The 144,179-nt window shown below is 37.4% G+C and overlaps 2 protein-coding genes across 4 annotated transcripts in view; both read right to left on the bottom strand.

Annotated features, from left to right (window-relative positions):
* B3GALT1 (beta-1,3-galactosyltransferase 1) overlaps positions 1-10,049 on the bottom strand; it is a 644,281-nt gene extending 634,232 nt beyond the window's left edge. The window contains exon 1 of the mRNA XM_056110364.1: positions 9,763-10,049. The gene's annotated coding sequence lies outside the window, so the exon portion shown is untranslated. The remainder of the gene's footprint in view (positions 1-9,762) is intronic.
* Positions 10,050-46,746: 36,697 nt separating this feature from the next.
* Positions 46,747-143,179, bottom strand: XIRP2 (xin actin binding repeat containing 2). Of its 3 annotated transcripts, none has more exons than XM_056110308.1 (9): positions 143,074-143,179; positions 121,266-121,426; positions 115,433-115,570; positions 89,822-89,929; positions 89,187-89,259; positions 87,183-87,316; positions 77,034-86,370; positions 73,565-73,698; positions 46,747-47,091 (listed from the first exon to the last, which is right to left on the bottom strand). In XM_056110308.1, the coding sequence occupies exons 2-8, from the start codon at positions 121,320-121,322 to the stop codon at positions 73,604-73,606; spliced, it is 9,942 nt and encodes a 3,313-aa protein (XP_055966283.1). In that variant the 5' UTR covers positions 121,323-121,426; positions 143,074-143,179; the 3' UTR covers positions 46,747-47,091; positions 73,565-73,603. The 3 variants fall into 3 exon arrangements, with proteins under 3 accessions (XP_055966283.1, XP_055966284.1, XP_055966281.1); XM_056110306.1 differs by lacking the exon at positions 46,747-47,091 and adding an exon at positions 69,021-69,147; XM_056110309.1 differs by lacking the exons at positions 46,747-47,091; positions 77,034-86,370; positions 143,074-143,179 and adding an exon at positions 67,265-69,147 and having other exon boundaries at positions 121,266-121,337.
* Between the last annotated feature and the right edge of the window lie 1,000 nt (positions 143,180-144,179).

The raw sequence follows: 144,179 nt of genomic DNA, 5'->3' as shown, positions 1-144,179 counted from the left end.
GAAGTCACACTTTAAGTTGTGCTCTCAGTTACAATCTGATTTTTGCGCTCATCAGGAGGCACTGTGGTGCTCACAAAGTGGCTCTTGGAGCTTACACTCCTGATCTTGGTGCTGACATATTTTCATAGTGGTGTTTGCAGGTAGGGCACTTGCCTTGCATTTGGCTGGCTAGGGATAACACCTACTATTACAATGCCTATCTATCTGGGCAGCTCTAAAAATCTTACTTGAGTCTCTAGCTTACAAGACAAGAGGACTTTGCCACTAAGCCCAGTCCTTTCCATTATTCTTTGGTTTCTTTAGGAGAATTGTTGTGAGAATATTAAATCAGTGCCTGTACTAACAAAAATATTATTACATATTTAAAAATACTCATAATCCCATTATCAGTCAAAACAAATTTTAATATTTTACATAAACCTCAATGTATATCACAATCTTCTAATTTAACAATATTTCTTTACTAACTCATAACTTACCTTTTGGAAAGCAATGTAACATAGAGACTGTATATTCCTCACAACTGTCATTTTCTGCTTACCAAAAATCAATTTTTGTGACCACGCCCCATAGTGATCAAAGGCAATTCCTGGCAGTGCACAAAAGACTATGCAGTGCCAGAGCTGGACCCAGGCCTCACACATACAAACACGCAAAGAATGTGCTCTGTCCATTGAGATATATCATTGCCCCCCCCAAAAAAAATGATTTTCAAATGCTTTGTTAGTGTCTGAAAATTTTTCATTTCTTCTGCATATCCATCTGCATGCTAATAAACTATGACCACTAGTCTATTTAATTATTGTCAGGCTGGAGCAATAGCACAGCAAGTAGGGCATTCACCTTGCATGCAGCCAATATGGCCGACCTGAGTTCGATTCCTCCGCCCCTCTCAGAGAGCTCGTCAAACTACCGAGAGTATCTCGCCCTCACAGCAAAGCCTTGCAAGCTATCCGTGATGTATTTGAATGCCAAACACAGTAACAAGTCTCTCACAAAGTTACTGGGCCCTCTGGAGCAAATCGATGAACAACGAGAGGCCATGCTCAAAAGGGCTTGGGGCTTACTGCTGGTCTGTGCTCTGTCCCTGCAGGATTTGGGGGGACCATATGTGATATCAGAGATTGAACCATGGTAAGCCATGTGCAAGGCAATTGCCCTACCCACTTATTCTAGCTCTCCAACTCATTATTGCCATTTTTATATCTCTAGTTAACAGTAAAATTTTCACTCAAAGTTTTTATTTGAAACATGTTATAATTTATTACACCACTATTCACAATAGCAAAAATCAGGAAACAACCCAAATACCCAACATCAGATGACGGGATAAAGAAACTATGTCATATAAACACAATAGAACACTATTCAGCCTTAAGAAAAGATAAAGTTATGTTATTTACTGCTACCTGAATAGATCTCCTGCCCCTGCACCTGGCTGTCCTAGCCGGGGCCCCTTGAAGGGGAGCAGGTTGAGTATTCCTCCCCACCCCAAGCAGAGCTCCGGCAGTCAAAGACCTCCAGAACCAGCCACAACCATGCTGAGATCACTGTCCACATGCATGAAAGTACTGGCAGAGGAACAAAGGCATGCGGGTCCCGGGGCTGAGATCTCCAAGCCTGCTTGGTTTGGGGCTGGGCATCCTCCACCCAGATCCTCCATCTTCCAGTAGGCGGGGGTCACACTCACCAACTGCCCCCCAGCGTTGTGGAATCCCATCAAGGGCCAAGACCCAGAGACTATAAAACCCAGCTCCTGGAAGCGCGCGGCCACACTTGCAGCTGCGCAAGATCTTATTATCTCATTCTTACTTTGGACAACCTGGCAGGCTACTGAATGTAACCTGCCCACACGGCAGAGTCTGGCAAACTCCCCGTGGCAAACCCAATATGCCAAATGCCAGTAACAATGATGGGTCTCATTCTCCTAACCCTGAAAGAGCCTTGAATGTGGCACTTTTTAAAAAATCTCAGGGCTAGAACGAAGGAGACATTACTGGTACCTGCTCGAGCCAATAGGCGAACAACAGGATGATCGTGATAGTGATCCTGATCGTGACCTGGATGGATCTAGAGAGTATCAAACTAAGTGAAGTTAGCAAGAAAGGAACATAGACTGAGCTCTCTCATAATAGGGATATGAAGAAACATAGTAGGGGAATAACAAAAGCCCAAATGCCATAGAAACGAAGAGAATGAGAACTGGTCTTCACAGGAAGCTTGGCACTGAAATGTGAGGAAGCAGAGATAGATAGAGAAGGGAACACTGTAAGAATGCTGGAAGGGGATAGTTGTCTACCCTAAAGGCAGGATGGAGGGCTGGAGGGAAACGAAGCATTCTTGGTAGGAAATGGACACTGGTGAAGGAATTGGTGTGGTTGGAACACTGTACACCTGAAACTGAAACTCAATCATAAATAACTCTGTAACTTTGTAATTCAGTGATTCGATTTAAAAATTTTTAATACTATTGCTATTTTTTATTACATATTAATTTTATGGGCTTGAGCGATAGCACAGCGCTACAGGGTGTTTGCCTTGCGCGCAGCCAGTCTGGCCGGGCTGGGTTTGATTCCTCCACCCTTCTCGGAGAGCCCGGCAAGCTGCCGAGAGTATCTCACCTGCACAGCAAATTCTGGCAAGCTACCTGTGACGAATTCAATATGCCAAACACAGTAACAGAAGTCCCACAATGGAGATGTTGCTGGGCCTGCTCGAGCAAATCGATGAACAATGGGAGGACGGTGCTACAGTGCTATTAATTTTATAATCTCTATTATTAAAATCAGTTTGGAATTTTACTTGCCTTATCTATAGTATGTGTATTTTAGAGGTATATGTATGTAAATATATATAAACATATGTACATATTTAATATTTCTCATGTGGCAATTTCCATACTTTTTTGTTGTTTACTGTGAATACATATTAATTGAGGCTTGAGGTTTGAGTTTTATTTACTATGATGAAATACCAGAAGAAAGTTACAGGTAGCACTGAAATTACTAACATTAGAAACTATTATTCCAATATATTTGCATACAACTTACATTTACATATACAAAAGGAGAGACAAAAAGAAAAAAATTGTCTTTAAAAATCTTCTGGATTGATTTATTTTTAATTTTAGTTAAAACATGTAAAAAGTAAAGAAACGCATTTCTCTGACTGAAGAGATTTAAAGCAGAAGAAAGGCCCCCGCACCTCCCCCCAAAAAAACTTCAGTGAAGTAATTCATTATTTATTGGTACTCCTTTATTCTAAAATATAGCTTCCTCTCTGTAACTATTTAATCCATCTAACTTCTCAAAGATAGTAATTCAGAAATAGTACAGTAGGAAGGCCCTTGTCTCATAAAAAAACGAACCTGGGTTTGGTCCCTGGCACCACTTATGACTCCCTCTGCCACTCCAGTAGTGATCCCTGAATGCAGGGCCAAGAGTAAGCCCTGCATGATGTGGCAAAAAAAACAAAACATAAATAACAATTTTTAATTGGAATTCAGTGATAACATTATTTTAAGGCAGAGATAATAAACTAGTAATGGGTAACTGTGGAAACTCACCAGCATTCCAACACCGACATAAACAGAATTAAGAAAAAACAAACCACTAATTTATATGCTCCATTGATGAATACATAGTATATTTATTTACATTTAGTGCCATTCTTGTCTGGAACCACTTAAATCTATAACAAAATACAAATAACTAAACACTACTTCTGGCAACTGTCTTTCACTATGTACTAGGATGCTGGGACAGTCACCCATCAGTTTTGTTTGGTGAAGAATCGCTTGATTTCATCTATCTATATCATTAAAACTTCTCATGTCAAAACACAAAGAAAATGCTAAGTGCATTGGCTTAGAACCCACTCCGGTATAACATATGTAAACCATATCCTGATAACAATTCTGGATTTTTATACAATGATGTTTATTTTCAAACTTCTGGGAAAGTTATTTTCTGATGAAAACCAGCAATAATTTGTTTTCCTCTTGTCTTTCCTGTAGTACCAATGAAGAAGTACTACTTTTTAAAAATCTATTTACTCTCCATGCAATCTTCCTCTCACGGTTCGGATTTTTAGGCTTGTCTCTGTTTTAACTTAGAAGTAATTTTCCTATTGTTTCCTTAAATAGTTTTTCCTCTCTAGTAAGAAGGAAAAATCATGGCCAGAGTGATAATACAATGGGTATGATAATTGCCTTACACATGGCCAACCCATCACTAGAATCCCTAAGCCCTACCTAGAGTGATCCTTTATAGTGCAGAACCAGGAGTAGACCCTGAGCAATGGTGGGTGTGTCCTACACTACCCCAAAAGAGAAGAGAAAAAGCTTGCAAACAATTTTCATATTTCCTTGAATTTCTGAAGCTCACTTATGTATCACTTTGAAGCCTGACAATGCCTAGAAATTAAAAAAAAACTGAAATTATAGTACACATTTAAAGAAATTAGATAAACATAAAATATTTATACATATAAATATTTTACACGTGAATTTAGCTACAACTTTTTAAATCTTCAATAGCATCTATAAACACACCCCAAGTCAACAATTTATTGATACCAACATAATGCAAGGCTAGCTTAATACTTAACATGTATACAAATTGGCAGATATAGTCATTTCTTCTCACACGATGCAGAGCTATTTAATGGGTAACAATCCTGAAGTAAATCTATATATATATAGTGACTAACAATTAATATTTTGGGATCTTAGCCTATGTCCAACTAACTTCAAGGAATAAAGCTCTTCCATATACATTGTAAAGGAGAGGCTAATCACTCAATTCTTATCTAATATTTTCATATTCAACCAGAGCTGACTATGTGTTAATTATAATATTTATTATTTAAAACTGTTGTGATTTTAGAACTGTTACTGATAGATTTGCATTAGGAGTAGAAAGAAAAAATAACCAAGTCATAAAATCCTAAGGCTGAATTGCATGGTCAATGCATTCTTAAACATATAGATAAATCAAATATTAGGATGGCATTATTAGAAAAGTTTTCCCATATGCCAAAACTGGTTTGCACTGCAACAGTTTGAAATATTTTTTCCTGAGCTATATAAATCACTCACAAATATCTGTTAGCAGTCTGTGCCTGCACTACTATCTTCCTATAATAGAGTCTGTTAATAGTTGGTAGTAATTTACTGTGTGGTGTGTTTCTTTAAACGGACAACTTCAATTTTATTCTCATATGCAAATACTGCTTGAAAATATAATTTTTAAAGTAAAGATAGGTTTCATTCTCCCTGTGTCTAAAAAATTCAAGCAAAAGAATAACACAATTTATTTGATCATAATTAAAGACCATGAAGAAAATAATGCAATGGAAAGCAAAGAATGAAACTGGACATTGTTTTTTGAATAAGAGAACAGACAACTATGGCATGATTTAATTTATAATTTGATTGGATAATAAACCGATTCTAAATTAAAGACAAACTCATATGGAAATGTTTGAATTTATGAGAAGAATCACAAGTTTTTCTAGACCCATATACATTACCAAAACTTTGACCTTAAACCCTAATGTTCTTGGCAAGCTTTCCCAAAGGTAAATGAATATGCCAGACTTTGTGGAAGATGTTTTTCATAGGTAGCTTTTGAATCCTTGCTTATATTCAATCACTTTCTTTAAATAAGGTTACACAGATTTAACCTTGGATAGTCAGAAGGACCTTTCAAAATGTTTTTAAGTTGAAACAAGGAATGTTAGGGGATGTTTCTCAATTTATTTCTCTAAAAATACATAATTTAAAGATTCTTTAAAGGATAGATATTCAACTATTTCAATTCTGAATCATCTTTAAACTGCCTTTTATATTTAACCTTCATCTATGGCAGTGTTATTGTCCTTCACATAGAACATCAGGAACAACATGCATTACAGTATCGTCATGGTTACTTACCAGTAAGTAAATTTAAGTAAATTTAAGGAATATGTAGGTAGTATAGTATTAACTGGACATAAAACAAAGCAGAAAGAGAGGAGTGGAACAGAGAATGGGGTTATAAAGAAAGTTTGGGCTAGATTGATAGTACAGTGGGTAAAGCACTTTTCTTGCACACAGCTGACTCAGATTTGATCTGAGACCCCATATGGTCCTCCAAGCTCTCCAGGAACGATACAGCTTAGGTCTTAGAACACAAATTGGCAGCAAAAAAATGTGACCAGGGGAAAAAACAGATTAAAAAGTTCAGGGTTTTCTAGATGTAGGGGCAACATGGGTAAAAACAGAATAGGAAACTCTCATACTATTACTCTGAACTTTAAGGATGCCTGTTGATTGGCTATGTCCAATGTCCCAGTCTCTGTTCTTAGTGTACTCATTGAATTTTGATATCCTTACTAACTGTTCTTAATATCTCTCGCAACTTAAAGAATAACTCATATGCTAAGAACGAGGGTGGGAGAGAAATATTATACTGAACAAACAGCCATCTTATGAGTTTATTTGGAGCTGCTCAGGTGAGAAAAAAGTTTGGAGACTCTGTGTATTTGCCTCCTTATGAGTTAGTCTCATTCTTTACTTGGTGCCAATCCAATTAGCATTGGACTTTAAATTCTACTCAAATGAACCAAAATCACAATTAATTAACTAAAGAGCTGAAAATGTTACCTAAATGACAGTCATCATTGTAGGGAGAATTGGTGGATTTATTTCAAATGAAAGGAGGATACATTCCACTTGAGAGCCTTTCTGGTGCACTATAGATGTACTCTTGCAAGTGTAAAAATGAAAAAGAGGGAAAGCAAGAAAAGGAGAGAATAAGAATACATTCCTTATTTACTGAACTGGTTAAGGTTTTTAATTACCCTAAAGTTCCATTTTAAAACAAAATTTAGTTCACCGTTAATCAAATAAAGGATACTATTGAATAAACCTCACTACTTTACCTAAATATGTAGAAACACTAACATGACTATTTAGCAAATGTGGTATATTTCATAATGTCATGATATCTACTGCACTGCTGCTATTCACAGCAAATGTGATCTTTCTAGAAAAAGTTATGCATTATTGAAATTAAAATCTGGTATAGGTCAAAAAGTGAATTTAGTGGCCTAGAGTCTTGACAAGCTGACATTTACTCGAGTTACTAAAACCCATCTAGAATAAGCAGTCTAGCTCTTGGACTGCGCTGCAGGGAAACAAGTTTAAATTGGAATGAATTTTCAGAACTGTTATATAGACTAAGTGTCTAGCACTGCCCATTACCTCCCCCAAGACCATGCCTCTACTCCCCTACCTATGACACACCCCACGTCATCTCTGCTTTCAAACTCACACAAGATGGCTTTATCCGAACATCTCTGTTGACATTAATGTCTGCACTTGATTAGGTTTTGTGCTGGTGGTTTTGAAACTTTAATTATCTGAAAAAAAACTTTACCAAATAAAAGCCCCACTCCCCCAATACAAGTTAAAAGAGTACAAAAGCTCTGTTTATACTTAAAGATGTGTGGTTTACCCCAATACAAATGTAATGGATTTACAATATGTATCTTGACAATAATACAAAAATTTACCTTTTTATCCAAGTAGAATTTCTCTTTAATTATTCTACATTTAGTACAAGATATTTTGGGTTACTTATTAATGATGCATAACACATTTCAATCCTATTTCCTCTTATAGTTGCTATATGGAAAACAGTTTTGCCAGCTCATAGTATTGTTTAAATAAAATGCAAAATAAAACTATTTAAATTCCTTCATAATCTATGTAAAGTTCTAAAATTACAACCAAATATTACAATATTAAAAATAATCATCTGGTGGCAGGTTGATCTTGTATCAAGAATAATAACCACAAGCTATGAATTCTATAATTGTAACAGAAAACTGGAATTTTAAATCAGATGTAATGACTCCTGGAGAGAAAATATGCACTACAAATTTTCTGCTAACAAAATACCAGGTACAAATATTTAATTAAAACACACTAAAAATTCCATTTATAATAGATGAACTAACAGAAAATATATAACTATCCTTAGACACAAAATTCACATCAGGGCTGTCTTACCAGTTCTCATCTGCTTCAGCACAATTTACATAACTAAAATGGGAAAAGGTGGAATTCCTTAAAATTTAAAAAAAAAAAAAAACTAGTGAAACTGCTGAAACTGCTGACATTTTGGACAGCTCCCGACTGATTTTTTTTTTCTTTTTCTTAAAAACAGTGATACTATTGTGTGTTACTTTCATTTTCTCGCCTTTGCCAGAAACCACAGTTTCTGTACTTTATTTCTGTTGTATTGTGTTTTGGGGTAAAAGACTACTCCAGCTGAAAAGATGACGGAACTACAAAGCAGGAAAGTGCTGGTCTCAGTTCAAGATCCCTCTCTGCGTCGAGCCAATTTTTATTTTACCAGACTGGAGCTGGCAAGCTGGGAGATGCCCTCTGCACTTCCATTCCCCGCAGCCACCGTATCGAACCATCAAAGCCTCTTTCCGCCTGCGCCAGGGTGGGGGCAGTTCGCTAGAGCCCAGGTAACTTTCCAAAACGGAGACTCCAACCAAGACAACGGACCACGCGTTTAAAAAAAAAAAAAAGGCCAAGAGTAACTTTGTGCGACCAGAGTAGGGGCCGAGGAACCACTGCCCTGAGCTGCGGAGACTCAGACTTTGGCCGGGCAGCACCACACATTGGCAGCAGCGCTGAAAATTCGCTTTCTGCGGAAAGCCTGGCGGCGTCGGTGGGACTCTCCCTTGGCTTTAACAGATAAAATAATTGAATGCAAAAATATCAAGGCGTTGGCACAAGAGCGGGCTTGGTCACACTTGCTTGCACTTGGCGATGATCTAGGTGGGTTGCCCAGGAGGAGCTGGAACTTTCTCGGAGGGCGGAGCCGCAGGGCAGAGGGTCGCTGTGCCCGCACGCCAGGCTGGGTCGCGGCCCGGAATTCCGAGGGTCCACCTGGACGCGCACCCCAGCTCCGCCCCGCTAGGATTGGGCTCTCGAGAAGCAGACCCCACCCCAGCCTTGCCCAGGAGCCGTCTCAGAGTGGGACATTCTCCATTCCCAATTCTGAGCTCCTGAAAAGTGCGGCGAGTTTCCTACAACAGGGCGTCGGACCTACAAAAGTCGCCACTCCCGCAAACGGGGTTTCACTCCCCCTCCGACTCTTTTCCTGCGCTTCTTTCTGCGCCCAGGGCCAACCCGGACTGTCCCCTCCCACGCCTCTCCCTCCCTCCGGCTCAAAGTGAGACTTTGGGGAGCTGCAGGGCAAGGCGACTGTCCCCTGACGCGCGAGATCCACAGCTCCCTCTTTTGATCTTTTCATCGGGGCACCAAAGTTCAATTTGTCCGGCTCCTGCTGAGCCACGGTGGACAGACCAGCGAGTCTAGGGAGCTAGCGCCCCCCGCCACTCCCCCGCCCCGCTGAGCTTGGAGCCCCCCATTCCCTCCACCCCGGCTCCAATTCCTAAAGGACGCTGGTTCACGCGACGGGGGACCCACGGCGCTCCTTGCAAAGTGACCCGAACCGCGGGCGCACACACACACGCACACTCACACACTGTCATCCCCGCGTTGTCAAAGTCGGCCGACGCGCAGCGGAGGACGCACGAGCAGGAGTGGCACGGCCACGGGCATCAGCGTCCCCGTGCGCGGTCCGGGTCCCAAACACCCTTGTGAGGGTGCCCCTGGCACAAAGAGCTTTGTAACCTCCCCTGAAGAGCACCCGAGTGGTCCCGGGGCCGCGTGCGCGCTGCCGGGCCGGACCTTACCGGCGGGGCGCGCGCTCTCCAGTCGCTCGGATTGCTCGCGGGCCACGGGGACGCCGCAACCAGGGTCCCGGAGATGCTGCTGCTGCTCCGCTACCGCTGCCCGGATCCCCGGCGCCAGCATCACTTCTCTGCCGCCGCCTCCTCCTCCACCTCCTCCTCTTCCTCCTTCTCCTCCTCCTCGTGCTCTGCTCTCTCGGCCGCCCCTCCCCGGCGGCCGCTTGCAGGACCGGCCGCGCTAGAGGCGCGGCGCAGAGGGGTGGGCAGCAGCGGAGGCGGCGGCGGCGGCGGCGGCGGCGGCAGCGGCGCCCGCGCGAGCTCGCCCGCCTGTACCCGCTCTCGCAGCCGCCGCGGCAGCCCGAGCACCCGAGCCCGGCTGCGCTTACCGGGAGACGGCTCCGGCCTCGGCGACTGACAACGGCCGGCAGCCAATCAGAGCCTCGCCCCGCGCGACGGGGGGAGACCAATCAGAGCGGAAGGCCCAAGGTTTTCCTCCGCCTTTGCTCAGCAGCCTTGTTTCCGGGAGAGGAGGCGAGGCTGCCGGGTTTGGGGATGGGGGGTGGCGCGTGAGGGGCGCGGGGTAGGCGGGGTGGGGGCGGGGGGAACTTTTGACCCGGGAACCGTAGGTGCCGGGAGCGACGTCCCTGCCGGGCCCTCCGAAGCTGGCCTGGGGAGGTTTCTGACCGCCCGGAGCATCCCGGGCTTGGCAGAAAAAAAGGTGTCCCGGGGTGTTGTGCGCCGGGAGCCCCAGGCTGGAGGTTCAGAGTCTCGGCATCCCGGTGCGAGCGATCGTGGGACCTGAGGACGCTCAGCGCGGCTGGAGGAATCCCAGGAGGAGGTCTCCGTCTGGAAGGAATCACGCGAACAGTCACCAGACAGCGCCCCCGTCCTCCTTCCTAGGGCACTTGGGAGGAGTGGTACTTGTGAGCCCGCCGACCGCTCCTCCGAGCCTCGGCCCGGAAGTGTGCCGAGCTCGCCAGGAGGCGCTGGGAGAAACATTCCCAAAGTTGGAGGGACAGAGGACGGTCCCTCCAGATATACCACTCCCCCGCCTTCTCTCTGTGGCGCGTGCACACACCCGCCGCAATACCCTGAGAAGCAACGAGCTCAGACAAGCAACAGAGCCGGTTTTTCTTTTTCTTACTTGAAGATGTAGAGAGGGGTGTGCATGTTCCACCAGAGAGGAGTGTGCGTGCCTGCGGTTGTAAGGGTCCCACCAGAGAGCTACGGTGATTTAGCAAGAAAAGGAGAAAAAAAAAAGGAAAAGTGACATACTCTTTTCCCACACCACTATCTCCTCCAAACTGTAATGATCTACCCTGGTAAAGCAATTTAAGTCTCTTCAGTGCAAAACATGTCTAAATGGTCCAACTCCTAAAAAAAGTTCCTGGAAAAAAGTAAACTAAGCTCAACATGAGGCTTTAATAGTAAGTGCCCTCTCTTGGGGAACGTTTATACCAATGTTACAAAGCTGTCAGGGTGAAAAATGGATGCATGTAAAGCAAATATCCAGTTGCCAGACTAGTAGTTGGGATTCAGTGTGCTGGACATGCTGCTACAATTGTTTCTAGTTAGGTGTTAAGTGATCCTTTTCTGTTTTGCAATAATCACCTATTTCTTCATTTACCTCTCTCTTAAGATAATTTCTTATATTCTGTGATACCCAAAATAAGTGCTGCCTAAATTTCATGAGTATTATATGGAATATTTGATCAGAGTCAAAGTTATGTAATTTCAGCTTTGCTACTAGAAAATGTCTGTGTATCTACATCGTTCTTTGTAATTTTCTTCTCCCTTTTCAGACTTAATCATTCTAGTTTGGGAGCAGGATCACCTCTCTGTCTCTCTCTCTGTTTCTCTGTTTCTCTGTCTCTCTCTCTCTCTCTCTCTCTCTCTCTCTCTCTCTCTCTCCCCCCCCTCCTTAAGAAACCAACAGTGCTAAAACATACATAGTGATGCAAAAGCTAAAAGCAGAGATGCACCCTATCACTTTAATTTTTCCTTCTTCCCTTCCCTGGTTTCCACTGCAGTGGGTAGTTCACACTTGAATCAAGTGCTCCAGTACTTATTCTGGAGCAGCTGAGCTCCTGATAGAAGAAACACTAGGATGGAGATGTTTATACTGAAGATCAAACTTGGTGCCAAGGTCTCAGTGATGGCGAAACAGGTGCTCTACTACTGAGCTATTTCCACATAACCCCTTTGAATTTTTAATCTAAATAATTTTTGTGTAGTTTTGTTTATCAATATTGTTTGCTTTTTTATTATTGTACTATATTAAATAACATCAATACCTAATTAGCTTTATGAGGTTATCAATAGAGAAGTGGAGTTTGGCTTTGACAGAGAAAGAAAAGAGTGTCTTATTCACATTTGATAGAGAAACAGGAGTTGATACTTGAAAATGTACAAATACTAAAACTTAAATCTTAAATTGGAAATGTCTAATTAAATAACAATCTAGATCTCTGAAAGGAGATAAATTTAGAATGTTTTTTGTCAAAATACTAATCTTGACTGAAGAGGGTATGTAAAATATGAATTTATCAAACTTCAGAATGTTGTAGGCTATTTAGGAAATTGGGCCGAAGCGATAGCACAGCAGGTAGGGTGTTTGCCTTGCACATGACTGACCCAGGTTCAATTCCTCCGCCCCTTTTGGAGAGCCCTGCAAGCTACTGAGAGTATCTTTGCCCGCTTGGCAAAGCCTGGAATGCTACCCGTGACGTATTCGATATGCCAAAAACAGTAACAAGTCTCACATTGGAGACATTGCTGGTGCCCGCTCAAGCAAATGAGAGGACAGTGCCACAGTGCAGTGCTACACATATACAGATATCTATATAATCATTCTAACTAAAACGATTTCCTGCCAACTTTATTCCAACATCTAGTACTTTTTCATGTTATCATTATTTTGCAACAAACAATTTTGAAAATATAATAGCCCTATGGACCATAATCTTTAACAATTAAAATAATTTAACGACAATATCATAAAAGCAGGGCTGGAGCAATAGCACAGTGGTAGGACATTTGCCTTGAGAGCAGCCAGCCTGGTGAGCCAGGTTCAATTCCTTTGTCCCTCTCAGAGAGCCCAGCAAGCTACCGAGATTATCTCACCTGCACGGCAAGCCTGGCAAGCTCCCCGTGATGTATTGGATATGCCAAATACAGTAACAACAAGTCTCAAAATGGATACGTTACTGGGTCCGCTCAAGCAAATTGATGAACAACAGGAAGACAGTGACAGTGATCATAAAAGCAATAAAGGTAAAGGTAAAGGCCCTCTCCCGTTGATCGTCGATTTGCTTGAGCGGGCCCAGTAACGTCCCCATTGGAGACTTTGTTGTTACTGTGTCTGGCATATCGAATACTCTCGGTAGCTTGCCGGGCTCTCCGAGAGGGTTGGAGGAATTGAACTCGGGTCGGCCATGTTGGCCGCTTGTAAGGCGAACGCCCTACCCGCTGTGCTATCGCTCCAGCCCTCATAAGATGGTGAACTATGCCTGGGCAGGGCGAATCCAGAGGAAACTCTGGTGGAGGTCCGTAGCCGTCCTGACGTGCAAATTGGTCGTCCGACCTGGGTATAGGGGCGAAAGACTAATCGAACCATGTAGTAGCTGGTTCCCTCCGAAGTTTTTCTCAGGATAGCTGGCGCTCTCGCACGACCACCCACGCATAAAAGCAATATGTTAAAGAAATTCAATAGTGTACATACAGATATAATAGTAACATCTCATACTATTAGTGTTAAGTATGTAAAGATCTGAGTATAAAATACCGTACAATTAATAAGTCACTAAGATTGAAAACCATGAAATAGTTCAAATCAATAATGATATAAGTCAATAAAAAATTAAATAGATTAAAATATTGCATGTTGATGTTAGGCGTTATGCATTGCTATAAATTTTGTGTGCTGTGTTTGACGGAAAGTCCAATATTAACTATGTGACTAATTATATTTAAATAGCTTTTCTGTTTCTTTTCTTTCACTTATTTATACCTTATCACATATAAGTATTCTGTATCATATGTAAGTAATTCTGTGTTCTCCCCATAGAATGAGAAAACTCACTCAATTTGTTAATGTAGAAAATTTTCTTTGGCATGACTTAATCAATAACTACTTGCACGGTCTTAACAATATTTAAAATAATTTTATAGTAAATGATGCAAAAATCCATATCAAGGATGGAAAATGAATATTTCATTAGTCAGTTCCAACAAAAGCTACAAATATCAGAGAAAAAACTGAATAGAAAAAGAAAGAAATCAGTCTAGTTTCAGCTCTACATGGTGAGTAATCTCAGGTCAGTCATTTGAAACTTTCCCAGCGTCCTTATCTGTAAAATAAGAATTTAAAACAAAATAAGTCTTTTTCAGATGTGAGGATTGATTTATAATTGGAAATTCAAACCATAACGGGCTTTCTTGCAGAAAAGTCTTTCCAAAATTTGGTAGAAATCTGGAATGTAATGATAATTTTGCCATTTTTGTAAGCTTGCTTTAATTCTCAAATGCCCCATCCATTAAGGATCCATAGTACCTATTTCTACAAATACACAATAAGTTCCAATGAATGTCATTGACCAATTTTACAATAAATCAACTATCAAGTGTACTTTTTTTGATGTTTAATGAGAATATGTTTTCCCACTGTTCTTTCCATCTGCCACTTCCAATTTGATATAAATGTTTAAGTTTAGAAAACTAACAGTTTAAATGAAGTACAACATATTAATTTTAATATTGGATGGAAAAAATGTGCCTATAATAAAGCTATTTCCCGTGTGGGATAGGAGTATACTGGGGTTGTTGGTGGTGGAGAATGGGCACTGGTGAAGGTATGGGTGATTCATTGTATGACTGAGACTTAGATACGAAAGCTTTGTAACTGCTCTCATGGTGATTCAATAAATAAAATTATAAAAAATGAAATAAAAAGTAAGGTGGAGTTCATGCACAATTCAATCAGCTAATCAGTGGCTGAATAAATAGCAGTACTCCTACATGAAAAAAAAAGGTATTTCCCAAAAAAGTTAAATTATTTATATAATTCCAAACACATAAAATCCCGTTTTTATATTTAGAACTCGAAGACATCTTTTGCTTTTTTCATTTCGGTTGTTTTGTTTTGGGGGGTTATTTTATTTTATTTTTGCTTTTGGCTTCTGGGCCACACCACCAGTGCTCAGATCTTTCTCTCGTTCTGTACTAAGAGATCATTCCTGGCAGACTCAGAGAATTGTATGTGGTGTCCAGGATCAAACCTAGGTTCACCAAATGCAAGGCAAATGCTCTACCCACTGTACTACTGCTCTGGCCCCTCTTACCCTATCTTTAACAATGTAATGTTAACCATAGTCAGATTGATGTTTGCTAAATAAATCCTTTTCTTGTTAAATGATTAGACAGAGTGTTGGAGCGATAGCACTGTGGGTAGGGGTTTGCCTTGCACGCGGCCAGCCCGGGGTTCGATTCTCAGCATCTCATATGGTTCCCCAAGCCAGGATTAATTCCTGAGTGCATGAGCCAGGAGTAACCCCTGTGTATTGCCAGGTATGACCCAAAGGCAAAAAAAAAAAGATTAGACAGAAAATATAATTTATACCAATCCCTATATTTTTTTCTCTCTACTTTCTCTCTCTAGCTCATACACGTGCATCAGTAAACAGAATAAAATTACTCATCAAAATACGATACAAAATTCCAAGCTGATGTTCAGATTCTATATTGTTCCCACCATGTCATATCCCTCCTCCCTCACCCCACCCCCATGATTTGGTAGTAACCAATGGAAAAGAATCACTGAAAGAGAATTTGAAGAACATCCAAGGACAATGTGTAGACAAAGCAAAAACCCTAGAAGACAAGGGAAAAAGTGAGGATGGTATTTTTTAGGAGGAGGAATAGCAATAAAATTCAATCAAAACTCTACAAAGAAATTACAAGAATTTTAGTATTGTGAAATACAAGGAAATATATGTGTCTATAGAACCCAAAGCTGAGCCCTAACAATTCTTGACTGTACAGCTAACTAAGAGACTTGATTAAGAAAAAATTCTGGTTTCATTTGTGTTCATATTGCTCCCAGCAGTATACATGGTTTTTCTCTCTCATTTTTTTAAAAATTGGCTTTGGTCCACACACAGCAGTCCTCAGGGGCTACTTTCAGCTCTGTATTCAGGAGTTGTTCCCAGTTGAGTTGAGTGGCCATGTGCCGGGTATTTAACTCTAATGTCCTGTATGCAAAGTATGTGTTCAGCCTGTTAAACTTTTCCACTGGCCTCTGGTTTCTTTTGAAGGATAGAGTATAGTGATCAGGATAAAATAATTTAAGATGCAGAATGGTGAAATGATAGTTCAAGTGGGTATATTTCTGTTAAACAGATTTCCCCTATTATCCTAGAGTATCCCGTGAAACTTGTATAAGACAACATGCAATAAAGAAGGGAAGCAATTAATCATTTGACCCAGCAATACCACTCCTGGGAATATATCCCAGAGAGGCAAAAATGTATAGTCGAAGTGACATCTGCACTTGTTTGTTCATTGCAGCACTCTTTACAATAGCCAGAAACTGGAAGAAACCTGAATGCCCAAGAACAGATGACTGGTTAAAGAAACTTTGGTACACCTACACAATGGAGTACTATGTAGCTCTTAGAAAAGATGAAGTCATGAAATTTACATACAAGTGGTACAATATGGAAAGTATCATGCTAAGCGAAATGAGTCAGAAAGAGAGGGATAGACATAGAAAGATTGCATTCATCTGGGGGATATAAAGTAACAAAGTATGAGATTAATACCCAAGAATAGCTGAGATCAGCACCAGGAGGATTACTCCATAACTTAGAGGCCAGCCGGGTATCCTAGAGGAAAGGGCTGTTCAGATAGAGAAGGGAGCACCAAATAAAGGATGTTTGGAGGATCCTCCCAGGAGGGGAGATGCATGTAGAAAGTAGACTATGGACTGAACATGTTTGCCACTCAATGCCTCTTTTGCAGACCACAACACCCAAAAGGAGAGAGAGAACACAGGGGATTGCCCTGCCACAGAGACAGGGGGGATGGGGGGATGGGGGTGGGAGGGATATTATCCATGGTGGTGGAAAATGGGCACTGGTGGAGGGATGGGTATCTGATCATTGTATAATTGAAACCAAAGCACAAAAAATTGTAAATCTACAACTTAAAAAAAAATAAAATAAAATAAAGGGAAAAAAAAAATCTAAAAAAAAAAATAAAAAAAAATAAAGAAGGGAAGCAATTAACATTGATTTATATGTAAAATATCTGCCTTTGGTGTAATGGCAAAAATGCTCTTTGCATTTCTTCAGTTTATAAAAAATAGTATAACCCAAACATTTAAAAACAATACCTGTATTAGAAAAGAGTTATGTTAAAGTTCAATACAGAGGTAGAATACTGTATAAACATCTTGAGTCAATATAAGCTTTCATAGAGCACTAAATTCTTAAGTATTGCCATTAAATAAAATGTATCTACAATGATAAGTGCTATATCATTGAATATATTTTATAGAAATAAAAATCAGACAAAATATTTTCTTAAATTTTTGGGTTACACCCAAATGTGACCCAAACTTCTGACTGTATTCAGAGATCACTCGGGACAGAGTAAGGGGGACCACATGCAGTACAAATAAGTGCTTCACTCACTGTATTTCTTCAGTCCAAAGCCAATATATGTATTTATCCTGTAGGAACCATCTTCAATTTATATTATTTACAATTGGGTTATATGCTTGAGTAAGAGAACCTAATCCCCTTTATGATTTTTCCTATTTTTCCCTTTAGTTTTATTCTCTAAAGAACAACTGCATATTACATTGGTCAAGCATGAAATAGAAAACTGGAAATAAAATGAGTGGTGTGTGTAGCTTGTATGTGTGCAAAAACAGGAATTGGGGAGACTGGGAAGGAGAAACAGTGGGTGCAGTTAGAAGGCAAGAAGGAGCATCTACCAATTCTTTGTACAATAATACTCTATGCTTTTATTAATCTTTCATAATGTATAAAAATTAAATTTATAAAACTAGTGACTTCTGTGTTGCTACAACAGAATATTAAGTACCTATTGCATTGTTCAGAGCACAGTAAATGTTTGATGAAGAAAATATTAGTGCACATATGTTTGAAAGAGTTCATTTGGTTATGGGAGTTGGTATGCTGCTAAAAGTTAAGAACTAACTCATACTGAACATGATTCTGGCAATTATGACTGAATCAAGTTTATCTAAATGAAAAATTTACATGTTGAATATTTTTAAGAGTTTATCAGGAGTGTTGGTTAAATCACACCTCAGGTGGGTACATTTTTTTCTTAAACTGAATCTTCATTTTCTTGTAGCATTGCAGCCCTTCAGCCATTCAAGAATATTTGTTTTGGATTTTGTTTGTTTGTTGAGGGAGGAGGAATCTGGGCACCCCCTGGAAGTGCTGAGAGGTCGGCACAGGTTCCGTTTTTAGGGATCATTTCTGGCAGTGCTATGGGACCACATTTGATGGAGGGGATCAAACTAGAGTTGGAATCGTGCAAGATGAGCACCTTCAACTAAATGCAGCCCAGAATTTTAACGAATTCACAGGTGTTTTAAGATGATTAGGATTCATGCCTAAAGAATGATCCTACAAGGTGCTAATCAAAGGTCAAAACTGAATTGTCAGTGGCTGGGTCTATTGCAGCTAATAAGATGAATCATCATTAGCTTTTACTGATACCAAGTCATGCAAGTCAGTGAAGTTCATACAGAAAGAGAAATTTGGATCAATAAGACTTTATGCTACCATGCAGCTTGATAATAACTTTCTGCAAATTAACTTTGTAAAGCTTTTTGCGTCCACAAAATATTTTCTCTTCTGAAAGCCTGCCTTAGTTTGTGTTCCTATTGTGGAAGACTAACCCACAGTGTTTTCTTTCAGTAATTGTTTTCTGGTTATCATATTCCTGTGAAGGTTGGTTGCATGAGCACTTTATATTCAGGAAACTCTGGTATCTAAGAGTGGACTAATATTTTAATGCAACTTTAATATCTTAAATATATGTCTCTAACTACAGTACTCAGTTACAAGCACAGTTTTGGACATTGTTTGTGTTCTGCTGATACACTCTGACTATTGACCTGATGATGCTAGGGGGAGACCTGCCATACTGTTCAGTTGGTAAGTGAAGCAAGCAAGCTATACTGCTCCTGTTTTATCACATGTTGACAACCCAGAGACCCAGTGAGTGCGCTGAGACACCTTTCCATTCACAGGGGGAAATATAAGAAGCTTATACATCTCAGCGTAGAAGACCTTAAAAATACCCAACGAAAGATTTCGTCCTATTATATAAAAATCAAGAATTTTCAGGCTTTAATGTAAACCAGGGAGTTAAGTGCATATGTTATGGGCATAATACCATAGAATGTAAGCTATTTTTTCATGTAGTCTCAGTTATTCCCATCTGTGTTTAGCTTCTATTCCTTTACAAATAATTTTCACTCCAAAATTTGTTAATTTGTACTGATCTCTGTGTCTCTGTGTCTGTCTCCAATTAAACTATTTCATTTTATCTAAAAAACATGGTAATAATTGTCTCTGGTTTGTACTGTCTCAACATTTTTATTGAGATTTTAAGGTGTATACACTTAATCACTTAATCACTTAACTTCCCATTAGTCATCGATTTGCTCGAGCGGGCGCCAGTAACATCTCCATTTGTCCCTGTCGTGTGCTAGTGTAGCCCAATGGCATCTGTTCGCTCTGGGATCATGAAGAGCCTCAAACCGATCGTTCATGATCTTCATGAAGAAGTCTGACCATCTTGTAGGTGGGCGGCCACGTGGTCTTTTGACATCCCTGGAATCCAGTCAGTAACAGCTCTAGTCCAGCAGTCGTCTTTAAATCTCATTACGTGACCGGCCCATCTGATTTTTGACACCTTGGCAAATGAGACAGCGTCCCTGATTCTTGATCGTCGACGGATGTTGGAACTCCGGATTTTTTCTCTCATTTGAGTGAAACGTGATATTCCAAGCATAGCTCTTTCTATTCTTCTTTGGGAGACCTGAATAGCGTTCTCATCCTGTTTGCGTAGGGCCCAGGTCTCTGAGGCATATGTTAATGCAGGAAGAACAGTGGAATCAAAGAGCTGTGCCTGGAGCCGGAGGTTCTTCGTCCTCTTAGCTATTTCTTCAACATTCTTGAAGGCATTCCAAGCCGCTCTCTTCCTCCTGCGCAGCTCGGGTGCCAGGTCATTCATCATGTTGACTTCTCGACCTAGGTATACATAGCTGTTGCATTCGGAGATGGTCATTCCGTTGAGAGCGAATGGGGTGTCAGGAACGAGACTGTTTCTCATAAACATTGTCTTCGTAAGATTCAGCTGTAGTCCTACCTTTCCACACTCACGGTCAAAGTCGGTCAGCATTTGTGCTGCTTGGCTGATGTTTGGTGTTATTAAAACAATGTCATCAGCAAAGCGGAGGTGGTGTAATGCCGACCATCTATCTTCACTCCCATTCCAGTCGTCGCATGATGTTCTCGAGGGTGCCACTGAAGAGTTTCGGTGAAATGGTATCACCCTGCCGAACCCCTCTCCTGACATCAACGATCACTTCTTTGTAGAATGGTGTATACAGTGTTTTGATTTCCTCTCTTAATTATACTCACCAGTTAGATCTATATAGTACTTGACTTGAGTACTTCAATCTTAGAAAAGTAATTCTGATTATTATCAAGTATGCATCAATTGAGACCTAAATTACAAATATTTGTAACAAGAAAATTTCCAAACATAAAAGAATAAAATAAACCAGTTTCACAAAATGGTACAGTTAAATATATTTATTCACAAATATTTCAGTATTCCTACTAAGTTCTATAGAAACATATTACCTACAATTAATGTTAGTAAATGCACTGGAACGATAGCACAGCAGTAGGGTGTTTGCCTCGCACACGGCCGACCCAGCCAACCCAGGTTTGATTCCTCCTTCTCTCTCAGAGAGCCTGGCAAGCTACCGAGAGTAACTTACCCGCATGGCAAAGCCTGGCAAGTACCCCATGATGTGTTCGATATGCCAAACATCGTAACAACAAGTCTGACAAGGGAGACATTACTGGGCCTGCTCGAGCAAATCAATGAACAATGGGAGGACAGTGCTGCAGTGCTACAGTGTATAGGAAACACTTTACCATCTATTCACACTGGTTGATTAGCTCTCATAAAGGCAATGGTCTCTGATTTTGAAGTCTCAGGTGCAAATATACTCTGAATAAACACAATGATAAGACATATGCCATATCCATCCCTATTAGAAGTGATTGATTAACCTAGGGTTAAATTCCATAATCATGTATACCAGAGATGTCATAACACAATAACCCATAGATGCTATAGACCCTGGAATATGAAAGCACCAGCTCAAATTTCAAGTGCAAGATAATTTCCAACAGCTGGTATTAGTGTTAGACCTTAAGTCCTCTTTGTTAGCTTTAGTGTATGAGGATAAGAATAACATGATTTTCTAGAAAGTAATAGTATAATCACATAAAGCACAATTTTACAGTAGTCAAAAGAAGACCATTTTATTTATGTGTGTGTGTGAGGTACCACTTTTTGTTTGACTTTTAATGAGCAATTAATGCAAATTAACCATTAATGTATTAGGTCCATATTCACCAATATGGAGAGACTAGTATACAGTGACATAACACAAGGGAGATCTATATTTTTTTAGATTTCTCTGGTTATTATAGAGTAACAGGGGCATGATGAGTGGTGGTTTGTTAAAAATAAAATGTAGCATTGTCCTCCCGCTGTTAATAGATTTGCTCGAGCAGGCACCAGTAATGTCTCCATTGTGACACTTGTTACTGTTTTTGGAATATTGAATACGTCATGGGGAGCTTGCCAGGCTCTGCTGTGCAGGCGGAATACTCTTGGTAGCTTGCCAGGCTCTCTGAGAGGGATGGAGGAATTAAACCCAGATTGGCCGCATGCAAGGTAAACACTCTACCGCTGTGCTATTGCTCCAGCCCAAATATTTAATGGAAGCATGGTTTGGAATACCTTGGAAAACTCAACCACAAAACATAGGTAGGTAATATCATGGAAGGTATCATGGTAATATCATGGAAGATGCTAGCATGCTAGTATTTTTCTTTCTAAGCAATAAAGTACTTAAGAACAGAAATTCTGGAAACAGATCAACCTGAGCTAAAAAATTTATGTCTACCTCTTAAGAGATGTGTGATCTAGCTCTGTTCTTAAACATTTATGCTTCAGTTTCCTCATTTGAGTAAAATCAAATAAGAACGGCAAGCTACCCGTGACGTATTTGATATGCCAAACACAGTAACAAGTCTCACAATGTTAGTGGGCCCACTCGAGCAAATCGATGAACAACAGGAGGACAGTGACAGGGAGAGTGACAGTTTTTAATATATTTAAATATAACCGCATATGGCTATATAGATAATGATCATTATTAATCAAGATACTTGAGACGATGACGCTAGGGAAACTGTACAGCCAAGGCAGTTGCCTTGTACATATTTTGTCCAGGTTTGATATGCAGGACCCCATGTAGTCACTTGAACCCCATCACAAGTGATCACAAGTGAGTGCAAATCCAGGAATAAGCCCTGAGCACTGCTGGCTGTGCCCCTAAAATAAACAAACAAAACAAAAACAAAATGATACTCAAGAGCAGGGGCTGGAGTGACAGCACAGTAGGTAGGGCGTTTGCCTTGCGGGCAGCCAACCCAGGTTCAATTCCCAGCATTTCGTATGGTCTCCTGAGCAATGCCAGCGGTAACCCCTGTGCCTCACTGGGTGTGACCCAAAAAAGCAAAAAAAAAAAAAAAGATATCCAAGTACTTGATTTATCTGAATTTTTTATATTGTTTCAAAACCCTGAGTTTCAAGCTTTTGTGTATACTTTCCTACCAAATAGACAGATTTCTTCACTGCAAGAGAATTTAGGGACCATTTAACTTCCTTTCATTTCTGGAAGTCTCATCTACAGTATTTTTTAAGAAAGTTTTCCCTCAACGGATAAACTCCAATATACTAATGGCTCAATGCAATGAAATTTTATTTTCACTTATTCTTGTTCTACTGATATAGTGAAGATTAAGAAGAAACAGAGGTTTGTTCTGCACAATAATTCCATTTCTTTGAATCTTCTAAATGTAGCTTTCAAAATGAATTGAGAATTAACATCTAAAGAAAGATAAATATGAAAGCATGACATGCATCATTTCCAAAGATACTTTGTTGGCATAAACTCAAAGATATGTCCGCCTTATCTGCAAAGGAGTCTGAGAACACATTCTAACTGTACTTAGAGAAAAGAGAACTCTTTTAATGCTTGTAAGTTTCTTTCATAGATTATCCTTTTTTGCTCACCATGTTCAGAAAGATAAATCAATTCCTACCATTGTTCATACAACTCAAAACCAAGATATTTTTGTACAACCATTATTTTTCATCAAAATATGATGTACTTCCTCATAAACTACAAAATGATAGACAACCAGATCACTAGGTCACCCAAGTTTCCAGGCCTCTGTTGTTTTGCAGAGAAGGAAACTTGCATGCAACTTCCTAAAACTGTGTGCTTTGAATAGACAGTGAATTCCTGTGGTTTTATCAGTGTAGTTTAGTGGGCTTAGTGCCCTTCATATCCCAAACTATTCATGGAAACCCAAAGAAGTCTGAGTAAGTTTTGCAGATGCAGGTAAATGAATTCGGTCTGAGAAGTACTCCCTCACCACATACTTTCTGATCAGATTGAAAATAGGATGATCATAGGAATGAAGGGGACTACGAGAGACTCTGTGCTCAGAGTAATCCTGACACTACAATTACTCTCTCCTCCCACTTGACATATCTCTCTGAACCCACTTGCCATATCACCCCATTTCTCTCTACATAGCCAGAGGACTGGAGTAGAGGGTGGGGATGGGGGGAAAGACTTTAAAACTTGAGCCACAGCATACTATAAAAACAAAACAAATGCCAAAAATGGTTAAATCCAGTAAAATAAAAAAAGATGAATTTTTGAAACAAGTGTTAATGATATAGAAATGAAGTCAAGTGTATTGAAATGCAAAATAGCTACTAAAATAAAAAGAAATTAGATACAAAATACACTAACACAAAAATACATATTAGCAAAATAAGAAAGGAGATGCAAAAGGAGAAAGGGTTTCAAGAGAGATTGAAGTTATATGTGTAGAAATAGATAGTGGATATTAAAAGTACACAATGAATTTTTTAAAACTTTCATGTAAAGCATAGCATATAGCTTCAATCTGGCAAAAGAAGCAACAGAATAATTCTAGTAATGTAGATAGAAGAGGAAAAAAAAGCAGATTTTGAAGAAATAAAAAAAAGAAACTGTATAATAAAGTTTAAACTTCCTTAGAATATAGAAAATAAGGCTAACGGGTATATAAGAAGGTCAAGAAACAAAGGGAGAAAAGTTCACATTTAAATGTACAATACTTGACATAACAACTAAGGAAAGTAGTAATCATAGAAATCCACCCTATGTGAATATAAAAAGATAAAAACAAGGGAATAGACAATGAATAAAGAAAATAAACACTTGTACTCTGTCAACAGAACTGATGTTGCTAAGGTGAGGTTGGGAGAATGAGTGGACAGAATTGGGTAAGGGAATAGGACCAGATGGGACCAATGGGCTGTGTAGAAAAATATTGGCATTTGGGTAGTTGTGTTGCAGTTGTATTGTATATTTCCAAAGTATAAATATTAATTATATCATAAGCCATTTACCTCATTTAAAAGATAAATAGATATGATAACATTAAAAATGAATTCTCCCACACACACTTCATTCTTTTTCTGAAAAGAGGAATGTGTTTATCATTGGTTAAGTTACAGGATGGTAACTGGATCCAGTCCCTAAAAGAAAATTAGAATATGATTAGGTCTCCACGGTAAGTACCACTAATTTAATTTCTACTGTTTATCTCGCATACAGATTTGCATGTTGAGAGTTCTTTTTGAGGGCCTGCAGGGAATCACACCTGGCAGTGCTCAGAGGCCACTTCTGGCAGTGTGCAGGGGCCATATGCAGAATGAGGGATCAACCCAGGGGAGGCTGTGTGCAACATAAGCACCTTACCCCTGTACTGTCTCTGCAGCCCATCTTAGAGTTCATAATGCATAGCTTTGTACTTATGAAGAACCCATTTTGAAATGTCAAATGACTTAACGTTTCTTATAAGCTCAATGTGATTTTGCTCCAGCGACTTCTCTGTATCTTATTCACCCCACTTTCCCCCATTTTCCACTCATCCTCAAACAGGGTGGTATCCCCTCATTCGCTCATGCAGGAGAGCCCCACTCTAGCCAGGGGGTTGGTAGCTTTGCTCCTTCTGCCTGATCAGCACTTCCCTAGATATCGGACAGGCACATTTAGATATCTGTGTGGATAAAGAAATTCCTCATTTCTTTCAGATCACTCCTTAAATACCACCTGCTGAGAGAGCTCTTTGCTAATCACACATCATCAAGGAAAAGGTCACATTCCTAGTCAAACTTTCTTCAAAACACTTAAGCATCTAACATATTATGTAATGTATAAAAATATTTTTTGTTTACTGATCTTTCTCTGGGCTGGAGCGATAGCACAGCGGGTAAAGGTGGTTGCCTTGCATGCAGCCAACATGGCTGACCCGAGTTTGATTCCTCCGCCCCTCTTGGGAGCCCGGCAAGCTACCGAGAGTATCTTCCCTGCAGGGCAAAGCCTGGCAAGCTACCCGTGATGTATCCAACATGCCAAACACAATAACAAGTCTTACAATGTTACTGGGCCCGCCTGAGCAAATCGATGAACAACGGGAGGGCAGTGACAGTGACAATGATCTTTCTCCTTCAGAATCTAATGTGTACAAGGTCCAAATATGTTATTGTACTGTTTAAATAGGGCTCACACATAGACCTTTCCACTGTCAAAGAAAGCTACAAAATCTGAACAAAGTAGCTTATTAAATACCCCCATTTTCACTGTGAGTGTGGAAGCCCAGAATTAGAGTGCACTGGTCTGATGCTATAAAGAATTTGGGTCCAAATTTGCTGATGCTCTAAAGGACAGCAAGTTCACAATGATCTGAGATATGATACTCATGAATCACTAAGACATATAGAGAAGTAACTAATATGACAATTTCCAGTCCTTCTTTCTGAAAGATTGGATTATTGGATTAAAGGGAAACCTTACAAAATAAATAAATAAATAAATAAATGACCCTGTTTATTTATCTCTGTGCATAGATAACATTGAATCAGGAGCCATACTATATAGCAGTCATTAGGTTATTTATTATCACCCTGAGATATTTATTTTCACCTCCCCTCAAACATGTACAATTTATAAAATCTCTACACTGGGATACAGATTTTGAAACAGTTCTCTCAGAGAAAATCTGAGGACTTGTTTCCAAGCTTGAGTCATCAGGGCTCAAGTTTTCAGTTTAATTCTCCGTTGAGGGTAGAATTCTATTTAAGTCTGTTTATGAAAGATTTATACTTAGGGGCTGGAGAGACCTCAAAGGACTGGAATACATGCACTGCATACAAAATCTTCATACCTGATCCTCAACACAGCATGATACCCTGAGCACTGCCAACTGTGGCCATGGACTGGGGTGACTTTGATGGGTCTCAGCATTATTGGATTGAGCATCAAACTGTCAGAAACATACTCAATATGAGTATCCCCAGGAGCAGCATCCAGGTCCCCAGCACTTCCTGGCTGAAGACTACATTGCTCAACCGAGGCAAAAACCTGTCAGAAATACATTGCTCAGCCAGGATCTCTGGGAGAGGTATCTACACTGCCCATGCCCCTCTCTACTTCAACACAGTCAAGGTGGCCCTGATTAAAACATATGTATCAAGATAATCACCTCACTCCCGTGAAAATGGCCTATATCAAAAAGACTGGAGACAATGTATATTGATGTGGGTATAACAAAAGAATTCTTTATAGTTTTATTGGAAATATACATTAGCTTCCATGAAAAAAAAAAAGAAGATTCCTTAAAATATATCAAAAGAAAAGTACCAGTTAACCCAGCAATATCTTTCCTACTCCTATGCTCTCTAGCACTAGCACTATCCTCCTGTTGTTCATCGATTTGATAGAGCGGGCCCAGTAGCGTCTCCATTGTGAGACTTGTTGTTGCTGTGTGTGGCATATCGAATATGTCAGTCACGGGTAGCTTGGGTAGCTTGCCAGGCTTTGCTGGGCGGGCTGGATACTCTCAGTAGCTTGCCAGGCTCTCTGAGGGGGTGGAGGAATCAAACTCGGGTTGGTCAGGTTGGCTACATGCAAGGCAAACAACCTATTGCTGTGCTATGGCTCCAGCCCCTATAGTCTCATAACTGCATTATTCACAAAAGTCAACACATAAGAACTATGAGTTCAAAATGTGGGCGCGTGATGTGTGCATTTGGCTGCTGAGAGAAGCGCCTCGCAGGCCTCCCCAGCAGAAACCTGGGACAGCAGACTGATGGTCAAAATGACCTGTTTAACGCAGAGCTGTTAGCATGTTAGAACATCTGAGGAGGTTTGAAGGATAGGATTCCATGAAGGTGTGATTGAACAGTGGTAAAGCATTTTGACAGAGGCAATTTTCTTGGGGGGATTAACTCAAGGAGACATTCTGTCTGCTAGAGACAGACAGAATCCCTGGAGAGATTCGCCCAGGGGCAACAAACATTAATATTCCATTTCTCTTTCCCCAGCTACTAGTAAATATTAAACAAGTTTACTTCTTATTAATACTTGCAGTTATTTGAATAAATACAGTAAGAGATATAGATTCCAAAATTTATGGTTTTTTTTCTTTTTGGATCCACCTTGCTATGCACAAGGGTTACTCCTGCCTCGGCACTCAGGAATTACTCCGGCGGTGCTCAGGGGGACCATATGGGATGCTGGGAATCGAACCCAGGTCAGCCGTGTGCAAGGCAAACACCCTACCCAGTGTGCTATTGCTCCAGCCCCCAAAATTTAGTTCTTTGGGCTCCAAGTGCAAGCCTTCCGAGCTTCTGTTGTAAATCCCAGACGGGGTCTTCAGATTGGTTTAAGTCTTCCTTCCCCCAGACCTGTCTTCTAAGTCATAATTGCTTGGATGAGAACTCTATTCGGATCTCCCAAAGAGGAATCAAAAGAGCTATGCTTGGAGTATCACACTTCATTCAAGTGAGAGAAAAGAATCTGGAGTTCTGACCTCCATCGATGATCAAGAATTAGGGATGCTGTCTCGTTTGCCAAAGTGTCGAAAATCAGATGGGCTGGACACATAATGAGATACGGATTCCACGGGACATCAAAAGATCGCATGGCCAACCGCCTATAAGATGGTCAGACTTCTTCATCAAGACCCTGAATGAACAGTTTGATGCTCTTTGTGTTCCTAGAACGAGCAGATGCCATTGGGCTACACTAGCACACAATGGGGATGAATGGAGACGTTACTGGAGCCCGCTTGAGCAAATCGATGAGTGACGGGATGTCAAGTGATCAAGATAATTGCTTGCATCAAGACCATGCTTTTATGCTTTCTACGTTGTCTCATTTCAATTCCAGGGTAGCTATGCTGCTTGCCCTGGGTCCACCCAGGTCCTGCAATGGGAACCCCCTTTTTGTGGTGTTAGGAACTATGACAGCTAATCATGACAGATGCCCAGTAGTAGGTATATTTCAGAGTCAATTCAAAGTCAATCAACTCCCAAATATTAGGAGCGCAGCATTAATGGTCTTTCTGTGTTTAAGCAAAGAGCATTACTCTATAGTAAAATATGAAAAGGGTATAGGGGAAATAGGAAATCAAATAATTCACTTCAAATACAAAGTCAAGAATTACCACAAAGTTTGACTTATATGTAACCAACTATGATGTGGGGAACTGTGATAATGAGAGTAAATCACAAAGGAAAGAGTAACATTAAACTCAGGAGATTAGGAATGCTCGTAAGAGCACTGTAAGCTTCTCTGGGAGGAGGAAAGTAGTCAATTGACTGATGAAGCCTAAAGCCCTTAGGGTTAATATCCAACAGGGAACAACCTAGATGCCTGTCACTGGATGAGCAGATAAAGAAAATGTGGCGCGTACAACAAATGGAATACTATTTAACTATTGCAAAGGATGAAATCTTGCCTTTGTGGCAATGTGGATGAAGCTTGAAATAATTATGCTGAGGTAAGTGGGGAAGGAAAAAGAAATAACCAGATGGTTTCTCTCAGATGCAAAATATAAATAAACAAAGTAAATTAAAAACTTCCATTGTAAATAAGCTTGTCTGAAAAATTTACTGTTTACAGAGGGGAAGGGGAGGAGATAAGAGGAATGAATAGCAATGAGTAGAGTGAATAAATCTGAAAAAGGAAATAGTACTAGAAAATTGATAATGGGGGAAGTGAGACTTACACTTTATAACAGTAGAAACATAAATTGCATTAGAACACAATTAAATTTTAGCTAAAGAGTTATTTTTCAAGGAGAAAAAAACTGGGGGAATAAATATTTCTTGAAGAGTTTGCTAAACCCTCACAAACTACTTGAGTTCTCATTCACCTTTCTTTATATTTATCTACCAACACAACATAGATTATTTTTATTGCATATTAAGAGCATCAAATATGACTGATCTCAAATACAAACATATGAGATAATCTTAGTTGTGATTTCTGAATGGATAGGTGAGAAAACTTGTGCTTTTAAATTTTATACCTGTAGATAAAATCCAACTCTGTTATCAATTAGCTGTGTGCCCTTGTGTGACTACTAATTCCAAAATACAAGTTTTCTTATTTATGAACAGGGAACGGTAACAGATATTTTGTTAGGAAATTGAGAATAAAGATATAATAGTATAAGTTATAGTAGCTCTGTAGCACTGTTCTCCTGTTGTTCATAGATTTGCTTGAGCGGGCCCAGTAACGTGTCCATTGTGAGACTTGTTGTTACTGTGTTTGGCATATCGAATACGTCACAGGTAGCTTGCCAGGCTCTGCCATGAGGGTGAGATACTCTCAGTAGCTTGCCAGGCTTTCCAAGAGGGATGAAGGACTAGAACCTGGGTCGCCTGGGTCGGCCACATACAAGGCAAACGCCCTACTGCTGTGCTATCGCTCTAGCCCATAAGGTATAGTATTGAATAATAGTATAAAGTAAGGTATTTCCCCTGCCATACATCTCACATGCTGATTTACTTGATTAATATCATCAAAATTACAGACAAGTTTATATTAAAAAATATGTCTCATGATACTAATTATAAATCACATGAGATCCTAGGAAATTAAATGACCTATGATCTTGATACTTCGTAAATTTTATCTTAAAATCAAAAATTTAGAAGAAATGTAAAGGCACAATGTTTTTCAAAGCTCTTACTAATAATTTCAAACATACAATGTTCCAACTCCAACCTTCCACCAGTGTTTCCTACCTGTGCCCCAAGTTTCCCTCTTACCTCCCACATTGCCTCCAGAGCACACATTCAAAAGAATTTTTAAACATTTTTATAGTTTGAATTACATGTTTATAATAGTGTCTACTCTTACAACTGATTTTTTTGTTTTGCTTTTGTTTTTTCAGCTACCTAGGGCTGTGCTCAGGAATTACTCTCGGCTCTGTGCTCAGGGATCAGTCCTGGTGGGGAAGTGGTGATGGAGATTGATCCTGGATCCATGGCACACAATGCAATTATTTTATGTATTATCTGTATTATCTTCCTGGCTCAATTATTATTTTGATGCACATAGTTACCTCATCTCTATATTACCAAAATATCCAAGACCTTATGTTACCATCAGTCTGTCTCCTCATTTCCTTTTTCATCCCTCTTTCTTTGGCATTTTTCTTTCTGTAATACAGGATCAATGATTTCCCAACATTTGGTACCTTTTATTTTCTTGTTTTATTCTATATACCAATACAAATAAGACTATCTGTGTTTATTCTACTCCTTGACCACTTTCCTGAGCACTTTGTTTAATTTGACATCTTCCATTTCTGTCTAAGTTGCAATAAACTGCATATTTTAACTCTTCTTGTGCTTTATTCTCCATCTTCATTATTATATATGCCTGCACACACACACACATGTCCAACTTTTACTGGAAATTGGGGTTGTATTTAAATAACTGAGTTACTGTACTAAATAGCACAGTGGTAGGGCGTTTGCCTTGCACACAGCGGACTCAGGCTCTATTCCTCCACCCCTCTTGAGAGCCTGGCAAGCTTCCGAGAGTATCTCACCTGCATGGCAAAGCCTGGCAAGCTACCCGTGATGTATTTGATATGCCAAACACAGTGACAACAAGTCTCACAATGGAGATGTTACTAAGCCTGCTCTAGCAAATCGATGAACAACAAGAGGACAGTGCTACAGCGCAGTGCTATTGTACTAAAAGTGTCAATGAACATAGGTGCATGTACATATACCTTTTCAAAAATGTTTAAAATCCAGAATATCATGATATACTTTTTCTTCTCAGAATTTTTTTTTTAATCTTTGAGCCCTGTTTTTAGATTTTAAAGTGTTTCTTTTTTTTTTTTAATTTTTATTAGTGAAACCTGCTCCGTTTCCGACCTGGGCCGGTTCGCCCCTCCTTAGGCATCCTGGTGGTCTTCCGCTCCTGGAGGCTCACCATATTGATGCCGAACTTAGTGCGGACACCCGATCGGCATAGCGCATTACAGCCCAGAACTCCTGGACTCAAGCAATCCTCCGGCCTCAGCCTCCCGAGTAGCTGGGACTACAGGCACGCCCACCACACACAGCGGTAGGGCGTTTGCCTTACTCGCAGCCAACATGGCTGACCCAAGTTCAATTCCTCCGCCCCTTTCGGAGAGCCCAGCAAGCTACCGAGAGTATCTTGCCCGCATGGCAGAGCCTGGCAAGCAAACCGTGATAGTATTCTATATGCCAAACACAGTAACAACAAAAGTCTCCAATGAGATGTTACTGGGCCCAATCGAGCAAATCAATGAACAACAGGAGGATAGTGACAGTGAATTAGTGAAACATCATGAGGTACAGTTATAGACTTACACATTTTTGTGCTTGGATTTCAGTTATACAATGATCGAGTATCCATCTCTCCACCAGTGCCCATTCTCCACCACCAAGTATCCCTCCCAACCCCCCATACCTCCCATCCCATGCTGCCTGTGTGTCAGGGCATTCCCTATTGTTCTCTCTCTCCTTTTGGGTGCTGTGGTTTGCAAAAGAGGCATTGAGTGGCAATTATGTTTGACCTATAGTCTACTTTCAGTATGCAATTCCCATCCTGGGAGGATCCTCCCAACACCCTTTACTTGGTGCTCCCTTCTCTATCTGAGCTGCCTTTTCCCCTAGCATGTGCGGTTGGCCTCCAAGACATGGAGTGAACCTTCTGCTACTTATCTCAGCTATTCTTGGGTATTAGTCTCCTATTTTGTTACTTTATATTCCCCAAATGAAAACAATCTTTCTATGTCTATCCCTCTCTTTCTGACTCATTTCACTTAGCATGATACTTTCCATGTGGTACCACTTGTATGTAAATTTCATGACTTCATCTTTCCTAACAGCTGAATTGTACTCCATTGTGTAGATGTACCAAAGATTCTTTAACCAGTCATCTGTTCTCGGGCACTCGGTTTTTTTCCAGATTTTGGCTATTGTGAACAGTGCAGCAATGAACATAGAAGTGCAGATGTCATTTAGACTGTACTTTTTTGCCTCTATGGGATATATTCCCAGGAGTGGTATTGCTGGGTCAAGTGGGAGCTCAATTTCTAATATTTTGAGAATTGTCCATACTATTTTCCAAAAGGGCTGAACCACTCGACATCCCCACCAGCAGTGAAGGAGGGTCCGTTTCTCATCATGTCTCTGCCAACACCAGTTGATTTTGTTCATTTGGATGTTGGACAGCCCTTGTGGTGTGAGATGATATCTCATTGTTGTTTTGATCTACATCTCCCTTTATGATTAATGATGTAGAGCATTATCTCATGTGCCTTTTTGCCATTCGGATTTCTTCTTTGAGAAAGTTTCTGTTCATTTAATCGCCCCATTTTTTGATGGGGTTGGATATTTTCTTCTTATGGAGTTCAAACAGTACCTTGTATATTCTTGATATCAACCCCTTGTCTGATGGGTATTGGGCAAATATCCTTTCCCATTCTATAGATTGCCTTTGTATTTTGGTCACTGTTTCCTTTGAGGTGCAGAAGCTTCTTAGTTTAAGATAGTCCCATTTGTCTATCTCTGTTTTCACTTGCTTGGCCACTGGCGTGTCGTCTTTGAAGGTACCGTTCGCTTCAATGTCATGGAGGGTTTTGCCAACCTTGTCTTCAATGTACCTTATGGATTCCGGTTTGATGTTGAGGTCTTTAATCCATTTTTTAAAACAATTTTATTTTTTACTTATTTATTTACTTTTTTGCTTTTTGGGTCACACCTGGGAATGCACAGGAGTTCCTCCTGGCTGTTCACTCAGGAATTACTCCTGGCAGTGCTTGGGAGACCATATGGAATGCTGGGAATCAAAACCGGGTCGGCTGCGTGCAAGGCAAACGTCCTACCCACTGTGCTATCGCTCTAGCCCATCTGTAATCCATTTTGTTCTTACTTTTGTACGTGGTGTTAGGTAGAGATCTGAGCCCATTTTTTTGCATGTAGCTGTCCAGTTTTGCCAGCACAATTTATTAAAGAGTCCTTCCTTCCTTCACTTCACATTTCTTGCTCCCTTATCAAAGATTAGATGTCAGTATATTCAACCCTGTTCCATTGGTCTGAGGCTCAGGCTTTGTTCCAGTACCATACTGTTTTAATTATTACTGCTTGGTAGTAGAGATTGAAATTGGGGAGGTTGATTCCTCCCAGTTTCTTTTTCCCAAGAATTGCTCTAGCTATTTGTGGGGGCTTATTGTTCCATATGAATTTCAGGAGTGTTTGCTCCATTTCTTTGAAAAATGCCATGGGTATCATTATATGAATCACAATGAATTTGTACAATGCTTTGAGGAGTATTGCCATTTTGACAATATGAATTCTCCTGATTCGTGAGCAGGGAATATCTTTCCATTTTCTCGTGTCCTCTTTTATTTCCTGAAGTAGCGTTTTGTATTTTTCTTTGTACATGTCTTTCACTTCCTTAGATAAGTTCTTTCCTAGGTACTTGATTTTCTGGTGCACAATTGTGAACTGGATTGTTTTTTCTTTGATGTCACTTTCTTCTTTCTCATTATTGTGCATAGGAAAGTCCTGGATTTTTGGGTATTGATTTTATAGCCTGCAACTTCACTATACAAGTCTGTTGTTTCTCAGAGTTTTTTTGGTAGAGGTTTTAGGGTTCCCTAAGTATAGTATCATATAATCTTCGAATAGTAAGGGCTTGATTTCTTCCGTTCCTACCTGAATTTCCCTAATATATTTTTCTTGCCTAACCACTACTGCAAGTACTTTCAGTACTGTATTGAACAGCAGCGAAGAGAGTGGGCATTCTTGTCTTGTTCCTGATCTTAACGGGAAGGCTCTCAGTTTTTCTACCTTGAGAATGATGCTTGCCATAGGCTTTTGGTAGATGGCTCTAACTATGTTGAGAAAAGCCCCTTCTATACCTATATTGGTGAGAGTTTTCATCATAAATGGTGCTGGATATTTTCAAATGCTTTCTCTGCATCTATTGACATGATCATATGGTTTTTCTTTATTCTTTTGTTGTTATGATGGATTATGTTGATTGATTTTCGAATGTTAAACCATCCTTGCATCCCCGGGATGAATCCCACTTGGTCATGGTGTATGATCTTTTTTTAAATTTTTATTAGTGACACACCATGAGGTACAGTTGTAGACTTACAAATTTTTGTGCTTGGGTTTCGGTTATACAATAATCAAATATCCATCCCTCCACCAGTGCCCATTTTCTATCATCATGGGTCCCAGTATCCCTCCCACCCCTATCCCACCCATCCCACCCTGCCTCTGTGGCAGGGCATTCCCTATTGTTCTCTCTCTCCTTTTGGGTGTTGTGGTCTGCAAAAGAGGCATCAAGTGGCAATAATGTTCGGTCTATAATCTACTTTCAACATGCATCTCCCATTCAGGGAGGATCCTCCAAACACCCTTTATTTGGTGCTTCCTTCTCTATCTGATCTGCGTTTTCCCCTAGCATGCCCCGCTGGCCTCTAAACCATGGAGTAATCCTCCTGGTACTTATCTCGGCTATTCTTGGGTATTAATCTCCTATTTTGTTACTTTATGTCCCCCAGATGAATGCAATCTTTTTATGTCTGTCTCTCTCTTTCTGACTCATTTCACTTAGCATGATACTTTCCATGTAGTACCACTTGTGTGGATGGTGTATGATCTTTTTATGAGTTGTTGAATTCTATTTGCTAGTATGTTGTTGAGAATCTTCGCATCTGTATTCATCATGGATATTGGCTTGTAGTTTTCTTTTCTTGCGGTGTCTTTGTCTTCTTTTGGTATTAGTGAGATATGGGCTTCATAGAAACTGGGAGGGTTTCTGTATCTTCAATTTCCTGGAAATGCTTGAGAAGAATTGGCAATAGGCCCTCTTTAAATGTAAGGAAGAATTTGCTAGTGAATCCATCTGAAACTGGGATTTTGTTTTTGGGAAGACTACTGATTACAGTTTCAATTTCTTGATGTTAATAGGAATATTCAGGTTCTCTAAGTCTTCTTGATTCAGATTTGGGAGATTATAGGAATCCAGGAATTTATACATTTCTTCTAGTTTCTCTTGTTTCATGGCATACAGACTGTCAGAGTAGTCGCTGATGATCTTTTGAACTTCTTTGGTTTCTGTTGTGATATCCCCATTCTTATTTCTGATTCGATTTATTAGGGTTCTCTCTCTCTGTTTCTTTGTGAGTCTTGCTAGTGTTTTATCTATCTTGTTTATTTTATTGAAGAACCAGCTCTTGGTTTCATTGATCTTTCGGATTTTTTTTTTTTTGGTTTCCATGTCACTGATTTCTGCTCTAAGTTTTATGATCTCTTTCCTTCTGCCTAGTTTGGGCTCCTTTCATTGGTCCTTCCCTAAGATCCTGAGCTGAGAAGTCAAGTTGTTTATGTGGGCCCTTTCTTCCTTCCTGAAAATTGCTTGCAGAGCTATTAATTTTCCCCTTAATATGGCTTTGCTGCATCCCATACGTTCTGGTAGCTCATGTCTTCATTGTCATTTGTTTCCGGATATCTTTTGATTTTGTCCTCGACTTCCTTCCTGACCCATTCGTTGTTCAGCCTTTAGTTGTTTAATTTCCAGGTGTTTGATTTGGTTCTTTGTGTCTGTGTGTGATTGACTTTTATCTTCAGTGCATCATGGTCTGAAAATATTGTTGATACTATTTCTATCTTCCTGATTCTATTGAGGCATGTTTTGTGGCCTAGCCCATAGTCTATTTTAGAAAATGTTCTGTGTGCACTGGAGTAGAATGTGTATTCTTTCTTTTTTGGGGATGTAAAGCCCTGTTTAGGTCTATAAGCCCTCTCTCTTCTATTTCTTCCTTCAAAGCCAATGTTTCCTTGCTGACTTTTGTTCTTGTTGATCTATCCAGAGGTGATAAGGCAATGTTGAAGTCTCTGGGTACCATTGTGTTGCTAACAATGTCTTCCTTAAGATCTGCTAGCAGTTGTTTCATATATTTATCTGTTCCCTCATTAGGTGTGTATATATTTAAGAGTGTGATTTCTTCCTGTTATATGTATCCCTTGATAAGTAGAAAATGGTCTTTGCTGTCCCTTCTAATCTCTTTCAACCTGAAATTTATATTGTCAGATACTGGTATGACCACCTCAGCTTTTTTGAGGGAGCTGTTTGCTTGCATGATTGTTTTCCATCCTTTCACTTTGAGTCTGTGTTTGCTCTGACTGTTGAGATGAGTTTCTTGTAGGCAGCAGAATGTTGGTTTCTGTCTCTGAATCCATTTTGCCTCTCTGTGTCTCTTAATTGGTGAATTTAGACAGTTGGTGTTGAAAGAGATTATTGTCATGGGGTTTTGGTCCATCTTCTGTAAGGGTCTGTTGTGCTTATAGGGTTTGTCCTGTCTTATAGTAGCCCCTTTAGCCCTTCTTTTAGATTTGGTTTTGAGTCTATGAAGTTCCTGAACTGTTGTTTATCCAGAAAATAGTGTACCATTCCTTCGAGTTTGAGTGAGAGTTTAGCTGGATAAAGTATTCTTGGTGAGGCATTCATTTCAGTGACTTTTTTCGCTATATCCCATCATTGCGTTTGGGCTTGGAGGATTTCCTCTGATAGGTCTGCTGTGAAATTAAGGGGTGCTCCTTTGTATGTGATTTCCTTCTTTGACCTTGCTGCTTGCAGTATTGTGTCTCTATCTGTGGCATGCAAAATTCTAAGTATGATATTTCTTGAGTTTTTTTTAAGGTCTCTTTTAGCTGGCACCCTTCTGCTCTTTGAATCTGAATGGCTGCATTGTCCAGCTCTGGGAAGTTTTCAGCAATGATTTGTTTAAGTGTGGCTTTTTCATTGGGATTGTTTCCCTGACCTTCTGGTACTCTAATGATTCTAATGTTGTTCCTCTTGGAATCATCTCCTAGGACTCTGATTCATTCTAGAGCTATTTTGATGTCTTTTGCCATTTTTTTTGTTGCCTGTAGGATTCGTGCATCTGATCTTCCAGCTCACTAATTCTGTCTTCAGCTGTGGCCATTCTACCATTGAGGGCACAGAATGAGTTTTTTAGTTTCCTCTACTGCATCTTTTATTTGTGACATTTCTGTGCATAGCTTTTCAATTTCTGCTCTTATTTCTTCCTGTATTATCTCGATTGTTTCTCTCATGTCCTCCTTTAATTTACTGGATATCTGTCTCACTGTTTCATTGAATTCATTGAACATCTTCATTACTTCATATATGAATTCTTTCTCAGAGAGGTCCCTTAGGTGAGTAGCACTTAGTGAGGCTTCTGGACTCTTTTCATAGTCCTCCCCTCATGGTGGAGATTTGCGTTGTTTTGTTCATGTTGGTGTGGAGGTATGGAGACTGAGATGTTACATGAGATTGCTGGATATGAGTAAATTACCCGCTGCCCCAAATTAGGCCACACCCACTTCTACAGCGGTCACACCCACTTCCGAAGAGGCTATGCCCACTTCTGAAGAGGCCACGCCCGTTACAGGTACCTGGTTCATCTGTGTGGGGTGGTATAATCTGGGGGAGGAATAAGACCTGGTACAGCGTTGGGGATTGACAGGAAGAGGCTCAGGGATGGTGGGCGCTCCAGGGTCCTAGAGGACACCTGGTGCGCATATGTGGAGCAGCATTTCATTTTATAATAGAATAAACTGGATTGTATTTTAAGTAATATAACTAAAGACAGGTTGACATTCTGACTATATTTAAATATCTACCTAGACAGTATACAGTGGTAATAGAAGAATAAAAATTAAACTAAGGAGAGAATTTTAAAAGTTATGGGTCAGAGAGTTAGTAGAGTGGCTAAGGCACTTGCATGCACAGGAAGTGCGTTTTGCATGCGTCTAACCTGGGTTTGGTCCTCAGCACCCCATATGGTTCCTGGGGTTTGTCAGGAGTGATCTCTGAGTATAGCTCCAGGAGTAAGCTCCCCACACTATCAGATATGGCCACAGGTCAACAAAATAGAGAATATAACTGGAATTGTGTTTTAAATTAGCACTGTAGTACTGTAGCACTGTCCTCCTGTTGTTTATCAATTTGCTCAAGTGGGCATCAGTAATGTCTCCATCGTGAGACTTGTTGTTATTGTTTTTGTCATACCTCACAGGGAACTTACCAGGCTTCGCCATGCGGGCAGGATACTCTCAGGAGCTTGCCGTGCTCTCTGAGAGGATCGGAAGTATTGAACCCGGGTCGTCCACGTGCAAGGCAAATCTGCTGTGCTGTCACTCCAGCCGTGTTTTAAATAACATGTTGATTTATTTATAAAACTAAAACTAGTTTTTACCACTTTAATCTGAATGATATAGGCAGGTAGACAGGAAAGGACCCCCATGGCAATGGAATTCATTGAGAAGTAATAAAGTCAATAGCCCCAAGGCTGCAAAAAAGCTCACCTCACAGACACAGGAACTAAGACCTGATTAGACTTCAATTGGTGCCAAAAGACCCAGAGAAGACAGGATCTGGATCTCCTGTCCAGAAGGAACAAAGGCCAAGGAAAGGAATTTCAAAGATCATCAATGGCTCCCATCTCTACCCCTATGGCAACCACTCTAGCAAAAGACTCTTATCTAGCTAGAAGTCCCATATGGAGCTGCTTGGGTAAAACCCCATAAAAGCCAACTTGAACAAAGAAATTATGTGTATATGCTGCGGGAGTTCATGTACTGCTTGTGGCCAAGCGCATGTCATGTTAAACACATGTGTCTCCCACATCCGCCCTGTTGAGATGTGTATTGGGGCCCTTCTCCACCTTCAGAGAAGTCTGCATTCTCTCTTAAGTGCATTACTTTCTCTCTCCCCTTTTCTATCTTCTCTTTCCTCAAAACGCCTCCAAATAAAGTTTGTTTTTACTTCAATGCTCATCTCCTCCTGAAATTCTGTTCTGTGAGAAAGACAAGGTCCTGGAAGACCTGGGCAAGGCCTAGGACTAGCTACTTGATCAGACTTAGCCTTCCTAGTTGGTCCCAGGGTGGCAGAGTGGATCTGGAGAGAGTGTCCATCTCGGTCTTCTCTGCTTCATCTGAGTCATCCATGGGGGCCAATTAATTTCATTGACTTAGAAAGTATATATTTTTGTTTGTATTTCTCTAAGAGCAGATTTTCTTTTTTTTGACACTTTAAATATACACTTATTAGCAAGGAATATATTAACAACAAATTTACTTCATGAAGAGAGAAACTATAATTGGATTTAATTAAGATGGAATATAATACTATATGAAAGACAAGAGAAGAAAAAAGTCAAGTCTAATGCAGAGAGAAAATATATGCCAAGTAGACACTTGAAAAAGAACAAGTATATAAAATATGCAAAGAACTCCTAAAAATCAACAATAAATACATGATTTAAAATTGACTAATGATCTGAATAAGCTAACAAAGACAAGATTAAACAGGAAAAATCAGCGTCTGAAAATATGCTCAAAAGCTCAAAACACATGATATTGTGGAATTGTAAACTCAAAAGATGAAACTCCATCACCCACGTATTTTAAAGACTAAATTAAGAACAAGAACAACAAAACTTACCAAAGAATATCTGTCACCACAGGAATTGTCATCTATTATGTGAAGTGATAGTACTTTGGAAGGCACCTGGCAGTTATAAAACTCAACATTACTTTGTTTTTGAGACAGGCAGACAGATAGACAGGGAAGAACACTCAACCCTCACTCACAACCCCCTCCCCAACCCAAAGACAATGGATTATTGGAAAGTAATAAAACCAATAGTCCCAAGACTGCAAAAATCCACCTTGTGAGCTCAGGAGCTAAGGCCCAATAGACCTATATGTGGCACGAGCACAGACCCAAAGAAGGCTGGACTGCCCACTGAGAGAAGCTAGCAGGAACAAAGCCGGGACAGGATATCAAAGAAGACTATCAACTGCTCCCAGCTCTACTTCTTGGCAACCACCCTAGCAACGAATTATTACCTAGGTAGAAATCTCCATGTAGGGCAGCTTGAGAGAAACCCAATAAAAGCCATCTTGAACAAAGGAAGCATGATCATGTGCTGCCCGAGCATATGTGCTGTCTGTGGCCATGTGTTCCCTGAGCATCTCTCCTCTTGAGATGTTTACTTTCATACTTTCATATCTAATGCTGGGATGTGTACCAGGCTCCCTCTCCACTCGGGGAAAAACCCCATGGTTTTCTCTTGAGCAACTTTCTCTCTTTCTCTCTCTTACTTCCTCCTTCTCTCTCTCTTGCCTCCCTCCCTTCCCTTCCTCAAAACTTCCAAATAAAATGTGTTATACTTTACTGTTTGTCCTTTGTAGTTCTTTTCTGAGAGAGAAAGGCAAAAACCTGAAAGGCATGTGAAAGGACTAGGGCTGACTATCCTTTCCTGCAAAGAGCAAGGCTGATCGTCCTTGATTTCCCCAGTCGATTCATTCGTAGCAGAGTTGAATAGACAGATTCCTTTTTTTGAGGCTACTGACTCTCTCCTCCACACTTCACATAAGTCACCTAGGGGCCCCACCAGCATCATTTTGTTCGATAGAAAGGCTTAGCGTGCCTCTGCTATAGCAATTGGGCTCCTTGCTCACCCTCCTCCTTTGTAAACTTATATCACTACATAATGTTTATGTTCACATACAACTGTTGATACTAACTTTATTCATATTTACAAAAACTGAGAGCAACCAAAATGTTCTTTAATGAGAGTATGGCTAAACAACAATGGTATATACATACTATTTACACAAAGATGTTAGCTGAATCTTAAAGGCCGAATGCTAAGCCAGTTTCAAATGTTATATACAATGCTATTCTGTTTATATAACATTCTGGAAAGGCAAAGCTATAGACACGTCAACAAGTAGAGAAGTAGTTGCCAAGGAATCACAGTGGATGTATTGAATAGGTGGAGCACAGAGGAATGTTTAGGGTTGTAAACCACTCCTGTGCATTTCTCAGAACTTCACAGCAGAAAGATCAACCTTTAAAATTCAAAGGTCTTTCCTCTCTATAAATCCATCTCCTAAGCCTCAACTCTACTGAGTTGGCATGAAGTAGCCAGAGCGCCACCTCCTGACTGCAGTAGGAGTTTTGTCTTTGAGAGAGGTGAAGAAAGAGGAAGCTTTAAGAGCAGTCTCCTTTCTGACGTTGTCAGCTACTATGAGCAGTCTCCTTTCTGACTTCCCCCCATCCTATGTTTTTAATTTTCCTGGGAATTCCTGGGATCTTTCTGATATACAGAAAGTTAACAATCCCTAAGATCACAAATCTGCCCCAACCTTAGGTTCAGAGAGGCTAAGAGACAATGGATAATACCTAAGACCTATGGCAAAATAGATAACCCAGAAGGCCCACAGCCAAAAAGGTAATCAAAAGGCTAGCCAGAACACTATCTATAATCCTTGAATTCCCTGTAAACATTCATATCACTTGATAAGCAACACAAAGACTCAGTTTTCCTATTAAAAAAATCCACAAAACAAGCCATATTTAACTAAATTCTATATTAAGTTTCTCTCCAGCTGGGAAGATTTTTTTCTTCCCTTCTACTTTCCAATAAAACTTTCTATTAAAAAAACAAAACAAAACACACTTTCTTCCCCCAACCCCATCCACCCCAAAAATCAAAAGCCCTCTTTTAGGACATCAGTGGGACAGTATAAAAAGTATATGATTATCTATTTGGAAATAGCAATGAATATCTACTGATGATATACTTTTACTATTAAACAAAAATTATTTTAACAACAGCAAAATGAGAGGAATGGGTATGATGATAAAAATTCTAAATCTGCTTGAAACATTTCTTGATTTACACAACTTCTACCACTCAAAATTTAGGCTTGTGAAAACTCCTCCTAACCCCTAGGTCATTCAAATACACTACCTTCACAAACTTTGCCAAAATGACCAACACAATAAAATGAGTTACCATAGTAAGATGTGGACTTATTTTTGTCTTCATCTTCATTATTTAAAAACAGAAAACATTCTTTCCACTAGATATGGAAGCTTACACCTTTGTCCCTTCTTTACCTAGTAGCTTCTTTTGGGAATCTCTTTCTGCTGCATAGCAGCAAACAGCTGTTGCCAAGGTCATCTACGCCTCCAAGCTGGTGTCTTTGTTTGCTTGCTGTTCTGTCCTGATTGTTCAGCAGTTCTTGGCAGAGTGGATCCCCACTTAATCCTAATTTTCCTCTTAAGTCACATTGCACACGATTCACTTGATTTTTCTTCCATTTTACTCTTGGCTTATTAAAAAAAATGATGGGGATCTTGAGGGTGGAATGGTAGACTACCCTCCTACTGTTTGAAAGACATGTTGCTCCAGAATTGCTAATCACAGCTTTAAGATAAAATATTTTCCAGTGATTTTGTCCTCCCCCCGCCCCAGCGTATTTCAGAGAGAAAAAAAGTTGTAATTTATGTACAGTGTAAGGTTCCTGGGATCCAGTTCCCATATGAGTATGTGCAGAGGCTGCCTCACACCAAGTAGCAATTCTTCAACATCAGCAGGGTACCATGGACATTCAACTCAATCCTGACACTGTCTACTTGAGAGAGCATCAGATTCCATAGATCCAGGGCTCAGTCTCCTATTAATACCTTCCATTTTAGATTTAGTTCACAAACCCAAATGTTACTTGGACTTCTCTCTGACTATCAGCCTCAGGTTCCCATGTCTCTCTTTTCTCAGGCTTGCTAATGATAAATATTGGATAAATAAATTTTAAAAGGATAAAATTAATAAATGATAAAAATTACGTATAAATAACCAGTCAGATGAAGAGAAACATAGGACAAAGTCCAAATGGGAGCATCTGTTCTTGTGGATCTTGGGGTCTGGCAAAGTCTTACTTGGAAAGTCTGTGGTTTCCCACTCCAGAAACTCTCTAAACCCAACCATGTTGTCATTATTTTGTTTGTTTGGGGATGGGATGGAGTGGGATGGAAGGTGGGTCACACCCAATGATGCCCAGGGGCCATTCCACACTTGGTGCTCGGAGGTAGGTACTAATGGTATTCAGGGAAACTAAATAATGCCAGGGATCCAATCTGGGCTTTCACATGCAAAGCATGCATTCTAGAACAGTCTTGTGGTCTTGAGTTTTAGTTTTATAGAGTCCTTATAATGTGGGCATGCTTGGTTGGCTAAGTCATTAGTCTGAAAAAAATTGAATTCACTATCTAGACCCTCTCCCTGTCTCAAAAAAACAGCTGGTAGGAGGTCTCTACTCAAGTTGATTCCCTGGCAACTAGCTCCCCTTTAGTTATTTATTAACACACCAATAGCCATCACAAATCTCTTCAAGACTTTTGAAATCCCAGCCTGAACTAAGGATAAAGACCAAATAAATATGTTTGTGAAATGCAGCTTCCTCATCTGGATCAGCATTATTCAGCATGTTTATACCTGTAGACCAGCCCCTCTTCTGCGTACTGGTCCATGAACAGGCAGTTATAACCAAAGAGGTAGTTCACTGGTTTTCAACCCTTCTATAACTGCAGCTGGCCATCAGCCTTTTGCTTAAAATTATTTTAAAGGGGATGGAAAGTACATATAGATAATATTCCAGTCTCTGTTTTTTCTTGGTTATATTTTAATACTTTCTGATATGTTTCCAAATGTTTTTCTTTTTAAAAAGAGAAGCCTAGTGTTTTTAACATCCTTATGCTAAGAATCACGAACTGATAATCCATTGGGAACACTTTCTGCTCTTTATACAGGTTTTCTCTAGTCTTTCAGTGTCTTATAATAATTAAAAATCCTAGGAAAAGAGAAATCAAAATGACAGCGAGATAACACTTCACATCTGTGAGTATGACCCATGTCAAAAGCATTGAAAATAAATGTTGATGAAGAAAAGGAGAAAAATAAATTAGTAAGTTATTGGTGGGAATATAAGTTAATTCAGGAACTATGGAAAATGTTATGGAGATTCCCCCCCAAAAAAATAAAGGAAGTTCCATATGAACTAGCAATATTACTCCTAGGCATTCATCTGAATAATGAAAAACTAATTCAAAAAATATGTTTTACCCTACATTGGTGGAAACATTTTTTATAGTAAACAAAAAATAGAGTCAACATAAGTTGTTGATTCCATCAATGGCAGAATAAAGACATTGTGGCATGTTGCTCAATGGAGTACTACTCTGCCATTAAAATGAAATACTGCTATTTTGAACAAATGAATGAAAAGTGAGGTAATTATGCTAAACAAAATAAGGAACTAAAAAAATTACCTGATGTATTCACTCATATGTGTACTGCAATAACTAAAGCTAATGAGATGGAAAGAAACAATAAAACTAACCCCTAGATTCAATAAAAAAATGAAAGTTACCAGAGCAAAGATGAATATGGAATGATGACAGTAATGAGTCGAAGGCTCTGTTTGGTAATGGGTTAGCACTGGAACTTTAGCAGTGAAAATGGTGACAATTATGTATAGAGGTATAAAGCTGAACATCTGAAATTCTATAAGAATGTAAAGCCATGTCAACTAAATGAAGAAAATGAAGACCATCCCAGTTGTACAAAAGAAATCCTTGGAGGTCACCTTCTCCCACAGTGACAAAATGGAAAAATAAAATTTAATCCTTAGAATTTGGGAAATTTTAAATAAAGATCAAAATTGTGACTTATTTGCTTTTTTACAGCTAACTTTCTGTCAAAAAAGTTCTGGTTTGTATTTTCTGATCAACAGTCACCTGACACTGAAAGGCAGCTGCCCCTTCTGATGAGTTAGGCAGTCTCAGCCTTCCTGCTCCACTTTGTTTCAGGAAGATGAGTTATAGTTATTATTTATAATTGTGCTTGTATTCTCTGCCTGATTTAATAGATTCGGTAATCTAGCCTGACCCAGTAAACACTGGATTGTGTGTGCCACCCCATTCTATGAATTTTTCGTATTTGAAGGAGAGAGACAAGTATTGCACCAAGTATATACGAATTTTTCATATTTGAGGGAAAGAGACAAGTATTGCACCAAGTATATACAGCCTAAACCCAAAATTTGAAGGAGCTATACATGTTTTCAACTTTCTCACTATTATCCAGACAACAGCATATATTTAGGAAAGATAGTTTACAAATCAACAATAAATTACTGCTTTGTTTCTTTTCCTGGTGAATCCATGATTTAAAAAATTTTTCATTCACTGGAAAAGTTAGAATAGTAGAAAAAACATAGATTTATAGTGACAGAAATGGCTTTATATTTAAAATCTGATAGTCACTATATGTGTGCTTTTGGGAAAGCTTTAAAATTTCTATGAATACATGCATAAATTCATTTATATACTGGGCATAATTCCCCTATCTCTTTCACAGGGGTGCTTTAAACCAACTCTACTTATGAATATGAAAAGTTCTTAAAAAGCATAAAATAAAGCAAGCAATGTTTTTAAATGAAAAAGCAGATATTTCAACTGTCCTGAATGAATGAAATAGATATTTGACTGTTATAAACTTTTTGTCTGTGTTATATAGATTACCCCAAAGATATGTACATCACATCTTCATCTATATAACTAAAGGAACTTTAGAGGTGTGATTAAGGTAAGATTATTGAGATGCTGTGATCATCCTAGATGACACTGTGCTGGCACACAAGAGATTATAGGATGCCTCTAAAAGTTGTAAAAAGCAAATTTATAATTTGAAAATCAGGAAGAGCAACAAAACCCTGTGAACATCTTGAATTGGGAATTTCTTACCTCCAGGAAAATCATATCATACATTTATCTTGTTTAAACTTACTTTAGTTGGTTATATTTCCAATAGCAGCAATATTAAATGACTGCATCATCACAGCATTGAGTCTACACATTCGGAATGAAAGGGAAACATGTCACAAGCAATATTTTCTTCTGTGTAATATTTGGAGATTTGATTATTTTTGTTTTAATCCTGGTCCTATATGCCTTGGGCACATTTATTTTAGCACATTTATTCTTTATCTGATTACTTACTCCAGTTCCCACTCATAATCAACAACCTTTCTGGCATTATTTCCTCCCTTCTGTTTAATCTAATTTTTCTGTTTCATTTTCTCAACTCCTGCTTATTTTGTCAGAGTTAAATTAGAATAGTAAGCCATTGGGTTGCTTTTGTTCTTTTGACTTATTCATTGAGCCTTTTCTTTCTTTTGTTTATTTGGTTATATTGTTTATTTGTCAGCAAAAAATATTGTTTATATTAAATTTTAAACTCGGTGGTATTACATATAAATATAAAATTCAGTCATTTATTTTACAAATTAAAGATATTGGTGTGTTCATACACAATTCTGATTTTTGTAATTAGACAATCTAATTCCACTTTTGTGCAGGTGAATCTCAAGTTTATACTTCCATTTTTAGGTCTTGACCTTACTTTATTCTGGTCACTGAGGATAAAAACACAATAAAAAAAATTTCCAATTTCAAGGTATTTCACAAATTAGTATACCTTAAGAGTTAGAAACAGCAGTGCAATTTAACAATACATAGTGAATGTAGATGTATATAAAATTGCCTGGGGAAAATGTGTAATCACAGTATGGAGGAAGACTGCAATGAAAAATCTAGAGTTCATAGTCTATAGAGAGAAAGAGGAGCAACTTCACCTGGAAAAGACAGATAAAGAATAATTAGAAAGTTGAAAAAAATCAAGAGAAATGTCTATTAGAAAAATTAAGACAGTAGATGGGAATAGTCAATAGTGTCAAATATTGCATAAAATTAAAGTGAAAAAGTATTCTTGTTTTAAGAACTACTTCCAAGTAATCTGCTTTTAGAAAGAGTTTTCACACTTTGAGGAACCAGATCAATGGTGGCTACATAATACATGTATTTGTGTATATATACATATATATATATTCCACATATAAGAGGAGGTAAAGACAAAGACTAGAAAGAACACAAATGTCAAGAGCCAGAGAGAAAGCTCAAGGTGCTGAAGTGCATACTTCGCATACAGAAGTCTGAGATTTGATCACTGTCATTGTATGACCTCCAAAGCACTTCCATAGGGGACTCCAAACACTGAGCCAGATGTAGCCCCTGAGCACTGACCTTAAAACAAATTCAGACACAAAGCCTCCAAATATCAAGGGAAAATGAAAAGCATCACTGTATCCAGGGAGCTAAGAATGTATATGAAGCTAGTTTTACCACCAAGTGAATAAGGAAAACGATGAGTAAGATCTGAAAACATAGTGGCAAACCTTACAAGATAAAAGTCTGACAGAAAAGTGGTTACTGGGCTGGAGAGATAGTAGAGTGGGTGAAGTGCTTGCCTTGCACATAGTTGACCCTAATTTGTGGGAATAGATCTAAGCTGAAGCAGACAGTTAAGCAACACCTCAGAGATTGAGCATTTAGGCTCTGAAACGTTCTACAAGACTAGAGCAGCAAGCAGAATGGAACTAAGCAGAAGGAACTTTTCATCATAGAAATGGAGGTTAGGATTGCCGACTGGGGGATTCCAATCACACTTGAATCTAAAAGAAAAATAAGGAAGTTGCACAGATGGGAGACATGTGGCTAGTACTGTTTGCACTCAGCTACAACAGCCAAGATCCTGAACTGAGTTCAATCAATTAGCGTTAAGCCGAGCCCAGAGCACAGGTGTGAGCCCTGAGGATGAGACCAACTTGGTGCTGTTCTCAGCTAACTAGCAGAAGACAAAGACTAGAAATAACTATTCCATCCCTTATAGCTTAATTCTATAGTTCTCTCTCCCCCCTCTCTCTGTGTGTGTTCTGTGTGTGTGTGTGTGTGTGTGTGTGTGTGTGTGTCTTGTTCCCAAAAACTTTTCTTTTTTGGCAAATATTTAATATGGATTCCTACTTAAGATTATGGGCTGGAGCGATAGCACAGCGGGTAGGGCGTTCGCCTTACAAGTGGCCAACATGGCCGACCCGAGTTCGATTCCTCCGCCCCTCTCGGAGAGCCCGGCAAGCTACCGAGAGTATTGGATATGCCAGACACAGTAACAACAAAGTCTCCAATGGAGACGTTACTGGGCCCGCTCGAGCAAATCGACAATCAACGGGAGGGCCTTTACCTTACCTTACCTTACTTAAGATTATAGAGGCAAATTTCTGGGAGTAGTTTGGAAGGTTTAAGTTTTAATTTCACTCAGGTATTCATGTATACCCAAAGAAAAGTATACTCTGTTATTTCTAATGGAAGAAGAAAATTTTTTTTGAGAATTTGTACATAGAATATAATATAGACATTGTTATCATAAATAACTATTTTTATTTCAATTATTAAAGTTCAGTCATATTGATGGAGCTAACTGGCTTGGTGCCTAATCAGATACAGGTGTTTTCTAAAGCTTATTTGAATGTTAATTGTTAAAATATATTTCAAACATTTTAACTAATAAGTTAATTCAATTCTATTGCATATAATATTACTAGTAAGTACCATAAGCCATGTGTTGAGTGAATTTAGGGAAAACAAAGGATAGCATTCTTCTTGTGAATGAGAATCTATTTATTATTCCCTATCAAATAAATGGCTTATAATGAATGCTACATAATTGATGCACATTCTACCTTGAAATGCACTTGAATTATCCAGTGCTGACTTTGAAAATAAACTCTTTATCTATCATACTGAGTTTAGATTTTAAAAATGGGTTGTAATATATCTCATTTTGTAGCAATGTATTTTTCATAAACTTCACTAAATAATGCAACAAGACTTTCATGCAATGTTTTAATTTCATCATTAATATAGAAAGTAGAGGAAATTAAATTTCTTTTTCTCATATAAAACAAGCATAAAAGGTAAATTGTGGCTAACATTTCCTCCTCTCTTCTAGATTTTCTTTTCCTGCCTTTTCAGGGATCTTTCCCCATCAATCATATTTTCTGTCACCTGAAATTTCTACTTGGTCACTTCTCCATGTTCTGATCACGCCTTCTCTAAGGGAAAAAGTTCTTTCTGGATTTTTCATTCTCTATGAGCTACACTGTGTTTTGTCTCATATAATGAAGATGCTTGGATTTTTTTTAAAAAACTGCATGTTTTTTCCTCATTTTTAAAATACTTGTCAACTATATTTAAATTAGAATTGCTGAACCCCTATTATTGACACCTAGTTATGAAAATTAATAACAATATTTCTTTTTTTGTTATTGTTTTATTTTGTTCTGGGGCCACATTGGCAGAGCTCAGGGTTTACTTCAGGCTCTGGGCTTAGAGGTCACTCCTGGCAGGGCTCAGAGAACCAACAATATGCAGTACTAAGAATCAAACCAGAGTCAAGTATGTGCAAGGCAAGCACTTCACCCACTCTATAATCTCTCTAGTCCAATAACCATTTTTCTGTTAGACTTTTGCCTTTTAAAGTTTGGCACTATGTCTTTAGAGCTTATGTATCCATTTTCTCATTCTCTTCGTGTTAAAAATAGTTTTACATACATTCTCATTAGCCTCCATGGGTACAGCGATGCTTCTCATTATTCCTCTGACATCTGGAAGTTTTTTGTGTTTGGATTATGGCTAAAGAATGATACGTGGGTAAGGCACTTGTGCTGATACAGTCAACCCGGGTTTGATCCCTGATGCCACGTACGGTGCCCGGAGCAGAGTTGGGCATGACTAAAACACAAACAAAAAAGGAAATGTATCTATGGAAGATTTCTAAATAAAGGTGATAAATCATACAAATACAAATTTTAAACAAGTGACTTAAAAAAGAGATGATTGACAAATAAATGCCTGAGAGCCAGAACTTCCTCTCCTGCAGCAGAGATTTAGTTTCAAGCATGTTTCTAATCTTCCCAGTCTCCTCGTAGGTAGGTGTGGTTTGCCACTAAGTTATGAACAAGGAAATGCAGAGAAAAGTGATCTGACTCCTTTCCAGGTCTGGTTCATAGAAATCTCCCACAGGGAAGTCTCATTTTCTTCTTCCTACTGACAGATATAAGAATTCCAAACTTTCATAAGTTTGTTACTGTACCTCACAGTGAATCACTAATAAAAATTTTTAAAAAATAAACAAATAAAATGAAAATAAAGTAAAACAAAATAAAAACCTCCAAAAAAAAAAGTAAATGATTCCAGTGTTAGGGGTATAGGGTGGGGGTGGTGCCTGGGACTACCTGAGAAAAAGATTGGATTCTTAAAGGACTATACGCAACAGACTCTTCCTCACCAACCTACAGTAGATTATTACATGTGTAAGCATTAAAATTGTCTTGCCAACAGGTCAGAAAGAGCACATACTTTTCATGTGGAGGCCAGGGTCCATCCCTGGCATAGTATAATCCCTAGAACAAGGAGCAATCCCGAGCACTGTAGTGGGAATATTGACTGGTCTAGCCTCTTTGGAAAGCAATATGGACAACTCTCAAAACTAGAAATTGAATTTCCATATAATCCAGAAATTCCATATCTGAGCATCTATGCCAAAGATTCAAGAGCCCTATTTAGAAAAGACATTTGAACTTTCATATTCATTGCAGTCTGTCTGTCCTCCCATTGTTCATCGAGTTGCTTGAGTGGGCCTAGTAACGTCTTCATTGTGAAATTTGTTGTTACTGTGTCTGGCATATTGAATACTCTTGGTAGCTTGCCAGGCTCTCCAAGAGGGGCGGAGGAATCGAACCCTGCTTGGCCGGGCTGGCTGCGGACAAGGAAAATGCTCTATTGCAGTACAATAGCCAAAATCTGGAAATACCCTGAGTGTCTAGGAAGAGATGATAGATATGGGAACCACATTACATAAACAAGAATACAAGATGAAATCAGACAATTTTCTGCTATGTGGGTGGATCTGGAGAGTATTATGCTAGTCAGGAGGAGAGACACAGACACAAAATGATCTATCTCAAATGTGGGATGTAAAGATATATATATATATATATATATATATACATATATATATTAATAAGTGTCCAAGGACAACAGAAACTGAGAACTGATCTTCAGTAAGAAACTTACCATGGGTAAGGGTGGGCGGAAAGAACAGAAGGGGGCTCTGACAATGGAAGGGGAAGCTGACACTAGTGAACGATGTGGGGTTGGAAAGCATTAGACAAGAATCCTTACCATTAATAGTGCTGTGGAGTTAATTTTTTTTAAAAGAAAAGAATTGAATTGCGTTGTTTTAAATCATTGGGACTTCAGAGTTAGTTACAACTGGAATTACTGACTCAAGTTAACCTACAATATTCTTTAATTACCTTCTTTATTTCTCAGTTTTTATTCCTAGGATTTGAACCAAACTTCTTTCACCCCCCCTTCACTAATCGATCTTCAGGATGCCGCTACATTTTAACTTTTCCTTTATTTTTCATTTCCCCTCCTTCAAATTACAGACACAAATCCAAACCAAATCTCTTCAAGGTTTAGTTCTTTAAAGATATTACTGCCTCAGAAATCCAAAACCAACATTTAATTCTTTAACCCAGCTGTAGAAAGCAAATTACTTCACAATGCTTTTTCAGCATGTCTGATTTGGGGGAGGGGTAGACTCCAAATAATAGTGGTGAATCTTTTATTGAAATGATGAATCTAATCAAAGCAGATAGAGTGTTAACTAGAATTCATCTGCCTCACAGGGATGGGGAGGGGTGGGGGTGAGGTTTTATTGGGGTTCTTCATGGTAGAAAATAAGTGTTGGTAAAGGGAAATGTGTTTGATATTTGCATTACTGAGACATAAGCCTGAAAGCTTTGTAGCCTTTCCCACAGTGATTCAATAAAAAAAAAAAAAGATATTACTGCCTCAGAAGCAAGTTGCAAAAATGAATATTGGTCACCTCAATTCTAAAATAATCACAAACTGCCCTCTGTTCTAATCTAAATATTAAATATCTACAAACATATTTTTATTTTTTAGAAAAAGTAAAATTGAAGTAAATGTAAACATTTCTTTTCCATTTTATCCCTTCATTTTTTTTCTTATCCTCTTAGCTTCATTAGCTATACTTGGGAACAAAGGACCAAGGTGCATTCGCAACATGTTGACTGCCATTGGCTGCCCACAAACATCAAATATATTTGTTTATTCGCTCATACATGTGATCATTTACTTGTTGAGTATTCATTTGTATTCATCACAGGCTACTGCTAAGAAAGACAGAGGTGGGATGCTACCGTCAAAGGACAGAACTAGAAAAGTAAGCCCGGTAGTTACTGGTGTATGCACTGAGAGCAGGAGAACGATGCCAAGGCAGGGGTGTGGGGGAGTAAGACCTCAGATGGGTCCCTCAGACACTGCCATTGCCAGCAGAAGCCGGGGAAATCTGGGTCTGCGACTTCTGCTCACAACTCCCTCCCTCCTGCCTGGGAATAAAAATATCAGTGGAAATTATTCTATAAATGTGGCCATTATGTTTTACTTCTGCTGATATTGAAGTTCGTTCCTATTCCCTGAGGAAACAGGTGCCAGCAGTGCACGGAAAAGACGCAGTGGTCTGGGTAGGTTGGAGACGCCAGCCTGGAATTGAACATTTTCTGTAGGCAATCTTTTCATGGGTAATTGAATGTGGGTTCCTTGAAATGCTAGTGATTTAATACTTTTCCTATGAATTAAAAAATAAGTTCAGGTCTTCCTTTCTTTACAAAGTAGCCATTTAAATGTCTTCCAGTGATGAAAGTTATTTCTAACTTAAATATATCAGAAATTTGAAAATTAAAAAGGTTTAGTATTTAGGGCAAAGAGTTTCTGTCCTGTTTCACATAACCAGGACTGAAGCTTTAACATCCTGACATTTCCTGGCACAACAGGGACAAATGCTGCCATGTTTTACAGCCACACGGAGAATGAGGTAATCACTAGCAGCAGAGGCATTGATGTCTTTCTCTAAGTTATTCACAATCTTCAGGTCCCACATGTACTGATTCCTACCTGACATCTCCTCTCTGCCACATTCAATTGCTTTTGTTAATTTCATCGATTTAAAAGAGCAGTTCTGCTTTCTGCTTGCCTTTAAGGTAGGCAGAAGGATTGATGTATTTCCCTTACTTCTATTCCCTGCGGTTGATGACATTTTCAATAAGGAATCTTATTTTTGTTCTCTACTTTGCATTATAAATGTCTTTGAAATGTATAGTCATTGAAGTATTTAGTTGTACTCATGGAACTATATACATGTATGTGTCTACAGATATGTAAAGAAACAAAAATATAATTATTATAGTATATGTGCATTCTGTACATATGTAGAATTTATGGTAATTATAATTGTATAATTACATATAATTATATATTCATATAGTCAGATGCACATTACTGACATGCATCAATCTTACATATATGATTATATGTATTATTCATACGTAGATTTATATTTATAGTTGTTACACCCAGCAGTATTCACAGGGCCAGTATTTGCCATGTCCAGTGATTCTCAGGTTGGCGGTGCCAGCTTGGTAATAAGAAGCTTGGCCTCTGTTCAAGGGGATCAGACTCAAGATACTGTTACACATATAATTTACCACTTGAATTATATTTTCGGCCCCTTTATTCTGTTTATAAGTATGTGTGTGCACACGCCTGTGTGTATGTGTGTAGCATTGTAACACTGTCCCATTGTTCATTGATTTGCTCGAGTGGGCGCCAGTAACGTCTCCATTGTGAGATTTGTTGTTACTGTTTTTGGCATATCATATATGCCACAGGGAGTTTGGCAGGCTCTGCCGTGCAGATGGGATACTTTTGGTAGCTTGCCAGGCTCTCTGAGAGGGACGAAGGAATTGAACCTCGTGCAAGGCAAATGGCCTACCTGTTGTGTATATACATAAATAAATATACACACGTATGTTGGTTGGGCGCCACACCCTGCAGTGCTCAGGAATTACTCCTGGCTCTGTGCTCAGAAATTACTTCTGGCACTGCTTGGGAACCATTTGTGATGTCAGAGATCAAACCCAGTTCTAACTTATACATGGCAAATACTTTACCAATTGTACTATTTCTCCAGCCCTCTCTATATTTTTTGACACAATGAAATGTTGAGGGATGAGATGGATATGAAAGAAGTATATTAATGAAATTTTTTTGTCAGTTATAAATATTATTACTTTGTGTCTCAGCACTTAGAAGTTGGGTAACTTGGTATATTTCATCATTTAAATTTAATCAAAGATCCATAATCTACAGACTTTCAACAAAAATAACAGCTTTGTTGCATAGCATATTTACATGAGGTTAGAGTCAAGGACCATAGCATTTGTCTTTGTTGTGAACTTGGAATACAACAAAAGTCTGCAGCAAATTTTATTTTTTTTGTATGGACACTTAAAGCCACCATTTTCTAGTTAATGATAATTAGCTTCCACTTATCTAAAACTTATGAGTAAATAATGATTAATCCATTCCAATGTTTTTCTTTTCAATTCTTTTAAAAAATCTTCAATAGCCTCCATTGGTTAATTCATTAAAATAATCAAAGTGCTAAATTTGTAGACATATTGTAATTATAAATACATATACTTGTAAAAACTGATAAATCATGATGTTTGCATCTGAATTATGAATGTAACCTTAATTAATAAGTAGTGTTTCATACAGAACTAGAAAATGAATGTATGTGTTTATATGCATGCATAAACATACATATATACATAAGTGAAACATAAACTTGCATATACTTATGCATATGTACAGAACAAATACATATAATGATAAATGAATAGCATAAAAATGAAGTTTGAGAATACATTTATATGCAGATAATAAATCACAGCCTATTCAGAGATTGTATCTTAGGAAAGAATATAGAATTTCTGCGAAAAACTCTTTTGTGTGTCTTTTTGTCACTATACATAAATGTGATTTGGGGCAACTAAGAATCTCAAAATCTTGCATTTCTCAAATTAACTGAGTCTCTTCTATTTATAACTGACTGGATTATCTTAGTATATTATTTAACCTCTATGTCAATTTCCTCACATGTCAAATACAGTAAAGATTTATATGCAATGGTGAAGTGTTGTGAATATACTATGGAATGAAACATGCTGTACAAACCACAAAGGGTTATATACTTTAATAGAAATAATAGTGGTATTACCATATCAACTATTACAATTTACATAATTAAAAGAATAATTACTTTAAAGTTTCACTAGTGACTTCATTTTATTTATCTAAGTTTTGAAATGTAATCTCATTTCAAAGTAAAAATCAAAGACCTAACATCATTCCAACATTTAAATATCTAGTGAGATATTCTATAGATATTATTAATCAGAAAAGTTAACTTCTGACAAATGAGAAATACTTTAAGGCTTTTATAATAAATGTTAACACAGATTTAGTATATATTAAAAATTAGTATACTGCTGAATTTGTGTATATATCAATGAATTTGTTCTAGTTACTAGAAAACTAGTATTGGACAATTAATTTTGGCAAAATTTAAAATAACAGACACGTTTTCTTGTAAAATTTGTCTATTTATAACAAGGAAAACTACCCACTTATCTATTGATCTAGAAATGTATGTAAAATAAAAGGCAATAAAGAAAGCTGTTTAAAGAAAAAATTGTCTATCTCATCTGAGTGAAGACAAACAGATCTCAAGACTACCTTGAGGTAGCCTTGAGGTTACTGACTCATTGATAACAAGAAGATAGAAAGCTGCCAGTTCTAGACAGTTATTAGAGCACGTACAGAGAACATAACCATACCCCTAACTTTAAAATGCATATTCACTCACAAGTCCCCTAGCTGCATAATGCAATGCTGCAATACTAATGATACATGTAAAGTATCATCACTCGTGTATTTCTTATGTACATATACAGCTTTATTGACACTTAAAACATACTGCATATACCCAAAGCCTGATGATTTTCTTCCTCTTAGGTCACTTCTTAACAAACCTTTGCCCCCAAACACAGCATTATATTTTCCATTTGATAGTGTCTGTATTCCACTCCAAAGATGTGAAGTGTTGTTTTAATAATTTCTGTTGCTTTATTTGGGCTGGAGCAATAGCACAGCGGGTAGGGAATTTGCCTTGCAAGTGGCCAACATGGCCGACCTGGGTTCGATTCCTCCACCCCTCTTGGAGAGCCCAGCAAGCTACCGAGAGTATCTTGCCGGCACTGCAAAGCCTGGCAAGCTACCCGTGACGTATTGAATATGCCAAAGACAATAACAATTGTCACAATGGAGACGTTACTGGGCCCGCTCGAGCAAATCAATGAACAATGGTAAGACAGTGACAGTGACTGTTTATTTAATCTTTGTAATCTTAAATTTTTATTGCATGAACTAAATTCTCATTGAATCCTTTTTTTTTAGAAAGATTTTTATTTTTGCTTTTTGGGTCACATTCAGCAATGCACAGGGGTTACTCCTGGCTCTGCACACAGGAACTACCCCTGGCAGTGCTCAGGGGACCATATGGGATGCTGGGAATCAAACCCAGGTCGATCGCATGCAAGGCAAATGCCTTACTTGCTGAGCTATCACTCCAGCCCCTCTTATTGAATTCTTATTGGGACCTTGAGTAAAATTTGCCTAACTTCTCCTCTTTCTTATCTCAGAAAAGAGCAAGAATTTACCCCTGTATGAGATCTCTGGCCCCCTGAACATCACATGGCTGGGGCTGGCTCACAAGGTTGTACAGATAACGTGGAAACTGGATGTGACCTAGTGATGACTGCTTCAGTAGGGAAGGAAGGAATTTATCCCAGGTGATAAAGGAGCTAATGGAGGGCCTCAAAACCTCTTCTTTCTCTCCATTTTCTGACCTTTCTGGGAATTACACTAGCAACATTGATTTGGGCTAAGGCTTCCCTCATACATTGTTCTGAAATTAAAATAATTTAATTTAATTTAAAAGAGTTAAATTCCAGTCCAGTTACTGAGATCCCCTGAGAGTCAGGGTAACCTTGTTAATTCCTAGTTGATGTAAATGAAGCCAAATGGGTGTGCTGTGGAACTGGGGGGTAATTGCAGACACAGGACAGGAATTTACCTGAATAATCTGGACTTCCTTTTATCCAAGGCTTCCTTTGAATCCAATCTCTGGAAATATATCCAAATATGCCAATGGCATTCAGATATGAAAAAAAAAAAAAGGCCCTCCCGTTGATCATCGATTTGCTCGAGCGGGCCCAGTAACGTCTCCATTGGAGACTTTGTTGTTACTGTGTCTGGCATATCGAATACTCTCGGTAGCTTGCCGGGCTCTCCGAGAGGGGCGGAGGAATCGAACTCGGGTCGGCCATGTTGGCCGCTTGTAAGGCGAACGCCCTACCCGCTGTGCTATCGCTCCAGCCCTACAGATATGAAATCTGGTAATAAAACAACAGTTTTCTTACAAGTGTTGATTTAACATGAGGTTGACATGATTTATGCTTATTAGTTTAGATATAATCCGAAAGTCATTACAAAAAATATTCACATTATTTCCTATATGTTATTCTAAAATATACACTGTGTACAGTAGGTCAACTTTTTTTTGGGTGCTAATTGAGAATTTATTTAAATTTTAAGTAGATAATATTGGCAATACTCTTGAAATATATATATATACATATTTTAAATTTTATTAGTGAAACACTATGAGGTACAGTTGTAGACTTACAATTTTTGTGTTTGGGTTTCAGTTAGACAATGATCAAGTATTGATCCCTCCACCAGTGCCAATTTTCCACCACCAATGATCCCAGTATCCTTCCCATCCCCATCGCCCCATTGCAACCCACTCTGTGGCAGGGCATTCCCTTCTGTTCTTTCTTTCCTTTTGGGTGCTATGGTTTGCAAAAGAGGCATTAAGTGGCAATCATGTTTGGTCTATAGTCTATTTTCAGCGTGAATCTCCCATCCCTCCCAACACCCTTTACTTGGTGTTCCCTTCGCTATCTGTGCTGCCTTTCCCCCTAGTATGTGCAGCTGCCCTACAAGCCATGGAGTGAACCTCCTGGTACTTTTCTCTGCTACTCTTGAGTGTTAGTCTCCTATTTTGTTACTTTATATTCCCCAGATAAATGCAATTTTTCTATTTTTGTCCCTCTTTTTTTGACTCATTTCACTTGGCATGATACTTTCCATGTAGTACCACTTGTATGTAAATTTCATGACTTCATCTTTTCAACTGCATAGTACTCCATTGTGTAGATGTATCAAGGTTTCTTTAACCAGTCATCTGTTCTCAGGCGCTTGGGTTTTTTCTGGATTTTGGCTATTGTGAACAGTGCAGCAATGAACATAGAAGTGCTGATGTCATTTCGACTGTACTTTTTTGCCTCTATGGGATATATTCCCAGAAGTGGTATTGCTGGGTCAAATGGGGGCTCAATTTCTAATTTTTGGAGAATTGTCCATAATGTTTTCCAAAAGAGCTGAACCAGTCTGCATTCCTGCCAGCAGTGAAGGAGTGTCCCTTTCTCATCACATCCATGTCAACACCGGTTGATTTTGTTCATTTGGATGTGGGCCAGTCTTTATGGTGTGAGATGATATCTCATTGTTGTTTTGATCTGCATCTCCCTTTATGACTAATGATGTAGAGCATTTTCTCATGTGCCTTTTTGCCATTCAGATTTCTTCTTTGAGAAAGTTTCTGTTCATTTAATTTATTTCATTTATTTATTTTTTTATTTGTAAATTTTTCGGTTTCAATTATACAATGATCAAATACCCATCCCTCCACCAGTGCCCATTTCCCACCACCACTGATCTGAGTATCCCTCCCACCCCCCATCCCCCCCATCCCACCATGCCTCTGTGGCAGAGCATTCCTTTTTGTTCTCTCTCTCTTATTGGGTGTTATGGTTTGCAAAAGAGGCAATGGGTGACAATCATGTTTGGTCTATAGTCTACTTTAAGCATGCTTCTCCCATCCATTTATTGATGGGGTTGGATGTTTTCTTCTTGTGGAGTTTAACCAGTACTTTGTATATCCTTGATATCAACCCCTTGTCTGATGGGTATTGGGCTAATATCCTTTCCCATTCTGTAGACTGTCTTTGTATTTTGGTAACTGTTTCTTTTGAGGTGCAGAAGCTTTTTAGTTTAAGATAATCACCTTTGTCTATCTCTGTTTTCACTTGCTTGGCCAGTAGCATGTCATCTTTGCAGGTACTGTTCGCTTCAATGTCATGGAGGGTTTTGCCAACCTTGTCTTCAATGTACCTTATGGATTCTGGTCTGATGTTGAGGTCTCTAATACATTTTGATCTTACTTTTTTACATGGTGTTAGGTAGAGATTTGAGCCCATTTTTTTGCATGTAGCTGTCCAATTTTGCCAGCACAATTTATTAAAGAGGGTTTCCCTGCTCCATTTCACTTTTCTTTCCCCCTTATCGAAGATTAATCATGGTAATCACGGTCCTCCCATTGTTCATCGATTTGCTTGAGCAGGCCCAGTAATGTCTCCATCGTGAGACTTGTTGTTACTGTGTTTGACATATTGAATATGTCACGGGTAGCTTGCCAGGCTCTGCTGTGCGGGCGAGATACTCTCCATAGCTTGCTGGGATCTCTGAGAGGGGCGGAGAAATCGAACTCGGGTCGGCCATATTGGCGGCATGCAAGGCAAACACCCTACCACTGTGCTATCGCTTCAGCCTTGCTCGCTTCAGCAGCACATATATTAAAATACTTATCAAAGATTAGATGATCATATGCTTGGGAGGAGATGTCAGAATATTCAACTCTGTTTCATTGGTCTGCAGCTCTGCCTTTGTTCCAGTACCATGCTGTTTTAATTATTACTGCTTTGTCGTAGAGCTTGAAGTTAGGAAGGTTGATTCCCCCCATTTTCTTTTTCCCAAGAATTGCTTAAACTATTCGTGGAGCTTATGGACTGGAGCGATAGCACAGCGGGTAGGGCGTCTGCCTTGCACGCAGCCAACATGGCTGACCCGAGTTCGATTCCTCCACCCCTCTCGGAGAGCCCGGCAAGCTACCGAGAGTATTCGATATGCCAGACACAGTAACAACAAAGTCTCCAATGGAGACGTTACGGGGCCCGCTCGAGCAAATCGATGATCAACGGGAGGGCCTTTACTTTACTTACTTTACTTATTTATTTATTGAATCACCATGAGATACAGTTACAAGCTTTCATGTTTGAGTTTCAGTCATACAATGATAGAACACACATCCCTCCACCAGTGCACATTTTCCACCACCAATGTCCCCAGTATGCCCATCCCCATCCCAACCCTCCCCCTGCCTCTATGGCAGACAATTTCTCCCATATTCTCTCTCTACTTTTTGGCATTATGGTTTGCAATATAGATACTGACCTTTATTTTCTCTTCTTTCTATGTAGAAAAACTATACTACTCTAGACTTCCAGTACTTTGCACCCCATCTCTTTGAACACAAAAATTGTTTCAAGCATTAGATGACACAAAAGAAACAGTATAGGTGAGTCTCCTCTTTTCTTTTACTTCTATCTTTACATTTGGATCTCCAGTGCTGCATGAGTCAAGTCTGGCATGTGATAGATACTAAGTGATAGAGGGTAATGGATTAAAATCATTTTCCAAGAAAATTCAACTGTTCCAAGGTGAACGGCCTGGGTTTCTGAGAATTGTAAAACAGGATTGTTGGTGAATACCAAATCTAAGATGATAGGAGAAAGTTTGAGCACAAAGAATAAGGAAAACTAGTGAAGGAAGGAGGTGGAATTTCTTTCTTTCCATTACAAACTGTATCTAGGCATATAAGAATCCCCCCTAAAAGAAATACACAAATCCCAGATACTTCCACATGAAGCCAAACTATCTCTTGACTGAGCATGACAGCCATGTATGAGTGCATCTCATACACTCCTTCTAGCAGAGTGGCCATCAAACAAAAAGTATGTTAGAGCAGTTATGGGCAAAATACACAAAGATGCAGCCTTCATCCTAGAAACATCAAGAGCTTTCCTCTTCACTAGAACTTCAATTGCTGGTTTGTTAGACTGGTCACAGAAAACCATCCAGAATATGTGTGGTGCAGGAGTGAGTGAGTCCAGACAAGAGAGCAAATGAACCACCACATTCAGATAACTTGATAAAAAGGCTTCTGTACCATCTCTTTGTTAACTCAAAACTGCTAACTTTTATTGGGAGGAATTGGCCTTTTCTGCAGGATCAGAAGGTAAGAGAAATCTGTGGTTTCAATTTTTTTTTGGTTGCATCAATTGTCTCCATCCAATTTCTGTACAATAATATTTTCCAACCAAGACCCATTTGTTTGTGAAAATTTTAATCTTTCTGGTCCTTAACAAGGTCCTTAAATTAAATTACATCTGTGGAGTAATAATATGCTGAGTTTTTTGTTAATTTTTCTCCAGAGTGATGTGGATAGCAATAGCATCCCAATCCCATTTTAATTACAATGTTATTTCTATTAGACAACACAAATACTGGATTTATGGTACCAGTTATGTATTTCTCCCAGTCAGTATAGCCATAATAATTCACAACCATTGACAATTTTAATAATTGTAGCATCATCTTAGACTCGCTGTCAGCCAGAGAGCAACAAAATACGCCAAAAAAATAATCCTAGTTTCTGGTTTCTTGAGCCTGTCTTAATTTCAGTTAGTCCTAAATGGGCCAAAGAATAGATTGTGAGAAAGATTAATGTGAGGGAGGTTTATCATGGTGTGTTTTTGATATCAAGATAAGGGATAGGGGAAAAACATAATTTGACAGGAGAAAATAATTTGTGATGTAGGCTCGATGGAGACTTCAAAGGGTTCCACAAGGATATTTTTATACTGGCATGACCCTTATAAGTTAAGCTGACTTGTTTTCTCACTGATCTGATCATTGATTAAATATAGTCCAGGATGAGGAAAATATCACTCTTTAGCTAAAGAATCCTGGTAAGAAGATGAAGGTTGTGGACTTCTTGTGCATAGTACTTCTAGCATCTGAGCAAGTAAATAATTTATTTCTAAAACAATTTAAAACTAAAATGTTTTCCTACCTGTGCATTTTCCATTATTCTGAAATATTCTATTTTCAGAGTTTCTCACCTCCTCCCCTCCCTGTTGGTTATTTCAACATACATAAACATCAACTATAATTACGTAGCTTTTAATTTTGACAATTCTAGTCTGAAAATTTATAAGATATATATGATTTAAAATGATTTACCCTTGTTTAAAAAAATCACTTTGTGGGGCTGGAGTAATAGCACAGTGGGTAGGGCATTTGCCTTGCATGCTGCCTACCCGGGTTTTATTCCCAGCATCCCATACGGTCCCCCGAGCACCGCCAGAAGTGATTTCTGAGTGCAAAGCCAGGAGTAACTCCTGAGCATTGATGGGTGTGACCAAAAAACAAACAAATCACTTTGTGAAAACGTTCTAAGGGCTCCATGTGGTAGAATGATTCCTGATGAGATAGCAGCAAAGTATTTATTTGTCATGTCTTATGTTCATCAGTTTACTTTTGTTAGCACAAAAGTGGATTTTTCTGCGCTGATGGGTTCTTGAGAGTTATAAGAAGATTTGCATACAAAACTCGATAGATGAAAAATTAGAGTTTATTGTACAGATAAAAGTAGATGGGACCGGGTCCCTCCCCAGATGTCCTGGCCTCTCCGTTACATATCCTTTACACCAGTCCTGTCCTACACCTTCTACTAGCCTTCTATGAATGGCGACTGCGTGAATGATGACTAGGTATTGTCCCATGCTGCCCCACTCTGTGAAGGACTTCTCGCCATGGCCACAAGTGTTGAATCCCTGTACATTGTATTCTACTCCTGCCCGGTTCAGAGTGGCCTGGCTGTACTGGGCTTCATGTCGGGGAACACAACTGCACTTTATCCTGGAGGTCCAGGTAGAGAGGAGAGTCCAGAGAGCATGTGCTAAAAGAGAGAGGGGGAGCAAGGGAGAGAGAGAGAGAGAGAGAGAGAGAGAGAGACAGAGAGACAGAGACAGAGAGACAGAAAGACAAGGGAGGGAGGGAGACAAGGGGGGGAGAGAAACAAAGACAGAGACAGAGAGACAGAGACAGAGAGACAGACAGACAGAGAATTGGGTCTGGGGGCCTCTTTTTATTTGCTGCCAAATCCCACCCGCAGCCATCCCATTCTACATTCTGATTGGCTACCTGTTTCTTGGGCGAAGATATAAAGTGACCTGGCGCTCCACACCTCAGTTCCTGATATAACGCTTTCTACAAAACCGGTTATTTTTTAAAAGAGAATGGTGACATGTATACACTCCACTACATTTTTTTCTCTATTATTTCATTGAGATGAAATATTTAATTATTTTTACAATTTTTCACAATATATTGGGGTAAAATATTATATGAAATGTAATTGTTAGACAGCTTACAATTATTAGCTTTTTCCAAGGACTCTGCGAATGCTAAAATCATTTCATGTTCTATTTATTCAAAAAATTTGTAATTTTTGGTAAAGTTAATTTCCAGGGGACTGAGATTCTGCACTCTTATAATGTTTTCGTGACTCTTATCTTAATGCTGAGTATCATTTCTGTGACCTATTTTGATCTCCTTGTAAATTTGATTTTTCTAAAATAACATCTATATTATTGTTAATGCCTGAAGATTTCAAGCTTCTACATTATATTTTGAAGTCTCCCTTAGTTCTCAATAACATTTCCAGATTAAAAAAAATGTATTGCACTTCTCTTTCAACATCTGTGATTATCTTTCTGTAAGTTCAATTTTTTGGCAATGGAAAGCTTTTGTACTTTGCAATTGGATTGTAACCAGTAGTCAGTAACCATCAAAAAGGAGCAGATAGAGGATTCTTTTCTTTTTATATTCTCCAGTTCCTTGAAAAATTAATTAGTGTGCCTTTAGAAATTGCTCTAGAGATGTTTATAGAAAATTGTTGGTTTGGGGGAATATGCCAGCTGCACGTGTTGGTTGCACATTAAGGAGTGGGTAGTTGGTTTGCATTCCCAGCTATATTGCACTGTGGGAAAGCTATAGTCCCAATCCAAAGAATATGCTGCCCAGAGCTCCAAATATGTCACAATAATTGATTGCGTGGAAGCTACAAAAGACAATTCAGCACAATCTTCTGAGGAATAGAACATTTTTATAGGATTCATTGGAAGGCCCAACCTTGAATAAATAATATGAAACTCCTTTTCTGCCAAGCTCTGCCATCACACAGTTTGTTCTGTCAAAGCATTTGGTATATTCTTAGTCTATTATGATTCCTGTTAAAGGGAATTTTGTTGCTGGAAATAATAACTTTATATTATCAATATACACAGGGCATTATGTGATATAAATCCCAAGTGAAAAGTTAGTTTGAAGTACTTTCATAATAGGCATATATTTAAACTAAAGATGAACTATTGGTACTGATACTATGAGCTAAATTGTTTTCATAAAATTAATATGTGGAAGTCCTAAGTCCTGATAGACTGGAACATAATTTTTGGAAACACGATTTCTAAAGAGGTAATTAAATTAAAATGAGGTCATTTAAGGTGGGCTCCAATCCAAATATGAAGAAATTTTGACACAAGTGCATACTCTGTATAGTGACAAGACTTACAAGTCAAATAGGCCTCAGACTAAAACACTTGCTGACACTTGACTTTGGATTCTAGCTTCCATAATCGAAAGAAAATTAACTTGTTTTCTATGCCAACTAGTCAGTTAAGTTTTGTTATGGCAATTCTAGCAATCCAATATACTGCCCGCAGCCATAAGAAAATTTACAGGATTTTCAATTTCTATTTTAAGTTATACTTTGTTAATGAATTTCATTATTAATTTACCTGGGAGATGTTGTCAAAATTAGAGTGAACCAGTATCCATTGCTAAATAAAATGGCTTTTAAATTTCTTACATCATTTGAATTATTGAAAACTTCTACATGTTATCAAAAGAAAGTGATGCAGCCAAAAATTATAATATGCTACTATGATTTAGAAGATTAGAAACACTTTGGTGATCAAATAAAGGGTAAATAGGGGCTGAAGCAATAGCACAGTGGGTAGGGAGTTTGACTTGCACGCGGCCAGCCTAGGTTCGATTCCCAGCATCTCATATGGTCCTCTGAGCACCGCCAGTACATGTGTGGGACCCTAATCATCATAACAATAGCAGCAACAACAACCGGGAGGGTAGGGGGAAAAGAAACTATACATTAAGATATTATACTATGATTTTTCAAAAATTAATTATCTATAGAATCTTAGCATTACCTTAGCTTAATACTTTAGAAATCAGACTGAGTCATTAGGAGTAGTGCAAATGTGCAATCATTCAACTTAAAATATATGTGGTATCCCTACCACAGGCCATTTTCTTAATCAAATTCCTCAGTAGTCTATCAAATAAAGTAAATAAAAGTATGTTCTGAAGATAAGGCTTTTGTAGAAGTAATTAAATTTAAATGAACTCAAAAGCATGGGCTTCGTTTCTGATAGAACCAATGTCCATCTAAGAGGACTCAGCAATTTGTGACACAGATGAAAGACCACAACAAAAGTCAATATCTGCAAGCCAGAGGTCAAAAACTCAGAAACACAGTCCTATTGTTATCTTGGGCTTCCAGAATCCAGAATCCAGAACCTTGATAAAGATCTGTTGTATAAAGTAGTATTTCTCAACTTTTTTCTGACAGTAGCCCTCTTTCTGTGTTTTGTTATACCTACCCTTTCTGTGGCTTGTCATACCAGTTGCTCCTCACAGATTTCTGCTCTGTCTACTTACATGATTTTCACCTATGTCCCCTTAGAAAATTCCAGAGTCATACATGGATGACCATATGGAACCCGATTGAGAGAACTGTTTTAAGCCAATAGTAGTTTGTTCTGGCATGTCTCTAGTAATGTAATAATGTTGCCCTTATAAAACTGTTGAGAACATATGAGAGAGAATTGTTTTTCTCCAAAGATATAGGTTTTTTTTTTTAACTAGTCACTGTGAAATTACAAATTTCAATGTTTGGGTTTCAGGCATATGATGTTTCAATAACCATCCCTTTACCAGTGTCCACTCCAAATTAATGCAAAGCTATTCTTTTATGTTCATGCTACTTCTTCTCTAAGGATAATTAAATGTATAATTAGGAAAGGTAGAAGCACTGCATTGTAGCACTGTCCTCCTGTTGTTCATCGATTTGCCTGAGTGGGCCCAGTAATGTCTCCATTGTGAGACTTGTTGTTACTGTGTTTGGGATATCGAATACGTCACTGGTAGCTTGCCACTTTTTGCCGTGTGGGTGAGATACTCTTGGAAGCTTTCTGGGCTCTCCGAGAGGGGCAGAGGAATTGAACTCTGGTCAGCTGGGTCGGTCGCTTGCAAGGCGAATGCCCTAACCGCTGTGCTATCACTGCAACCCAGGAAAGGTAAAAATCAGCAAAAAATTTAGAAGCCAATTTTTAAATGGTGTTTTCCTAAAAGAACTTAATTCTATGAAATAAAAAATGCCAGCCTGACAAAAGGTAGAAAAATGGCTTATACATTTATCAATTGCATATATAAAGCAATACAATATGCAATATTCATAATTATTTAAGTACATTTAAAAATTACAGTTAATTTGTTGTCTGAGTATGTACTCCATATTGTTCTGGAGTAAAATTAACTCTCTTAATTGAAAGTTTAGAGACACATTCTCTGATAATTTAATATTGGAAAACATCTAAAGAACCAGAATAACTCATATCTTTAAAAAGAAAAAAAACACATTTTATATTTTATTATAATATGATAGCTTGGGCTTAGTACTTATTTTCCCCTCAGGATTATATATGTGAATATATTAAATATTGCCCTAATACAATACTTCTTAAATTGTGGAAAACTTATTCTTAGAATAATAATACACATACAAAAAAGAAACACAAGTGATTTGGTTTTCACTCCAGGTGATTTAATTTTATTTCAGCAGAAATTATAGAGAAGATATTAGAACTGTGATAAATACCATAAGAGTAAAGAATCTTACCAACGGCAGGTTACAAAAAAAAAACAGCAATAAAGGGAAGTGCCATTTAATGAAAAACAAAGCCATATTGTTTTATCTTCTCATTCCATTCAGAACAAAGTAGTTTCAAACTAATTAAGAGAAACATTATATAGAGTAATACAAGAAATATCCCATTGTGATAGACATGAGGTTTCTGAACATTACATTTATAGCAAGTTCACAAAATATTATCAAAATCCCTGAAGTCTTATTTCAGGCAATCAATATTTCTCAGTGCTGGGGTGTGGATTGCATGTGGGTAGAGATGTTTTACTCTGCGTCACTGTAGCATCTATTCCTTTTAATTTGCTCTTCCACAGTGAGTTGCGCGGACTGAACCTCCATGCTGAGAAATGGAGGTTGCTCAGCTGCATATTCACTGCTCAGGGCATCAAAAGTTGTGTAGCCATTAATGTGACTTGTTTCTACTGCATCACTGTGCCAGTATTTCATGTCTTTTCCAAATTTGTTTAAATATAAACAGGGCATGGTTTTTGTTTGACATACAGAATCTGTTAAATCGTGGTCAGAAATGTTCTCACTCTTCTTGGAAAAAGCAGTGATTTTCACTGTGTTAGAAAAGAAAAAGTGTAAATTTTTGTTACTTGAGTCGCTGCCTTTCACGTTTAAGACACTTGTATCATGACAGGGCATTGACGTTTTCTCCTTTACTATTAATGCACTCCTGAGGCCAGATTTGGGAGCAGACTGCACAGAACTGCCCGCAGTACCTCTGTCGCCAGTCTGTCTCTCCAGAGCCACAGCTAGGATATTTCTTGAATACGTCTTTTCAGATTCAAATATACCAAGTAACTCTGAGATCCTAGAAGCATTTTCTAACTTTTCAATTTGGTATTCACTTGCAGTGCAGTTTGTTTCACTTGACAGTGGTAATAGATTAGAAAATTCTGAAATAGATGTCTTCTGCCTGCAATTATTCAGATATGAGACTGCTACATAATTGTTATTATTATTCTTATTCAAATTCTCTTTTTGATTTTCAGACACTAACTCATTTTCAGTGTTAGTAACCTGTAAAACTTCTGCATCATCAGGTTCATTAGGTTTTTCATTTTTCTCCTTCTCAGCACTCTGAACAACCACATTATTGTTGTCATTAAGATCCATTTCACTTTTCCTTTTATTCTTTGTATCGTCAGCCTCATTCAGTTTATCTTGCACATTCATATTCCTTTCTTTATTCTCATCATTTCTTGCTTCATACATCTCTACTTCTTTGATTCCTCTAACCTCCTCTTTCTGACACAGATTGATGGACTGCCGATATGGCTGCAGGAAAGAGATATTGGCTTGTTCTTGTTCTTTGTTTTCCAGAGTTTTGAGTGATTCATTTTTAAATTCAGCAGGGGTATGAGTTGTTATTCCAGGTGGCCACTTAGGCTTGCACATTTTGAGCTCTTCTTCAATGGGAAAGGTTTTCTTAGGCATCTCTCTGGATGGGGGCCAAGTGATTTTTAATTTTCCCCTTTCTGTGAATTTTCTCAGGTCATCCCTGTGTCCTTCACTGTTGCCACCATCAGAATGTTTATTAAGGTCTCTAAGCATGGGAGCATTTTCTGCACTGTTTTTATACACACTTGGGTCTTCTCTGGGAATGAAGTCCACTGAAGTGCTTTGATTTTTACAATTCCAGAGATCCTTATGCTGCCTGTGTCCAAAACCTTCATCATAATTTCCTTTAGATTTGAAAAGTTGTTTAAAATGAGGCTTACAATATATTTGTCCATGAAGTGATGCATAATTTCCCAAACTGTCAAGGAGAAAACAAATTAACTTTTGAGATACACACAGAACATTAAAAGGGAATTAATGTATACTAATTCTGTAAGTTAACTTACTGGCAACAAGAATATGTTTATTAATTTAAAATTCTTTTTAGATAAGAGTTTCTATGTATGTACTACCTGTACACTACCTGATGTTTGTGTTGGTGTATTTAAAGTCACAGTCACAGTCCTCCCGTTGTTCATCGATTTGCTCGAGCGGGCCCAGTAACATCTCCATCATGAGACTTGTTACTGTGTTTGGCATATCGAGTACGTCACACGTAGCTTGCCAGGCTCTGCTGTGCGGGGGAGATACTCTCGGTAGCTTGCCAGGCTCTCCGAGAGGGGTGGAGGAATCGAACTCGAGTCGGCTATGTTGGCTGTGTGCAAGGCAAACACCCTACCGCTGTGCTATCGCTCCAGCCCGTGTATTTAAATAATTATGATAGTTTAAATATTATGCATGCATATTTGGATATCATAGGGGTCATAGTGTACTGAGAATGTAAAGATGATAAAAAGTGACAGGACTGATTCTTTGCTAACTCAATGATTTTTGTGAAGGGTTGTGATTTTTAAATAAAATCATCATCAATAAAAATCGTCAACAATTTGAGCTTCCTTGATTAGTGGACTTTGAATAAATTCAAAAGCTTTTTTATGCAATTGGTTATTTGGCCTTGTTAGGGAGATCAACAATTAGAGTGCCTGTTAAAATTGAAATCAAATTTTAAAATATGGAGCAGCATCATTTTTATAAAATATCTGAATTTCCACATATAAAAAGTATATTGACCTGATAGTAAAATTTTAAATCCAACTATTATCACTTATGGAAAAGCTAAGTGATAAAGTATCTCTATCAAACTTTTAAATACAAGGAGGTAAGAACAAACCAACAACTAAAAGACTAGCATGATAGACATATCCGTGGAAGTAACAGCAAAGGAAGCAAGGTAGGAGTCTGACAGACCCCAAACAGTGGCCACAAAACATCCAGTCAGCATTTCCTGGAAAGTATCACAGGCCAATCAGAAAGTGACAGCTAAAACATGGAGGGAGTTTGAACTTTCCAATATCCAATGAGATTAAGGCCTGGAGAAAAGATATACTAAAGAGACTAGAGAAGCCAAACTTTTAAAACTCACTGAGGATTTAGAACAGAGTTAACACTGTAAGAGAAATACGGTAGTGCAAAAACTTGAATAGGATAATAATAACGAAAATAAAAGAACACAGGCAATGAATATAGGGGAGAGGAGAGAAGGCAGAAAGTCCCAGAAATAATTATTTTTTGAAACTGTGTGAAAGCAAGATGAGGTAGTAGCTCTGTGACGTTAGGAGAGCTATTTTGAATTTTGTGTCCTTCTTAGATGTGGAAAAAAGTAATTATACATAAAAATGGGGGCTAGAGTGATAGCACAGTGGGTAGGGCATTTGCCTTACACACAGCCAACCCGGGTTTGATCCCCAGCATCCCATATGGTCCCCAGAGCACTGCCAGGAGTAATTCCTAAATGCAGAGCCAGGAGTAACTCCTGTGCATTGCCAGGTGTGACCCAAATATCAAAAACAAAATAAAATAATCATCTATTATGGCCAAGTTAATTAGAAAAATATAATAATAGAAAAATGTAAAGGGTACTATACTATCACTACAGACACGCATAGCATGAAGACATGCTATCAAAACATAAAAAGTTTAAGGTACGTTTTTAAATGACTAAAGAACCATAAAATACAGAAAGCACAGATGAAACTCTAACTATAAAAATTTATGAGCAAGGTGTCAAAAATCAGAAAAAGTTGAAATATAGGGAAAAACATCTTCAATAAAACATAAAATAAATTCAAGTTCAAAGAAACCCAATAGAAATTATTTTTAAGAGGAGAACTTAGGGAACAAAAAAGATAAAACTTTACTGTAAAAATGAAAAACAGAAAAAGATATGAAAGAAATATAAATATTAGCAATAAGCATAAAATATGTGTAGTATGAGTTCCTGAAGAAAATAAAGCAATAAAACAGATTCTGTACCGGGAAGTTATAGTTGAAATTCCATTATAACAAAATTTGAAAGAGCATGCTACATAACAGACACTATGAATGGAATGATCAATGCAAAGAGCTTGCTATTCTGGTAGCTGCATAGTGGTAGTTTGGAGTGGTGTGGTAACACTATTTTAGAAGAGGGATAAAATTGTATATTTAAATGTATATAATCTTGTAAACCAATAATAGTACAGTCCTAACTTTCAGAACATTTCATTGTGTTGAGTCTGGAAAGCAGGGGAGTTGCTTTAGAGAGCACATAAGAAGGACACTTAACTCATATAAGAGAATCAGAACTGACACTCAGTTGAGGTCTGAAAAATGAGTACTAGCTTAAAAGAGAATTAGGGGAGGAGCATGGGAGACCCCTGAAAGGAATATAAATATAAATTTGGGACCAGGAGGTAAATGCGAAAGAGAAAAAGAATAGTGATTTTAAGAAAATGAAAGAAATTCAGTCCATGAAAAGTGACACCCAACAAGAAAAGGGAGCAGGTAAAGGAAGGGATAGGGATAAGATCCTGTCTTTAACATTTATATTAAGATATTTGTTTTTTAATAGAGGAAGCTGATCCTAGGAAAGTGACCTCAAAGTTACATTTTAGAAAATGCCTCCTTACTACATTAAGGAGTATGGTGTTAAGGTAAAATGTATAGCTGGTAGCAGTGAGAGATTTCAGGGAGAAAGGGATACTAGAGGGAGGGAGACAAACCAGCTAGAAAGGTTATTGCGTTGGAACAGTAAGAGAAGATTCTTTCTTGGACAATACCATGGCTATGAGGACTCAGAAAAGTACAGAGTTTGCGAGATATTTATGGGACACAAATTATATTACTTGATGATTTGGTATAGGGAATAAAGAGGTAGAAGGAGTAACTTATCATTGAGCTATATTAAAGTCATTTGCTGTAGCATACAGGCCATTTAGTCACATGAGATTTAGAGAAATGATAAAGGCACATTGAATTTGTTGTACTTATGAGGAATCAAATTAGAGATTTAGCATATCCTCTCTGATACACAGAGAAGAGTGCTGGGCTAGCTGTGCTCATTACAACATGAGTAATGGTTAAAGTGAGGCTAGAAGACGTGGTAAACTAGAAATAATACAAATAGACGAACACGTATGAAAAGCAGAATTTACCACATGCATGATAGTTAAAGTAAAGATAGAAGATGTGGTAAACTAGAAAGAATACAAAATAGTCAGAAGAGCACATGTCAAAAGCAGAATTAAAAACAGCTCATATATTTTGGTAATGAACAGAATTATCTACAAAGGAGTCTGAGAAGGAACAGCCAGGAGGTAGTAGGAAATCAATTATACTCTACTGTCATGGAAATTACAGGAAAATAAGGTTACAATGAGAGACTTATTGACATTTAATTTTGTCATAGAAGGTTAAGGAAGAAATAGTTCTGAGAAATGCACCTGAATGTATTTATTGTACTTAGCAAAACAATTACAATTTACCATCTCAGACTACAGCCACACAAATGTCACATTTGTTTAAGTGTCTTTCTTTAAGCTTTTGACAAGGAGTGCATATGAACTGTGTTGACAGAGTGCTTCTACTACACCAGAAAATAAATAACAGTTATCTGAAACTACATGGGTTTTATTTTAAATTCTTATAAAAAATCTTAGATAATACAGCATAATTATGCAAAGGTAAAATCCAGCCCCAATGTGAATATGAAGGTCTACTAGAATACAGTTGGCCCCATTAGCAATCAGCCACATTGCTCTGTACAATTACTATTGCTACTTCTGCACTCCAATGGCAAGTTCAGTAGTGACAGAAAGAATAAGGATGTGATGCAAAGTTGAAATTATTTCCTATCTTACACAATACAGAAAAATGTTTGATGATTCCTGAGTCTAGACTTTATGATAAAATAATAACTTGGAAATTATTATTTGCACAATAATTTTATTGTTCTTTTCATATGCTCTAAGTTTAGACAAGAAGGATCCCCCTTTTTTAGGAAAGCCTAATTTAAAAAAGAAACAAGTTATAGTCATCTTGAGCACAACAGAACAAAACATGATTACCATCTTCTTTGGTGAAAAACTATTTATATGAAACGACATGTATTTTATTTTAAATTCTTTAAAAAAATTTAGACAATACAGCATAATTATGCAAAGGTAAAATCTAGCCACAACATGTATATGAAGCTCTACTAAAAAATAGCTTTTTTAAAAAAGAATTTAAAATAAAATCCATGTAGTTTAGATAAATGTTATTTAACTATTAGTGACAAAATCTAAACAAATCTTCAACACAATATTATACATGGGGCCTCTTTGACTATTTGTACCACAGACTGAAGAATATCTTACCTCAGCTTACTGCTGCAATGTCGGCATCGGAAGCAGGATTTATGAAAACTCTGCTTGTCTGCGACTAAACACTCCATTGGATAAACTATCTTTCGACAAAGTATACATGTTTCCTTTTCTTGGAGAAGCAGTTTCTAAAAATAAAAATTTATAAAAGCTTGTGTCATTTTTTTTCTAAAACTAAAACTTCATAAAAGCTCATATCATAGTGTTTTTATCATATTAAAAAACACACCCAAGCACAAAAATTTGTAAGTCTACAACTGTACCTCATGGTGTCTCACTAAAAAAAATTTAAAAGCAAGCAAACAAACAAACAAACAAACAAAAAACACACAACAAATCAAAGCAACAGTAGAATATTAATTGGCTATGGAGTTAAATTAGAGAGTTCTAAAACTACTGTCCTTGTCTTGTTTCTCTGTACATGGTATCCTGCCATCGGATTTGAGGTTGTTGAATAATTAAATTTATCTCAGGGTCTCTACTATACATTGTACAGGTTGAGTTTTGGGGGAGTTTGTACGGTTGTTCTGTCTTTGTTTTGGGATTATGTCCCTTGAATCTCAGGACTGGACTGGCTCTGCACTCTGCTATCACTGCAGAACAAGAAGTGGTGCCAGGAATCAAACCCAGGTCAGCTTTATGCAAAGCAAGCACCTTGCCCGCTATGCTATCACTCAGTACTACTCACTCCTGCAGGTAGACTTTGTTATGTAAGGGAATATGTACAAATATGTTTCTTAATTTGAATTTATTGAAAATAATACAGATGGCAAACTCTACCATGGGGTAGTTCTGAGAACTTCTTCTAGAACTTCCATTCACACACACACACACACATACACACACACACACACACACACACACACACACACAGCTTTACACCTAATTGGTTCATTTTTTAAAAAGCATTTGGAGAAAATTTTGTAAAACCAACTTTTTTTTTTTGGCCACATCCAGCAGCACTCAGGGCTCATTCCTAGCCCTGTGCTCATTCCTGGCCGGGTCAGGGGAACATATGGGTGGTAGGGTAGAATCTGGGTCAGTTGTGTACAAGGCAAGTGTCCTACACCAAAATATATGTGTTTTTAAAATAGAAGATACTCTATTTGTTCAAAGTATGTTTTTGATTACTTAGTATGACACTATGACACCAATTCTTAATGTTAATACCAGATAAATATGTTCAAGTCTTTTTTCCTCAATCTAAATTGCTTTAGATTTGGGGACCTATTGAATTTGCATGCTTTTCTTTCCCATTTCTTCCCTTGATCTAAAGTAGTTTTTTTGTTTGTTTGTTTGTTTTTGCTGCTGTCCTAAGGAGCTATACCACAAAAAATTACTGTCACTTAACAGATAGTATGCCTGGGTCATGCAGTAACTTCAGAAAACTCACAGACCTGCAAAAATTTCTGTAGATTTCCATTAACTTGACTTCTGGCAGTGGAAAACCACCAGTAGTAGCTGCTGTCATTTGTTTCTTTCATGTGAGTGTGAGATCCTATGGATCACAGTCACTACATTGCTAGCCAGGGTTGGCCTATTTTCTAGAATGACACAGAACTTCCCCCCACCAATATTGTTTTGATCCCCACAACAATCTCCTGAGAATAAATAAGAGCAAATAGGGTCAGAATTACTTACAAAAATAAATATATAATTTAGTGCTTTGATACCCAACATGGGCAACTGAGAGCTCTTATTGGTTTATTTGATTCTAGTTAAAGGACATATTTCTATATTTAGCAATACTTTCTTCATATTTTCTATCTATTTTTAGCAACTTTAACAGAAACTGAGCATCTTGAGGTTAACTAGACAGTTTTGCTTAATTATAACAGGAGCAAGAATATTAAAAAGTCATATTAACCTGATAAACTAGACACATATGTTACAAATGTGATAGAGATATATTTATTGTTTTTTTACATTTGTTTGTATTTCTTTCAATCTGTCAAATGAATGAACTAGTGGTACACATTATGTCAACTCTTTTTATTGTGAAGCCTCATTAATTGTAAAAGGCAAGGAGATATAAAGAAACAAAGCACTTTAATGTTAAAAAATATATTTTTATGTGTTTTTTTCATCCAGATAGTGCCTCCATTTAAATATTTTTTTAAAAAAATTAACTGCAGGCACTGAAGTTTACAATACTGTTACTTTAGGGTTTCAAGCATAACACATTCCAGCATAGCACTCTCAACCACAGTGTCCACTTTCTTCCACCATTGAGCCAGTGCCCACCTCCCTCCTAATCCCACCCATCCTTTCTTTGCAGTAAGCTTCCAACTAAGAGCCAGTTTCAGTTTCTTTTGCCTTTGGGCATTTGTTATTTCCCTACTGTGCTTCAAGTTTTAAATATACTTCCAAAATAAACAAAACTGGAGCCGGACAGATGGTAAAGCTGATGGGGTGCATGCCTTGTATGAGACCACTGGCCACTGTCCTCCCATTGCTCATCTATTTGCTTGAGCAGGACCAGTAACGTCTCCATTGTGAGACTTGTTGTTACTGTGTTTGGCATATCTAGTACGTCACGGGTAGCTTGCCAGGCTTTGGTGTGCAGGCGAGATACTCTCAATAGCTTACCGGGCTGGGTTCAATTCCTGCAACTTATATAGTTCTCAGAGACCACAAGGAGTGAGAGCACCACAAGGTATGGTTCCCAAATCCCAAAATCAATATATATATGTGTATATATATAATCAAAATGATTATTAATCATGTAATATGTAAATAAGACCAATGGTTCTATCATTTGATATTTATTTTAAGAAAGGCAAAAATGATCTGTTATAGAAAAAAAGTCACATTAGATAAAACATACTCCATCTTACTTAATAGTAATAATTACATATTTAAATAGTCAATTTAATTCCTGTATTTTTATCAGTGATATCAATCAATGAAAGTCCTTACAGGACATAAGAAGAATATAACTTTTTTTAATTATTATCAGTCTGTACTGAATTAAAAAGCAAACACCATTACACCATTTAAGCCTAGCAATTACAAATATGTCAATAGTAGGTAAAAGGATGTTGTATAAAACAAGTGAATGCAATAAAACTTTTAATAAAAAACAGCAATGTTTTCTGACTGTATAATTCTCAATATTATAAATTTATGTAAGGTCATTCATATTATTATAAGAAAAATTATTTTACCTGTGATGCACTGTCTTATTTACCTTAACAAAAACAAGTCCTACTGATCTATGGGAAAGTGTTTGTTATTCTCACACAGTGCCAGTGATTCATTTCAGACGCTTTTGTAAAGAGAAGTTAGTAAAAGTGAGCATCTTAAAGAGAAAGAGACCAGCATTTAAGGAGAGTTGTTAGTTTTAAGTTATAGCTTTTGGTTACTTGCACACAATCTTTCAACTGCAAATCACCTTAGTTATGGAATGCATGCCTTTAAATGGGTTAAACTGCCTTCACACTTTGTAACCTCATTAATTTACCATGTCTGAATGCAGATTCTTCTTGAAAGGTGGTTCTCCTCTCAGCTGCCAGAGCATCTGAGGCTGCATATCCCTGGTTTTTAAAAACTCTTTCACTTTCTTGCCACGTCTCTTGAAAATTTCTCCGGAGTACCTTAGGCGAATCAGATATATCTAAAATGTGGCCAGCAATGACATCTTCATAGGTTGGTGGGGCATGCTTGAAGTCAAAGCTAGGTTTGCTAGCTTCTGAGCTATGTGAAGAGACTGTTATCTTTGACCCAACAACTTGACTGTCAAATCCGTCCACACTTGAGAACTGTTCCCTCAGAGATGCTGTTTCTGACTGTTCCATGGGCTGCATAACAGGAATCTTTTCTTGTGACTCTCTATCATGATCAAAAGAGAAGCCTGTGAAACTAGTATTTTCTAAAGATGATAAGCCAAATTCCTCCTTACAAAATGTACGGCTTTCTTCTTTTATATTATGGTTTGCTTCTCCATTTGTAAAAACTCTTTTATTGGAGCTTGCTTCAAAAATTGGACCATCCTTAAATTCCTTGAACCATCTATTTATCTCATTCTTATGCTCATTCATAAGGTCTTCAGCCATTTGAGCAGCACGATTGGTTGTTTCATATCTCCCAGTGTGCTCTGACATGTGAGGTCCTTCCACTTTGCGGATGATCTCGACTGCATCAAAACTCTCAGTATCTGGCACAATATGATTAGCGACATTTACTCCATCCTTATGAACATACGTTGCTCTCTTCTCCACTTTCCGAACTTTCTCTTGAGCTTCCATGGATTCTCGGAAGGAACTGCTATCAACATGATTTACACTTATAGGTATTGTAATTGTAGGTGGAGAGTCCCTCCCACGAGATTCTATCTTAATTTGACGGCGAAGTGTTGCAGGAGATGTGATGATCTCAGACTTTGTCTCCACAATTGGAACTGGAGTTACTGATGGACTTGGAATGCTACCCCTGGATAACTTTGCAGTGGTGTCTTTGAGTTTTATAAGTTGCTCTGAGCGACTCCTGGGTGGAGAAGGGGAAGTATTTGCTCTGTGAATCCTAGATGTTTCTGTCATGGGTTTTCTTGGTGAGGATTCAGCAAAACTGTCTTTTTTAGGGGACTGAGAAATACTATCCTTACTAGTGGTATCTGTTCGTCGGGCTGTAGACTCAATGGTTATAAAAGTTGGTGATGGTGGACGTGTTTTTAAAGTGGGAGGAGAAATCTTTCTCTCTTCTAGTTTAATTTCCTGATGGGTTTTCACAAGATTTTGAGCAGTTGCTTCATGATGAGTTGCTTGCTGGTGGTGCTCTGTTTTTTCAATGGTTGTATTTTCCTTCTTTTTAGTGTTTTTGTTATAGCTGCCATCAACATTAGCGATTTTAGATGCTGTTTCATTAATGTTACTAGTTTTATTTCTCTGTTTTCCTACTTTGGAGGATTTCATAGCTGTTTGAATTATATTTTCACAGGACAGAAGCATCTCCTCTGCTTGAGTTTTAATATATGTTATTTCTTCTTTAATTTTTTCTGCATTATTCTCCATAGCAATGCGATGCCCATGTTCTCTCTTTTCTTCACTTAATAGCCATGCTGGAATAATATTTAAAAGTGTCTGAAATGTTTTAAGACCATTTTTATTTGGCTCTGTTTCAAATTGCTTTACCCTAGACAAAATGTGTTGTAGTTCTTCACGTTTTCTCATGAATTCCAATATATTTACAGCACATTTTCCGTCATCCTGCTGAGATTCCTTCACAGAGGAAAACAAAGATTTGTTCTGTGTAATCTCTTGTTTTGACTCTTTAGTATTAGAAAAAACTTGTTTCTGTTGTACACCCTTGACTCCAAGACATTTTTCTTTCTGCAGATTATTATATGGCTGGAGCAATTTTTTATGTTCAGCTTGAGTTTTGGAGGTCTGTATTTGTGTTTGCCGAAAATCCTGAGCCTGTGAATCATGATGTGTATCAGCAGCCTTGTGTTTGACTACTTTCTCTGCTGTTTGGTTCAAATTTTCTTGTTTTCTTTCAACCATTAGTCTCTCTTGTCTGGGATCAATCATTGGTGTCCCCTGAACTATTCCTTCACTTTCTGAATGTTTCTCACCCTCAGATTCTCTAAGTTCTTTTTGCGGTTCATGATCTATATTGAACTTACTTTCATGGCCTTTCCCTGTAGAATCCATGGGTAGTGTTATTGTCACTCTTTTCTCCTTCTTAGGTAAATCACAATGTTTTTTATCTACAGGTTGTTTATTATGACATTCAGTGCTTATCTCAGTTCTCTTATTTTCCTGGTACTGTTCTTTGGCCTGAATATCAAGTTCAGATTGCTTTTTATGGCTTTCAAAGCTTCGCACCATTTCATTTAATTTAAGATCTAGGCTTGGAAGCTTGATAGTTTTAACTTTGAAATTTGGGAAAACTGGCTTGATTTGGAGCAAGTTCAGCTGATCCAGTCCCTTCTGCTGTATTTGTTGTGCACTATATTCTTGGTCATTCTGTTTAATTTCACAAGCTGTTGTAAACTGTTTAATGTCCTTTGTGCTCTGTGAAACGTCTTTTTCCATGGTATCTTTGTCTTCCAAGACTGTAAGTACTTGTTGGAGCTTCTTGGCAGCAATAGTCACCTCTGGTGTGGTGGAGACCTGGTTGTCAGTACACATTTCTACTAACTGAGAATTTCTTTGAGGTTCTAGGTTGGCTTGATCCCCAGGGACCTCTGAGTCCATTCTAGTTTGGGCAACCTCATCTGTGTTCTGTAACGACACTTCCTTTCCCAATTCTGATTTATTTTGACTTGGGTTTTCTGTTTTAACTATGCTATAACAAGAGTTACCCTGTGTTTGTTTTTCAAGTGCTTCTTTTTGTTGTCTATATTTTTCTTCAGCAATCATCAAAGGTGTCTTAAATTTTCTCATGTAAGGTTTTGGACTTTGTTGACCTAAAACTGCTGGAAATGAATGCGATTTTACAAGAGGTGCTCCCTGTTTGCCATTGGGTGGTGGAATTTCTGGAGCTTTCTGTAGAAGAGATCTTGCTGAGGGCATAGATAATTGTCTTTCATTTAGCGTTTTTCTAGCTGGGCTATGCTTCAACTCTGGATATTCACCGGCTGTCACCATTTTCCCTCCTTTCTGGTCACCTTCCACATCTGGCAACAAAGGTTTCAATTCCATTTTTGAGGAGCTATCATTTTTCTTATCTTCTGGAAGCTTAAAAAATTTGGGTTTGGGCAATGTCGGTGGTGGTACACGTTTCTGTGATTTTTCCATCAGGGTGTTAGACTGAGAAAGAGTTTGCAGAGAGCTTAAACTACCTTCTTGGAAACATTGTCTGACTGCTTCACTGTGCTTTTCTTGAAGAGAGGAGGACAGATGGGCTGGTTTCAGAGACTGAGTAGGAGGAGGAAAGGGTGCTTGATACATTGAGACACATTCTCTTTCTGATTTCTGATCCTCTGCTGGTGGGGGAAGAAGGAGTCCTGGGAAACTTTCAAACTCAGCCTTTATTTTTTCTGTGGAGAGTGAAGGAGGAAACATATTTTTTTCAGGCAACATCATTAAAGGTGGTGGAGGAGGAAGAGGAAATTCAATTTCAGATGATGCATTTGAAGGTGGAAGAGGAGGTGGAGATGGAGGTGGGAGAGGGCACTCACTTTCCTTTACATTACTTTCAGGGTTAAGGCTGATTGAATTCAAGGACATTTCCATTGCCATTTTTAAGTCTCTGGAAGTATTTGTCTTCATTAGAAAGTCCTGGTTACTCAGATGAACATCTGTCTTCTGCTTTGTGTCAGTTGTCTTCAATTTATCATGGTCTTTTTGGGAGACTTGCAATTCTGTTACATTTGATATGTCTTGATCTGTAGGGAAATTCTGCAACACTGGTTGAAGGTTTACATTGTTTCTTTTCACATTTTGATTAGAATACTGCACTTCTTGCTTTAACAAAGTTTGCTTATGAAAGTCCCCTGTGATTTCACAAGCTTCCCCAACTATCTTGTTGGCTGCAATCTGGGTAGGATAGGACTGGAAGCCCTGTGTATCTGTTGGTATTTTAATATTTTTGATATTAGAATTCCTCATAGGGAATGGCTCAGTCTTTTGATACTCATTTCTCAGTTGGCAGGTTTCCGTTTGTTGGGTTCCTACTGATTTTTTACTTGCTAGGCTAGAGTCAAAGACGTTGTTCATTTGCTTCCTAGCTGTCTCTGATTCCTTGGTTTTTAGATTTTCCTTATTAGAAAGAGTTGAAGCCAATTGTCTGCTCATATGCTCATTTCTAAGATGCTGCCCTCTTGTGGTCTCGGTCCAGAAACCTGATCTATCCTCTGATTCCAACATATTTTTAATAGCTTCGTGATGCGTGGTTGAATTAGATAGTCTTCTAAGACTTTTCTCAAGAGCATCATTGTTTTGTTCACGGTCTATGACAATCTTTACGGTGCCCTTGGGGGCTTTTGGAAGATTAACCCCAGTTCTTCCTTCTATTAAATTCTCATGGCAAGATTTTCCTGTATTTTGATTCTGAGTATCTGTTTTCCCTTGCCACCACTTGGTTGCTGGCTCAAATGGTCCTGGCCTCGGCTGAAGAATACTTTGTTTGTATCCCTGGGTATCCATTTGAAGATGCTCTGGCTTCTGCTCTCCTGAGTATCCGACTTGCACATTTTCTATGATTCCACTTTGTTTATCTACCTCTCTGAAAGCTCTTTCTGCCTCTTTCAGATTCCTTAATGATGTTTCAAGGTCTTTTAGGAGAAGCTCCTTCTTCAGGATTTCTGTTCTTGTCTTTGCTGTCTTTTCAAGGCATTCAATAGCTTGCTCAATATCAACAGGGATGGCTTGGGGCTGCTTAGATTCTTTACATCGGTTTCCTGATTCATCAAGTGATTTGAGTATGTCCAGTGTGCCACCTTTTACACTGTCTCGAGTTTTAGCCACGCTTTTCTGATTTACAGCCTGGTTGAGGGAATTTAAGGTTAATTTTAAATCACCTTTTGCAATCTCTTCTTTGGGTGCATTATAAGATATACTCTGAGGCTTTGTCATAAAAACCTTAACTGTATTATGCACATCTCCTGGGATGATGTCAGTTTCATTAACTGTACGTTCAACCTGAGACTGCCTTTTCTTTAGTAACAGTTTTGTGCCCTGTACATCACCACCAATTATTTCTTCTTTTTCTTGCTCCCTAGCTGTTAGTGTTTCATTTGACCCTGTCTGGAGTTGTTTAAGATATTCTAAAGCTCCAGTTTCTATGCATGTTGTGAAAAAGCGAACATTTCCCCTCTCTGAGGCATCAATTTTCGCCCTTTCAGAAATTGCATTGTTCGATGTGAAAGATAGCAAATTGTGAATGGTTCCTCTAACATCGCCCCCTTTTACTTTTTCACGCTCAATTGTGTCTCCAGCATTTTCATGCAGAAGACAATAGAGAGTCATTTTAATATCTCCTCGTTCATCTTCCTGAATTAAAATGCCTTTCTTTACAGATCTTTCTGCAGAGAACAGGTTTTTTATTGCTTGTTGTATATCACCCCTCACTATCTCTTCCTTTTCAGAATGATATTCTGTTGATCTGTTCAACAATTGAGTTTTGGTCAAATTAACATTTCCCTTCTCCTCCTCACTAACCAAGATCTCTCTTTTTGTGCAGTCTCTGTTGGAGAGGAGGTGCATTATTATATTTCTAAGATCAACTCTGATCATTTCTTCTTTCTGTATCTCAGGGGCTGCTTGATTCATGAGCTTGTATTTTGCCATCCGAACATCCCCAATTTCATCAGCTTCAATGATGATTCCAGGAGCCTCAATAAATTTCTGGGAATAGAGTTCTTTCAAGGTTTCTTTAATGCTTTTGCCAATAATTTCCACCTTTTCTACTCTATTTTCATGAAATTTGTGAAGTGGTGTTGTTTCAAAAAGCCATGTAGTTGTCTTGACATCAGAAGAAGGAAGTTTCTCCCTGGCAGTACCTGTGATGCTTTCATCTGCTTCCTTAATAGAATCTAAAGATTGAGTCTCAAAAAGCCATATTGCTTGCTTAACATCACCTTTATGCATATTTTCCTGGGTGACCATTTTGATATTTCCATTTTCTGCCCCTTCTCCTCTCAGTTCATCTAGAGTGTGGGTTTCAAATAGCCAAGTAGATATTCTAACATTGCCCTTTTGTATTTCATTGACACTTACTGTTCTTAGATATTTATTCTTATCACAGTTTTCAGACTCAAAGAATTGTTTACTTGTCTTCACATTCCCACCTTGAATATAGTCTACAGTGGGCATAATTGCATGAGATTCGTCTGAAATCTGATCCAGTGGCTGGGTTTCAAATCTGTATCTGACAGCACTAACATCTCCCTTCTGAATGTCTTCTTGTGTGACAGATTTAATAACATACACAGTCTCTGATTCATTAATTGAATCTAGTGGTTTTGTTTCAAAAAGCCACCTTGTCCCTCGTACATCTCCGTGAATTACCTCTTCCTTTTTAACTGTTGTCACTTCATGATAAAATCCTTCTCGGTCCTGAATTGCATACAGTGGTTGAGTTTCAAAGAGCATTCTGTAGCTTTTTACATCACCTTTTATTGCTTCTTCAGTGAGTGTTTTCTTGGTGCTGATATGGCCACTTTCTTCTTTAATTTCATCTAAAGAAAATGTTTCAAAAATAAAACACCCTTTTCTTACATCCCCACCTTGTATGTCTGTCACTGTCTTCACTAATTCATCATCTCCTTGGCTTTCTTTTATCCTGTCAATAGGTTGGTTTTCAAAAAGCCACCTACAATTTAAAACATTTCCTTTCTGAATATCATCAGTCTTTAGGGTTTTGATCTTTTCCAAAACTTCCTCTGAACTGGAACTTATGGCATCTAAGGGCTGATTTTCAAATTTGTACCTCATGCTGGAAACATCCCCAGCTTGAATATCTATTTCCATGGTCTTCATTTCCTTTCCTCCTTCTCCTTGTATTCTGTCCAAGTTTTCTGTCTCAAACACATGGCGTGCTGTATGAACATCTCCACCTTGAATCTCCTCCTGTTTCACAGTTTGCAATTTGACTATTGCTTCAGAGTCATCTTTTATGGTGTCGAGTGGCTGAGTTTCAAAGAGCCAAGTACATGTTTTGACATCTCCCTTATGAATTTCTTCATTGTCAGGCATTAAAGAAACCTTTTCATAAAGAGACTCCATGGGCTGGGTTTCAAAAAGCCATCTACAGGTTTTGACATCTCCTTTCACAATATCTGTAGTTTGTTTGGATTTACTTTCTACTTCTTCCACATTACTGGTATGTTTTATTGAATCGAGAGGCTGGGTTTCAAAAAGCCATTTAGCAGATTTCACATTTCCAGTCTGTATTTCTTGAGCAGATATTCCACGAATAATTTGGAATTTATGAATGCTTTCATCAAACTGGTCAATGGGCATTGTTTCAAAAAGCCACCTGCAGCTTTTAACATCACCTCTTAAGATTTCCTCTTGCTTGACCGTCTTTACTTCATGATATTTCCCGAGGTGATCTTGAATGGCATATAGTGGTTGGGTTTCAAAGAGTGATTTGTTTAACTCGACAGCACCTTTTGTGACTCCTTCTACCTCAATCTTGTGTGATGCATCATATTTAATTAAATTATTAGATTCAAAGATATGTGTGTAATTTCTTACATCACCTTTGTCAATTGCCTCAAGTTTTACTGTACGTATGCATTCTTTTTTATCTTGTCTAATATCTTCTAGAGGCTGGGTTTCAAAAATCCATTTTTGATGCCTAACATCTCCCTTTTCTTCTTCAGAGGCAGTGATTTTTTCAAGTTTTCCTACATCAGGGCTATCTTTTAAGACCTCAATTGGAAGTGTTTCAAATAGATGCTTAGTAGCTTGTACATCACCCCCTATTATCTCCTCCGATTGCACAGGCGCTGCAGCAGAAGTGTCTTTTAGAATGTCTAGTGGCTTTGTTTCAAACATCCAACACTTTCTGGAGACATCTGCACCTATAATTGCTTCCTTTTCAGTGATGGCCTCTTCTGAATCTTCTTTTATTTTCTCCAAAGGCTGGGTTTCAAATAACCACTTTGCTCTACTCACTCCACCTTTGACACTCTCTTCCATGGATATTCCTCGGACAACTTTAATTTCTGTGATATCCTTATTAATTGTATCCAGGGGCTGTGTTTCAAACATCCAGCGTGCTGTTCTCACATCTCCTCTTTCAATATCTTCTCTGTGAACAGTTTTAATTTCTAGCATTTGACCCAATCCATCTCTAATAACATATAAAGGTTGAGTTTCAAAACATTTTATACTTCTCTTAACATTTCCCTTAATTTCTTTGAGCTCAGATTTGAGTTGCAGTAGGTAAACCTCATCCACTGAATGAAGCGGTCCAAGTTGATCCAGCTGTTGAGTTTCAAACATATATCTGACTGTCTTGACATCCCCCCCAGTTATGTCCTTCACTGAAGTTACTTCTGATTCTTCTTGACTCTGATGCATTTTATTCATAGAGTCTAGTGGCTTTGTCTCAAACATCCACCGTGCTGTGCGAACATCTCCTTTGGCCAGCTCGGGAATTTTCTCAGCATTTTCTTTATTGCCATAAGAATGAAAACCCAGTGCATCTATTGGTTGAGTTTCAAACATCCATGTGGTATATTTCACATCCCCACCAGCAATGACCTCTTGATCAGTGATGCTCTTAGGGATGTTATCTTCATCCTGTGCATCATTATTGATAGAATCTAATGGCTGATTCTCAAAGATCCATCTCATGGACTGTACCTCCCCCTTCAAAATTTCATTCCACTCTAAGTGTTCTCTTTTTGAGTTCAAATTGTTTTGAGAACTGTCATTTGTATTTTCAAAAACATACCGAGCTTGCTGCACATCTGCTGTAAATGAATTCCCTGAGTTCACTTGGCTAGAAACAATATCAGAAACCTCACTGATATAATCTTTTTCTAGGTTTTTTCTTAGCTCAGGATGGATGTGTTTGTATAAACGGTTTAACTCATACAAATTTCTTTGCTTGGAATATAATTCTTTGGGGACTGGTGGCATTCTAGGAGGATTAGGAAATTCAGGGGACTGGGAAAAATCTGTCACATCTATTGAATTATGAGATATATCAGGTGGTGGAGGAGGAAATTCTTCTGTGTTTCCTAAGGAGGCAGCATTAATTTGTGCCAGAAATGAGGAAGAAGCACTGTGGTCACTATATCTTGTTGATACTTCCTTTCTCTGGCTTGTTGAAGTACAAGAAGTAGAAGAGGTACCCACCACTGATGATGGCTTTGAAGTATCTTCATATTCACTTTCAATCTTTAAGGGAGAAAAAAATATCCAAATCTCATAAAGATGATGTAATTGTGAAGACTTCCTAGTCTGTCTTTAATCTCTCCATTTCTATGAAATCTCTATTAGGAATGGTAATAAACTTCACTCAAAGACTTACATGGTAGCGATACCCAGTACATTTTATGATCATTTCTATAATTGACTTGCACTTTTAGAATCATATTTTCTATTCAGTATGTCAATAGCTCAGTATTTTAACATTTACAAATAATCCTGAAATTTTTCTTTATGTACTGTGCTAGAGATACAATAGGGTGTTAATACACTTTTTTTTTTGCTTTTTGGGTCACACCTGGTGATGCACAGGGGTTACTCCTGGTTCCCTGGTTCATGCACTCAGGAATTACTCCTGGCAGTGCTCAGGGGACCACATGGGATGCTGGGAATCAAACTCGGGTTGGCCGCGTGCAAGGCAAATGCCCTACCCGCTGTGTTATCACTCCAGCCCCGTGTTAATACACTTTTGAAGGTTGTTTTTTTTCTCTTGGAACTTTAAACAGAAAAGAATAAGTATCAGACATTTAACATTCACTTTATTTTAGCTAACATCAGTTATTAAACTTCAGATCATATGTAATTTTTTTCTTCCCTTATTTTCTTTACTGGAAAATGTTTTTTACCTTTCTCTTCCTCTTTTCTTATACACAATAATATTTTTTCATGGAATAGATTAATTACTGATTTAGGATTTTGTTGTTGAAAAACCACAACATTCAGTATTTTGCATTTGCATCTGGTTTTATACTTAATATTTTCATTTAGAGAGATTATTTTACCTTAATCTGCTTGGCTGGGGTTGTCAACTCTTTGTCAGAATAAAGTATCTTTTCCTGAGAAGACTTCTCAAATTGTTCTTTTAAAAGCTTAGTTGAAACCTTTGGAATCTCTTCATCCTCAGGTGTATCAATGACTATAGGCAAAGAAGTACACCGAAGATATTAGACTAGTAAGGATGATATGTCAGACAGAATTAAAACACTGTGGGAATTTTTTACAATAAAAGTTAATTAATAATATATTAAACATGTATATGTTAATAATTATTATGCTGAATATATTGAATATCCATATTGCATATTCAATTTTGCGATATAATAGTATCAAGAAAATAGGGAGAAAAATTGACATTTTATCCCTGAATGGAAAGTCATAAGTGATGGAAATGTTTTCTTTTAATCATACATATTTTCCAAGCTTTTTTACAAAATTGTTTAATTTCATGCTCAGCAAAATAATTTAGTCTAGAAAAACAAAAAGACATATGCTGAGCAGTAAAATCAAAATACAAAAATCCTCAACTAATGTTTCATTCACATTTGCTTATATAGTCTCTTTGTTCTTTTGGGTAACAAACTATTTTGTTCCTCTTTGATAGGCAAAGCAATATGTCCTCATTTAATGTAAACCTTCACAAATTTGCTTTTAGTCTAATCTCACATATGTATATAGGAGAACTGATTTTAAAGTGATAGCACAGCGGTTAGGGCGTTCGCCTTACAAGCGGCCAACATGGCCGACCCGAGTTCGATTCCTCCTCCCCTCTCGGAGAGCCCGGCAAGCTACCGAGAGTATTCGATATGCCAGACACAGTAACAACAAAAGTCTCCAATGGAGACGTTACTGGGCCCGCTCGAGCAAATCAAATTTTAATTAAAAGTACTGCACTTTCCTCCCATTGTTCAACGATTTGCTCCAGGGGGCACCAGTAACATCTCACAACAAATTGTGAGACCTGTTGTTACTGTTTTTGGCATATCAAATACGTCATGGGTAGCTTGCCATGCTTTGCCGTGCAGGTGAGATACTCTCAGGTAGCTTGCCAGGCAATCTGAGAGGGACGGAGGAATCGAACCTGGGTTGGTTGCTTACAAGGCAAATGCCTTACCTGCTGTGCTATCGCTCTAATATAAATAACAATTGCTCTGGGCAGCTTGATAAATATCAAGTTTTATTCTAGGTCCCTAAGGCAAAAATGGCTGGTTTATCACCTTCTAGGCTTTTAGGATCAACATTTCATAAGATTGATGGACAATGAAGTGGTCAAGTCCCAATTTACGCACACAGCTTGGCACAGACCCTGTGAAAGGTCCCTGGTTCACAAAAAGATAAAGTTGTTTCAGATTCTGGGAGCCATCAGCTTAACTGTTCTGAGAAGAACTAAAATTAACTTGGCACACATTCTCCTATTCAATTAGCTGAGAGTGGCCAAATCCCAGTCACTGAAGACCCCCAAGCACATCTTCCCTACTTAGTTAAAATTAATCTCTTATTTGAGACCTCAAGCAAAGTTTCCCCATTTAGTTACTGGTCACTGGCAAAATCCTTAACATGAAACCCCAAACTCAAGACATTCTTAATACTAAACTGCCTCAAAAGAAAATAAAATGTATCTTCAAATGTTTTATTTAGGGATTCTCTATTTGATGTCTTTTACTGTGCACCCCCGTCCCTGTGACCAGTACATTGACCAGGTAATAAACTTGCTTTGTTTATGCCTAAGGATCTTGCAGAAGAGCAAATTCTTTTGTCAACTCTGGGCACATGCTCCTCAGGGTCCTGGCCTGAGGGTCTCCAACTTTAGGCAGTAAATAATTATAGAATCTTACTGCATCTTGGAGCACAGAAAAACCTAATTATCTATACTGTTCACTTTGGGATCATGAGTCATAGTTATCAACTTTACTCTGTAGGAGAGATTATTCTTTAAAATTCTTTCATTGAGACACAGACAAATCAATATTAGAAAGGTATGTTGGGGTCAAATAATATCCACTTCTTACCTGTTTCTTGAACATATTGATGAAACTGAGAGGCTTGGTTTATTTCCTCGGAGTGCTTTTCAAGACTAGAGACCTATGTTTAAAGAAAATTTAAAATAATTGCACAAAATCTGGTATTTCGGTCTGTATATATAGTCACCATTTCATTGTTGTTTTCATCCAATAATTTAGTCAGTGCACCTTGAAATGGGCAAATTAAACCTCCATCATTTATTTTAATGCACATATTTGTTCACATATTTATAAAAACTCCTATCAGAGGCTGGAGTGATAGCACAGCGGGTAGGGCATTTGCCTTGCATGCGGCCAACCTGGGTTCGATTCCCAGCATCCCATATGGTCCCCTGAGCACCACCAGGAGTAATTCCTGAGTTCAGAGCCAGGAGTAACCCCTGTGCATTGCCAGGTGTGAACCCCCCCAAAAAAACTCATAACATTTGACTCCTAAATGTACTCATAATTTTAGGGTGCTTGTTTTGATTTTCAAGAATGTTAACTCCAGATTGGGAAAGAGATATTGATATGTGTTGGCAGTACATACATAGCACACAATAAAAACAAGTGCAAACAAGGTTAGAATTTCCAGACAGTTGTGGAAGCTGTTTGAAAAGTATTATTTTATTTTAAGTAGTTACCTTTTCTGTCCCATGAACATCAATTTTATGTGCATTGAAAATTTCTTTATTTCTTTCCATTTCCTGGTTGCTTCTTGAAATATTGACCTGGCTGTTATAGATTACTGCCTGAAAATAAATAAGTGAGGCAGTAAAAATTTAAATAACTACATAAGAAATACCTTTGAAAACTTTAATTTTTTATTAATACAGCTTCAGTGACAGAGGCTTCTGAAAAAAGAATGCTTCCTCAATATTACTTGCCTGTTGCAGTAACAAATGAACACAAATGTAGTAGCTCAAAAATTACACAAATGTTAGCTTACAGTTCTATAGGTCAACAGCTATGAATGTTTCTCAGTGAATATTGGCAGATGTTGAAGATAAAACTTCCTTTCTGTAAATTCTGTGGGAATACATACCCCTTTACCTTTTGCTTTTCTATAGGCTTCCTGCTTTCCTTGGCCCCTGGTTTAGCTTTTCTTTCAGCATCATCCCTAGTCTCTTCTCTGATTCCCTCCTCCACTTTTAGGGAACTTTTGTACTTCTACTGATTGCCTTGCACGCGGCCCACCAGGGTTCAATTCCTTCATCCCTCTCAGAGAGCCTGGCAAGCTACCGATAGTATTCCACCCACATGGCAGAACCTGGAAAGCTCCCCGTGGCATATACGATATGCCAAAAACAGTAAAAACAAGTCTCAGAATGGAAACGTTACTAGTGCCCACTGGAGCAAATTGATGAATCACAGGAGGACATTGTTACAGTGCACTGCTACTGATGGAACCAATCCAGCATTACCTTGTCAAAAGGCAGCTGACTACTGACTAGTATCTTTAATTTCTTTTGCAACCTGGATTTTTCTTTGTCATAAAATTTGCATATAATTTTGGGATTAGCTCTTTAAACCCATTGGCTTGTACACTATATTTGTTAAACAACAACAAAAAAGTTAATGATGCAACATGAACCTAAAGTAAGAAGCATGTGCTTCAGAAAATAAAATGAAAATCTCTAACAGAATTCTGATTTATTGCTTATTAAACAAATTTTCATGTTTCAGTATGGCATTCTAGTCTTCAAATTGGCTATTCACTTTGATTACATGCAGAATTCAATTGAGAACAACAATAAAATATAAGCAGTATAAGAGGCTATCTTAGGCAAATTTGCATGTCTAGCCTCTCACATGGGGGAAATTTTCATTTGGTCTTAGCACAGATGACTTTGGTTTAATTAGAAGCTTGAGGGACTAGAAAGGTAGTACAGTGGTAGGGTGCTTGCTTTTCACATGGCTGACCTGTTTAGATCTCTGGCACCACACATGGTCTCCCAAGCTCCACAAATGTTATCAATGAATGAGGAGGAGGAGGAAGAGGAAAAGGAGGAAGAGAAGGAATAAGAAGCAGCTTGAAAAGTCTTTTAATTTTTTTGATCCAGCCCTGCTGTTAGTATAAAATACATTCTGATTCACATACAGATTGATATGATAAGGTTGACATACCACTAAAAATATTAACATTGCAAAATAAGTATATAAGAGATGGCTGCAAAGACACAAATATTTGAGTTGAAATTGGGAATTCTAATTTTCACCTTTATAATGACATCACTTAAGAACACAATTTTTGAAGTCTTATTTTTAAAACTTCATCTTAGTTGATATTAGTCAAAAGAACAAAGTTTTATTTGTAATGATAAGTGAGAAACTGAATGTAATAAGAATTATGAAATTGTAATGTGAACTAAGAAAATGTAATGGGGACTGGGAAACAGAAAACTGAACCTTATGTTAAACAAGGGGCTGGAGCGATAGCACAGCGGTAGGGCATTTGCCTTGCATGCAGCCACCGTGGCCGACCCGAGTTTGATTCCCCCGCCCCTCTCGGAGAGCCTGGCAAGCTACCGAGAGTATCTCGCCCGCACAGCAGAGCCTGGCAAGCTACCCGTGATGTATTCGATATGCCAAACACAGTAACAACAAAGTCTCCAATGGAGACGTTACTGGGCCCGCTCGAGCAAATTGATGAACAACGGGAGGACAGTGACAGTGACAGTGACAGTGATGTTAAACAAGAGAAGGGAGGAAGAAGCATTCCTTTTACCCCCTCCAGGTCACCAGATTTACTGGAGTGTACTGGGCTTGAGCTGGTTTTTATAGTCTCTGAGTCTATAGGCCAGGGCTCCGGCAGCCAAAGACCTCCAGGACCAGCCAACACCATGCTGAGACCACTCTCCACACACATGAAGGTACTGGCAGAGGGACAAAGTCACGCGAGTTCCGGGGCCGAGATCTCCAAGCCTACTCGGATTTGGGCCAAGCATCCTCCACCCAGATCCTCCAAATTCCAGTAGGCGGGGGTCACACCCACCAACTGGCCCCCTGGCGCCGTGTAATCCCATCAATGGCCAAGACTCAGAGACTATAAAAACCAGCTCCCGGAACCTATCCTATTATGACATCTTATTATCTCATTCCTACTTTGGACAAACTGGCAGGCTACCGAATGTAGCCTGCCCACATGGCAGAGCCTGGCAAACTCCCCGTGGCGTACCCAATATGCCAAATACAAGTAACAATGATGGGTCTCATTCTCCTAAAGACCCTTGAATATAATCTCAGGGCTAGGATGAAGGAGACGTTACTGGGGCCTGTTCGAGGCAATCGACGAATAACAGGATGATTTGTGATTGTGTGACTGGGCTTGAGGAATTTACAGGGATGTCCTGAGATGACACCTGAGGGTGACTCCAAATGGGCAGGATATACTGTCACTGTTTTCCTTTTGCCACCTGAAGTCCATACCATAGAAAAAAGATGTTTTGATTGTTTGATCTTTTACCAATTATCTCTGTATCCCCTGTGTCACTGATAAGAAGGTGTGTAGACTATAGCCCACTCTTAGAGGATTCAGCAAACAGAGCTCCAAGTCTCTTTCTCTTCTGCCGTGGGTCCTCAGTACTGAGCTTCTAATAAACATACTATCCTATCCTGAGCTGTCTCTCTCTCTCTCTTCACTTGTGGCTCACGGCAGCACAACAGTATTATTAATCAAAAATACTAATTTTATTTTACAGTGATACACTTTTAAATCATCAAACTACACCCCTAAATTTAAAATTAATTCAAGATTTTGACTTATAATTTTTTTTCTGGTAAACTTGTATTGTAGAGGTGACATTGTTTCCTAAGAACATTTGGTTTACAGGATTAATTTTCTAACGCTGGGCTGGAGCGATAGCACAGCGAGTAAGTCGTTTGCCTTGAAAGTGGCCAACATGGCTGACCCGAGTTCGATTCCTTCACCCCTCTTGGAGAGCCCGTCAAGCTACTGAGGATATTTCACCCGCAGGGCAAAGCCTGGCAAGCACCCTGTGATGTATTCAATATGCCAAACACGGTCATGGTCACGGTCCTCCCGTTGTTCATCGATTTGCTTGAGCGGGCCCAGTAACATTGTGAGACTTGTTACTGTGTTTGGCATATTGAATACATCACGAGGAGCTTGCCAGGCTTTGCCGTGCGGGCGAGATACTCTCGGTAACTTGACGGCTCTCCGAGAGGGGCGGAGGAATCGAACTTGGGTCAGCCATGTTGGCTGTGTGTAAGGCAAACGCCCTACCCACTGTGCTATCGCTCTAGCCCATGCCAAACACAGTAACAAGTCTCACGATGGAGATGTTACTGGGCCCGCTCGAGCAAATTGATGAATAACGGGAGGACCATGACTAATGCTAGTCATTTACTTAAAGACTTAAAATATGGTATGTATAATTTTATTATAGTTCTCTAGGAATAAAAGTTGAAAAGTAGTTAATACCCTCTTAAATGTCCTACATATAATTAAAAAAAACGGGGCTGGAGAGTAAAGTGGGTAGAGTGCTTGTCTTACACACAACCAATCAATCTGGTTCAGTTTCCTGGCTTCTGTAAGGTCGACTGAGCCTTGACTGAAATGATCTTTAAGCAGAACTAAGAGTAAGCCCGGAGCTTAGCCAGATGTGGCACCAAAACCAGCCAAACAAAAAAGAATTAAAAACAAGATGTAGATTGGCATTTTAAAATACAGATTACATTTCAATGTATATGCTAATTAACTCCTTGAGGAGAATCCTTTTATTATGTAATGAATATAAAACCACCATGTGTGGTTACTGATTGGATTCCACAGGATGTCAAAAGAACATGTGGCCGCCCACCTATGAGATGGTCAGACTTCTTCGGCAAGACCCTGAACAAACGGCTTGAGCCTCTTTGTGTTCCTGGAGCAAGCAGATGCCATCGGGCTACACTAGCACATGAGAGGGACAAATGGAGACATTACTGGTGCCTGCTAGAGCAAATTGATGAGTAACGGGATTTCAAGTGATCAAGTGATCAAGTGATAAAATCACCATGATACACAATTAAATATCTTTTAATTTTATTTGAAAGATAGGAAGTATTTGACTAAATAAACAGTAAAACATCACAGGACAGTGGGCTAAGCTGGCCTATACCTAAAACCTATACTATAGAACCAAGTCTCCATCTAGAGGCTCACATGCTAATCTGTGTCCCACAGAAATACTTTATTTGTCCCAGAAAGTGTTTTAAAGTAAAGTGTTTTTGTTTAATTATTTCGGTTTGGGAATACATCTGGTTGTACTCAGGCTTATTTCTGACTCTCACACAGAAATCACTCCTGGGGGGAGGGTGCTCTGGGACAATTTACACTCCTCTCCGATTTTTTTGAAAAGTGTTTAATTAGTTAACGACTAAAATTTATGACTTCTGTCTGCTTTTAAAATCTCAGAATATCTGACAATCCCGGGTTTCCATTTCAATGCCATTGCGGTTGGTTGGAACTAAACAGTGGCCAAACTGTTTAGTTCCAAACAAAGTGTCAAAGTGTAAGGTAGGGCTTACACTTCTTTGTTAATCACTCAATAATAACTCCAAATTGGCATTTAAAAAACTAAAAGCTGCCATTTGGACTGGGAGATGATTTGAAGGTCTCAAATAGATGCTTTGCATTCTGGAGTCCTGAGCTTTATCTTTGGCACACATCATGCCCTGAGTACCTCAGGGGCACTCTGGAGCACTGCATTGGGAGTGACCCCTGATCACAGCCAGGTGTGGTCTACAAGCAAAAAAACAAACAAAACTTCCTGCAATCTATGGACACTTGAGTTTCTGATATTGCTGTTAATTGCTGGGCAGAAGAACAGACTTAGTGATGTGAATTTGTGCTGAGAAAGATGAATGCAAAATATTGAGAGTAGAAAAAAGTAAATAAATGCATTTTACTACATCATTTTCTGGGACAAACACTTTATTCTTAATGTCTCTGAACTTGAATAAAAACAACCCATGCCTATCATTTCTGATTATATTTTCTTGTGGGAGCTGACATAACATAAACAGTACAAAGGCACATAAATTGAGTTTAGAGTGATAAGTTTCTTCTTCAGCATTTATGTGCTATTACTAAATAGAGGTGTAATTGCTACACTAGTTTTTGTCAATGCATCAAATTTACTGCCCCCTAGTTGCGGCAATTTACATAATGTCTGTCTTAAAACCTTTCATATTTCTTCCTACTATTTACTATGTTTCATATTTTACAACTAGTTTAGTTTGGATTTTATTTTCCCCTATACCATCTCTCTAGCTCTTCAGTCTGGATTTTAAATCTGATTTTCATTCTTTCAAATATCTGATGTCTATGTGGAGTCTTGAGTTAGGTAAGAGGATGGAGCATCTAAATACTCAGGAAGAAATCAAATCACATAAATAAAATAAAATAAAGAATTCTGGCCACAACACCATACATAAATTCACACAAAAATTTATGAAATTGCACTGGGAAATTAAATTCAAATATAGATCAGGCTTTAAGAGACAAAATGTATTTTTATTCACAGGGAGATTAGGCAGTAGTGAGGAATGAGGAATTCATTCTAACTCCCTTATCTACTAGGTATGCCGTAATCTTGAATAAGTCATTAAATCATATTTAAACTCAATTTTATCATCTCATTCATCCATTTTAGAAAAGAAAAGCAGATGATATACATGCCATAATTTTGAGATCTAGAAGAAAATGTGGAATAATTGTAAAAAAGTGTTATGATGTTTCCATAGTTTACAACAATCCAATACCAGCTCATATGTTGCCCAAGTATATTATAAAAATCTTTGGTAAACACTTCTAAGAAGATTTATTCAATTCAGGAGACAGTTCACATTCTTCCTGTCCAAGTTCCCATTGTCATGATCATTATAGAAGACATTTACACATCTACTAGTATAAATGTATAGTCATTCTAGCACAATAATTAAAGAAGGGCAGAAAAAAATGGAAGAAAGTGTATTGAAAGACTGAAAGAATAATAGATGATAGCTCAACAGAGTAAAAATAAAATAGCAGTTCAAGCATAATGACAGTATTTCTGCAATTTTGTTTATCAGTAATCTGAATTTTATTTTATATTTTTGTTCTTTTTTTTCTGAGGGAGCACACCTGGAAGTGCTCAGGCTTACTCCTGGCTTTGTGCTTAGGGATCACTTCTGGATATACTCAGAGGACATATGGATTACCAGGATTGACCTAAATTGGTCACATTCATGGCAAGCACCCTTCTCACTATACTCTCTTTCCATCCATGCCTCCAGCTTGACTACTCTAAATTTTAATAATAATAGAAAAGGTTGTGAAGTATTAATGTAATTTGCATCTTTGTCAAATAGACATACAGACCCCAAATGTATTATTTATGCTAGGAAAAATGCCAACAGATGGAAGGTTTGAATGAATGACTAAGCAGTTGCTTCTTTCAAATAAGTGATTAACATAAAAATCCAGATATATTTTGTTTGTATATATATATTTGGATATATTCCAATTCAAACTTTTTTGTAATTTACCCTGAGTTATCTTTATTAAAAAGTTTTTTGCTCATTGGGGTCTAATAGATAGTACAGTGGGTAAGGCACTTGCCTGGCAAGCAGCCAACGTGAGTTTGATATCTGGCACTTCATATGGTCCCTTGAACACAACTAGAAAAGATCCCTGAACATAGAGCCTGGGCACATAAGTCCTGGACACAGATCACCAACCCCTTCACAATAAGGGGTTTTCTGATAATCCTGCAAGTGATTAGAACATATACGATGAATGCAGTCAGTTCTATGATTCTGGAAAAGATATCTGCATCCTAACAGGGAAGAGAAACTTGTATAAAGAGATGAGCCAAATATTATATGGGAATGCAGAGATAGCTTAGAGATAGCCGTTGCACATGTTTGAGTGAGGCTCCGAGTTCAATCCCTGGTATCACCTGACCCACAGAAGACTGTTAGGTATAGCTACAGTGAGCCTGTGCATAATTCGACCCACGCATTGAGCTATCCTCCTAATAGTTGGAAACTTTGCTGGCAAAGAATCGGGGGAAGTGGGCTCCAGGCTTCCTGAGCATTGCTTCCAAGGCACCCTCAAATATGTACAAAATCAACAGACATAAATAATGGTAAAACGTCTTTCAAAATAAGACGATGAAATATCATTCTTTTTAAAAAAAATTCTTCATAATGCTATTAAATATACCTGTATTTTTAAAAGTGAATTGTAACTATTAACTGAATTGATGAATTTTTGTATTATCATATACCATGTCAAAATAACAGCAGAATACACTGGGAAAATGTACTATGACACAAAATGTCTAGCTGACAGGGAGGATCTGGTGGAGAGGTACTGTTGGCCTGCCAAGCTTCTTTCCATAAACATCCTCAAAGAACACATACAGATGGTCAAGGAATATGAAAAAATATGCTCTGCATCACTTATAATTATTGAGATGCAAATAAAAGCAACAATGAGATATTATCTAACACCAGTGAGATTGGCACACATCAAAAAGAATTTTAAAAAAGTCTTGGTGGGGATGTGGGGGAAATGGAACTTTTGTTCACTGCTGGTGGAAATATCAACTGATTCAATCTTTTTGGAAAACAATATGGACACCCCTCAAATAAATTAAAAATTGAACTTCTATATGACCTAGTAATTATACTTCTTGGCATCTACCCTAAGCCCCCAAAATCCTATTAAAAACATATTTTCACTCCTATGTTCATTACAGTACTATTCACAGTCTGGAAACAACCAAGTTTTCAAGACAAGATGACTATAAAAAGAAACTGGAATACATACACAGAATATTCACAGCTATAAAAAATATGAAATTGTGCAATTTGCTGCTATCTGAATGTACCTGAAGAGTATTTTGCTGCTTTATGTAAGTCAACAGGAGAGGGACAGATACAGAATGTTCTCTCTCAAATGTGGGATATAAAGAAACATAGTAAGGCAATAACAAATGGCCAAAGTCAACACAATCAAGAATCGGTCTATAGAACTGAGCTCACCACTGTGAGAAGGTGAGGGAGGCGTGGGGTGGGAGACGTTCTAGTGGAGAGTGTGGTGTTGGAGCATTATCTGAATAAAGCCCTATTTGTAACCACTTTGACTAAAATTTAAAGATTATAAAAGGTTGAGATATTTAGTATGACAATGAAAGGTAATACTTGCTCTTGTTCCTGGAATGCTACCCCTGAGATGCCCACGTGGCACAGGGACTTAACTCTTTTTCTGTTCATAAATACAGTACCTCTGTCCACATTCTTAATTCACACAAAGAGGGAGAAAATGTCCAGAAAAAAAAAAGTCAAGGCAATTGCTAATCTGGATTTTTTGAAAAGCTAAGTATACTCAAAATTGAATCCCTCAGTTTTATCTTGTTAAGACTATGCAATAGTTGAATTGTAAGATCCTGAATTAATGATGAAAAACATTTGAAAAAATGGTAAGGTAGTGTCTTGGTACTAGAGTGATCGTATAGTGGGAAGGGCAATTGCCTTGCAAACAGCAGACCTGGGTTTGATTCCTAAAGCCCCTGAGCCCACCAGGAATGTTCCTGAGCACAGAGACAAAAATAAGCCCTAAGAATCACTGTGTGTGGCCCCAAAATTACAATAAATTACTGCATCTCAAAAGAAACAGTGACCAAAATACAAAGACAGTCTACAGAATGGGAAAGGATATTTGCCAAATACACATCCGACAAGGGGTTGATATCAAGGATATACAAGGTACTGGTTGAGCCTCACAAGAAGAAAGCATCCAACCCCATCAAAAAATGGGGTGAGGAAATGAACAGAAACTTTTGCAAAGAAGAAATCGGAACGGCAAAAGGTGCATGAGAAAATGCTCTACATCACTAATCATCAGAGAGATGCAGATCAAAACAACAATGAGATATCATTTCACACCACAGAGACTGGTCCACATCCACAAGAACAAAAGCAAGCGATTCTGGCGAGGATATGGCAAGAAAGGCCCACTTCTTCACTGCTGGTGGAAATGCCGACTGGTCCAACCCTTTTGGAAAACAGTATGGACGATTATTAAAAAACTAGAATTTGATCTCCCATTTGACCCAACAATACCACTCCTGGGAATATATCCCAGAGAGGCAAAATAGTATAGTCGAAGTGACATCTGCAATTGTTTGTCCATTGCAGCACTCTTTACAATAGCCAGAATCTGGAAAAAAACCGAGTGCCTGAGAACAGATGACTGGTTAAAGAAACTTTGGTACATTTACACAATGGAGTACTATGTAGCTGTTAGAAAAGATGAAGTCATGAAATTTACATACAAGTGGTACTACCTGGAAAGTATCATGTTAAGCGAAATGAGTCAGAAAGAGCGGGATAGACACAGAAAGATTGCATTCATCTGGGGAACATAAAGCAACAAAATGAGAGACTAACACCCAGGAGTGGCTGAGAATAGTACCAGGAATTTTGCTCCATGACTTGGAGGCCAGCCACACGTCCTAGGGGAAAAGGAAGCTCAGATAGAGAAGAGAGCACCAAATAAAGGGTGTTGTGAGGATCCTCCCAGAGTGGGAGAAGCATGCTGAAAGTAGACTATAGATCATACATGACTGCCACTCAATGCCTCTCTTGCAAAACACAGGACCCAAAAAAAGAGAGAGAGAACAAGGCGAAATGCCCTGCCACAGAGGCAGTGTGGGATGGTGGGATGGAGGGTGAGAGGGATGCTGGGACCTGTGGTGGTTGAGGATGGGCACTGGTGAAGGGATGGGTACTTGATCATTGTTTAACTGAAACCCAAGCACAAATATTTGTAAGTCTATAACTGTACCTCAAGGTGTTTCACTAATAAAAAAAAAGAAAAAATTACTGCATCTCTAAACAAGATTGATATTTAGCTGCAGTTATGCTTTTTGTGTCCAACCAATAACTACTGAGCACTACCTAAATCCATAGCATTATATTAGACATTGTCAGTATTGTTTTAATGAAAATTTTTGTAATTAACAATTTTTCTCTCCCATCCATCAATTCATTTACAAGTTTCTTATATATACATATATACGTATATATATTTAACTGAATATATATTTTTAACTTTAGCTGCTGTAAATTTGGCTATCCTCTTCTTTCCAAAAAGTATTATTTATAGTATTATTGTACAGAGTCCAAAAATATTGAAGATTCATAAAAGCCATATATAAAAGATGCACTTTCATTGGTACATCAGACATATTAGTTACATAAATAACAATACCTGTCTGACAAACTAAGAAAGAAGTATGCATAAAAGTATTCAATTTGCAATAAAGAACTGCTTCTAGAAGTTTTATGTAGTTATATACTAAAAATATATATTTCTTCATGTTGTTTATATGAATAGACAATTTCATCACTACCCCTTCCTCACAAATATCTAACTGATTTATAAATGCTACCAAGTCTATCTTTAATTATATCTTGACTCAATGCCCTCTACCTGAACTCCTAACCCAGTTTAAGTTCTTTTTTATTTAATCTGCACTTTCAGCAGTATCCTAACTTATCTTCTTCTACCTAACCTTGATTTCCTAAATATCAATCCCAAACGTATAGAAAATTTTTTCTTAAGTGCGCCTTATTTATGTTTAGTTTTTTCCAGTGGTATTTTATTGTTAATAGCATATTAACAAACATACACTATTTAACATTTTGCGTAAGTTGTATCTTTTGCCTAGAATGCAATAACTTATTTAAGTAGAATGTTTTTCAAGTCCCATCAGTAAGTACTCCACCTGCCATCCCCTACTACCTTTTATTCCTGAATAAAAGTCATTGTCAATGTCACTGTCCTCCCATTGTTCATCAATTTGCTCGAGCGGGCTCAGAAATGACTCCATTGTGACAAGTGTTACTGTGTTTGGCATATCAAATATGTCACAGGTAGCTTGCCAGGCTTTGCCATGCAGGGGAGATACTCTCGGTAGCTTGCCGGGCTCTCCGAGAGGGGCAGAGGAATTGAACTCGGGTCAGCCATGTTGACCACTTGCAAGGCAAATGCCTTACCCGCTGTGCTATTTCTCCTGCCCCTGAATAAAAGTGATAAACTTTAAAAAATTTTATTATTTTTTATTCTACGAATCTATTACGTATTAATTAAACCAGTGAATAGGATCTAATACTGTTACACAATTTTTGAATGCCAAAGATACACAATGAATATAATATAGTAACTAGAATTATATCACCTAGATATTTTAAAGTGTTTCTAAAACATAGATGCAAAAATGATGCAGGCAATATGTTTTTATAATACACTTGTGTTTGAAATTGAGATGAAGAATTAGAACCCCTGACATAAGCCAAAAAAAAAACACAATTTGGGAATCACTTCAAGAACCCCCCCCAAATAAATGTCATGTATGGTCATTTTGTTGTTAACATTTCATTGTTTACATTTCCTTAAAATGTTATTCTTTACATTTCACTCATATAATTATAGAAATAATTAGGAAAAATTTAAAATTAAGGACCATTTCTGCTGATTAATATTTGATTTCCTTCAAGTAAAGTTTATCAATAGCAATATCATTATACTAAAAAGATACCTAAAGCTACTCACATGTTAGATTCATGATAATGGACCAATAAACATGAGATTCACACAAACTTGTTAAGAAAGAATGAGAGATATCCAAAATTTATTTCAAGTATAGTGGTTTTGAATTACTACAAGATAAGTTTTCTTGATTACATATCTGAAAATTATAGGAAAAGAGATTGTCCTGTGCATAGCCGTCAAACAGCATAATCATTGCATCTAGATAAACTATATTTTACATGAAATAACACTGTATCAATGTTTTTAGGAGATAACAGATTTTATATTTTTATTCTGATACAGAAAATAGTTATAAATGTTTATATAATTCCCTTATCTATTTTTTCATATTCTCACCTACCCACAAATTATTGTTTTTTTCTCTATCCTGTACCCAGAATTGATGGTACCTTTTTCTATATTTATGAGATATGTAGTAACAAATGCCTTAGAAAATTGGAGGATAGGCAGGAAAAGAAGTTGGGGGAAGGGGAGAGAAGGAAAGTTCTTTTTCTAATAATTCCTACAAGAAAAACCCTCATATTAACAGAAAAAGAATTCTGTCAAAAGTTTAGAATAAGGTAAAGGTAAAGGCCCTCCCGTTGATCGTCAATTTGCTCGAGCGGGCCCAGTAACGTCTCCATTGGAGACTTTGTTGTTACTGTGTTTGGCATATCAAATACTCTCGGTAGCTTGCCGGGCTCTCCGAGAGGGGCGGAGGAATCGAACTCAGGTCGGCCATGTTGGCCGCTTGTAAGGCGAACGCCCTACCCGCTGTGCTATCGCTCCAGCCCAAAAGTTTAGAATAATGCTATCAAATATTTATATTATAAAGCCTTGTTAGCTGAATTCCAGCCTGAAGTATTGACTTCATGGAAACCCTCAATGCTCTTCCAAATATTTCTAAACTCTATAGTGAGGGGAAGTGTGGTATTCTATCATTGTAGCTTTTACTCTGAAGACAAAGAGTGGATTTCCAATGTTATTGCAGAAGGATGACTCTAGAATCCACTGGCATTTAGCCAAGGATAAGGAGACTTACTGAGCACTTGGCTCTGCCTCTGGCACTTATCATGTGGCTGGTATGTAATGTACCCAGTCTTGTCCTTTTTGGTGGTGGCCAGAAATGAAGTTGGTACCACTGGGCCCCAGAGAAATGAACAATATCTTTTTCTTCTGTACTTGTGTAGCTCATACAGCTCAAAAATAGATTAAATAAAAAGCACAAGAAAAATATTTAGTTACAATATTACTCCATATTCTATGAGCTTAAGATTTTCATAGTCTTCACTGGGGCAACTCAGGGGGGATTGGGTTGAGTTTCCCTTGATGTCTCAAGCAGAACCCCAGCAGCTGAAAATCTCCAGAACCCAACCACATCTATGCTCAAGGCTGCTCTCTATAAACTCATTTGAGCCTCACCTATGAGGGAACCTGCAGAAAAACCCAGGTATGCGGGACCCGTGACTGAGATCTCCAAGCTCCCTGGGAATGGCACTGGGCCTCCTCCCGCCAACTCCCCAGTCTTTCAGTAGCTTGGCTGTCACATCCACAAACTGCCCCTGGTGCCATTTACTCTCATCAATGACCAAGATCCAGAGACTATGAAATAAAGCTCTGGGAAGAGAACAACACAGAATGTCCCAGAGTGCGTGGCCGTATTCACAGCCACATTACCTCTTACACTCTAGCTCACTGATGTGCAAAAGTAGAACATATTTGCTTGGTTTTAATGTACATGCTTGCATTTTCTTATTATAAGGGATTGAAAAACTGCAGGATGAAATACAACAATCTTTATACACTTTCCTCTTATGGTGGTGAGAAGGTGCATGGTGGTGGGATTGGTGTTTGAATATTCTCTGTAATGAACTATTGTGAACAACTTTATAAAAATAAAAAATATATATTAAAATTTTGCAAAGAAGTTAGAAAAAATTAAAAAATGAAGTTCCTAAACATTACCTTTGTAAGAACACAGTAATAAGGACAGAATCTCTTCCTATTTCTTTATTTTCTCAGATTGTGCCATCTCAGTTTTCTTCTATTTAGAATTGGAATTTGTTTGTAACCATGCAAACTAATAAATAAGTGAACATCTAAAAGAATAGACAAACATCTCAATTTAATTATTTTCAAAGACCCATGAGAATGGATTTATTCTGAGAAATACCAAATCCCAAATAAGCAGAAAGAGCTAATAATATCCTCTGACGTCAAGTGCCTAGAGAAAACAACCATTTCACAAAAGTAATTATGTGGAAAAAACATGAATATTTTACTAAGTTCTACAAGTGTAACAATTTTGTAATATTAGTGATTTCTTTTTTTATAATTATATTTGATAATTTAAAAAGTCATAAAATCTAAGAATGTAAGATTTTGTCTTGCCATTCAAATAACTGAAAATAAATTTAAACAGTAAAGCATTCTGTCTCTATACCTGAGGATTTCTGTCAAGTGAAATCATACAAAGCACACTTTCCTATTTCTAAATCAATATAAGACTTCCAGTATAAGAAAGCTGTGAAAACATATTTCTTCTATTTCTTTTTCCCCTTAAATGCCCATCCTTCCTATCAAAAAGACATAAAATTCTAATTTGTCAAAATATCTGTGCTTTATGTCCTTATCAACACCCAGTACTCCTTGAGACTATATATTCAAGTACTAAGAGACATGAAATTCCGTGCTAAAATTTTATATTTTTGGCAAAAGTTTTTAGGTCACTCTCTCTAAACAACTCAGGTCTCTGTGATAAGAACACCATCACTCTTTTTTTTACTAAAGCAATCCCAATTCATTTTACTTTAAGGGAATGGAGGATATATCTGTAAGTGCACTTGTCTTCTGTAAATGAAATTGAAAATGGGTTTTATAAGAACAAATAGCTTTACAGAAACAGAAAAACCACACTGTCATTAAGAAGAAAAGAAGCTGTGGTAGTGGTCCTCCAGTAATTGGGGAAAACATTGTTCCTATAGATCCCATTTTTGGAGAGGAAGTAAGACGAATCACAGGATGAAAAGCAACCTGCAAAGGATTTTTTGAAGGCACTTGAATATGCTTGCAACTCAATGTTAAGAGTGTCAACTTGCCCTCACTATGTGAGAAACGCAGTCAGGACACTTCCTCTAGTTACATTGCTCTAACCCTCTGCACATTAATAGGTTAATTCAGTGATTTAAAACACGTTATAGGAGTCCAGCCAAAGTGCACACACTCTAAGGACTTCACTGTTTCACCAAGAAGGCAATTTCCACAAAAAACCCAGACAAACATTCCGCAAATGTCTTTACCATGTGGGGTGGTAATGAGTTTCCCTTTATGGAGCTGCACCGTGGTAGCCTGCAGTGCAGTCATGGTGGGGATGGGATGTGACAGGCAGGGTATCTGTTTATGCATTAGCAGGAGAACTCCTATACCAGCACATTCTGCAGAAGGAACTTAAACTAGAAATTGCAAAGGGACCATGACCAGTCTTTATGGTCATGCCTCAGCAATTATCATCAACTGCATTTGGGGACAGCACAGATTGAGAGTGATAGTGTGTGGCCCTAAAGTAATGTGATTGATGTTAGTGGATAACAGAAGATTGGCTTATTATACTTCATGGGTACAGCTTGCAGCTTGTATCCTAGGGGAAGGTCACATTATTGGTTTAGTTATGTAAAGAGCTAAAGGACCATTTATGTGTATACTACATTATTTTATAAGACTTAGAAATTCATGATTATGTTTTCAGTCTCTTATAAATCAATATAATTTTCACAGGAATATCAAAGGTACAAACTCAAGAGAATTTGGCGCTCAGATCATTTAATTCTATGAAATTCAAAGTTTAAAATGAAAAATTTCAATAATGACATCAGTTTTACTGATTATCAAGGTAGTTTCTAATAATTCATGAATTTCTTTATTTTTATTCTAGTTTGCTTATGATGCTTTAACATAATTTTTAGTTCCTTCATGTATAAATTGATTTTTAATATTCTGATATATCTTTTTAGATATACAAATAAGAACTATTGTAATACTGTCTGCCTTTAATAAAGGAGTTGACTGAGCTTGAAGGCACCTGTAAATCGATTGTTTGGCTGATTGACATTTCTTATAGTGATCGTGATTTGTTTTAGCCCTTGCTTTCTCTGTGTCCTCCACAGCTCTTTTTATCTATTCTGTAACTGTAGTAGACGTGTCTAGAGAAGTGTCAATAGAATGAGAAGGGCCTGTTATCAGAATGAAGAAAAATTAGGTGGGTAGATGAGAAGGCTCAGCTAAGAAGCTAAGAGGGGAGTGATGATCTCTGGATTCTCAAACCCTGAGTCTCGTTTGCACTATCCTGTTCACTGCTGCACACTTGAATCATCTAAAGAGCAATATTCTCTGATACCTGACCATGGGACAGAGCAATTACATCAGAATTATCTGGGCTGCTCATGAGAGCTCCAGTGTCCAGGTGGAATAAAGGATTGCTTCACTGAGGGGCTCTGCAACGTAAGTGACCACATGCTCCCACTAAGATATATGCCCCAGCTTGTCGAGGGAATTTGATGTTAAATCCTCACTAAGTCAGAGAAAAGATAGGAGATATGTCAGCGGCTCTGAAAATGTCCCATGTCAGTCCCAAAGTGATACAGAAGTCAGCAAAGGACTCAATGAAACTTGTAAATCCAAATCCTGATCCACTTTGCATATTGGGATAGAGGCCAGAGGAGGGGCTTCATAAGAACTAGGGGCTGCACTTCCATATATAGTAGGTACCTGCAAATCTTAAAGGAACTTGTGCAGAATACACACACACACACACACACACACACGCACGCACACACACCACATATTTATATATATTAATTGCACCAACCATAAAATGTCATGAGATGGTTTCCTCTCTTCACAAAGACTTTTTCTACCTTCTGTACATCAACTGAAATAAGATGAAAAACAACAATGCAACAGAACAAACTCAACACTGCCTCAACTAGTGTAGCCTTTTCTCTCCTGACCTAAGCAACTTCTGAATTAATTATATTACTTTTCTCTCAGTACAACTTGTCACAATACTGTGAATAAAGCAGATGAAAAACAAAGCAAATGCTATGTTATTTATTTGTTCCTATTTGAAAAACAAACTTTAATTCATAATGGAATCTGAGGCCTGCAAAATACTTAGGGGAAGTATTTTGTGTGCAAATTCCTTTCTTCTGAAGAAGTTCAGATAATTTAGTCATTTTCTAGAGTTGGAATAAAGCACCTTTTCCTCAAAAGTTGCAACTCCAGAAAAATAACATATGCCCAAAGAATATACAGAGTTATAGATTTTTAACTGTTTTAATTACCTAATGAGCTTCTGAGGAATAATTCTGCCCCTTAGGACCAAAGAACTAAAAAGAACTAAAGGATGAGAGGCCCAGAACAATTTTGGATTTTAAAAAAATCTTTAAAAATTATATTTCAATGTTTATGGAATATATTCCACCTTGAAAATAATAACTACTTGATGGTGGCTATTTATATAACTATTATATAAGCCAGGAATTATAATAATATTTTTTCTCCTAGACATCCCTTATTAGTCTCAAAAATATTCTTGTGTTTTAGATTGCTGGTTAAGAATTAGGTGACTCACACAGGGCACTATAACACAGGCTGTCTGATAGTGGAACCAGTAGGGTGAACCATTCTTCTTATCTACCTTTGTTTGATGGGGTTACTTACAGCTACAATAGTCATTTATAAATAGTCATTAGTAAATAGTGAATTTAAAATATTATGAAATATCTACTTTGGCTCACAACCTATGTTCATAGAGATCTATATAAGTTTGGGGCTACTAAGAACAATCTTGATCTTAAAAAATGTGTCTTGGGCTGGAGTGATAGCACAGCGGGTAGGGCATTTGCCTTGCACGCAGCCAACATGGCCAACACAGGTTCGATTCCCAGCATCCCATATGGTCCCCAGAGCACTGCCAGGAGCAATTCCTGAGTGCATGAGCCAGGAGTAACTGCTGCGCATCGCGGGTGTGACCCAAAAAGCAAAAAAAAAAAAAAAAAAAAAAAAAAAAAGGTGTCTTGGCTGAAGGTTAAATAAAAATTTAAAAAAAATAAAATATTTAAAGAAAAAAATGTTTTATTTTGCTCTTTTAAAAAAATAAAGGTAGACTTAAGCTTCAAAACATTGAAATGGGAAATGGTTTACAATATGGACATTTTGCTAATAACACTGTTTAGTTTGCTAGGAGAAAATTATGGCTCACCATTAAAAGGTCTAAACACACAGATTTGAGTTATACAGATCGAAAGCTGTCAAGATATGAATGATCTAGGAACTGTTCCAAATCCATGTATTTTACAAAGTACTGCTGTTTACATTAGGATTTTTTGCAACAGCAGATGCATGTTTAAAGATACATATGGTTTTGTAATGCCCAGCTGGTCCACATTAGAGATTTTTGGTAGTGAGGGGAGGTCAGGAATACTTTAGATCATAAATCTTTAAATTGAGAGTCATTAACTGAATGTGTGGCAGTAAAAATATTGACAAGACTAAAAAGTTCCTGAATATACAAGACCAAAAAATTGATTCAGAATCAACAGTATAATGAATTCAAGATGATGTTTTTCAGTTCTTGATTGCTTGTGTTATATTTCTTGGGGGAAAAAGTATCACAAATAAAAAGTTCAAGAAAACTTGCTTTAGATCCCTACAATGATTTAGTGTTGTCGTTTTAATAGGAAAGGTAATATCTATGTGCTGACTTGCTCTGATTATTCCCCCAAATTTTGGAGGCCTTTTATTCTTCCCTAATTAAGTCACTTATGAGGGGAAAAATTACCCCTCCAAAATATTTTTAAGATGTCATAATTAATACTTGAAGAGCTACTAAATATTATATAAAAATAAAAAAGGAAACAAGGACATAATTACATGAGAAGATAAAAAAATCAAACCCTGAGTTTCATGCACATTGCATAAAGAAGACTTACATTGTTAGGGATACAAGGCTCATTGGAATGTGGAATAAGAATGTTCTAAAATTGGATTGGTGATATTGAACCAACTTGTACATATACAAAGCATAAGGAATCTATACAGAAAATGGGTGAATTTTATGCCATGAATTTATATCTAAATAAATTTGGTTTGAAAAATGGTCTTGTAATTGGGGGAGGAGTACAAAGCACTGAAATTCAAGTCTAGGTTTCATCCTTGGCATTGCATTGTTCTCTGAGCATCTATAGGGGCAATCCTCAGCAACATATCAGGAGTTGTCCCTGAACAACATCAGTATGAATGCAAACAACAAAACAGTAACAACAACAACAACAACACACCCAATACAATAGTAGTTTCATGCTAATGGTACTTTGATTCTGATATCTGTTCTAGTATATTTCAAGATTCCTTTCTAAGCATGAATGAATGGATTATACACAATGGAAGCAGGCAGGTAGTGGGGTAGGAAAGGAGTGACTGTCAATGAGTTCTTGGGAAACTATCACACCAAGATGGGATTTGAAAAAGTTACTATGTCATTAGCCCTAAAGTAACAGAACACATTATGGCCAGATCCACTCTGTGGACACAAGAACTTAGGTCTGATAAGAATCCAACTGGCACCCCCACAGGCGAAGGCAAGGCTGGATTCTCTCCAGAAAGAAACACCAGCAGGAATAAAGGTTTGTGATGAGGACACAAAGGTGGGCCCCCCAAATTTTCAATATATTCCCTTGAACATGCCCTAGTAGTGGACACCTATCTATGTAGAAAGCCCCATGTAGGGGCAGTTGGAAGAGAATATGATATCAATTCTGCAAAGGCAAGTGGAATGCCTCCCTATTCTGGGAGGTGACTGCCATCTCTGCTCTCCCTCTGGAGAAGCCCACCTTCTTTCTCTTTCCTTCTTCATGAACTCTAAATAAAAAGCTTTACTTCATTGCTCATCTTCTGAAATTCTTTCAGGTTTTGCAAGGCAACAGAAAACCGTGGAAAGTGTGGGTAAGATTTAGGACTGACTTTTCTTTCCTGCAAAGAGCAATTCCCCACTCCAGTCTGGGTTCTATAATTAGTAGGTCATGATAAGTACTGATCATGGAGCTTTCTGATTCTCCTGAAGAGATTGATGGTAGGGCTCATTTCCCATGGCAAAACAAGTGGAACCAGGTGCAGTTTGACAACCACCTTGTGGGGCTGGTGAAACATGAGATGAGCAGGTGCTCAGCACAGTCATCAGTCCTAAATTTCCCTGACACTTTGGTGACCCAGGAAGGTAGAGAGGAATGGAATGGAGGAACTTTTCAAAGCTGCTGCTCTCTTCTACCCACTTTATATAAGTCACTTGCAAGAAAATGCTCTTTCCAAATAGTTTGTTGTAGGAAGTGAATTAAAAGTACCCTATTTAAGTGGTCCTTTGCATTCTAATATTAAACTTACTGATTTTCACTAGCTGTGAATGTTTATATTAATTATATTAATTATATGTGTATTAGTTATAAGCATTTAACTTAGAACTCAGTCCTTAGGCAAAATCAGGCTGAATGCTGATGTGATATTTCTTGCTTTGTTTTGTTTTTATTTTTGGCTTTTAGTCGTGTCATCTGGTGCTCAGAGTTTACTTGTAGCTCAGGGATTACTAATGACTGTGATAGTAGAGCATATGGGATAGTAGAGAATACAGGTATTCAATCCAGGTCAGCAACATGCAAGACAAGTGCCTCACCTTTTAGAAAAACAAAGAAACAAACAAACAAAGTGCCTCACCTTTTATAATATAGCTCTAAGGCCACACCTCTGTGTGATATTTCTAAGTTAAATATCAACAGGAGGTATGCTGAAGGCATATAATCCCTTAAGGCGGGTTGGGTTTCAACCATATTTATTAGCAGTGGTAATGTCTGTATTGCAAAGCAGAATCAAAATGGACGTGTGTTAAACTTGATTAGAACTAACTACTAGGGTCATCTTACTGTGCTTCTCCAAAAATATTTTTCTAACAACATGAAATCTCATTTTTACGTTCCCAGGCTCAGAGGCCCTATGGTCCACAGGACATCGTTTTTCTAATTTACATAGGCAGATTCCATGGTGATACCACTTAACAGACAGAAGTGTAAGGTATGGAAAATCTAGAATATATAAATAGGACATTATCCCAACTTTAATAATATGTCTGGCATAAATGCATTTTCATATACCTGCTCCTACTTTATCCTTTTGTTTCAGAATCTTTGCTTCAATAGATATAAAATAATCTGTTCAATTAGCAAATGAAAGGGATCTTTAATCTCAGAGATAATTTTCAATCTTGTTTAGCTTCATTGATGATCTCCCAAACAGGTCCCAAATCATCAGCTAATTATCTAAAACATCTGACTGCAATACATATTGAAGGGAAAGAGGCAGATTGGACTTAATTATTTTACCTTGTGAAATCTTACTAATTGTGACATTAAATACTGTCAGAAGTCCAAAACAAATATTCTTTCTTTTAACTCTAATTAAACTTGATTTTTAAATTAATATTAATTTTTATTATCAACAAAGTAAATATCTTTGGACAGAGTTAGATTTAGCAGAGAGAAAAATCTCAAGTACTTCAACAAACAAAAGCTACTATCAGAGTAGAAAACAGTTTAGGTAAATCAGAATTAACTGTCTGTGGCTACCACTAATTGTCGCATTTTAATTTCTCTCACAAATGATTTTTAGAATTTATTGATAGAACTTAAAAGATTAAACACATATTTAAGACATGATTTTCCTAACTTGCACCTCTACAAAAAATTGATAAGGAATTAAAATTTTCAACATGGATTATAAATTGGTCATTTAATTTTTGAAAGAACAGATGACTTTTTATTTCCTTTCATTTTTTAAATCAGATTTCTGATACAGTTCAATAAATAATAAAGTTCATCCTCACATTCTATTATCATTAGATTTCATTTATATTACATGGAATTATTAGATTTTCTCACTCTTCACGGAATTATCGTGTATTATAACACATCTAAAGGCAGAGCACAGGAGTTGGAAAGTTTAATGGTTATGGCACTTATCTTGCACACAGCTGACTAAGGTTCAATCCCTGCCAACATATATGGTCCCCTAAGAACTTCCAGGAGTTAGCCCCTTAGCACAGAATGAGGAGTAGCTCTATGCACTGCTATGTTGCCTCCAAATAAAAAAAATGTGTGCATATAAATGTAGAGAATTGTACTAAAGATTACTACAGACCCAGAATCAAGAAGATAGTGACTTGTAGTGCATGGTTGGATTTTATTACTTGTACATAATTACTATTTCATGTTTACACAGCAAATGACTATATATTATACTAACAATGATGTACTTTAATAAACAACTAAATGCGAGAGGAGTTCATAGTGGAAATTCTATCTTGTTTGATTTTGTTATTACTCAGAATCAATTCATTCTTAATTGAAAAGCATGTTCTGAGAAGTTCTATATAGGTAGACAGGTACAGAGGTTTCAACCAATCAGTATCCTCTCACTATAGCAATAATTTTTTGGAAGAATGTGTGAGTCCATTTCCAATCAATACTTGTTTCCCCCATGTCTCAGGACTTGCGGGGAAAAGGATTTACTCATTGCATCTCTTTTACTACCAGTGTTTATCAGGTGGGGCCCACATCTCAGACTAAGCTCTACTCTGTGGCCACCAAAGCAAATTGATTGGACCCAATCAGTAAGACAGTGGACTCACAGAAAGAAAACAAGTTCGCAATGAGGACACAGAAGGAAAATGTTTAAGAAACATTGATCTAGAGCTTAGAGGCCCAAACTTATTTGGCTTACCAGCCCTTTTCAGAAAACAAAAATATCACTCAGTGGGCCCCTGGAAATCTACCTTCAAACACAAAGCATCCTCAGGAGTTTTATTCCAGACCACCATAGTAGTCCCCATTTCCCATTTATCCCTCCATCATTCCAGCATTCCCCAGAAAGCTGTATTAGCTACTTTGGGAAACATTGGTGATGGAGGAAAACTGGACAGGAATGGACCAGTTGAAAGGAAGTGAGGCTGAGAGATAAACAAAAAATAGATGACTGAGGTGATACTTAACTTTTTTTTCAACCAACATGTGCATTAAACCAGGCAGTTTTAAGCACTTTACAAGTGCAACTCACTTAATCTTGTCAACAAACCTTTTAATGTAACATTTTAAGATAAGGTAAGCTATTAAAATCTTGACTTTATAATTGACAGAAGTGAGGCACCAAAAAGTTAAGGATTTTGCTTGATGTCACATATCTAGTAAGTGAAGAAGCAACAAGCACTGGGACCCAAGTGAAGCGTGTTTATTTCCATGCTTTTAGTAACTGTTTCAGGTATATCCTCTGACCCACTAAATGAACGAAAGTCAATGCACATAACATTAGGTTCGCTAAAGAAAAAAAGAAAGGAGGCAATAAAGAAGCAAAGATGGAGGAGTGAAGGAGAAAGGGGTAATGAGAGAGAAAGAAATAATTTTTGATTTATTGTATTTCTTAGTTTCTTGATACAAAATATCCTCTGTGAAAAGCAATAGCTTTTCATCATCTGGCTTGCAAAACTTCAAAATGTTTAATAATTGGAGAGAGTGTATAAGCCAGCTGCTCTACTACATTGAAGCTTACAACAAGACTTCTTTGAATGCACTTTTGTAAGTCTATAATGTTCCTTTTTGTTTGAGCCACTTTTAGTTGGGTTTTCTGTCTTTCAATATAAAAGAGTCCTAACTGATTCCAAGTTTTATGCATAATGAAGTGCTTTTATAGAAATTGCTACTTTTTTCATATTAGATCTCCACAATAACCTCATAATACAGATAGATTAATTACTAATTTCTCCATTTTGTTCATCAGAAACTGAAGCATCATAGGGTTAGGAGTTGAGTCTTTGAGTAGTGGCTTCATATTTTGTGAGACTTAGTACAAAATGAAAACATGGGGTTCCTTGTTCAAAATTTATTAAGAATTTCAATATGAGGACAGTGGATAAATAAGTAACTTTAGAGCTTTACTAAGCATGGAAGCTGTGCCAGGTCATACTCCTGTGAAAGTATCCAGGCTGTGTCACTCAGCTGTAAGTCACCAAAGTGGCAGTTCATTAAAATCCTGTAGATACCATAACTCTTGGGCTGGAGCGATAGCACAGCGGGTAGGGTAGTTGCCTTGAACACAGCCAACATGGCCCGCCTGAGTTCGACTCCTCCGCCCCTCTCTGAGAGCCCAGCAAGCTACCGAGAGTATCTGCCCGAACGGCAAAGCCTGGCAAGCTACCCATGACATATTCGATATGCCAAACACAGTAACAACATAGTATCACAATGGAGACGTTACTGGTCCCAGTTGAGAAAATCGATGAACAATGGTAACAACGGGAAGACAATGATGGTGATAGTGGCCATAACTCTTATACCTTATCCCATGGCTTCCTTGTAAAAAAGCATCTGTAAACCCATTGCTTATACCTTCACAGAACTTACTGTGTTTTTCAAGTGACTAGTGACAGCTGAACTTGGAGTAGATAAACAATTTCAGAAAAACATGGTTATTTCACTGAAAGAGTTCCATGTTGCAACAGTTACATTATAGATCAACAGTAAAACCAATCTACTTCTTAACTATATGATGTGCCTTTTAGACAAAGACCAACAGAAATCTTTCCATAAATTTATTTTTACTTAATTTGTACGTTATACTATTTTAAGTATCAGATTTTTAGTCATTGTAACTGTCATTTAATACTTAATTTGTACGTTATACTATTTTAAGTATCAGATTTTTAGTCATTGTAACTGTCATTTAATATTACCATCACCATAGACATCTAATTATCTTATTATTTAAACAATTGGGCAACTTCAAATATCCTAGAATTTTTTTCTAAAAAGAACATACCTACTTTCATTTCCCACTACAAAATTTCAGAAATATTCCAGCTATATTTTCCTAATGGTAAATACTGAAGTTCTGCTATTTATAGTAAAATTACTATTTTTTAAAGTATAGGTTCAGTCTAAAGAATTTTATCACTGATAATCATATTAAAAACCATGATTTCTCATGACAATATTTGATTATATGCCAAAAACGAACAATAAGATAAAAAAAACTCTGTCTTTTAGATAAGATAGCATTTAGAAGCTGGATTACATAGTTTTATGTAATAACTGGGTTATGCTACTAATTTTTTATTATTTTAAAGAAAACTGGATGCTTACTAAAATAAAGAGATGAATAATGTTTTATATATATAATCTAGGAAAATTATCAGCAGTTTATCTTGAATAGATAACTTTTTGTGAATTATAACCTAAAAGCAGAGGCTTAAAGTAAACATTGTTTTCAGCATTGCTACTTACCTATTGTCTGACCTAAGCTATTTAATTTTCATTTATGCTTGAAACATTCGAAATTGAGATGAAAAATATCACAGCATGGTTCCCAGGGAATGTGGAGAAACGCTTCAAGCAAGTAAATAAATACAGTAAGATCCTTTAAAAAATGATTTTCTAAAACATTTTAAAATTACAATTTTGTTTATGAGTAATGAAAATAAATGTTATCACCAAAGAGAGGTGAGTGATACAAAGGCACTGAAAGGAGGGCATTTTAATGATACATAATACATAATCATTACCTCTAGCAGAATTACCTGTTCAGATTTGTTCTGGTGCTGGTATTGATGCTGAGAAAAGTTATTACAGGAAGAAGCCATTTGGTCCTTCTCAAATTGTTTCTTCACTCTAGCCAATCCACCAGGTACTGTGCACATTTCTGACTCTTCCATCATCTAAAATATTTTAACAAAAAGAAAAATTTGATTTGACAGAAACTAAATTCAGGGTAGGCTTATCAAATTACTTTAAAAACTATTTGGCAGGGTTGGGATGAGTAAGGAGAGCTGCAGCACATGCATTATATGGTGGCATCCAGGATTCAATCCCTGTCACCATATGTTCCCTGGAAGCCACTAAGTTTAGTGCAAAATACAAAAAAATAAATAAATAAAAATAAATAAAATACCTAACATTTACTGATGGTTGGTTTGTTAAGAAGGTATTAACATATACAACTATTCAATAGAACTCTACAGAAAACCACATGAAAAACTCTCTGTATTGTTTTTTTTTCACTTATCTGCTTTTTGTTATAAAGTCAAAAGAGCTTTTAAAGCATTGAGTTAATTCACTTTATTCTAGACAGACTTTTGATGTCTAGAGACCAGACCTATTAGAATGTACTTCTCTAATAATACACAGACTAGTGGAAATTAGAATAATGGACTTAATTTTAACCCACAATAAGGTTGTCTGTAAAATCCCAAATGTCTATATAGACAACACAGTATTAAGAATATTAAAGACATTTGACTCATTCTAATGTGAACTAAAAATCATTAAGGAAGAACAAAATAGTCTGAAAGTATCTCATGCAAAAATGTTTGTTATTAATAACAATTAATATATAGTGCTGGGTGAATCATCATGTATTTACATATATATTTTTATCTGATCTTTTTCTATATTCTGTGAGATACAGATACATTTTAAAATGAGAAAATTAATGTTTGAAGAACTAAGGTATTTTTTAAGTTCTCACAGGTAGGGTATCAGAATGGGATTGGAATTTGAACCCATAATTGTCAAAATCACAATATCCTCACTTAAGTGTTCACAAAACCAGCAGTTATGCAATTCCAGGATTGGCATACTATGGGACTCAACTCTTGTATTTTGCAGTGTAGGTTAGAAGGATCTAGTCCACCACTAAAGGTCTACTTCAGTAAGCATCAGTTGGAGCAACTTGAAAAAATCTGAGGAATCTTGTTAGATCTTATATATCCTTGTGGAAAGTTTAGTAATGTAAGAGCTTTGGCTTTGACGATTCAGCAGACCCTAACCCAGAAGCACTCAATCCCAATGGAGTTGATAACTCTCAAGTAAATAGGTTCAGGTTTCTTAAATCTTGGAGGAGAGGTAGAAACATCCAAGGTCCATTCCACTTCTCACATAGCCTTAGGAGCCTTTTGAGGGCCTCAAAAACTAAACACCTTTGAAGCTGAGGTTCCTATGCACTAGATGTACACTCCTGGGATCCTAGAATCTTCATGATAACATGTAGTTTCTCAAAAAATATATATATACTATAACAATAATGTCCTTTGATACTCCAATACTCCAAAATACTAGAGATTAAATTAATACTTTGGAGTATGTGAATTACTAGCAAATATTCCAAAAGTTGCTTCATCACTATTATGTTTTTCCAATTACATGGACTATTACATATTTGAGAAGATGCACGTTGGGAGGAAGGGACAAGACTATATACTTTTAAGTACTAGATATACGCCTATCAAGAACTGGAACTAAAATGTGACTCAAAAGGCATGCATGTATGAACTCTGGGTCCAGTGTTTTGTATGATTTCAAGTTACTGACAGGTGTGGCCCTGGTGGTCTCTGAGCATCATCAATCACTATTGGGAGGGTCTCTTCTTCCCCAAATCATACTTCCCCAAATCATTATATCAAGTTTTGCAACAAACTTTTAAGTGTAAATGCTAATCAATTCCTGCCATTTGATATATATATATATATACATATATATACATATATATATCATGTAAGTGTAATATGTTTTTAGAAATTTAAGATAAAGAAGTCTTGGGAGGCAGGGAGGCATAATAGGTGTTAGGGTGCATGCCTTGTATGACCACCTGACCTGGCTTAGGTTCCTTGCACCACAGTACAGCCCTAGAGGCACTGAATACTGCCTGAGTGATCCCAGTGGTTTTTGGCACTGCAGGACTCAAAGATCACCACATCATAGAGCCCCGGCATTGACTCATGATCTAGGTGGTCTCTCTGTCCACTGCATCCCACCTGGGAGCCTTTCACCTTCCCAAAAGATAAAGAATCCTGGAGAGTTGTTCTGAAAGTCTAACAAAGAAGTATAATTATGGCCATGGCAGTGCCTATGGTGTGGTAATATATATATTTCAAATAGGTGCAAAACTGTACCCCTAAAATAATATAGTCTTTTTTTTCTTTTTGGGTCACACCCAGAGATGCTCATGGGTTACTACTGGCTCTGCACTCAGGAATTACTCCTGGCAGTGCTTGGGGAAACCATATGGGATGCCGGGAATTAAACCCAGGTTGACCGCGTGCAAGGCAAACGCCCTCCTCACTGTACTATCACTCCAACCCCTAAATCAATATGGTCTTATAAACTAAAATACCTCATATCTCAATATAAAAATTTCCCAAAAAGCAAAAAAAAAGATAAGGAGGGAAAGTTACATTAAGCCTCCACAAATATTTGAATTAATTTTTTATTTAACTTACATAAATTGCCATTTTGACTGATTACATATAGATAACATATAGATATTGAATTATACAAATTTCCATATAATTAAAAGTTTTACTGTTTCTAGTAACTTAACAATATCCAAAATTTGGGTAAATTAATCTGGTGTACATCTGTAGTTGTTCTAGTGACTAAATAGTTTTCTAATAAGTACATTTCCACAAAAATACCATTTCTATAAAATGTAGTTTGTCTCTCATATACCTAAAGGAATTTTTAAAATAATTCAACATTTGTTCCCTTTGGTACTTTGATTTGGAGTTGAACACTGTTACACTTGTGAAATGCCTGCACTTATCTTTTCTCTTTGCATCACCAATATATTAGAACCCCACTACTGACCCTCATATCATCATTGCTGCTATTCTCCCACCAAAGTGAACACAGTCTTTAAACTTTAGTTTAGTAATGATGATAAAATATCCTGGTTCAACTTGGCCAATAGATGGTTTCTCTATGTGAGCTACAGAACCCACTCAAGCAGGTAGCCGGTGGCTGTGAGTTGGACTCTCACAGCTCCCATTCTGAGATGGATTCATGTCCATGAATCAACCACACTTAGTATCATGTGCTCAACATCGTAATTAATCCACGCTATTGCAAATGATTGCATAAGTCGTTTTGTGTTGAAACTTGTAAAATTTATATTTATTCAGTGTGTTTTTATTTATTTTTGGTCTCAGAAATAAGATTTGGAATATAACAGATATTTTGATGATAATTACTGTTTTACTGACATGTTGCCTTCAGTACCTAGCAAACTCATTTATACATGTAATACGTAAGCCTGGGGAAAATACCCTACCAACAATTTTCAAAAACTATCCTTGGACTCCAGAGTATAATAGACAGAATATAATCTGGGGGAGTTGGCCAGTAATTCTAATATGAATTTGTTACTCAAAACCTTGGACTAGAGCTATTAGTTTTTCTTATGTATAAACTAGGAAAACCAATACATTTCACACAGATTGCTTGTGAGTATGAGAAAAACATAAGGGGGGGGGGAGTAAATTCTACTGCACAGAATATGGCATTTTAATTTGCTTTTTAACAAATGTTACTCCCCCATTTCTTCTTGGGGAATTTCCAAACAGCTGCTTTTACATTGGCATAACTTTAAGTTCATATAAATGCTGTCTGGTAACTCTGACAACAAAGACTTATCACTGTCAGCTATCTCAATGTGATTAAAATATAGTGAATTTAGTCTGGGACTGAACCAGTGACCTACAGATGTAGTTGTTTTGAGAGAAATTAATGACAAGATTTTTCTTATTTTAAAAAACAGAACTATTTTTTTTGATGAAAATGATGAAACAAAGTAGTTGTTTTGCCTTTTTCTTAGTTACTAACCAGGATTTTTTCTGAGATAATATATGTGCTCTCTTAGTATTTACTTAGGATCAAATGAAACAGAATATTGTTTTGGGTCAGCGCTGCGTCATTGTCAAGGATATTGCTGAATATAGTTAAAACAATACTGGTGTCAACTGAAACTAATAATATAGTTTAATTTCGTTACTAATTGATTAATTGCTCATAAGTCCCTCACTTCATGTTTTTATGTTTTTAAATGAATAGAACATCAAAGGATTATATACTCATTTATATGTTGACTATTACCTCTTGGAATAATAGTATTTGACTTTGTTGCTTTAAAGGAAAGGAATTTTGTGATAAATACTTTTTTAAATTAAATAGTAGTACATTAGGCTAGAGAGACAGTATAGCAGATATAGTGCTAGCCATGCAAATAAGGTCAGCCGACTTGATTTGTTCCCTTGCTGGGCACATGGTTTCCCAAGCCCCAAAAGGAGTGATCTGTGAGGCAGAGTCAGAAGTAAGCCTTGATAACCACCAAATGTGGCTCCAAAACCAAAATCAAATAAATTTAAGATAGTTTAATTTCCTGTGTGCCCAATTTAAATATTTCATTTTTATCACAATATAAATTCAATTCATGCTAATATTTATTTCATAGTATATTCTCCAAGTGTATGGAACAATAACAATATTCCCAAATAAAGACTATTTATTAAAGAACTGCTCTTTAACTAGATATTTTGAAAATCAACCAGTTTCTCCAAGAGTATTTCGAATTTTGAACACAGTGAAATTCCTTAATAGTCCAGCAGGGGGTGCTAGTTAGGAAGACTGGCAGGAAGCACTGGAGTATATATACTATTCTATTCGCTTTAGAAGTGATTTAAATACTTACATTATTTCTGTACTTTCATTTAAAATCTATGCTATCTCTATAAGGTATTTTAATACTATGTAAAACTTGAATATAATCTCATTAAATTGCTACATTGTTGATGAATCTGGCACAGTCAGACTTGTCCCTAAAAATTTATAAAGAACCATGTTTAAGAGTTTCCATTTAAAAAAACCACCATGTTGACTATTCTATTTTTCTATTTTCTTTGAAGGAAACATTTTGCTAATTTGGATATTGTTGAGATTGTAATTGTAACAGAATATCTTTATAGTCCATTAGGCTCTAAAGTGGCTACTAATGACTCATCAAATCCTATGGATTGGAGACCACAGAATATATAACCCAAAAAACCGATTTGAATGACCTTATTGGCTCTAAAATTGGTGGTCTTACTGAATCCTGCTGTTTCCTATAATTATAATTGGTATAGAAGAGCCCCTACATTGCTAATCTCCCTCATTTCTATGTTGATTAAGGTACTCTTAATGGATTTATTTCATGCAAAAAAGAGAGACAAGCAAAAGGAATTATACTGGCACTGAATTTAAATAAAAATGAGATCAAGGAGGGTAACCTAAAAACCAAATTATTAAAAATTGAAATTACTTTCCACTTTTCTTGAGGGGAATAATTGTAGGTTAAATAAATGATAACAATAGCAATAATGACACATTAAGACGCCATCTCATTGGTTACATTGAAGTATCTCTTTGATTCTTCACTAAGATCCTCTGGTTACACCCATTTTTCAGTTAAGTAAACTGAAGCTCAGAAATAGATTCAGATAGTAGCCCAAGTTTACACAAAAATTAAGGTAGAATTGAAACTCAAATTCATGGGAGCAAACAATGTGTTTTTCCTAATCAAAATTACCAAGAGCAGCTTACATTAGCAGCGAAGCTGCGGCAGTCACCCCTTGACACAGCTGCTTGGTATCTGGCCATCCGCTCCTTTAAGGACAACACTTCCTGAAGATCAGACAGATTTTTGCTCTGTGTAGCACTGTCTTCCGAAAATCCACGCACAGGTGGGTTAGGGCCAAGAGTCACTGAAAAAAAAAATGTAGCATGTTCATATATGGGTCAGATCTTGTCTAGCAGAGTGTCGACTTACGAATAGTGAAAATCTTTAAAATATCTGGTCCATTAAACAGACTGCAAGATTTCACAATATTTTCAGCATTTCATTGCCGTGTTGTTTCTTAAAATTTCTCAAGTAGAACTAGAAACTCTATAGAAGCATACACTTATGTGAACATCAAAACAACTGATTCCACTTCTTGTGTGATTAAGCTGAAAAATAGTCATGTTTTAGGAGATTAAAAGTTGAATAACAACACTGAAACACTGTTTTTTAATTTATCTTAAACATTTTTATGAGAATTATTTTTTACTTCTCTAATAACTTGATGAGTTAGGTACTATTGTTTTCTAAAACTGGTAGATAAGAAAATAGAGAGTTTTATTAGTTTAAGTTACCTTTCCGTAGATGAAGTCATGAAATTTACATACAAGTGGTACTACATGGAAAGCATGTCAGAAATGAGTCAGAAAGAGAGGGATAGATATAGAAAGACTGCATTCATCTGGGGAACATAAAGTAACAAAATAGGAGACTAACACCCAAGAATAGCCGAGATAAGTACCAGGAGGTTTACTCCATGGTTTGGAGGCCAGTCACACATGCTAGGGGAAAAGGCAGCTCAGATTGAGAAGGGAGCACCAAATAAAGGGTATTGGAAGGATCCTCCCAGGATGGGAGAAGTGTGCTGAAAGTAGACTATAGATTGAACATGATCGCCACTCAATGCCTCTTTTGCAAACCACAGCACCCAAAAGGAGACAGAGAACAAAAGGGAATGTCCTGCCAGAGAGGCAGGGTGGGATGGGGGGGATGGGGGTGGGAGGGATACTGGGATCCTTGGTGGTGGAAATTGGGCACTGGTGGAGGGATAGGTACTTAATCATTGTATAATTGAAACCCAAGCACAAAAATTTGTAAGTCTACTAATAAAAATTTGTCACTAACAAAAATTTTTAAAAAAGTTACCTTTCCACATAACTAATAATGTGATTTGATATCCAGAAAGTATAAAACTTGTTCTTTGTATCTCTGCCCACCCTTCAATCATCTAGGAGATAGATCAAGCTAAAATATGTGAATGCCATGTAAATTACACACTAGATTTTTTTCAATTTTATTTTTAGTGAAATGCATTACATAAGAATGTTAGCACATTTGACAGTTTTAGTCAAAGTTAATTAGTGCCTTAGTTAGAGCTTTTGACGAGAGAGAGCTTTGACAGTCATTCATTTTAGATAGTTTGATATTTTACCATTTAAGCCATCTATCTGACAATAATACAGGTAATAGGAATAACATACTTGGAAACAGAGCAAATTACAAATTCCATGATCATAAAAGACTATTGTTGGAAATAGAAGAGTCTTTGCGATCATGTAGTTTACCAATATCTTTGAAGAATAAGAGACTATACCTAAATATTTCCTATAGAAAAATCCATAAAGACCCTTCATGTTTATGTTTCTTTAATTGAATGAAACAGAGTTGATCTATTTTTTTTTTAATTCAATCTAGCATTCTTTGTTGTTGTTATTCTCCTTAATGATCTACTATTTACTCTTAAAGTTCTGAAATTCCAAAATCATTCCAAGGTCTCTTTCTGGAACCAGTGTAGAGTACAAGGATAATTGTGAATATACACTATGCATAGTCATCACTTAGCATCCCCTGCCATCCTCTTTATGACTGGTAGTTTCTGGTTTTGTTAGGGTGAGTTCTTTTGTGCACTTTGTTAATGACATGAACCATACTCTAAAAGTCCCCAGGTAACAGGTAGTCAAGCTTTCCCCACCTTCGTTTTTTTCCCTGCCTCCTACTTCAGCCCTCACATTGAACCTTTTTATTGAGTCGTTTGCTTTTTCTATTTTCAAGGTTTGTGTACACAATAGAAGTTGAGAATGATTTTACTACACAGAAAAAGATGAAAGTTTGTGTCTGTTTTGATTCTCTGAATATCTGGTTTTTCACTGGGACTTCAGGGCTGGAGGTATAATAAAGTGGGTAGGGCATTTTTCTTGCATGTGTCCAACCAACGTGGGTTTGATTCCTGACATCCCATATGGTACCCTGAGCATTACTAGGAGTGACCCTGTGTGCAGCGCCAGGAGTAAACCCTGAGAACTGCCAGTAGTGCCCCCTACCCCCAAATTCATTTAGAGACTTATAAGTAAATATTTTCATTAAATGCCTTAATTAAAATTAAAAATATTTTTCCTTGCAATGAAAATAAATAAGTCAGAGTATATAAATGCAATAATTGTACAACACTGACATTATCACAATAAATGTCAGATATTTTGAAATTCACCTGTTATTCAAAACCTCCTATAATATAAAAGTACACTCGTCAAGTTTATTCTCAGTAAAAGGTACTCCTAAATTCAATTTCCAGTACTCCAAATAGTTCCCTAAGCACTGCCAGGAATAATTACTGAGTGCAGAACCAGGAGTAACTCCTGAGCATCTACTGGTATGGTCCTCCCCAAACAAAACAAAACAAAACAAAACAAAAGCAAAAGTGAAACATCTTCATGGAGACATGAAAGAGTTGTCTGTGTGAATGTGTTAGAGAAAAAAGACACCAAAAAGTGATGGAAACTGCTAATTATCAACCGGTTATGTCTGAAAAAAATGAATAATCACTCCAGAAAACATTAAGAATTTCACACCTCACTGCCTTTCACAAATGGAGCATCAAATAGCCTGAAGAGTTAGGTGAATTTCTATTAATGGCAAAGAAATTTTAAACAAAATACAGGAGATAAAGGGAAAACTAAAAAAAGGACTATGGTAGTATATAGACAGAAGTGTTCATTTTCAGTAAAGAACACTGAACAAAATTATTGAAAAAATAATAACAAAACAAATAACAAATAACACAACTGACAAAACTATTGAAATATGAATAAAGAACTCAAAATTATGAATAAAAAGTAAAAGCAAATGTGTGTACAGCTTTTTAAGTATGTCTGACATTATTTCATATAGTTCCCTCTATCATACTATAAGGTAAAAAACTATTTTTGTTTTTTAATCCATATTTTACAGATAAGGAAACAGAGACACAGAAAGCTTATAAAAGTTACTCAAGGTCAGGTAGTTAATGAGCTTCAGGCTTGAAAAGCAAAGCAGACAGTTTGACTCAGGATCCCATGACTTAACTACAATTCTATGCTACTTCTCAAAAAGAACGTGTTCAACAAACAAAACAAAACAAATACCATCTATGACCTCACTAGATGAAGAGATGAAGATGCAGAAAATTTCTAACAGTAAGAAAATTCCTTTTTCCTTATGTGAATACTCATAACGCAGATATGATTTTCTAAAATCTTTAAAAATGCCTAAGATGCTAATATGTGTATAATTAGTACTCTGAAGGTTTTCTACTGTGTAATAGAAAATGATTTTTCTTTGAAATTTTCTAAAAGCAATTCGATAATCCTTTATTAATATGAATTAAAAGCCAGATGAGAATGACTGATGTGTCACAGGGAAGGGCGAACAACTTAGGCAAACACAGACACCAGCTCCAAAAAAGGCAAGCATACCTTGGTGACACACTTGCTATTATACTTTGGATGCATTAGAAAGAAATCAACAGCTTATTACTCAGAAAATCAATTTAGAATTAAATGGGAAAGTAATTAACTAAACTTTTCAAAATCTAAATATGTAATCTATAACCCAGCTCAGATTTGTGTGCAGAATGTCATGCCATGGACATTTCATAGTCCCAGAGTTCTCAGCCTGAATACATTTTCTGTAATTCTTAATATTTGCGTGTACCTCCGCTAAAGATAAAACCCATCTCTTTAAAACATTCTAAATGCTACTGTCTGGTTAATTTGTAATCAGTTGAGTTTTATATGTTATAAGCTCATTTGAATATCATAAAACTGAGAAATGACAACAAAATGAAAGAGCAAGTATTTAGCACAATCTTGCATTGATTTACAGTTCTCAAAAAAAAATACAAGGAAAAGGGCACAAAGTAAAATGAAAATATATACCATGATAGCACAAAAATGATACCGTGACATCCATCTAGCATATGAACGTAGTGAATCAATTTCCACTTTTTAAACTAACATATAGAGATCTTTTTAAAATGTTTTGTCCATACACCATCACTCTCCACAGGTCAAACCAACCATCTAATTTCTATGACTTAAATATGAACAAACCTTTTCTATTCCTCACCAGCCAAATTCTGCATATCAGTTGCCTACCGAAGGAAGACAAAAATTTAGCACTGCAGTAGAAAAAGTAATGTTCTTTCAAAATGTTCGTATCATTACTCTTGAAGCTATAGAAATGCTATTTTACATGATACAAGAAATTTTTGTAGGTATGATTAAGTTAAATTCTTGAGGCACAGAGAAGTTTTTCAGGTGGGTTAATTGATCATAAAGGTCTCATAAGTGAAAGAAAGAGGTAGGGACATCAAAGCAAGAGGGAGAAGTAAGAGATATGAGGTGGAAGGGGGAAGGAAGGAGAAGGAGGGAGAGATATCCAATCAAAGAATGTAGGTATCAAAAAATGTGGGTGTAAGTACAGAGAGCTTGCAGGAACTGGAAAGATTCAGAAAACAGACTCTCCCTAGCTTTATGAAAGAATTTGTCTAGACAACACTTTGATTTTGGAGCCATTAAGCCCATTTTGTGTTTTGAACCTTTAGAATTTTAAAATATCGTGCTGTAAACTACTAACTCTGTGGTAATTTGTAACAGCAGCAATAAAAAACTAGCAAGTCACTGTGTACACACACAGACAAATGCACACATATAATTGGTATATGAATGGTAAATTATTAAATAGTAGGTCCTTTACAAATAAGTTCAGTTTCATCTTTCCCCAAATCACCTTGATTGGAATAGACAAACCACTCCATGATAAAGCATGGTTAAAGCTTGTTTTTCATAATCCATGTAAGAAATGTCCACTTTCTTAAAGAGAAGACAACCTAAATGTCCATTTAAATTTTAATCTCAGATAGAACTATCTATCTCTTTAGTTGAAATAAATTGCTGCTATATAGATTCATCTGTTTTCTACAGCTCTATTATCTTACAAGTTCTTCTGTGTTGGAGTAGTTACAAATGAACATAATTTAACCAGAAATTAGATAATCATTAGCACATTAATATTGCTAATGAGGGTGTATTTGAAAATGTAATCATATTGCTATTAAATATTTTAAAATTCATTGCTTAGTTTAGTTAAAGAATTGGACAATTACAAAATGATTAATGTTACTTAAATCTCTGGGAGTGATCAAATAGATTAGAATCATTAAAAGTCTGTAGATAAAGCATGATTTTACATTCTCTTGTTGGACATTTCCCTAATACAACCATATTCATATATGGTTGTATTTATATCCATATTAATTGCAATATTCATATAGCAATGATACTATGTCATGCATATAGTAACTATGTGTTAACAAATATCAATCATTTGTTAGTATTTTTACAAATATTATCCCAATAATTATATCCACCATTACTTAATATGTGATAGTGTTCTATTCAAAGGATCAAATTAGCTAGAAAGTTGGTAAATTTGGAAATGAATTTGGATATTTCTGAATACAAAGCTATTCAACTTTACACACTTCTCACATAAATTTTCATTAAAATATAGTATTTTATTCCCAAGTGGAAATTTAATTAAGCATATGTATCTTTCTGCTGCCTATGTATTTATACCTAAATCCTGTTGGGACATTCTTTTCAGCATTTCAGGGGCAAATCAAAAGGAAACCACTGAGTTGAATTTTAATGTATTTAAATAACTTCTTTTTTGTTCTTATAAACTTGAGTTGGAATAAAATCAAAGCTTATTTTTCAGTTACATGTATTTGGTCATTATAGAGATCTAACTTGAAAGAGGGTTAGGTTTTGGTCCAAGTGAGTAGGCAGAGGAAGAAAATATACTAAAAGGGAAGGAAAATGCAAAGTAAGGACTAGAGCTCCTTTTTTCTATATTGTTTTTTCTGCTCCAGAAGAAAGAAGGTGCCTCCTTCCTGCTTCCCTAGAAGTGTCATCTAGCTTGAATTGGTATCCCATGTAAATAAAGAGGATATTTGTTATAATTTCCTCTTAAGACCTTTGATATAAATTCAGTAAGTATTTCTTGCTCATCCTCTATAGGGTAAGCAGAAGGGCTGAACACAAGTAATCACTATCCTATTACGATTCTGCTCTACTTGCAGAGATAAAAAACAAAAAACAGAGGGGGGCCTGAACCATAATATCATAGGTAGAGCATTCACTTTGCACTTGACCAACCTGAGTTTGACACTGGCATCCCATATGATCCCCCGAAGCACTGCCGGAGTGATTTCTGGGTGCAAAGCCATAGGAATAAGACTTTGCCATTGCTGGGTGTGGTCCACCCCAAAGAGCAAAACACAGAGGGAGCCTAAAAAATAAGTTCCTTAGCATAGTGTATAGAACAAAAATGGAACTCACACAGGTTGCATTATTCCAATATACTGATTCCTAAATAAAACAAGATACGGGTTGTCTGTCTATGCTAAAGAAGTTGGCTGATTTGGTTGAAGGGAAACCAAGCAAATGGAGCCCTCCTTATGTGGGAAGTCTTAAGGAAATTAATTGTGTATCTTTTATATATCCCCACTCCTCAATCTAAATCTATTTAAATAAAGAGAGAAGAAATTAGGATAAAATGGATCAAGTCCAGTTAGATTTGATAGGGCTGGAAAATTCTATACTTTTAGAGATGTAGTGACTCATTTTCTTTTTTCAGATTGCTGCGGGCAGATGATAGAGGAGCCCTGGTAAATTTTGCTGGGAAAAACTGTCTGAAACCTAAACCAGACCTTTAGGCATGGAGGCCTTTGACACAAAAGACCCAACTCAGGAGTAAAAGAACCATTGTGATGCAGAATTCCAGGCCCTAGCAAGGATTGGCCAGGAGAGGTACCTCTGAGAGGAGAAACACCAGGAAACACTGAACAAGGCTAGATTAGGAACAAATAAATGGAACACCTGGAGTCTGATACATTTCCTCTTCTGTGCTCTCCAATATCTTTTTCAGTTTGGGCTTCTATTTTGTTATTATTGTTATTATTTTTTTGCTTTATCTGAGTTCTTCTGTTCTCCCCCTTTCCCTCACCTTCACCATACAAGTTTTTCCAGCACATGAAATAAACTAATTTCATAAATCTGTTGATTTTTGAAAACTTGACTCTATGGTGGGCAGATAAGAAGAGAGATTAACCATCAGTTCTGGACTCAGAAAGCCTGATTTTATTTTTGGGGGGGGGGGTCACACACGGCAATGCTCAGGGGTTACTCCTGGCTTTCTACTCAGGAATCACTCTTGGCAGTGCTCAGGGGACCCTTTGGGATGCTGGGAATCAAACCCAGGTCAGCTGTGTGCAAGGCAAATGCCCTATCCGCTGTGCTATTGTTCCAGCCCCACAGAAAGTCCTGGTTTTTAATCTGTCTCTGCTGCTTACCTACCTATAGTATGAGAATGATCATAGATGCACACTATCAAAACTACTACCTGTGATAAGTAAAGAAAATCTGATAAAAGTAAAAGTTAACTATATTATCTTCTATATCATAAATATTAAATGATCACTGGCTTCCAGGCACCTTGTTATTATAGACTCTAGGTATTATCATACAGATAATTGGAGATGATAAAAATCCTGAAATACCCTCAAGTCTCAAAGTTAATAAGTATCAAGAATAAGGACTTGATTTAGGTCCAAATTAATTTCATTCCTTCTGCAAGGATATTCCATTCTTCTCTCTAAGTCACAAAACCCCTTGTATGAAATAATAGAATACAAAAATCATTAATATTCACATAATTGTAATGATAAGATTGGGCACAGGTGTTGGCATAATCCTACTCATATGGCTATAGGAATAATGAAAAATTTATAAAAATAGAAAAACTATTACCTCAATATTAATGATAGTTTTAGTTATTGAAGTTTTATCTCTCTGGTTTGGTCAGTAACCAATAAAACATTATTATTATTATTATTATTATGAATTATTTGCTTGTAAGCAGCATGGCAGCCTTCATAAAAATCATCCTAATAAATTACACTTAAAGGATAGTTCTGCTACCCCCCCCCACATTAAAATGATTTTTTGTGTTACTTGATACATATATTCCAGGCAAAACCATGAGAAAATCATTCAAAGTTTTCACATTTTCTGTTTCCTTGGGGGTACCTGAGTCATCATGGTCATTTTCTGTTTCCTTGGGGTACCTGAGTCATCATGGTCTGGGCACAGTGACTGCTGCATGGAACAGCTAGAGATATCATGGGCCATTCCCTAAGTCTCTGCTGCTGTGGCTGCCTACCAGAAGCTAAGAAAAGGATCTCTATTCATCACTTATGATTCATTTTACTGCTGCTCTACTAATAACCTGTGAACTACAAAACTACACTGTGAAGAACAGTGCTAAATAAAGAGGTGGTTTTATATTTGGTCAGTTGGAATATAGGTATTTTTTCCTGTTTAAGCATTTTTTAATTTACATTGATTTCCGTTCCTCCATTTATAGCCTCTGTTCTAAAAACAAGCCTCCAGATTTCAGTCATTTTACATTATTCTATCTGTCCCTGAATAACTTCTTTAACTTGTCCATTATTTCTAAACCTAGTTCCTTTTTCTTCCTGATAACTTCATTTCAGCTTCTCCTGTTTTCATTACCCAACACTACGCCCTTTCCCACCCCCCTTCGTCATGATTCCCAGCATTCCAAATTCTCCCTCAATTGTAGCTCAATTATTAGGAAGGGGGCTGGAGTGATACCACAGGTGGTAGGGCGTTTGCCTTGCACGCGGTCGACTTGGGTTCGATTCCCAGCATCCCATATGGTTCCCTGAGCACCATCAGGACTAAGTCCTGAGTGCAGAGCCAGGAGTAACCCCTGTGCATCGCTCAGTGTGACCCAAAAAGCAAAATGTATATATATATATATATATATATATATAGAGAGAGAGAGAGAGAGAGAGAGAGAGAGAGAGAAGTGTGTTTATTTTTCTCCCAGAGGGGAGAGTGATTTTTTTTTTTTGCTTTTTGGGTCCACCTGGCAATGCACAGGGGTTATTTCTGGCTCTGCACTCAGGAATCACCCCGGCGGTGCTCAGGGGACCATACGGGATGCTGGGAATCGAACCTAGGTTGACCGCGTGCAAGGCAAACGCCCTACCCGCTGTGCGATTGTTCCAGCCCCTAGTGTGTGATCTTCTCTCTCTCTCTCTCTTCTTCCTTCCTTCCTTCCTTCCTTCCTTCCTTCCTTCCTTCCTTCCTTCCTTCCTTCCTTCCTTCCTTCCTTTTTTCTCTCTTTCCTTCTTTCTTTTTCTTTCTTTTCTTTCTCTGTTTCTCTTTCTTTCTCTCTTACCTTTTTTTTTAGGTTGGAACGTGAGAAATGTCAAGTAAATGTGCTCACTCCTTCATTATAGGGAAACAGTCATCAAGCTCAGTCTATGATTAGCAGTCAATGTGCTTGCTCTGAAATGCATTGCAGAAATAGACTGGCACCTCTCAAACTATCAGAGCCTCTAGAATACACAGAAACTGATTTCATTCTGAGGTCAAAGCAACTTGTTGGTAGATGGAGGTGACTCATGCATACCAGTTTAGAATCTGTCTTTCCCACAAATGATCCACTTTATCTTTCCTAGGCTCTGCAAAATCTCTTGTGATATGATGTTAGTTCATATGTATTTTGAACTTTTTGTTTAGTTCCAAGTATGCTGTTGTACACAATAGATTTAAAAAAAAAAGAGCAACAGTACCATAACAAAGATGAACTGTTAATAATTTGTAGCTTTGAAACACATCTTCCTTCCAAACCCACCTTTAAAGTTGTTTGAGTGTAGGCAAAGGTATGAAAGGTTCCTGAGATCATTTCTGTGCTGGCTGCATTCTAAAACAACCAGTTTTCTCATCTGTTTTTTAGGAATTCCACAATTTATCACCCTCTTTTGATTTTATCACCTCTCTGCTGTTAAGGCTTACAACTGAAATTAATTCTGATAAAGGACATTAAAAAAATTCTAAGTCACCAAATACTAATTCTCACCAACTTACATAATCAGTGCTGTAACAGCTTTTCTCCTACTAATTGTCCTTTTCTTTGGAATAATAAAATTGTTCTAATTCAGTCCATTTTTGTCTTAAAGAAATTCAGTCTCTGAATTTAGACAAGTTCCTTTGAATGACTTTACGTATTTGTTTAAAATGTTTTCTTTGCCCAAGTTCACAAACAGCACCAAACTTTGTTATGTTTTCCTTTTGAACTTAATAGCGGATCAAGGAATGGAAACCACACTTATTCATGTACTTTTTTTTTCCGGGGGAGGGGATTTGGGTCCACACCCAGTGACATTCAGGGCTCACTTCTGGCACTGCTCTAAGGAATGATTCCTGGCAGTGCTCAGGGAGATCATATGGGATACTGGGGATCAAACCCAGGTTGGCCGCATGCAAGGCAAGTGCTTTACCAGCTGTAGTATCTCTCTGGCCTAGTAATTCCATATACTTTCTTACTGAACATTACTTGGAAAAACTGATTGTTGAAGGAGAAAAAAATGCCTAAATAACACAATATCTTGCTTGATGAATAACCTACTCTTCTGGAAGTAAATTGACTTTCAAAGAGATGATATATTTGGAAAATTCTATCTGGAGAATTGAGCACTTTCAAAATGATGTGTCTAATAATTCACTTGGGTAGGAAACTAAAACTGCTAATGTAAACAAACATTTTAAGCATCCTTGCACAATAAAATTTTTCTTAACAAAGCTGCGGATTCTTTAATATTTGCTAAAATTAGAGGTGACTGTATTTTGTTAAAATATTTGTACTATTATCACAAATGTTTTGTGACTTCTATAGCCCATAATTGTAGGGCTTGCTCAGGAATATTGTGCACATTTGAAATGGTCTTTTAAATTTATAAATTAAAATTATAATACCTTTATTATTTCAAAACTTTGAATTGGTTAGGGATTTTTTAATTGTCACAATTATAATGTCCTAAATATCACTTGGATGCAAATGCAATAATTAATTTCAAAAGAAAGAGATGATGTCAGATTTCTCATAATATGCTTGTACTAGAAACAGTTCAAATAGTGAGAGTAATTCAATAGTCTTCCCAGTGCAAGATACACATTGAGCACATTGTTAGTTGTTCACATCATCCCTTGATTTATTTATAGTTATTTACTCAGAGAAATTTGGCATTGGCACTTGTTTCTTTTCTCTCAGATTCAAAACCTAATCCATTAAGTGCACCATAAGTAGCATTCAGTTTATACTGCTTATTTCACTACTGCATTTAAAGGGTGAATCAAAAACATTAGTATTTAAATATTATTCAGTTTGAAAATTGCTTTTTCTCCCCTCTACGCATGCAGACAGTAACATCTGTTAACAGCAAAGAATTTAATTAAGGTGCTGGAGAGATTGCACAAGGGTATGGCATTTCTTTTTACATGTGACCAACACAGGCTTGAAACAGGCACCAGAAATGGTCTGAGGACTGCCAGGAGTTAGTCCCTGAGCATAAAACCAGGAGTAAGCCCTGAGCATAGCTGGCTGTTGTGACCCCAAATTAAAAATAAAAAACAAAAATAATGCAATAACATGTTTCAAACAGTTCCATTCAGTGAACCCCGGTAAAACCTCTAGTACCCCATAAGTTCTCCAAGTACTGCCAGGGGTCACTTAAGTTATGGACCTAGGAATAACCCCTGAACAACATTAGTGTGGTTTAAACCCATGTTGTATATGGTTAAAGGAGGTGAGTTGAGGTAGGAATGTAAGATTTTAATATAAAACATATATCTTGGACTTTCTTGTAAAATTCCATACGAAACTAGTCTTTCACAACTTAAACATGTAATCACTTTGCTGGACTATTTTGTTTAGGAATCAGCAACTCTGTATCAATTTTCACCTCCTAAGTCTGATAGCAATTTGCATATTCATACCTATCACAATTTCAAAGAAACTTTTTGCTTCATCATTGTGTAGCATGGTAAAATATACATTGTAATATTAATGGCATTGATGAAGGATAGTCATACTCAGTGGATAGAAATACTCTTTATAGTTCTTATGTGAGGGATGGAAAAATATATAACACCCCTAAGAATATTTTTAGAAATTTTACAAGAAAGCCCATTGTTCATTTTTCCAAGGAGTGGCAGGACTTTTCCTAAATAGATTATTAAATTTTACTACCTGAAATTAAAATCCTATATTGTCAATGAGTAAACTGACAATTGAAGTGAAATACAGCAATTTTATACATACTTAACCTATAGCTTCATATTCCAGTAGACAGGGGTCACACCCACCAACTGGGCCCCTGGTGCCATGTAATCCCATCAACGGCCAAGACCCAGAGACTATAAAACCCAGCTCCTGGAAGAGAACAGTGCAAAGTCTCTTGCCCCCGTGCCTGGCTGTCCTTGCGGGGCCCCTTGGAGGGGAGCGGGTTGAGTTTCCCTCCCCGCCCCAACCAGGGCTCCAGCAGCCGAAGACCTCCAGAACCAGCCACCACCATGCTGAGACCACTCTACACATGCATGAAGGTACCGGCAGAGGAACAAAGGCATGCGGGTCCCGGGGCTGAGATCTCCAAGCCTACTCAGATCGGGGCTGAGCATCCTTCACCCAGATCGTCCATATTCCAGTAAGCAGGGGTCACACACACCAACTGGCCCCCTGGTGCCGTGTAATCCCATCAATGGCCAAGACCCAGAGACTATAAAATCCAGCTTCCGGAAGTGCACAGCCGCATTTGCTGCCCCGCGACATCTTATTATCTCATTTTTACTTTGGACAAACTGGCAGCCTATTTATTGAATGTAACCTGCCCACACGGCAGAGTCTGGTAAACTCCCTGTGGTGTACCCAATATGCTAAATACCAGTAACAATGATGGATCTCATTATCCTAACCCTGAAAGATCCTTGAACGTGGCACTTTTTAAAAAAATAATCTCAAGGCTAGGACGAAGGAGGCGTTACTGGGGTCTGCTGAAAGCAATCGATGAATAACAGGATGGTTGTGATCGTGATCGTGATGGCTTCATAAATTAATATGCAGTGGATGCTGCAAAGTAGCTGAATGAATTTGATTTAAGAGAATATTACAGAATTCAATGCACACCTTTATCTAGTTTCCGTTACAGACCTTGTTACCTTCTCTCTTTTACTTCTCTATAGGATGTAGGAAAAAAAGTCAAATTCTGCAACAGAAGTTCTTTAAGCAATAGAGAGAAGTTGTGTAAAAGTTGGGATTAGCACTTCCAGGAGGCTGAAAAAATAAACTCCTTGCATGGAGAAACTGTGAATCTCCCACAACGAAATCCAGCTCATAACCAAAAATGCTCAGCAGGACACCACATGAGCAGGTGAAAATTGGAACTATACAGAAATGTTTAATTGGAAACTGGAACCAGTCAATTTTGGGCTTTCTGCCAAATTTAATTCTTCTCCCAAACACTCCTATTATTACATACATGCAAAAAGAAACTAGAAAATCATTAGTGCTAAAAACTCTCAAATATATTTATGGTTCCTTCACAGTTAAGTACAGAAGGACTCACCTTCCCAGTTCAGTGGATCAAATACATAAAGAACACATAAACACTAACACATACACACACAAAGCAACAACAACAACACACACACACATTCAAACAAACACATACTTTTTCCTCTGGAGAAAAATTTAATTAAACTAGTATCCTTTTTATTCTTTGATGGTTTAGGGAGAAGACCTAGTACATTTCAGGGGGCCCTGGCACATTCTTGAGTAGGAAGTCTACCAAAAAATATAGATGTTGAAACAACTCCAGGTTCTTGCCCACCAGCAGTGCAAGGCCTAAGGAAAATGTCATAGACCTTACCAAATCTTTCATTACAGAAAGGATCTTAGAAATAAAAAAGTATAAAAAATTCTCATACCTTACCATATTATCTGCTATCTGCATTTTTCTTTATAATACTCCTTTAAAAAACTTGTTTCCATTGTCTCCAGTTGTATGTGAGAATAGATAATATCTGGTGTTATCAGGAATAATGGTGAATATGAAAATAAGTCAATTAAAAATAAACAATGTATATTGAAATATGTAAAATGTGTAAAATGACAAGCTTTCAAATACATACTTTATACATGTATTCTGGAAATGATAGCAAAATTACACATTATGAGGAAAATAGGAGACAGTTTAACTGGTTAGAATATGATTTAGCTCAAGAATGTGAGGACAAATGGAAGAGGGAATCAATGGGAGCCCTTGAAACAAATTCTTGAATATTTCTGAATTTTCCTGGGCCTTAGTTTTCAACTGTGTGTCCTAATGTATGACAAGTTTTATTCTATCTTAGTTCTCCTTACTTTGGATCCTGCAATTTATTCTCCTGTTGATAGATTAGCTTCATCACTCAAAGCTGATATATTGCAGTTTCACTGACTCAGAATCTTTTGCTTCTTTTCAACAATTGTATTCTTAACCTTTATTGCTTTAGAGTTCTTGATAGATTCTCATCCCTATTGCCACTTCTTTCTATACCCTCTCTCTTGATGAAGAGTTCTTCCACTTTTACTCAATGAATTCAAGATTCAGAGAAAGGAGACAAAGAAGGCAGATGGGGGATGGATTGGTAAGGCATATAGAAAATATCAAGTATAGGCTGGAGGTTATGATCAATTTTATTTGGAAAAAAAAGAAATATGTGATCTGAGAGAAGAATTTGAGTCCAAGAACTAAGCCAAAGTAATGTAACTATATGTGGTTGTGAATAGCTTCAAAAAAAGAGAGAAGAATAGAATCATTAGGGTTAAAGTGGTTGAAGAATTCAGTTATTTGAAGTAATGGGATGCTGACATCACCAGAGATAACAGAAACTTTATCAGTTTCAAGTGTTGGGATGGTTATAATAGAAAGAGGGCACTTAAGCACTTTCTTCAATTCCAGAGAAGACCAAATTTCATTTGTGCTCGAGTGCATCACTAAAATGTAAGGATGACTTTAACAACAGAACAACCTTTTATATTAAGTCAGGTAGATGACTTTCCCTCAAAAAGGTTTTTTAGTGTGATTTTTAAAATGTTCATCATCTGTCACAATATGGGACTTTATATTTCTCTCTGGGAGATAATGGCTATGTCAGACTATCCTGATAAATTTAATAATAATAATGTTGATGATGGTAGTGGTTATGATGTTGATAATAATAGCTTAAGTTGTTTGCTATGTACCAGCTGCTGCAAGTATTTTGCTGCTATGGAACAGTACTTACTATGTAACAGGTGCTGTTGTTTTAGTCATTTTACAAATATGAACTTATATATAATCCTTAAAACAACCTTAGCCTGGGATATTGCTCAAAGGGCTAGTGCACATGCTTTATGTGGGAGGCCCAAGTCCCATCCCAGGCACTGCATGGCACCCTGAGCTACCTCTGAACATGGAAAAAGCCATAGAGGTAGATACCATTATAACAAGCATAGAGATAAACACTGTCATTATTGCCATTTTCAAATGAAAAACAGACAAATATGTTAAGTAATTTGCACAAAATGAACAAGTTGGTAAATGTTAGAACACTATTTCAAACTAAAGTAAACTGCTTCCAAAGTTGTTTAACCAACGACAGTCTCATTTCCCTGTAAAGTATTTTGTGTTCATTTGTAACCTTGTCTGATTGTGGTGTTTTATGTGTGTGTGTGTGTGTGTGTGTGTGTGTAACTTAGTGAAGAAGGTAGAAGCAGTTGAAGTGGGGAATTAAATAAAAAGAGGTAAAAATTAAAGTTTGAGGTAATTTATTTTTGATTTAGAAGACATAATTTAACTGACTATAAATACTGTTTTTGAGTTGACAATCACAATAACTGAACTAGATATTTTCAGGGGGGAAAAGATGTAGCTTAAATGAAAACACATGCCTGCCTTTAAACTTTCATTTCTCTGACATTTTACAGAGTAAAAGTTGTGGCTGTTGTCCAGCTCTGGATGACGAATGGGTGATGAATCCTGAAATATTCCCATTCCAGAATGAGTCAGACTGAAGCATACAAGAACTAATACAGTTACACTTCTAAAAATAAATGTGTCTTAAGTTCTCCAGGACCCAGAGGGCTAGAGTAGTTCCTACTAAAGAAGTCAGGACTGTAATGTGGTTGTTTCCACTCTGAGCACCCTGGGATTAGTCAGAGGGAAGAAGGAGCTGATCAAGCTGCTGACTGCTGCCAGTTGCTCTTCCTCTGGCAGGCTGAGCTCCAGCTGGAAACTGTGTTCCAGCTGGAAGCTGCTGTTGGAACTCACCCTTGTAGCAAAACAGTGGACATTCTGTATGGTGCTCAGGAAGAAGTTTCTGATTCCAACAGGAGCACAGCAGTGAATTCTAAATAAAACCTGCAGCTAGAATTGACTGCCATCTAATAGCACAAACACAAAACTGACAACCTTGTAATAACACAAGTACACTTGATCCTTGTCCTTTTCCCATACCATTCCAAGTTGACAACAGGACTCTTTTGTGGACAGTAAATATTCTAATTGACATAACAGATAAATGAAACAGTAATCCTCACCAGGTGTAGCTCCAGTGGCCCCTAGCATTGTCAGACCACAGCAATGCTGCTTTGCCCCCTGAGCAATGAATCTCCCCGTAGGGTCAGCCAAGTCAAGTAGGAAGCACACCTGAGTCCCCTTAGCACTAATGGGAGGCAGTCCTACCATCTAAAAATTAAACAAGTGAAAAATTAATCTTTAGCTTTATGGATTTTTCATGGTAAAATTATTTACTATGGTCGCATACAAAGCTTTGATTATTTGACACAAAGTTTTACTGGATAAATAATGTATAGATGAAGCCTTGTGATAGTGCTGATTAAAAGCAAAAAGATTAATTAACAACAGAGGGATCGATAAAGCACACATAAAGTTATTCTACTTGTTAAATTTAATATTCATGGCTTAAAAGAAAGAACAGCTACTTTAGAACATCAGGGCTACTTACGTTTTATTTCAGTACAAGTAAAATTAAGATCTTATAAATTAAATTTTCCATACATGTGTTCAATAAATTAAAATTTATATAATTGATAGTAAAGTTATCTTATCTTCATTTCATGTTATTGTACTTTATAAGTTGAACTTTAAATGAATTTTTGAGAACATTCTTTGAAACCCCTTTTAATTTTGGATTTTGTTTTTAACTTTTTTTTTAGCTTTTCTATGTTGGTAACCACCAACTTCAGATTTAAAAATATATTATGCTGATATATTCATATTTTTGGAAGATGTTGTTGGATCTTTGACTAAATAAGAAAATTTCCAAAATAAATTATTTTAGCATTATATTTATTTTGTCATATGTATATCTAGAGCAATATGGTAATTATTGCTATAGAAAAATCAGACGTACAAAGCATTCAGTTTACCAGGCAAAAAGAAATATCCTGCATATATTTTTCAAAATGTGTAAAAGAACTATTGGAAGCTGTGCCAAACAGGAAAAAGAAAATGCTTTGTCTAATAACAAGACAGGTGGGGGTGGGGAAAAGAGTTTACCCCAAAAGAGGGTGAACCAACTTAAGTGGTTAGGAAATAAAAGCAAAAACACAAACTTGTTTCTTCAGTTAAATTTAGAAACAGTCTCTTTTCTATGATTTATCCAAATTTGAAGAAAAAAATGAAATATAAAACAAAAAGCAACAGAAAAGTACTGCTAGAAAAAGAAGCCTTTTTTTCAAGGCTTACTTCAAAATGTATTCCAAGTCATGGTGGTGAGATAAGATAGGGAAGCTGCACTACAAAGATGTGCAGAATGACATTTATTTTTAATATAGAATTAAACATATATTTAATATATATTTAATTTAGAATTAAATATACGTTAAAATAATTGTTTTATAGTAATCTGCTTAAATCTTGTAGGAGTTTTTCCTTAATGTTTCTTTTCTTTTTTTTTTTTTTTTTTTGCTTTTTGGGTCACACCCAGCGATGCTCAGGTATTACTCAGGCTCTGTACTCAGGAATGACTCCTGGTAGTTCTTGGAGGACCATATGGGATGCTGGGAATTGAAACTGCGTCAGCCACTTGCAAGGCAAACGCCCTACCCGCTGTGCTATCGCTCTAGCCCCTTCCTTAATGTTTCTATGCCTCACTTTACTTATTTAAAATCTAAAAATCAAATTACCTACCGAATTTCTCATACTGAGATAATAGCAATGCACTGTCCTCCCGTTGTTCATCAATTTGCTTGAGCGGGCCCAGTAACATCTTCATTGTGAGACTTTGTTGTTACTGTGTTTGGCATATGCAATACTTCACGGGTAGCTTGCCAGGCTTTGCCATGCAGGCGAGATACTCTTGGTAGCTTGTTGGGCTCTCTGAGAGGGGCGGAGGAATTGAACTCAGGTTGGCCGGGCCGGCCACATGCAAGGCAAATGCCCTACCACTGTGTGCTCTCTCTCTCTCTCTCTCTCTCTCTCTCTCTCTCTCTCTCTCTCTCTCTCTCACACACACACACACACACAACATAATAATTTAAGTAATTATTTCCTTTTATCCAAACTGATATTTTAAGAAGTACAGCTATGCAATTAGGAATTTGGTTTACCTATTGTGCCAGTTGTGATAAGTGACTTTTATGCAACCATTTAGGCCTACAAATTCCCAAATACATTAGTAGCAGCACCATTTTTTATATCTGAACTGATATAGATTGCTGAATTGTAGATTCTCAACTTTTAAAGAAAAACACAATTTTTGTTTTGATTATTGCCTACATGTCTAATTATCAGTCTCTTTTCTTGTCTGATTATGTTGTATAGGTGAAAAATACTCAGGTTATTCATATTTGCAAAAGATAAACTCCAATAATTAGAGAAACAAGGAATAGAAGGTTTTGATTCCATCAACAGAGCCTTTCAAAGAAGGAGAAAGGAGGCACAAATTAAACAATAAAAATGAAATGTTTGCCATTTGTTCTTGGTACAGCGCTCCTAAAATCTTGGTATTTTTAGAGTTATTGTCTTTGGTGTGCTACTGGTATCCCCTCTAAACCTCAAGGGTGGTGTGAGAGATAGTGATAGCTCTCAAAATGGGAGCGTATTCTCAAAATGAACAAAAAGTGAGAGAGTTAAAACACATTCTACTTCAATTTCGATCTCTTAGAAGGTGAGAAGGGAGATGACAATGAGATTTAGTTGATCATTCTATGCAGTGGCACTTATATTAAAAAAAGAAACAAGTGGGTTTGATAATCTTCCAGGTTGGTGAATGTGGTAATGAGAATACACGGAAGTGTCTGTGCTACTTCCCGTCAGCTCCTATCTTGCTTCAAGCATCACTCACTATAGTTTGGATGTCACTGAGTTGGCCAGCTGAAGTGGTGTCAATCTTGATGTCCACTCTAATTCAGGCAGTTATTGTGAGAATTGAATTAAGTAGTTGTAAACTCAGTGTGAGGGAATCAAAGGATTGGTTGGTATCAAGAAAGAACCACACATTTGGATATCAGATAAATAAAGAGAATACTACATATCACATAGTCATATAAGAACCACACTCTTATATGGAATAAATCAATGTTGTAAAACAGACTATATCAGAAAAGTCAAAGGTTCCCCACCAGTCTGCACAAGATGAACCTGTAATTTGAACGAATGTTTGCTTTAGAAAGAGAAAAAAAAAACAAAATAAAATTTAATTAAATTTCACAGTATAATTTGAATGCTTTTAAAAGAGGGGTGGGGAGAAAATAAAAAGGACCATGTAAGTTAATTAAAATCTGTCCCCTACAGATTGGTCAATCAAAAAGTTTAGATTATACTGGCAGGGACTTAAAAGTCTGTCCAGCTCTATAAATTATTGACTCCATTCAAGACTCTTAACAGTTCTTACAAATGGCTTCAATGGCCAGAGTTATTTGCTTATAGGCATGTATGAGAGAGGATAGATGAAGAAAAAAGAATGTATCAGTTCCCAGAATCAAGATGACCAGGAGAGACCAACACAAATCATTGCCTCCTTGAAGGTAAGCAAGATGTAGAATTCTTAAACTGAGAGAACTGAAGATATCAATTATTAAGAACAGTAAATTATCCATGAATTTTGTCAGCTTTTTACCCCAAAGAAAACCTGAGGAAAGGTGACCCATCCCCTCATCCCTTGTAATTAGAGAACTGCAATCCAGATTGAACATTTTCAGAAGTAAAGACTTTTGTATTCATTAAAGAGTTTCACATTTGTTTTTCAGGCAGCCGAGGAAAGCTATATCTTAAAGATGCTCAATACTGACCGAAAGCAGTAACATTTAATCTAAAACTCCAGAAGACATTTCCCTCCCCAACAGCTGGCACTTTGCCATCAGCATCTGAAATGCTGACTGACTTCAAAAAATAGACCTAGCTATTCATTTACATGTTGACAGCAGGAAAATAAAATATTAAAAGATTAGTCAGAGAAGGGGAGAATCAGTTCAGCATAGAATTCAAGACTTCCTCATTTCTGACCCAATATTTTTGGGAATATCTTCTAGAACTCAAAACAGGTATTCTTTCATATTAAAATTCATGGCTCTGAAAGTAGCTGAGGTAAATATTTTACTCGTCTTCTGGCACCCAGAACATAAAATTTTAAAATAATTCCAACAACCTCAGCCCGGCAGTGACCAAATGGAGTTCTGGTAAAAATAAAATATTTTTCAGTTCAGCACCAGCAAGCTAAATTTAAACCTTACATTATGTAATCTTAAAGTGTCCTTGCTTTTAGTTGTCTTAAGAGGTTCTGTTATAATGTCTCTCGCAAATCACTTCAGTTTCTAACATCCAAACACTTAAGGCACAACAGGACCAAATTAAGGTATTCACAGGCAATCGAAGACAGAAAAAAATCCATTTGAAACAGTATACAGGGCATGATACCTTTAAAGTACAATCTCAGTCTTTTCTTTTTAAGTTTGTAGTTACTATAATTAGAGCTGGCAGATTCAACTGGCAGTGCTTTTCTTAATTCTGAAAAACATGTAAGAACCTGATTCTTTAATCCTTACTCCAGTAATACTCCCAGAAGAGATGAAACTGGCTGGAGCAAGAAAATCAAAATCAAACTAAGGTCGAAGAAAGAATAATTTTCATATATTTCCCTGAAAAAGCTGTAACAACTGAAAATATTTTAAATTCTTCCTTTCCTTCAGTAAATTCCAAGAAATACATTCTATGTTTTAAAATATTCATTGTATATATTATCAATTCATGCTCATAAAAGATAAGCTAATTTTGTTTCAGTTTTTCCTTTTTAGCTTTAACTTGAAATATAATTTAACTAATCGCTGTTTATCAAAATTGGTTCATTATTCTTTAATTTTAAATATGAAAAATACTAACTACTTTGCTGAGTTTTATATATGAAGCCCTGGATTTAATAATTCATAGTAATGATAAATACTGTCATAAAATGAAATTTGAATGACTACTCCTGTTAGAGCAATAAAAATTTGATTTGTAGTCTTCATTGATCTTAAGCAATCAGCAAGGAAGTTTTACAAACCTAAACGCACACATACCTTTTGTAATATTTAGACTTAATCTCAAATTCTCGGAAATATCCTATATCTTTACAGATCTTCACAGCCTCTTTTCCTCCCTTGCTTCGTGTACAGCAAATTTCCCAGTCCCCTGAAAGGCGTGGAGGCCAGCTCCACTGAAAGGTCTTTCCAACAAGTAGATTGGACGACTGAATTTATTTTAGCCCTGAGTCCAAAGGATGCAACTTGGCACCTATTTTTAGGAACTGAGCTCTGTATAGGTGGGGCCTGAGTCAACCACTCATTTCAGAAGTGTTTCTGAGCGCACTCTGCCTCATCGTGCCCTGGATAATGTATGCACAGTCCTAACACATGTGCAGTCAATCAAACTCCCTTCTGCAGCCCTGGCCCTTAGGCCAACTTTCGCCTTCCTGAGAAAGCTTCAGAAAGAACCCAGCACTATTGAGGAAAAGAGGAATTAGAGGTCCCAAAATGCAAGCATTTTTCTTGAATAATTTCAATATTTTAAAAAGTCAAGAAAACTGGGGTCAAGCAGCTGGGGCACATATAATTAAACATTGTATGTATGGGCTTGCCTTGCATACAACCTAACCGGATTCAATCTCCTGTACCCTACATGGTCCCCTGAGCTTTGCCATGAGTGATCTTGGAACAGACAGGAGTAAGCCCCGAGGACCAACTGGTGTGGCTCCCTGCCTGAAAACAAACATACACAGCAAAAATTTTAGTTTATTCTGGTATAATTTGGGGTTTAGGGAGCAGAAACATTATTTCTACTTTATAAGATACTCCTAGGTGTGGAAAATTTTAGTGGTTTTCAGGTTTTTTACATAAAGGAAAATATTGTGAAAGTATTTATATGTATGAAGGAAGTGCTCTTTTTGTTAACAAAAAAATAAGAACAACATCTCAAGAAAACACTAGATTTCAAAGGTTATCAAATGCCTTGCCCTAGAATACAGAAATGAGCAGGGGTCAGGGGACACACACACACACACACACACACACACACACACACACACACACGTATATATATATGTATATACCACATATATCTAATACACAGAACCATTAATTTTGCAAGCACGGGACCAAAAAGACAATAATTAAAATGAAAAACTAAA

This window comes from Sorex fumeus, unplaced genomic scaffold (genome assembly GCF_029834395.1).
Source record: "Sorex fumeus unplaced genomic scaffold, SorFum_2.1 ptg000009l, whole genome shotgun sequence".
Taxonomy (NCBI): Eukaryota; Metazoa; Chordata; class Mammalia; order Eulipotyphla; family Soricidae; genus Sorex; species Sorex fumeus.
The sequence above is the reverse complement of the archived record's forward strand: the minus strand, read 5'-3'. Positions and strand labels throughout refer to the sequence as shown.

Bases quoted from the DNA above. Each gene is read 5' to 3' on its own strand.
- XIRP2 (XM_056110308.1), bottom strand. From the start codon at position 121,322: ATGGCCAGATACCAAGCAGCTGTGTCAAGGGGTGACTGCCGCAGCTTC. The intron at 89,930-115,432 runs GTAATTCTGCTA...ATTTATTTTCAG, and splicing joins ACCAGAACAAATCTGAACAG to GCAGTAATCTATAACAGCCA. The intron at 87,317-89,186 runs GTAAGAAGTGGA...CTTTGCCTATAG, and splicing joins TCAATATGTTCAAGAAACAG to TCATTGATACACCTGAGGAT.